This window comes from Chanodichthys erythropterus, chromosome 16, assembly GCF_024489055.1.
Source record: "Chanodichthys erythropterus isolate Z2021 chromosome 16, ASM2448905v1, whole genome shotgun sequence".
In the NCBI taxonomy this organism is placed as follows: domain Eukaryota; kingdom Metazoa; phylum Chordata; class Actinopteri; order Cypriniformes; family Xenocyprididae; genus Chanodichthys; species Chanodichthys erythropterus.
In genome coordinates, this window is record NC_090236.1 from 24,089,694 (window position 1) to 24,195,701 (window position 106,008).

General features: G+C 39.9%; 1 protein-coding gene across 1 annotated transcript; it reads right to left on the minus strand.

Annotated features, from left to right (window-relative positions):
* Window positions 1-32,099: 32,099 nt before the first annotated feature.
* Window positions 32,100-98,659, minus strand: LOC137003456 (netrin-G1). Its single transcript, XM_067363626.1, has 6 exons — window positions 98,387-98,659; window positions 68,516-69,159; window positions 55,878-56,050; window positions 41,495-41,521; window positions 41,164-41,208; window positions 32,100-32,350 (listed from the first exon to the last, which is right to left on the minus strand). Exons 1-6 carry the CDS (start codon window positions 98,657-98,659, stop codon window positions 32,100-32,102), a joined length of 1,413 nt encoding a protein of 470 aa, XP_067219727.1.
* Between the last annotated feature and the right edge of the window lie 7,349 nt (window positions 98,660-106,008).

Genomic DNA, 106,008 nt, shown 5'->3' on the forward strand with positions numbered 1-106,008 from the left:
GTTTTGTGGGGTCTGATAATATCAACATTTTTTAACAAAGATGGTTAAAAAAAAATCTAAATTATCTTCAAGTTGACAATCTAATGTAAGTTAACTCTCAATCCATAACTGAGAAATGACTAACTTTAGTTCCCTTTCGTGGGAACTATCGACGCTACGTCGGATGACGTGATGGGAACCCTCTGTATTTTGTGTTCGTGAAGCACCTCTGTATCCAACCAATGAAAAGACGTGACGTCAGCGGCGGGTGACGTCACGGATCAGGAAGCTATAAAGCACACCTGAACACAAAGCACGCCAGCTTCTGTTGTCTTCAGCAAGCGCTCTCTGTATCTCGTTTGTCTTATTTATTGTTTGTCTGTCTGATATATTCACACAGTGATCTCTTCGTCCGAGGACAAGAGTTTCAAAGCACAATAAAAAAAAAAAAAGACATATAAAGAGAAATATTATGGCGGAAAAGCAGCAGTTCAAAAAGTGTGTTCCTCCCTGCCCACGCTTCATTGTGGAAGGGGATACACACGACATGTGTGTAAAATGCCTGGGGGTTGAGCACGCACAGGCGGCTCTCGAGGGAGCCGTCTGTGTGCACTGTGAGCGGCTCACCCTCAGAGTGCTGCGATCGCGTCGAGCGCTCTTCGAGGAGGGCGCCGAGGCGAGTGTTCCCCGCGGGTCCGGTCCCGCTGCTGCCGAGGCTCAGCGTAGGCTGCACTCGTGGGGTTCACAGATGGATCTAGCGGAGGGGGAAGAGACGGGCCCTGCCTTATCGCTTCCCTTACCCGCTAGACCCAGTGTCTCTCCTTTGGTGGCGGAAGCACGCGTAGCGGTTTCTTCCCCCCGAAGAGAGGCACCGATGCTCAATATATCTTCCTCCGAGGAGGTTGATGTAGAGAGTGTCGATGATGTACCGCCAGCAACATTACCGGCTTATGAGGAGCTATTAGAGGTAGTGACCAGGGCTGTTGAAAAGTTGAATATAGAATGGCCTGTGGAGAAAGCCGAGTCCAGAGTAAAGAGTAAACTGGACGAACGCTTTCTTCCCCCTCGGTCACTGCCTCAGCGCCGGGGTCTCCCGTTCTTTCCCGACCTCCATGCCGAGGTGTCGAGGTCGTGGAAGAGACCCGTACAGTATCGGCTGTACAGCCCGCAGACATCGCTGTACAGCAATATTGTTGGCCTAAAAAATCATGGCTATGGGGCGATGCCTCGGGTAGAGGAGACGCTTGCGAGCCATCTCTCGCCCGAGACCGCGTCGTCCCTTAAGACTCCAGCGCTGCCCACCAAGCCTCTGAAAACTACATCCAGCTTGGTGGGTAAGGCTTACTCGGCAGCAGGTCAGGCGGCGGCATGCCTTCATACAATGTCTATCCTCCAGGCATATCAAGCCGACCTGCTGGGGGAAATTGATCAGAGCGGGGAAGCGTCCTTTGAGGCGATTCACGAATTGCGTAAAGCCACAGATTTAGCTCTCCGGGCCACCAAGGAGACGGCCAAATCCATCGGCCGTTCTATGGCAGCCCTGGTGGCCACGGAGAGGCACCTATGGTTGAATCTGTCTGATATCAAGGAACGTGATAAAAATACGCTCATGGACGTGCCGCTGTCTCCTGATGGCCTGTTCGGCGACGCAGTGTCAACAGTCGTCGACAGGTTTCAGGAGTCACGTAAACAAACGGCGGCGTTCTCTAAAGTCATTCCCCGCCGCGGTCATCCCCCCGAGGCTGCTGGGCGGGAGCAGCCTCGGCCGACAGCCAGCTCCTCAGCAACATCCGCGCACAGAGCGCAGCAAAAAGCCAGTGTCGCCTCCCGTACTCCCCCACGCAGTGCCTGGGGACCGGGACGGGCGGCACAGGCGAAGCCTTCCGGAGGTAGGGCGGATCTGAGAAGAAGAAGTCCTGACACTAGTGTCACAGGATTTCTTGAGGGTAGCCCCCTCCGGGAGGATTCGGATATCGGGTCCTCCTCGGTGCCCTCAGGGGACCGTTCTGCCAACCCTGCCACCAAGTGTGAGTCAGGGCGCAGCGGTCTCCACCGATCCTCCGAGGGGGGTCGGTCAGCACGTGATTCGCCTGTCTGCCGGTGCGCCGCGTCAGATGGACGAGCCAAGTGCTCAAAAAACACCAGAGACCAGTCTCGAGAGACTGGTTCCCTTAGTAGAATATTTGGAAGAGCTCCCGAATGTTTCGAAGTGGGTGCTGCTCATGATAGAACAGGGCTACAGAATTCAGTTCGGTTCACGACCGCCCAGGTTCAACGGGGTGCTTCCCACGGTGGTAACCCCAGAGCAGTCTCTGGTGATGGAGCAAGAAGTAACGACGCTTTTGCAAAAAGGGGCTATAGAAAGGGTTTCCCCTCCCAGCAAAATGTCGGGCTTTTACAGCCGCTACTTCATTGTTCCGAAGAAGGATGGAGGGTTGCGTCCGATCATAGATTTACGTGTGCTAAATCGATCCGTAAAGAAGCTGAAGTTCAAAATGCTTACACTCAGACAGATCATCCCTCAGATCAGGTCCGAGGACTGGTTTGTAGCGATAGATCTGAAAGATGCATACTTTCATGTATCCATCCATCCTTCACACAGGAAGTTCCTCAGGTTTGCTTTCGGGGGCGAAGCTTACCAATACAGGGTTCTTCCGTTCGGCCTATCCCTCTCACCCCGCACGTTCACGAAGTGCGTGGATGCAGCGCTGGCTCCGCTGAGACTCCAGGGCATCCGCGTGCTGAACTATATCGACGATTGGTTGATATTAGCTCAAACAGAACAATTGGCAGTTCAACATCGAGATGTTGTTCTGTCGCACATGAAGAGGCTTGGGCTGAGGCTCAACGCCAAAAAGAGTGTGTTGGTCCCGAGTCAGGTTGCAAACTACTTAGGTGTAATCTGGGATTCCACCACGATGCAGGCGCAGTTGTCCCCTGCTCGTGTGAATTCCATTCTCGAGGCCGTGAAAAGGGTGAAGTTAGGCCAGTCACTCACTGTAAAACAGTTTCAGAGACTGGTGGGTCTGATGGCAGCTGCGTCCAACGTTATTACTTTTGGCCTTCTGCACATGAGACCCCTACAGTGGTGGCTCAGGACCAAGGGGTTTTCCCCAAGGGGAAATCCTTTTCGCATGATCAAAGTCACGCGGCGATGCCTTCGTGCTCTGGTCATGTGGAAGAAGCCTTGGTTCCTAACCCAGGGACCCGTGCTGGGGACTTCTGGTCGTCGTGTAATGCTTACGACAGATGCTTCCTTCACGGGCTGGGGAGCGGTCATGAGTGGCCGCTCAGCTCAGGGTCTGTGGGAGGACCATCAGCGCTCCTGGCACATAAATCGGCTGGAGATGATGGCGGTGTTCCTTGCACTAAAACACTTCCTCCCCGACCTGAGAGACTGTCATGTGTTGGTCCGCACGGACAACACTACGGCGGTCTCGTATATCAACCATCAGGGGGGTTTGCGGTCTCGCCCATTATCAAAGTTGGCCAGCCGCATCCTCCTCTGGTCCCAGGGGAAGCTCCTCTCGCTGAGAGCAGCTTACATCCCCGGGCGGTTGAATGTGGGAGCGGACGCCCTGTCGAGGCAGGGCGCGAGACCGGGGGAATGGAAACTCCACACCGAGGTGGTGGAGTTGATATGGAAAACTTTCGGTCGAGCTCAAGTCGACCTCTTTGCCACAGAGGAGTCAGCTCAGTGCCCTCTGTGGTACTCACTTCAGCACCCAGCACCTCTAGGGCTGGATGCCATGCTACAGACGTGGCCAAGGCTACGTCTGTATGCATTCCCCCCAGTCTCAATGCTCCCGGGAGTTCTGGAAAAGGTTCGCCAGGAGAAGGTCGACCTAATATTGGTGGCCCCTTACTGGTTGACCAGAATATGGTTTTCAGACATAATGTCTCTACTGCACGGCTCTCCCTTGGAGCTTCCTCTCAGGCAGGATCTTCTGTCTCAAGTGGGCGGCACGATTTTCCATCCCCGCCCAGAAATGTGGAAACTGTGGGCCTGGCCCCTGAGGGGGCAAGGCTCATAGAAACTGGTCTCCCAACCGAGGTTGTGGAGACCATCCTTCATTCCAGAGCTCCCTCCACGAGGAAGTTGTACTTATACAAATGGAAAGTGTTCTCTCTGTGGTGTGAACAGCATAATTTGGACCCGGTCCATTCCTCAGTCTCAGACGTGCTTCGGTTCCTTCAGGAAAAGTTCTCGGAAGGTTTAACCCCTTCCACGCTGAAAGTATATGTGGCCGCTATTTCAGCTCATCATATCCCTGTAGGGGGCTCCTCGCTGGGTCGAGACCCCCTAGTAGTACGCTTCCTCCGTGGTGCACTCAGGTTGAGGCCTGTGGTGCGCACAAAGACCCCGACCTGGGACCTCACTATTGTGCTCCAAGGGCTGGCTGAGGCTCCCTTCGAGCCAATAGAAGAGGTGTCAGACAAGTTCCTGACACTCAAAACTATCTTTCTCTTGGCCGTCTCTTCTCTGGAGAGAATTGGTGATTTACAAGCGCTGTCAGTCGCTCCATCCTGTCTTGAGTTTGCGCCTGGTATGGTGAAAGCCTTTCTACATACCAGGCCGGGATATGTTCCAAAGGTTCTGACGAGGGTCCCAGGCCCCATTGTACTGGAGGCTTTCTGCCCGCCTCCTTTCACAAATGTGGATCAGGAAAGAAAGAATCTGCTTTGCCCTGTAAGAGCACTAGATGCGTATGTCCACAGAGCTGCCCTGTGGAGAAAAACAGAACAATTGTTTGTGTGTTATGGGTCCCCTAAGAAAGGGGGCCCAGCATCTAAACAGCGGATGAGCAAGTGGGTGGTCGAGGCCATCTCACTTGCATATGAGACGGTGGGGCGCCCCTGTCCTTTGATGGTGCGGGCTCACTCCACGAGAGGTATGGCCGCGTCCAGAGCTCTTCTGTCTGGTGTCTCTATGGATGACATTTGTGGTGCGGCTGGATGGTCATCCCAGCACACCTTCATCAGATTTTATAATCTTCATCTTAATATCACTCCGGGGGCCAGGGTGCTACGAGATAGCAGCCAGGCACTTGGAGAGACGGCGTAGTTGGGATTGCATTCCCATCACGTCATCCGACGTAGCGTCGATAGTTCCCACGAAAGGGAACGTCTCGGGTTACGAGTGTAACCCTTGTTCCCTGAGTAAGGGAACGAGACGCTACGTCACGTGGCCGTATCTCCCGCATACCTGGTGCGCTTGCTTCAGACAACCTACAGAAGCTGGCGTGCTTTGTGTTCAGGTGTGCTTTATAGCTTCCTGATCCGTGACGTCACCCGCCGCTGACGTCACGTCTTTTCATTGGTTGGATACAGAGGTGCTTCACGAACACAAAATACAGAGGGTTCCCATCACGTCATCCGACGTAGCGCCTCGTTCCCTTACTCAGGGAACAAGGGTTACACTCGTAACCCGAGACGCTCTTTATTTCTGTCCTTTTAGGAATTACAATAAACTTATCATTGTTTAAAAAAGTTATTATTGATGAAGTTTAAGTGGCAGAGCTTGAGCAAAGTACATTTTTGAAAGTATATGCCTATTCTTTTATTAAAATCTGTACTTTTTTATAGACTTTTTTTTTTTTTTTTAATTGCAAAAGGTAGTACAACATAACCAAGTAAAGCATGACATTTCTCCTAAATATATAAAAATGCTGTAACTGGGCTTTTATTTTCATGTCATATGTCCCCCCCCAACCCCCCTCAATATGTTTCCAAACAAACTGTTTGGGGGATATGTGAAATTATTTTACGTTCTTTTTCAGAATTTCAGTGTACTTGTCACAAATTCCCAGTAAAGCTCTTAAATCATCTTAGGACAGTAGGAGCTGAGTAGGAACCATAGTGGAGATTTAACCTGAGGCATGTTGAGAAAGAGCCATGAGGGCCGTGGTGCAGCGCAGCAGTGATTGATGGCCAGCCTTGTTTGCCAGAGGATGGAAGCAGGTCTATCTCTCTCCACTTCTGAAAGCTGTGAACTGACAGCAGGAGACTTCAGAGGAAAGGGAAGAGAGAGAGAGAGAGAGAGAGAGAGAGAGAGCATCCCTCAATCCTGACCTGAAAGTGTCACCTCTTGGTGTTGAATAAGAGACAGGAACGGGTGAAGAGTTATGTGTTATATGGGTGTGACTTACCTCACCACACTGTCTTTACCAATTCAGCAACTGTAGATAGGGAGAGTGGGAGGGAAACTCAATAAAGCCCTGCACTGTATGTCTGATAGGAAGGACTGAGATTGAGCGCCTCAGGACTTCATCAGCACTATCGAGTAATTAAACACTTGCAGATCAAAGCTGAAGGGAATAAACTCTGACTGGACCACAATGAATCCCCCCCGATCCAACCTTGGAGTGAGTTAGGACAGGTGTCCTCATGCACTCGCTGCCCCTTTGGGCTTTGCACTTGTAATACACCTGCCATATAAGCATAAACAGAATTTGCAATGCATTGCAAATCCATAGTGCAGTTGTATACACTCAAGTTTTTGCATTAACAGAACTCAGTACTTTCTGAGTACTAACATATTCAACTGTTGCTCCTCTGAAGTTGATTTCAGAAAAATGTATGTAGTTAATAGTTTCCGACTAGCCAAGTCCTGCCCAATAAAGACACACATTAATAAAAGGATACAAATTATTTCGTTAAAGGGATTTAATGATTTGTAGATTACATTTAATAGACTAAACTTTCATAAATTAATTTGTAAAAAGTGTCTTTAGTAATGTTTGGGCTTTGTTCATGTTGCATATACACCATTTTGACCACCACACATTGGTTTAATTGATTGGTTTAATTTCTCCCATCACTTCAGTATTTTGTCTACTTTTGCTCCATTAAATAAAAAAGTTCCTAAAAAAACCAAAGCAGAATCATTGTGTCTTTGAACAACAAACATACAGTGGCGTTGAATGAATCCTTTTTTTTTTTTTTTTTTTTACTATTCAGCTGTGAATGATTTAATGTTAACAATGTAACCTGCAGAAAGAGTCACTGAAAAATCCAGAATGTGCAAACACAGACAAGCGGAAGATAGGCTACAGGGAAAATTCCCAGTGGTGTGACCTAAATATCAGCCAATTATGTTTAAAGACAGGAAATGAAAGCTCTAGCGTAAGTTTTGCCAGGAAGACTCAATGTTACATCAGTAATTAGTTTAGAGCTAATCAATCATTATCTTGCACTTGGAGTATAAAAGATTGCTGACACATGTTTGAGTCCGCAGATGCTGACGCAAACCTTCACCTCCATCCTCCCCACCACCACCAGGATGGTCCCTGTCCATACCTCCCAAGGGGTCAGCTACGCCCCTGCCTTCATCTTCAGGCAGGAAATGCAGAGTCCGCAACCCTTTAGGATCTGAGCTATGGACGGGGCCTACGCCAAAGAACTTTCTTACAACATTTTGCTTGCTGATTGTTAATAAATATGGTTGTCACGTTATCTTACCTCCCCGAGTCTTTCTGGTAGAACTAACTGCAACGATCTGAAGAAGTATTTGCATTCATTGTCATAACTTTTGAAAAATACATACAAATAATTTTCACACAATAAATATTCATGTTTTGTTTTTCAGTCTTTATTATCATAGTTTTGAAGTTGTAATAATTCATTTTTATAAATAATTCATAGTTTCCTTAGGCAATGATAAAACAAAATCAATACATAAAATGCATTTGTAATGTAGCACAAACATGATGAAGGCATGATAAAGTTATTAAGACAAAGAAATCTATTCGTTTTAATAAAATAAGCCATACATTAATGAACAGTAAGCATTATTATTATCATTATTTAAAGCTGCAGTAAGTTTTGCCTCTTTGTCGCCATCTCTGTTTGAAACCTGCAATTGCAGTTGTTTGCGGAATTATCATCTTTATGTGCTTAGAGGCTCGGCATGAGCGCGGATGAATCTAATGTTTGATGTCAGTCACTGCACTATACTTCGGAATCACAGATTGTAGTCTTGAAGTATGACCAAAGTAAGAATTTTCACCCGAAAATGTCATCTGAACAAATAAGTAACATGTCTGCCACTTGTTCTTTCCAACTGAGGGAAAAAAAGCATTACAGTAAATCGTGCTGCCAGTGGTGATTAAATCGAATGTGGATCATGTCAAACCAAATTATTATTATTTTTATACTATGTTCTCAAATTGTTAGTCAACAACATCAGCATTGCGCAACTATGTGTATTTAGTGTGTGTAAGAGTTACCTGTAGATTACATTTTCTGTACAGTCTAATCTCTAATGTTAATTTGTCATACCATAGAATCCGCTATCAAAATGATAAGTTTAATTGCAGCTGCTGTGAGAAAAGGCTATAAATGATCCACTTCACATGCCATATAGCCTAGCTGGGACTCTTCTTTAAGTAAACAGACGTGACGTAATGACGCAAAGACAAAAGGCAACATGCTCGAATTTCCCGTTGAAACCCACCAGTACCACCCGAATTATAACACATTTTTAAAAAGCTTACCATTGTGAATCGGGCTAAGGTAAGGAGATAGTTTTGAACACTGGCTGGCTATGTACTTGCTCAAAAATTGATTTTGGATAATTTTTAAGTAAAAAAAGTTATGGACAGCAGCTTTATTTAAATAACTAAAATTTGTGAAATCATTTCAAGATTTTTTCCTATAATGTTTGCTGCGTACTGTCAATTCATCTCATCAGTTTATTAGGAAATGGTAAACACAAAACTTCAGTTCTTCCCAGGCATTCTTCTATTGCACACTGTTAGCAGAACTTGACAGGATGTCCCTCCATCAAGAAAGTGTCATTTCACGCCATCTGGTTTTATTGATTCTGTCTTCACACTCTTTTTTTACACCCTGATATTTCCTTCAAGCCTCTTCCTCACTCCAAACATAGCAAGTTAGACACACTTTAAGTGTTTAAGTTATTTGTATGTTTGCTTTTTCCATATGATTCAGCCCTTGTTGCACTTGCAGACAGGGTCCCTTATGCTCTGATACCACTACATGTTTTCAAAAGAGGATAAATGATTTCATTCCAGACACAGGGATCTGGGGCACAATATATTATTTATAGTCTCTGTTGGTGTGATACATAAATAATTTGTTCCAGAGGGCTAGTGGGGGTGGGATCGGGGGAGGCGATTTGCAATTTAAGTCCGGAGATGCTTCTTATGCCATTGAGCTACTATTTAAGATATAAACCAGTGGTATGATATGCCATGCTAGCATATCAGAGGGTGGTTGCACTGCACCGTCTAAAGAGATTCTGGGCTGGAGACACTAAATGAATCAGAATATTCCAAATGGATTTCATAAGCATGCAAGAATGTTTATGAATGGCTAAGCTGTTTAGCGGGCAATTAGTGATCTTGTAAAGTTGTTTTTTTTACAGCAGGTTTAAGGCTGCCACATGAAGTCTCTGAGCTGCCTCCAAGTTCTGTGTAATGACACAATGGCACATAAAAGCAGTAATAAAATATGCAACTCTGACCCACCTCGGCCCCCAGTATCAGGTTTCATTGTCATGACAGGGTAAATATTTAAATTAGTATCTTAAACTTATAATAAAATTATACTTTCATAAATGTCTTTCTATTTAAAGTGCCCCTATTATGCTCCTAATTTTGTTTTGGAGGTCTCCTACAATAGATTTACATGCATTAAAGGTCAAACAATGTTTACGTTTTCTCATAATATGCATTGCACATTACCTCATTTCTCAAAGAGTCGAAAAACTGTTTGTTTTGATTCAGTCTCTCAAAACCCTTCCTTACAGCCAGCCTATCATATTGTTCACAAGTTCAGTATGGAGTACAGCAAGGCTCAGTACTAGGACCATTGCTTTTCACCTTGTACAGGTTAACCATTAGAAACATGGCATTAGTTTTCACTGTTACACTGATGATACTCAGTTCTACCAGAAAGACTCGGGGAGGTAAGATAACATGACAACCATATGTATTAACAATCAGCAAGCAAAATGTTGTAAGAAAGTTCTTTAGCGTAGGCCCCGCCCGTAGCTCAGATCCTAAGGGGTTGCGGACTCTGCATTTCCTGCCTGAAGATGAAGGCAGGGGCATAGCCGACCCTCTGGGAGGTATGGACAGGGACCATCCTGGTGGTGGTGGGGAGGATGGAGGTGAAGGTTTGCGTCAGCAATCTTATATACTCCAAGTGCAAGATAATGATTGGTTAGCTCTTAACTAATTGGTGATGTAACATTGCTGAGTCTCTAGCCATTTTCAAAAGAATGCTAAAGACGTATCTTTTTCGTCAGCACTTGACCCAGTAGTAGTAGCACTTACCTTGACTAATATTCTTCTCCTATCTGTGTATTTATTTATTTAAAAAAAAAAAAAAAAAAAAATCGCTATGAGCACTTTACTGACATAACTGACTTCACTCAGCACTTACATACTGTTGTTCTCATGTTGATTTAATTGATTCTACTACTCTCATTTGTAAGTCGCTTTGGATAAAAGCGTCTGCTAAATGACTAAATGTAAATGTAAATGTAACATTGAGTCTTCCTGGCAGAACTTACGCTAGAGCTTTCATTTCTGTATTTCTTCGTGGCCTGATGAAATATACCAATTCATAAAACTAACAAAATGCATAGTTGATATATAATTTCTTACTATTAAATTCAGAAAGAAAAAAAAAAAAACTGGTTTTAATTATTGGACCAAAAACCTCTGCATGTAATAATCTAGAATACTCTCTAACACTTGATGGCTGCTCTGTCAAGTCTTCGTCGTCAGTTAAGAACCTGGGTCTGTTACTTGATAACAATCTTTCATTTGAAAGCCACATTTCTAGTATTTGTAAAACCGCATTTTTCTATCTAAAAAAAAATATATGTCTAAATGACCACATATGCTCTCAATGACAAATGCAGAAAAGTTAGTTCATGCGTTCATGACCTCAAGGCTAGATTATTGTAATGCTCTATTGGGTGGTTGCCCTGCACGCTTAATAAACAAACTCCAGTTGGTACAAAAAGAACCAGTATTACTACAGTATATTAGTCTGGTTCTGGCTCCTTATTTAACATAGCATCTACATTATTACATAGCTCTAAATGATTTATCACCTCTGTTCTTGAGCAAGCTCTTAACATATTATAGTCCTTCACATCTATTGCGGTCTCAAAATTCTGGTCAATTGATGAAATCTAGAATATCAAAATCAACTGCAGGCAGTAGTCTTCCTAGCCTTGTTCGGGAGGCAGACACACTTCGTCACTCTGTCAGTTTAAATTTAGATTAAAAACTTCTATTTAACCTATAGCATACACATAACATACTATCATATTTCTATAAATTTAAAATCCATTAAAGGATTGTTAGGCTGCATGAATTAACCGAAACTGGGATCACTTCCCATAATACCTGATGTACTTGTTACACCAAAAGAAGAATGGCATACACAAATATTAGTCTGTCTGTCTGTCTCATCCATATCCCAAGGTTACTGAAGTCAGCAGGATCTGGGCCGTATCTAGATCATATAGTGTACCTGCACCTAGACATGACCAGGGATGGGCAGTATTTATGATACATGTATTTCAAATACATATTTCAAATACAAAATAGTATTTTGTCATTTGTATTTGAGTGGGTTGATGATATAATAGCTTCATATTTTGTATCAAAATACTTTAGTGTTTTGTATTTTTAAAATACTGTTAAATACTTTGTAAGAAGTCTACATGATGACATCATAAAATTGCGGCCTCTGATTGGTGCTATGGTTTGCCCAGACTTGTTGTGATCAGAACAGAAAATTGATCCATATGGAAAAAGATGGTCAAGAAACATGCAGGCTGTCAGCTTTCCATCAATTTTTTGCATAAATTTAAATAAAACAGTTTATGTTAAATTTTTGTTTTCGTTTTGGGAGCCTAGGCTAAATAGTTTTCCAATTTACATAATGTTCTTGAAAACTATTATACCGAGCAGTAGCCCCTTATATTTATGATTAACATTCAAATGATTAATCAGTTAAAAACTAGTTACTATGAATACAGGTGCCATCAGTTGTCTTCTTATGAATGACTTGTTTGTCATAGAGTCAGTGTTGCTGATGCAAAGCAGGCCCTTCGTTACCAAACAGCAAGTAACTAAATTAGGATACAATTATAAGTCATTCGCAAACTGTTAAAAATTAAACTGTTGGTTACTTTAAAACTAACCTTCGTCTGGGAGATCACAGAGATATGTGAATATTTGATCTGTTAAAGCCACAATATGTAAACTTTCGCCGCTAGAGGTCGCTCATTCAAAACAATGGCGTAGCTTGATGACACCTTGATTTCACGGAATCATGGGAGGTGTTGTCTTCACGTCTACAGCCAGTGGAAAAGAATCGGGACGGGACTCAGAAATCATGTTCATGGATGAGATTATTAACGTTACTGTAGTATGAAGAAGAGCAGGACTGAGTGATGTGAGAGCATTAACGAGGCCGCTGGAGCGATTGCTAATAGAGGAGCGCAACACGTCTCGACAGCAACTGATCTTTTATTATGCCGCAGTCACCGCTTCTGAGGGTTACGCAGATATGATGCCATTGATAGGTGAGGCATGGATACGGTGTGATATTTTAATCTAAAAATCCTACATATCGTGCCTTTAACTGGTTGCATATGTCAGATTTATTGCATGACTCGGGCAGAGAAAAGCTGTTGCTATATTATTTACTTAATCAGCTGAGTCAGTGTAATGGTGAAGGGATTGATCAAATAGGCTAATTGATGGAAGGTTTGCAAAGAATTTTCATGCTCCCTTGTAAAAATATTTTTAGTATTTTTAAAATACAAAAATACAGTATTTTATTTTGATACAAGGTGTGGCTGCTGTATTTTGTAGGTTATTTTGATACACTTAAAATTAATGTATTTGGTATTTTATTTTAAAATACATTTTGATGTATTTTTGCCCAACCCTGACCACAACATAGCCTTAAATCTTAGCAGAGACTGTGTCAACTAGACAATCCTCTGTGAAGATCTTGTCGACACGACAGCTATTGGCACAGATCGTCAGCAAAGACAACGAGAACCAGACAAGTCCTTTGCACAGACCCTGATGGCCAACTTCAACTCCATACTGATGTGATGAATCCTATTTTCAAGCAGAAAGAACTCGATGAATTATTTCATTGATACCAATCCGCAATCTGATTTCTGACTTGTGATCATAATCACACAATGTTCATTTGTTGGCCAGATATATATACCTACCTTTTTTAATGCACAGTTCTCCTCTGGCCAACAAATGAACATTGTTTGATTATGATTCCAGGCTGCATCACAAGTCAGTATATATATATATATATATATATATATATATATATATATATATATATATATATATACTAACTTTAAAATCTTTACTAAAATATATTAGTATAGTGAGGTTGTCACAATGTAATTTGAACAGCCATTAGGTTTTCACCAAAATTGACACCATAAAACAATGATGACACAAAACACAAAACAAATCATGAAAGAGCAAAAATGATAATCTATAGATCTATATATAAAGATATAACACTTAATATACTTGTGCCCATCTGATATTTATGAAAAATACACTGTCCTGTGAACAATAAACTTAAAATCTACCTTCATTATAGACTAAAGATTTGAATTAGATTTTTGAAACCAAAAAGCACTGCTACAAGGAAAACACATTTGTGTAATTGGACTTTTGACTATTTAATCAAGCTACATTTTGCAAGAGACATTGCAACAACATCCCTGTTTCTCCTGCATATGCCTTTGCAGTAAGACAGCAGAACTTCAGTTGCACGATCAATCATTTTCACATTCATTTCAGGAGTGCTGAGGCTCATAACTCTGGTGTCTCTTGACAAATCAAAGTTTGATCTGGGCAGTGTGGCTTTCTGTGTGATTATACCCTCAAGTGTAAACATAACTATGAACAAAACGTGTTTATATTCAGTCTTCACAAAACACAAAAGTTCAATTAGAACATAATGCTTGTTTTCGTGACACTCACTTCTGAGTGCTTGTGTTAACTGCTGAATATTTGATGACTGAGTGACCTAAGCGCTCTGCATTATGCATTAATGATGCCGTGTCCATCAAACTCTCTTCGTGAGGCCCATTTGATGAATCATCGCTAAATACAATCCCAGATGTCTCCACTCACCACAACTATCCTTCTGAACCGGTGGCATCAGTCTCAGTATGTAATGAAACACACATTTTTATTTATTTATTTTTTTACCAATGTTCTCTCTCATTATACTTTCCACAGAAGCATCATGCCTGTTCAAATTCAGATTTTTGACTTTGTTTATGCTGATAAATAAGCAGAATGTACTGAACCCTACAATCTTCATTTCTATTCCTTTCTACGTCTCCATTCGCCTTCTCTTTATCTTTATTGTAATTTTGCAGCAACCGTGGCTCCATCATCATGCTACATATTGAGATAAAGGTTATATGCAAATGTACTCATTATATCTGATAAGGCGGATGTTGATGAAGAATGTAGTCTCGTCCTCATTTTAGGGCCAAAGCTTTCTGAATTCTTTCATCCTTTTGGTTTCTAACAATATGGTTATTTTAGTTCAGCGGCATTGTTATATGCAATAATGCTTTGCTGCAGTTGAAACTACATTACTTGTTCATTGTGTGCACTAACTAACAAGATCATTACATATAACCTTCCATCCTGGGTTGTTGCATAATGTCTGTGGTGTATGGACACATCACTTGCAGCTTCTGATGATTTTGCAGAAAACATGAATTAAAATCAATGAATTAATTTATGAATGAATTAATATTTTCCACATTTGATAAGATTAAAAATACAATGCCAAAAGCACAAAAAAAAAAAAAAAAATGTTTTAACCATCTAAACCGTGTTCCAACTGGTCTGTTGTGTACTAATCTAAATTGCTAATCAATCAGTAAAAAACTGATAAAGATGCTCTGAAGATGCAGTAACCAGGCATCACAGCTGTCAAAGGGAAACGTCTAACTGTGACGTGTCTGTCACTATTACAGTATGTAATATTGTTGCTGGTCTTTAGTAATATTTGCAAGTTTCACAGAAAAATAAGGAATTATGCTGATATTGTCTAAACCCCCACATTGCCTAAAGCAGGTTTTTGAGGGCACTATATATCTGTCTATTAATCTTGCCTTTTTTTTCTTAGCCCCACTGGAAAATTATGTGTTTTAAGCATAAATCCCCAATATTTTAGTAGTGAGATGTTCTTATTTAAAGGTGCCCAAGAATGTTTTTTCACAAGATGTAATATAGGTCTAAGGTGTCTCCTGAATGTGTCTGTGAAGTTTCAGCTCAAAATACCCCATAGATTTTTTTAATAATTTTTTTTTAACTGCCTATTTTGGGGCATCATTAACTATACACTGATTTTTTTCAGCGCGCCGCCCCTTTAATTCGTGTGCTCCCTGCCACACAAGCTCTCAACTATATTAAAGTGCATTTACAAAGTTCACACAGCTAATATAACCCTCAAATGGATCTTTACAAGATGTTCGTCATTCATGCTGTATGCATGCTTCGAATTATGTGAGTAAAGTATGTATTTTGATGTTTACATTTGATTCTCTATGAGTTTGAGGCTCTGTGGATAACGGCTAATGCTACACTGTTGGAGAGATTTATAAAGAATGAAGTTGTGTTTATGAATTATACAGACTGCAAGTGTTTAAAAATGAAAATAGCGACGGCTCTTGTCTCCGTGAATACAGTAAGAAACGATGATAACTTTAACCACATTTAACAGTACATTAGCAACATGCTAACGAAACATTTAGATTTACAATTTACAAATATCACTAAAAATATCATGCTATCATGGATGTCAGTTATTATTGCTCCATCTGCCATTTTTCGCTGTTGTTCTTGCTTGCTTACCTTGTCTGTGCACAGATCCAGACCTTAATTCTGCCTTTCCTTGTCTAATGCGTCGAACTAACATGGGCTGGCATATATGCAAATATTGGGGTCATACATATTAATGATCCCGACTGCGACTGTTACGTAACAGTCGGTGTTATGTTGAGATCCCCGTGTTTTCCAGAAGTCTTTTAAACAAATGAGATTTACATAAGAAAGAGAAAGCAATGGAGTTTGAAACTCAATGTATGTCATTTCCATGTACTGAACTCTTGTTATACACCTATGCCGAGGTCAATTCAAATTTTGATTCTAGGGCACCTTTAAAAAAAAAAAAAAAAAGAAGGAAAAAAAATATATCTTTTCTTTTGTTAAAACATGTCCACATCTGTCCACATCATGTCCACATCAATTTTGAACACTGTTGAAGATTTCTTTTATGCTCTCTGAGGCTGCATTTATTTGACCAAAAATACAGTAAAAACAGTTATATTGTGAAATAGTATTACAGTATTAAATAACCATTTTTCTATTTTAATATATTTTATAAGCTTAATTTCAGCATCTGTACTCCAGTCTTTAGTGTCACATGATCTTTCAGAGAAATTAATATGCTGATTTTGTGCTCAAGAATAAGAATTTCTAATTATTATCAATGTTAAAAAACAATTGTGCTGCTTAATGTCTATGTTTTTTTTTCCAATGCAGCACAAAATAAAAATTACTGATTAAGTTTTAATGGTGGAATGCCATTCCAGATCATTCAGATTCCAACTTTAACTCCTGGTTATAAACATTATTATCCCAATTCAGTATTTTAGGGATGAATGTATAGCATTCCTCTTACCCTTATCTGAACTTGTATACCCTTCACTTTAGCACTGAGGTGAGCCAGAGAAACACAGTAGCTGCCTTCACAACAACAGCTGCAATCTGATTACGTTTCCCTTATTACAGAAGAGAGGGTGCCAACAACTGAAATATACAGTGCAAGAGACATGAAAAAAGATCTCAGATGCTCACTAATGGCTTTGACCCTGGCTAGAGTGCTTATAAAACCCTAAAACTGTCTCCTAAATGGAAAATGTATAACGGTGTCACATCTCCCTTACCTCACATACAACTACAACATTTAGAGTTAATCCTTTTAGATTTATACTTTATTGATTTACCAGGATGGGAAGTAACCTGATTAAACAAAACCTGATCAGATTAAACTGAAACAGAAAAAAATTTGTGCATTGTTATGGCTGCTATTTAAAGAATCGCAACCACAATGTGGCCATTGTCTGAATCAATTTTTAGTAAGACAAGAAGTTATTGTTGCTCACCAGACATTGCCAATATACCCCATATATTTTTCTATATAGACCATTTATGTGACAGGTCACAAATGACTAAACTGTTGATTAATTGAGTTCCCTTTCGTGGGAACTATCGAAGCTACGTCAGTGACGTGATGGGAATCCTCTGCATTTTTGTGTTCATGAAGCACTATTGTATCCAACCAATGAGAGAACGTGACGTCAGAGGCGGGCGACGTCGCGGACCGGAACCTATAAAGCATGCCCAGAAACAAAGAACGCTAGCTTCTGTTGTCTTCAGTAAGCGCTATTTGTATCTTGTCTGTCTTATTTACTGTTGTCTGTCTACCATCTCGCCAGAAAGTGATCTCTTCGTCTGAGGACAAGAGTTTCTAACAAGTGAAATAAGACACATAAAAGACACATATATATATATATATAAATATATATATATATATATATATATATATATATATATAAGAAAATAACGGAGAAAAGCCAGTGTTTCACTAAGTGTGCACCTCCTTGCCCCCGATTCATCGTGGAGGGAGATACACACGAGATGTGTGTGAAATGCCTGGGAGTTGAGCACGCACAGGCAGCTCTTGAGGGGGCTGTTTGTGTGCACTGTGAGCAGCTCACTCTCAGGGCGCTGCGCTCACGCCGGGCGCTCTTTGAGGAGGGCGCCGCGGCGAGTGTTCCCCGCGGGTCTGGTCCCACTGCTGCCGAGGCACAGCGAAGGCTGCACTCGTGGGGTTCACAAATGGATCTAGCAGAGGGGGGAGAGACGTGCTTTGCCTTATCGCTTCCCTTACCTGCTAGATCTAGTGTCTCTCCTTTGGTGGTGGAAGCACACGCTGCGGTTTCTTCCCCGCAAAGGGAGGCACCGGCACTGAATATATCTTCCTCCGAGGAGGTTGATGTTGAAGGTGTCGAGGGTGGTGATGAGGGACCGTCATTCTCATCTCCAGCCCATGAGGAGCTTATGGAGGTAGTGACCCGGGCAGTAGAGAAACTAAATATAAGCTGGCCCGCGGAGGAAAGCGTTCCTAAGTTAAAAGCAAGTTGGATGAACGCTTCCTCCCAGCTAGGTCACTACCCCAGTGTCGGGGACTGCCGTTCTTTCCCGACCTCCACACCGAGGTGTCGAGGTCGTGGAATAGACCTGTGCAGTACCGTGTCTTCAGCCCACAGACATCAATGTACAGCAATATTACTGGGCTGAAGCAACACGGTTATGGGGCGATGCCTCGGGTTGAAGAGACGCTTGCGAGCTATCTCTCTTCCCTGAAATCCCCGACGTTGCCCACCAGACCTTTAAAGCAAACATCGAATCTGGTGGGCAAGGCTTATTCGGCAGCGGGTCAGGCTGCGGCATGTCTGCACACTATGTCAATACTGCAGGCATACCAAGCTGATCTGCTGGGGGAGATTGACGAAAGTGGGGAGGTAATCTTCGAAACCATTCAGGAGTTGAGGAAGGCCACAGATTTAGCTCTCCATGCCACCAAGGAGACGGCCAAGTCAGTAGGCCGCTCTATGGCAGCCCTGGTGGCCACGGAGAGACATCTGTGGCTCAACCTCGCTGATATTAAGGAGAAGAATAAACACATCCTTATGGATGCGCCGCTTTCCTCCGAGGGCCTGTTCGGCGACGCAGTTAATACTGTCATCGACAGGTTGGAGGAGGCGAAAAAGCAGAAAGCGGCGTTCCAGAGGTTCCTCCCCCGAAAATCTCATCCCCCTGAGGCTGCTGGGCGGGGGCAGCCTCAGCCGATAGCCGGCTCCTCGGGACACAGGTCCCAGCAAAAGGCTAGTGTGGCCGCCCGTGCTCCCCCGCGGAAAGCTTGGGGACCGGAGCGTGCTGCACAGCCAAAGCCTTCCGGGGGTAGGGCGGATCTGAGGACCGTCATTATTTCCCGGAAGGCTTCCCAAAAGAAATCCTGACGCTCATGGGCCAGGGTTTCTGAGGGCAGCCCCCTCCGAAGGGGTTCGACGATTAATTTCTATCGTTCCCCATCGGTGCCCTCAAGGGACTGTTCTGCCAACCCTGCCACCCAGTGTGCGACAGGGCGCAGCAGTCCCTGTCGATCCTCCGAGGAGGGTCGGCCAGCACGTGATTCGCTTATCTGCCGGTGCGCCGCGTCAGATAAACGAGCCAAGTGCTCAAAAAACACCAGAGACCAGTCTCGAGAGGCTGGTTCCCTTAGTAGAATTTTGGGGGGAATGGAAACTTCTTCTGAATATTTCGAAATGGGTGCTGCTCATGGTAGAACAGGGTTACAGAATTCAGTTCGGTTCTCGTCCGCCCAGGTTCAGTGGAGTGATTCACACAGTGGTAGCTCCAGAGCAGTCTCTGGTAATGGAACAAGAGGTTACGACGCTTTGCAAAAAGGGGCTATAGAACGGGTTCCCTCTCCCAGCAAAATGTCGGGCTTTTACAGCCGCTACTTCATTGTTCCAAAGAAGGATGGGGGGTGCGTCCGATCATAGATCTTCGTATACTAAATCGATCTGAAAAGAAGTTGAAGTTCAAGATGCTTACACTCAAACAGATTATTCCACAGATCAGATCCGAGGACTGGTTTGTGGCGATAGATCTGAAGGACGCATATTTTCACATTTCCATCCATCCTTCTCACAGGAAGTTCCTCAGGTTTGCTTTCGGGGGCGAAGCATACCGATACAAGGTTCTTCCCTTCGGCCTATCACTATCACCCCGCACGTTCACGAAGTGCGTGGATGCAGCCTTGGCTCCGCTGAGACTCCAGGGCATCCGCGTGCTGAACTATATCGACGATTGGTTGATTTTAGCTCAAACAGAACGTCTGGCAGCTCAACATCGAGATGTTGTGTTGTCGCACATGAAGAAGCTTGGGCTGAGGCTCAACGCCAAGAAAAGTGTGCTGGTTCCGAGTCAGATTGCCAACTATCTTGGGGTAATCTGGGATTCCATCACGATGCGGGCGCAATTGACTCCCGCTCGTGTGACTTCCATTCTCGGGGCCGTGAATGGGGTGAAGTTAGGCCGGTCACTCACTGTAAAACAGTTTCAGAGACTGTTGGGGCTGATGGCAGCTGCGTCCAACGTTGTTACTTTTGGCCTTCTGCACATGAGACCCTTAAAGTGGTGGCTCAGGACCAAGGGGTTTTCTCCGAGGGGAAATCCTTTTCGCATGATCAAAGTCACGCGGCGGTGCCTTCGTGCTCTGGTCATGTGGAAAAAGCCTTGGTTCCTGTCCCAGGGACCCGTGTTGGGAACTTCATGTCGTCGCGAAATGCTTACGACAGATGCGTCCCTCACGGGCTGGGGAGCGATCATGAGTGGTCGCTCAGCTCAAGGTCACTGGGAGGTACACCAGCTCTCCTTGCACATAAATCGGCTGGAGATGCTGGCAGTGTTTCAGGCTCTGAAGCACTTCCTCCTCGACCTGAGGGGCCACCATGTGTTGGTTCAGACAGACAACACTACGGTGGTCTCCTACATAAATCACCAAGGGGGACTGCGGTCTCGGCCACTATGCAAACTGGTCAGTCACATCCTCCTGTGGACCCAGGGGAAATTACTCTCGCTAAAGGTGGCGTATATTCCGGGGTATTTGAATATGGGGGCGGACGCTCTGTTGAGGCAGAGCGTGAGTCCGGGGGAATGGAAGCTTCACTCAGAGGTAGTGGAGCTCATATGGAAAACATTCGGTCGAGCGGAAGTCGATCTCTTTGCCACAGAGGAGTCAACTCAATGCCCTCTGTGGTACTCTCTGAGGCACCCAGCTCCTCTGGGGTTGGATGCCATGATACAGACATGGCCGAGGCGACGTCTGTATGCTTTTCCCCCAGTCTCTCTGCTCCCGAGAGATCTGGACAAAGTCCGTCAGGAAGGGGTAGACCTGATATTGGTGGCTCCTTTCTGGCAAACAAGAATATGGTTTGCGGACCTAGTATCACTTCTTCACGGCTCTCCTCTGGAGCTTCCAGTCAGACAGGATCTCCTGTCCCAAGCGGGCGGCATGATTTTACATCCCCGTCCAGAAATGTGGAAACTGTGGGCCTGGCCCCTGAGGGGGCAAGGCTCATAGAATCTGGTCTCCCAACCGAGGTTGTGGAGACCATCTTTCAGTCCAGAGCTCCATCTACAAGGAAGCTTTATATGTATAAGTGGAAGGTTTTCGCTACATGGTGTAGTCATCATAGGGTGGACCCGGTCCACTCATCTGTCAGCTATGTGCTTCAATTCCTCCAAGAAAAGCTTTCAGAAGGCTTAACTCACTCCACATTAAAAGTGTATGTGGCTGCTATTTCAGCCTATCATGTTCCTATGGGTGGTGTCTCGGTAGGTCGAGACCCCTTAGTTGTTCGCTTCCTTCGTGGCGCACTGAGGCTGAGGCCTGCAGTACGCCCAAAATCTCTGACCTGGGACTTAGCCATTGTGTTACAAGGGTTGGCTGAGGCGCCCTTTGAACCTTTGGAAGATGTGTCAGATAAAATGCTCACATTGAAGACTGTGTTTTTACTGGCCATCTCATCCTTGAAAAGGATAGGTGACCTTCAAGCTCTTTCGGTTTCACCATCATGTTTAGAGTTTGCACCAGGCATGGTTAAGGCCTTTCTACATACAAGGCCTGGTTACATTCCTAAGGTCCCCACTAGGGTTCCAGGTCCTATCGTTTTGGAGGCTTTTTATCCCCCTCCGTTCACTAATCCGGATCAGGAAAAACTTAATCTGCTGTGTCCTGTGAGGGCATTGGACGCTTATGTTCACAGAGCTGCCCTGTGGAGAAAATCAGACCAACTATTTGTATGTTATGGGTCCCCGAGTCGAGGGGGCCCAGCGTCTAAGCAGAGGATGAGTAAATGGGTGTTTGAGGCCATCTCATTGTCGTATAAAGCCCTGGGGCGTCCGTGCCCCTTGGATGTTAGGGCACACTCAACAAGAGGTATGGCTGCTTCAAGAGCTCACATGTCAGGAGTTTCCTTGGCGGATATTTGTGGCGCTGCTGGATGGTCATCCCAGCACACCTTCATCAGATTTTATAATCTTAATGTGAGTAGTACTCCGGGTGCTTTGGTGTTACAAGATAGCAGCCAGGCACTCGGAGGCACGGCGTAGTGGGGACAGCGTTCCCATCACGTCACTGACGTAGCGTCAATAGTTCCCACGAAAGGGAACGTCTTGGGTTACGAGTGTAACCCTTGTTCCCTGAGTAAGGGAACAAGACGCTACGTCACGTTGCCGTACCTCCAGCATGCCTGGAGCGCTTACTTCAGACATATCACAGAAGCTAGTGTTCTTTGTTTCTGGGCATGCTTTATAGGTTCCGGTCCGCGACGTCGCCCGCCTCTGACGTCACGTTCTCTCATTGGTTGGATACAATAGTGCTTCACGAACACAAAAATGCAGAGGATTCCCATCACGTCACTGACATAGCGTCTCGTTCCCTTACTCAGGGAACAAGGGTTACACTCGTAACCCAAGACGTTTTAAAGTGCCCCTGTTTTGCTATTTTAAAGGTTCTTCATTTTGTTTTGCAGGTCTCCTAGTTTTACATGCATCCAGTGTCAAAAAACACTTTCATTTTCTCAATGCACATCACCTTATTTCTCAAAGACTATGAAAACGGTTCATTCTAAGATCCAGTCTCTCTAAACCCCTCCTCACCACCAGCATACTCTGCTCTGATTGGTCAGACAGCCCAGTCTGTTGTGATTGGTCTACCGCTTACAGCATGTGTTGGAATCAAAACTATTACCATATCTGAATTTTAGCTCCCAAGGCTTCCTCAACGCTTCAGTGATATGAATGAACAGTAATGATGTTGTCATTTATTTCCATATCAATTCCTGTGAGTCCTCATCTGTTTGAAGTGCATGCAAATTGGATTCACAGCACTGAAAACGGCATCTTCTCAACATTTCGACAACACAAACCAAACTCTTTCAGCTACACCTACGGTGTTTGAGGGCAGGCCAAAGTAGATGTCGTTCGCAGGCAGCCAATGAAGACCATAGGCTAGCATTATGCAATGCCATCATGCATTTGTTACTTTGGTACATAGATATGTAACAGAAAGTGAGACTGGAATTACTGACTCATTTCAGGCAGTTCAGAATTAATTCCTTCTTTTAGGATACAGTAACATTATTGTCTTGCACTTTGATCTTTAAAACTTTACAGACCTTTTACCTTCACAAAGAGCTATATTACACACTGCATGAAAGGTAATATGCAAAAAAGCATAATAGGGGCACTTTAATTATGTATTGTATGATGCTGACTGTGGCAGAATCCAATAAATGCATTGACTATATATGTCCTACCCTTGAGTCATTGAAGAGAATTGAAAGGCACGACACACACTGGGCCAGACAACTGAAACGAAGCTCCCTGTGGTTAATATCCAGCATGGAGGCGTCCGTGTATTTGGTATGTCTTCTCATGTGTAGTCATGCTAGATTATAGCTCCCATTAAAACACTCAGTACTGATCTCTTCATAAACCAACACAATCTACCACTAATGTGCAGTCAGCATGATTCTTAATACATGTGAAGGTGGAAAAGAGGGGGTTCTGTTTAAAAAAAAAAAAATAGCAAGGATGTATAAAAAATTGATTCAGGTAACACTTATAATAAAGTTTCATTAGTTAACAAGAACTAATAATGAAATGTACTTCGACAGCATTTATTAATCTTTGTTAATGTTAATTTCAACATTTAGTAATACATACTTAAAATCAAAAGTTGTATTTGTTGACAGTAATGCACTGTGAAGTAACATGAACAAACAATGAACAGCCGTATTTTATTAACTAACGTTAACAAAGATTAATAAATACTGTAATGAATTTACTCCAACCAATACGCCCATATAGGTTGTTTTTCACTTCCCTGAAATACGACCCACAGGAGCGTTTACTAAAGTTACGTTACTATCGACAACAAGATACTTTCATTTTAATGCATTGTGACCATTTATCTGCGTCATGTTTTGGGTTTCGCGTAGCTCAATTGGTAGAGCATTGCAATATAAAACAATATGCAATCATGTGATCATGCAATTGTGGGTTCGACCCCAAGTGTATATGCACTGTAAATCACTAAGGGTAGGTTTAGAGTTGGGGTAGGTGTAGTCGTTAATAAAAAAATGGGTTGTGCTAAATGGAAATAGGACAAATGGTGGGTATGGGACTGTGTAAAAAGTCCACACATTGCAGTTAAATGAACACGCATTTTGATTGGTAACGATGGCCATACATCATTTCATGATGACAGACGAATCACGACAGTGTTGTTATTTTTAGGCCAGCTAGAGGGCGCATGACTTTAAAACATAAATATAGGTCATAAAAAGGTGCTTGAAAAAAACGACCTATAGAGTCATTTTTTGGAGGAGGACAATCTCATAGTTCATGTTAGTTAATACATTAACTAATGTTAACCAATAAATCTTATTGTAAAGTGTTACCGTAAAGTGCTGACATTTATACACCGTGTGCAGAAATATTAGGCAAGTTGATTTTCTGATCATATTTTTTTTTTTTCAAACACATTTTACCAACTCCAAACCACATCAATCTTAATAACTGCTATTAATTTTGTAAGTGATATATAATTATTCACGGAGGCTGGAAATGAAAAATGCCTTATATTCAGGTTTTCTTTTCAGAGGCAAAATGAGCCAAAAAACAGATTTAACTCAGACTGAAAAGTCAAAAATGATTAAATGCTCATGAGAAGGATGCCATACTAATGTAATACTAGAAATTGCAAAGTTAAGGCATGACCATTGGACGGCAAAACACTCATTGGGTCAGCAGGGTCAGACAAAAACAGGTGGAGAAGAAAAGACACGTTAACTGCTAAATAATTAAGAATTAAGGTGAAGAATTAAGTGTGAAACTATCAGGAACCCTTTAGCCTCCAGCACCACCATTCTCCAGAACTGCAACTGAACCTAAGTTTCTGAGATCCTGATGCCTTGCACTTCTGGAGACTCCAGGTAGGTTGAAGTTCTAGAGACTAAAGGGTTACTGATGGTTTAACACTTAATTCTTCACTTTAATTATTAATTATTTTGCAGGATTAGTTCACTTTCAAATGAAAATTACCACAAGCTTTACTCACCCTCAAGCCATCCTATGTGTATATGACTATTATTTCTGATGAACACAATCGGAGAAATATTATTAAATATCCTGACGCATCCGAGCTTTACAATGGCAATAAGTGTTACCAAACGAGTATGAGCTGAAGAAAGTGTCTCCATCCACATCCATCCATCATAAAAATATTTCACATGGCTCATGAGGGGTTAATGAAGGCCTTCTGAAGCAAAGTGATGCGTTAGTCCATATTTAACAAGTAATGAAGTAAAATATCTAGCTTCTGCCAGACTGCCTTTCATATTATACGTACGAAGAAAGTGTAAAACTCTTGCAGTTCAAAACGCTTACACTACGTCCTACACCTTCCCTATTCAACTTACGGAAAAAGTATAACTGACGCGACGCCGGTTTACACTTTTTTTCGTAACTTGAATACGGAAGGCGGTCTGGCAGAAGCTAGATATTTTACTTCATAACTTGTTAGATATATATATCTATTTTTTTTAAAAATTTTTTTTTTTTTTTTTTTTTTTTACACAAATGCATGGTTTCGCTTCAGAAGGCATTTATTATCCCCCTGGAGCCGTGTGGAGTATGTTTATGATGGATGGATGTGGATAATACACCACTATGTCCAACTGTGTTCAGCATTCACTTAGTGTGGTCTGATCGCGCTCTGACAGCGGCAGCAATGTCTAGCACTCATTGAAGTATATGCGCGAGACATCACTGCCATTGTCAGAGCGCGATCAGACATCACCAAGCGAATGCTGAATGCAGTTGGACATAGTGGTGTATTAGAGTTAAAAAATGATATAAATACTGTTCAGTTTCTCGCTCAAACCGCTTGTTTTGTGTCTTAGGACATCAATCTGTCGTCACGAGCCGCAAGGTTTAATTTGGATTTGTCTAAGCAAGTTTTATTTACTCTTTTAGTAGAAGTTCCCATTCACCCCTATTATTTGACTGACAGACGGCAGAAAAAAAGTCACCTACATCTTGGATGTGCTGGGGGTAAGCAGATAAACATCAAATTTTCATTTTTGGGTGAACTATCCCTTTAAGCTCGGATGCATGAGGATATTTAGTAATATTTCTCAGAATGTGTTGATCTGAAAGAAGAAAATCATATACACCTAGGATGGCTTGAGGGTGAATAAAGCTAATTTTCATTTGAAAGTGAACTAATCCTTTAACGTTTCTTTTCTTCTCCACCGATTTGCTGTCCAATGGTGATGTCATACCTTTGCAATTTCTAGTATTTCATTAGTATTGCATCCTTCTCATGAGCATTTAATAATTTTTTACTCTTCAGCCTCAGTTAAATCTGTTTTTTGGCTCATTTTGCCTCTGTAAAAAGAAAACCTGCCTAATAATTATGTACACCTGAATATAAGGCGTTTCTCATTCCCAGCCTTCATTTACAATTATATATCACTTTTAAATGATCAAATACAAAATTAATAATAGTTATTTAGATTGATGTGGTTTGGAATTGGTAAAATGTGCCTGGGAAAAAAAATAAGATCAGAAAATCATCTTGCCTAATAATACTGCACACGGTGTAATGTTACAAAAGATTTATTCATCAAAGAATTCTAAAAAGAAATCATCAGTTTCCACAAACAATATTATGGAACACAGCTGTTTTAACATTGATAATAATTCTAAAGGTTGGTGTCAGCACCAAATCGGTATATTAGAATGATTTCTGAAGGATCATGTGACATTGAAGACTGGAGTAATGATGCTGAAAATTCAGCTTTGCCATCACAGGAGTAAATTTAAATTGTTATTATTTTAATTTTATCGATATTTTACAATATTACTGTTTTTACTGTATTTTTTATCAAATAAATGCAGCCTTGGAGAGAATAGAGACAAAAACATTAAAAAATTACAGACTCCAAACTTTTGTAAAAGGCTTTTACTCATCTAAAGAGATACAGCACACAGTTGGGTCTATATTACATAATCATGATTTAGATATACCTGCTATATATTATAACTAATTTAAGGCATGTATATTTTAGGTATTAATTTCTGTATTTTTATAAACTGTAGATTACATTGAGTAATTACAACCCCACTGTATATGTCATAAGGGAAAAGAGTGAACTATAACTCTAATGTACTGTAAGCTAGTTTTTACTCCAAAAAGTGTAAATGAGCTGCTGCATTCACAAAGAGTCACACCTTGCTTTGAATAAGGCATTACAATTCTGTTCCTCAGAGATGGATGTGGCCATTACTCTCAGGAAAGCATCATTCTTGGTAAACAGGCCACATCCTGGAGGGAAAAAAAAGCATAATGTTTTATGACAGTGTTATGTTATCTACTCTGAGTCTCCTGTACTTTGAAAAACATTGTGCTTCAATAATCATCCATCAAATGCCCATGAGCTATGCACAAATTCTTGACACAATATAACCTTTAAAAGTTTAAAAATGGTCCAGAAAGTTGGAGGAGAACCAGGAAGGTAGGAAGGTTTTACAGCCTTGCTAAAATGTACCTCATGTTCTCTCTCATCTCAGGTGTGGGACATCTTGGCCTAGTAACATTGTCAGGGACAGTCTCAAGTGGGAAGCTTCTCATGCTGTTCTGCCGCTTTGAAAAATGGAACCTTGAGAAAGAGCCATTAGTTTTGTAAGCCATTGATAATGTCATAAAGACCATACTCAAAGAAATCTCACAGTCTCTGAGGTTTTTTGTGTAGTTTTGAAATAGCACTGTACAATTATTTGTCTGGAGTTTGTGTGTATATATATTCGAGCCGCTGTTGTTTCCAACAGGTGACAAATAATGGCCTCAGGATTTATTCACAGCTTGAGGGAATGTCAAAGAATTGTTTCCCCTTTTTAGTATGCAGAGCTTTCAAAATGCACAATCAGGGACGCATTGTGTAAAAATAGCTGCTAAAATGTATAACAATAGTCTCGGTAGAAAAGAAGCTGTTTTCTAAAGAGCATCCAGTTATTATTGTAAACTATATGAGGAATGAGAAACTGCATGGATCCTCATTGACCCCTGATGTCCATCAAAAATAGAGGTGGTAGTTTGCTGGAGGGAGTTTGCATTCAGTCTCATTAGAGACTCATTAGCATTCTGACTGCATTTGCATTCAAACCTAATGAGATGCAGTATAGCTTGTTTTTTGGGGGTTGCAATGTTTATACTCATTTATCTGGCCAATCTTAAATTTCCATCTTGGAAGTTCAAAGTGTTTCTAATTATTTGACCGCATCTATTAAGCTGAACGAAATGAGTCGAACAAAAATGGCCAACCTGGATCTAATCATCAATGGAATTTACAAAGGAGTAAATGGACATGGCAGTTATTTCTCAAAATAAAATGACATCTTCACTTATACTTGTCTTTTGGGAGAAAAGTTATTAAGATCAAGGGCGATTGAGGATTTGATTTGATTGAAATGAAGAGGCCTAATCTCACTAATGTAATCTATCCAGCCTCAGACCCGCTTTCACCGTGTGTCACAGACACAGAATGACTTCATTTCCATTTGAGTGCCCAGCGTGGACTTGAAAATGATTTCCGTATCACGACTGCGTGTTATTCCTCGCAGTGAGTGACATTCTCCAATCCATATTTCGTCAACACACCTCTCTTACTCATTCGTTTTGTGATTTACATTTGATTTCAGTCTCTGCTGGAAAACTTTTATTGCTGTGCCCTTAAATCAAGCCCTGTTACTACTATTTTTATGAATTGATTTCAGTTGAAATTTGAACTATGTCAGAAAATGTGCCTTGACAATAGAGTACCAGCTACTGAGTAAGTTCCATTTACATTTATGCATTTGGCAGAAGCTTTTATCCAAAGGCACTTACATTGCATTGCATTGAAAGTTAAGGTTTTACCAGTTTTTTTTTACCAGTTCATACAAACCCCTGAACTGTACTACAGTTTGAGCTACAGGAATGTTAACCAATAACCAGCAATTGATGGGTACATTAAACACGAGTGAGAGACAAAAAGTAAACATTTTAAAAAGCATTCAAGATAGTAGCTATATTTTGCACCTATATTTTGATCTCAAATACAATAAAAACCATAAAATTATGAAATTTAAAGGTGCCCTAGAATCAGAATTTGAATTTACCTCGGCATAGTTGAATAACAAGAGTTCAGTACATGGAAAAGACATACATTGAGTTTCAAACTCCATTGTTTCCTCCTTCTTATATAAATCTCATTTGTTTAAAAGACTTCCGGAAAACACTCGGATCTCAACATAACACTGACTGTTACGTAACAGTCAGGATCATTAATATGCATGACCCCAATATTTGCATAATGCCAGCCCATTCGACGCATTAGACAAGGAAAGGCAGTATTAACGTCTGGATCTGTGCACAGACAAGGTAAGCAAGCAAGAACAACAGCGAAAAATGGCAGATGGAGCAATAATAACTGACATGATCCATTATATCATGATATTTTTAGTGATATTTGTAAATTGTCTTTCTAAATGTTTCATTAGCATGTTGCTAATGTACTGTTAAATGTGGTTAAAGTTACCATCGTTTCTTACTGTATTCACGGAGACGAGAGTCGTTGCTATTTTCATTTTTAAACACGTGCAGTCTGTATAATTCATAAACACAACTTCATTCTTTATAAATCTCTCCAGCAGTGTAGAATTAGACGTTAGCCACAGAGCATAGCCTCAAACTCGCACAGAATCAAACGTTACCATCTAAATAAATACTTTACTCACATAATTCGAAGCATGCATGCAGCATGAATGACAAACATCTTGTAAAGATCCATTTGAGGGTTATATTAGCTGTGTGAACTTTGTTTATGCAATGTATAGTCGAGAGCTCGTGGGGCAGAGGGAACGCATCTCTTAAAGGGGCCGTGCTGAAAAAAATCAGTGCATAGTTAATGATGCCCCAAAATAGGCAGTTAAAAAAATTAATTTAAAAAAATCTATGGGGTATTTTGAGCTGAAACTTCACAGACACATTCAGGGGACACCTAGGACTTATATTACATCTTGTAAAAAAACAATCTAGGGCACCTTTAAAATTGCTGTGATTTAAAATAAGTTAAAAGTAATTTATTCTTGTGATGCAAAGCTGAATTTTCAGCATTATTATTTTAGTATCACATGATCCTTCACAAATCATTCTAATATGCTAATTTGCTGCTCAAGAAACATTTCTTCTTATTATTATTATTGAAAACAGTTGTGCTGCTTAATATTTCTGTGAAAACTGTAATGCATTTTTTCCAGGATACTGATGAATATAAAGTTCAGCATTTATTTGAAATAGAAACCTGTTGTAACAATATAAATGTTTTTACTGGGTTTGAGTGTCATTGATTGTCTTCTGTGCTGTTGGTGACTAACAACGAACTATTGTTTGTATTTACTCTTGTGTACTGTACGTTCATTTTTTGTGCTTCCTTGTCATTCGTTCATCATCTGTGTGAGTGGTTAGGATTGAAGGGTGAGTGTTGGAGGCGGAGCAATGAAGAGAGGGGTGGGTTTGTTTGGGTTGATTTCAAATATCAACAATGTCCAACAGCATTTTTGAAAATCTACTTACCCCACCTTTAAATTCTGATTTCAGAAAACTGACGAGGGAGAACAATGGGCTTACATATCTTTCATCCTTTTGTTGTGGTTGTGGTTGTAGTCCGAGTTCAAAATTTGCATATTTTGGCAGGTGAATGTTTCTACGGATTCAAGGATGTGTTTGTAACATTACACTTTTCTATTTGGAAGAGCGCTAACTGTTAAATTCCATATCTCTGCAATTTGTGGGATCTCTAAAGCAGTTGCGAGCTTTGAAAACACCTGAAAAGAAATCACCTGCTGCAACTTGAAGATTTTCTTTCACAAAATGGCCATAAACAGTCATTTTTCTTCTTTAATTCACAAACATAGTTGGTTTCAAGCAACAAAGGATTCCTCACCAAAGCCCTTTGGTGAAACCTCTCGTACAGTACGGTCGGTGAGAATGTAAACGCATGTTTTAAGCAAAACAGTTAGCAACTGAACAGGGATATGTAACTTCATCAGGGCAATAATAAAAAGACCCACCCAAATTTTACAGGTTGTCGCAGTGGTGCAAAAAGTCACATTGTTTGACACATTGGTCTTTCTTCTTGTTCTAATTCTCACTGTCATGAAAATACCCCAGTACAAAATTTCAACAGTTGTCTCTCACGTTACTGTATTGTATATTTGATCATTTCTGAAAAACTGAATCATTTCTTGTGTGACATACATCATGGGTCTTTTACATGACTTCACAGAGTTACAGGAAAAAGAGAGAGGGTCAGGAAAAGGTAAAGTGTGAGAAGTTTGACAACCAGTCGTGGTAGTGTGTGTGTAAATTTAGGTGGCTGTCTACAAGTTCATCTCGATTCATCTTCACATCAATGATTTGTCTCCAAACAAATTGTATTGCAGTGTTTCTGCGCTCTGAGGTTTGAAATGAAGTCTTAATCTGACGGATGGCTTCAGAGTAACATTGTATTGATTTGATTTCATCCTAACATTTTCAGCAAAGACAGTCATTAGTGTCAGCATTTCGTGTTTTTCTTGTTTTTGTTTCATTTTTATTTTTCGTTTTTTTTCTCTTGCAGTTTCTCTAGTTTTTTCAGTTTATCCATCATCTCTGGCAATCTTTAATTGACATGGTACTGAGTAGAAAACCTTGTGGTTTTGTTTTTTCTTCTGCATCAAGGGAGCATTTCTTTTTAGCCGTCGCGTGTCCTCTAACAGAAACTCAGGATTAGAGTCCCTGTTGAGAATGTCTTTGGGGCAAAAGCATTCCCCTCAGAGTGATGTAAGGCCCCGGGTGGCCAGCAGGGAGGGGATGAGAGATAGAAGAGCCAGCGGGAGAGTCTGGGCCATGGGCGGGGGGCGGAGGGCCGGCTGGCTGGATTGCGGCTCCTCGCAATAGTCACCCTGGCATTGGGCCTTCTCGCACAGTATGCCGCCAAAACCTGCCGGACACTGGCAGCGCTGATGGTGGTGACACACACCACCATTCTGACAGCGCAGGAGAACGTTGTTACACACTTGAGCTGTGGGGAGCATAGAAAAAGAGAGGTGAACACACATTGCTTTTCTCCCCCCACAAGGAAACACTTTCCAAGAAAAAAAGTGCATCTATCAAGATGATCATCAGGTTGCTGTGTGTGTGATTGTTTTTGATGGGCGCTGGCGAGAGGCTCAGCGGTGTATTTTAAGGACACCACGGGGGATGTTAGTCCCACTGTAATATTGCAGTAGTGATATGATTAATCATAGAGTGGTAGGTGAGATTTGGAGCAGGAAATATATCGTTGTGTGACACATTTTTCAGTGTGTGACCAAAATTGCAAACACCACAGCTGACTTTTGGCAAATCTCTGGCATTAAGCTACTGGTGAAAGTCCAAATGCTGCACTGCTGGTAACTTCAGTTGATTAGACCTTTTAACATACTGTACGAAGGTTGCAGCAAACACAATCAACACCTATTGTTTATGAACCGTTCAACAATGCTTTGATGCTTCTGTAATGGAATCCATAATTTAATTATTTTGAAAAAAATAAATAAACATACCATATATAAGATCTGAGGTTTTCCCCGCTCCAAAATTCAAGTTCAAATTTAAGACAAACAGGGAATTGGTGTGCACTGAAATATCACCATAATGCCAATCCAGCCCGAATTGCTCTAATCTCCCTTTCCTTGACCTGTAAACAATCTCTTTAGAGGAAAAAATATGATTGCTATTGCATTGTACTTGCTTCCATTATCAAGGAAAATATTTGCTTTGGGAGGGGAGACAGGACTATTTGCTCAGAAACTGAGTGTAATTACATGCTGTTTTCATTCAGATGGATTTCATCTAGGTCCTCTGAGAAGGCACAGCACAAAAAATAAAAAAATAAAAAATAAAATAAAAAAATCCTCATTTAAAGCAGCCCAAGCTTAGGTTAGCTGATTTACAATGGTTTCCCAGTCTGGCCAAGCTGGTGTTTAGCTGGTTTAGTTTTTTTGTTTTTAAATCTGACCCCTCTAAATCTAGTATGACCAACAAAGTAACTCTATACAAAAGCGTAACTCTCTGCTTAACTACCATAGGATGGTAAAATGCATTGTTAGAGAAATTAACAAGCTATTCATGACTGCTTGCCGCAATTGTAGTGACTTTGTCACAGATCTGTCATTCAATCCATGTTTGTTGTTGGCATGAAACAGAAGTAGCGATTTGTCTTTTCTTCCCTATTGTGACATATATCAGAGTAAAACGGCTTTTCAAATGAGAAAAAATGTAGGATGGGACTTGATTTTGTCCATCAGGAACTGATTGGATCATTGTGGTTTACAAAATTGCTGTGTTCTAATGTGAGTGACAGGTTGCTGAAAGGGAGGGACTTTTGTCTTTCCCTAACGCTAGTGAACACGTCATCAGAGAAGAGTAGAGATGTTGTTGATTAAAGATTACGAGGGCATATGAATTAAAAAAAATAGTGATATGCATAGATAAATCATTTATAATAAACACTGCAATATTCCATAAAAATATAGGGACTGTCTATTTTGATTTCATAGTCACTTTAGTGATGTTGTTAAGAAGGTGTTTAAGTAACTTCTGCTGTTTGATCGCTTCAAAATTGGAGTAATGTAAGATTGCTGCAAATAACGAACATGGCATCTGAATGCTCTTTTTTTTTCTCTGCTGTTTTTCGTTATTTTCTGATTGATTCAATCCTCTTAATTCTTATTTAAGTAACTTTGGGATTCTAGAGCACATTCACACATGTGTAAATCGCTACCCAGTCATATTGTGAGTACCATACCAATAACTGCTGAATTTAATGCGATTGCTGGATAAAGACTCTGGGGTTCATTCTTATTTATCTTAAAAGTTAGTAAAGACTGAGATAACCAGTGCCAGTGTGCCAGCCAATAGTCACTAATTTTTATATTTATTTTTTTATTATTTGTGCTGTGATACTGGGTTGTGATGTATTGCGTAGTGGTTGGTGATTGTGTGCACGAGTGTGAGTAGTAACTGGGTTGCTGGATTGCTTGTATTGGATTGGAGATACTGGCAGTTGTTTCTTATGTTTTTCCAGTACATTTTATTAAATTTCAATTTTATGAGAATAAAATCCTTGTAATTCAGTATACTTCTGGAGTGTCAATGTGGTGATTGTCCAGTCCCCTGTGGAAAAAAAAGTGATCATAATTGGGGTTAGATTGAGTCCTGGGTCTCAACAATAAATCCAGGTGGCGTAGTTGGCTACTTTTGATTATTGGCTTTATTGCCACCAAACTATAAATACCTTAGTTGCCCCTGTCACACATGCACAATGTGTATATATATATATATATATATATACACACACACACACACACGCACACAGGTCATGAGATGTAGTTAACCACACAATTTTGTGATGCTGTTTGTGAATGTTCGGAATAGTTGGTGATCAAATGATGCCTTTGGGAAACGTGCCAGAATATCAGCTTAGGCTAGTTTCATATGTTTTTGTCAGTAGAGAATGTATGAGAGGTTGTGCTATTTCTGCAATATTACTGACTTGACTGCACTGACACTATTGGATGAGAAGTGAACTGAGCTGGATGATGACATCACTGTTTTCTCCAGAGCTGCTTTGTAAATGAATTGAACTCATTCCATAACTGATGAACTTTACACAATACAATCCCAGTCGAATACACAGTTATCTGTATTGTATAAAGTGCTATAGAAATAAAGGTGTTTTGACTTAATCACAGCTAAAGGGAACTGCCTGACACAAGCGAGTACAATATGTGTACATGGCCATTAGGGCTGCACGATTAATCGCATGCTATTCTCACGCGCATTTCGTCAGTAAAGCCGGTTCCCTGATTACCGCTAAATCGCCATCACCTGCTTTCAAATGAAGCGGCATTTAATAGACAGAGCCGTAGATCACTGAAAAGCCACGCAATATCGCGTTCATATCGCAGATGAATCGCCTGCGATAATGAACGCGATATTGCGTGGCTTGTCTGTGAACTACGGCTCTGTCTATTAAAAGGCGCTCCGTTTAAAAGCAGGTGATGGCGATTTAGCGGTAATCAGGGAACCGGCTTTACTGACGAAATGCGCGTGAGAATAGCATGCGATTAATCGTGCAGCCCTAATGGCCATAAAAGGTTACTACACATAAAAAAATATTTGACACAAATCCAGTTTTTTCCAGTAGTTTAAAAGTAGAGGGTTTTTTGCACTATACTTGCAATTCTACTATTATACAAACAAACCGAAATACATCACATCAAAAGAGCCACTTTTAAGCATTTTAAGTGCTGAGGATGATTTTAACACTGAAATATCACTTTTTATATCATATCTCTCCACGAAAAGCCCATCTGGCATGGTTTAATGGGTGCTCAAAAAAGCTCAATGTCCATTTTGAGTGACAACTCTGAAAAGATTTTGCTGGGATTTAAACTTTAAATCTCCAGGCTTGAAGTTTACTTTGTTCACTATGTATGGGATTATCCAAATGCTGACAGGCCTCCAGAGGACCCTAGAAAGCTATTGTCTTTCCAGCAGCATCTGTACCCAAGATTAGTTTTGAGCACAGGGTGCAGTTCAAGTGTACCCAGAAGACAGACTTGCTGCTGCTGCTCCTTTGACTGCTTCTTTCTTCAAATATGTACACGTGCACTGAGGGAGCATTGAACACACCCGCTCACGTCTGTCCCAGTCTTCATCTTCATTGTGAAAGACGTGCAAGGTCATCCGTCACATAGAGAGTACAGTGGCTTGGATTGCATTTACACTTGTGTTGCGCTTTACCTTCTGACCTAAGAAAAAAAATGAGGTGTGAACCCTAGCCGAGGTCTGTCTCTCCCTGGGAGACATATGTGCTGTATCGCACCTTTGCAGAGTACAGTGAATTTTTAACACGCCAACAGAACAAAACAGGCAGCTCCCGACTTGAGCAATAGTGACGCACGCATACGACAGATCTATCCGTTCCCTGACAGGTCAGGGAAGAGGTTTCAGTATTCCTTATTGACATGAATAACCTTAAAGTGACGTACTGTGAATGAAACGAAGGATCTTCTTCAGTTTATTTTCTGCTTGCTCTTACTGTTTGTCTAAATTTGATCACTTGATATTTTATAATTAAATTCTCCAAATTCTCTTTCTTTTACCTTGGACTGTTTTGTACTTTTTTCTTTTTGGATATTGGATATTTGGATATTTAATTGTTCATGCTCATTTCTCTTATTTTTACATTTGGATTAACTAAAAGTTATATGACGACAAAAGTAAGGTTACACTTAAAAAATACTAATTATAATACTGTTAAATGTAAAAAGGAAATGTAAATTCACCCCTGTACAGTAGAGGGCGCAGCTCATACAAAACTTTCAGCTGTGCTGCTATTCTCTAGGAAGGAAGTTCAACACTCTTACTTCAGCAATAAAAACAAATTGAAACATAAATGTGATGTTTATCTAGTCAGTATACTTACTAAACTGGATCATTGAATGTCAGCAGCAAAGATATTAGTTAATAAATAATAAATTTATTTATTATTTATAATAATACATTTATAATAATAAATAATAAAATAAATTATTTAATAATAAATTCTTAATCTTTATTAATTACTTTGAGTAATATTCTTTTTTTCTAGTCACTAATTATGTAACTAAAGAGAAATGTCACTAACAGAATGAAAATATAAAATATTGTACCTGTTGCTTATCCTCTACACATGCTATTTTAAGTTCCAATTTAGTCAGTCAGGTTCGGGGTCTCGCCATGGGGTCTCACTGTCATGGGGTCTCGCCTGGGAGACCAGTCTCCTCCAAGTGGAAACAAAATGAGCCAATAAACATTTGCAGATTTGCATGCCGAGTCACACCTACCCGGACGTACGGGTATAAATAGGACCGAATTACTCACTTCATTCATAATTTGCTCATTCCATTCAGCTTTCAAGAGAAAGACTAAATTTCTAAAGAAAAGAAAAGAGCAGACATCAATTTTGATTGCTAATAAGAAGATCCTCTCTGAAAACAGCAATTTTAATTGTTATTGTTTACAGCTCATCAAGGGATCTCTTTGCCTGTGTGACGGCACATCCAACAGTGTTGCGCAATCCAGCTTGCTGTGCACGGAGAGAGTGCAGTGCTTCACCCTTCGGCGCTTTGGCGTTCAGAGCAGCTTCTCTTCACTTCTCCAGAGCAGCTTCTTCTTTAAGATGTCTTTCCACTCGTGTGTTTCTGGATGTAGTCATTTCCTGACTTCATCTGACGGCCATGATCCCTGTCTCACATGCCTGGACAGACAGCACGCTGAGCGCTCATGGATGGTACATGCTCTCACTGCGAGAGCATGTCCATGTTGCCATTGTGGTCACAGCTCTCCTTCTTCAATACGGAGGCACGAGTCCCCTCTGCTGATACACGCCCTCCGCCACTTCTCATAGTAGAGCCATGGATCTGGTTAGCACTTTGGGTGATCTGAGGGTTACAGTGGGAGCTTCTTTGTCGGGCCAACCCCCACAAGCCTTCCACTCCTCTAGCATACCACGTGCACGTTGAGTTGCCGAATGTTGGCATAGGTCCCTGACGTCAAGCACCTTGTGTCTCATTCGATGCTCCGAATGAAGATCATATGTCGATTGCTGCATCGGAGAGCAGGCTTTTGTCCTCTGGAGAGGATGAGGGGGCTAAGCTGCCCCCCTCCTGGGTATTTGCTCATGCTGAATCAGATTCAGAGTTGACGGCCAAGCTTTCCCGGGCCGCAGAAGGCATCAGGCTTGAGTGGAACCCTCCACCGTGTGTGTCCCGAGCACTCGTGGTTGAATGATTGGATCCTGGGTGCAGCGTGCAGTTCACAGCCATGTGTTGCTCCAGTGCCTTACTTCCAGGAGGTGCATGAGGAGGTTCAGAAATCATGGAAGGCAAATTTTACTGCCGAAGCCAATCCTTTGCCTCCTCCGCTTTAATTACCCTCGATGGTGGGGCCGCCAAGGTTTATGTGGACATTCCACAGGTGGAGAACTGATTTTAAACTAGGTCCTGGCTCTAAACTCAGCACTCAAACTGTCTTGGTGGAAAAGGGGTAAAGGAGCTGCACAAGGGTAGTTCTGAGCCGGGGTTGTTGCTGGAGCTGAGCACAGCGATTGACCTTGCCCTCTGGGCGATGAAAGTCACAGCGTGGGCCCTCAGCCAGACGTTGTCCACTCCGGTAGTCCAGGAATGCCATCTCTTGTTTTGGACCTGGCTGAGATGAAGGACACAAAGTTCGGTTTCTCAATGCCCCCATCTCCCAGGCAGGCCTCTTTGGTGATACTGTTGAGGACTTTGCCCAGCAGTTTTTGGCAGTCCAGAAGCAGACTGAGGCCATAAAACACATCCTGCCCTGGCATGACTCTGCCACCAAGCCGCCGTGGGCTAACCCCAGCCTGCTCATGGCCGAGAACACCCCCCTGCAGCTGCACTGACTCCAGGAAGACCGGAGGCATCCCATCTACCCAGAGCCTCCCGCAAGAAGGCAACACAGCCTGTCCAGACTGCTAAACCCTGGAAGCGTACATTGAAGCGAATGTGTGAATGTACCACTCCTTCCCCCAGAGGAGGGCCAGACCGGCTGTGTGAAGGACGTGATAGAGCCTGTCCCTCCAGCCGAAATGGAGTCAGGATTTTACAGTCCGTATTTCATTGTACCCAAGAAAGGCAGGGGGTTACGACCAGTCTTGGATCTGCTCACACTGAAACACATTCTCACATGCGTTCGCTTCCAGGAATGGCTTAAAGTGATCGACCTGAAGGATGCATAGTTTCATGTCTGCGTTTGCGTTTGAGGGTTGAGTATGTCCGTACAAGGTTCTTCCCATGTAGGCTGCCCTTACCCTGCTCAGGGAGGTGGGCATTTGCATCTTGAACTGTCTCGACACATTTCTCATTTTAGCCCAGTCTCTGTATCAGTTATGCTCAGGCACCTCAGCCATCTGGGGTTTTGGGTCAACTGGGAAAAAATCAAGCTCTCTCCCTTTTGTCAGTGTGGAGTTGGACTTGGTCAGTATGACAGCGTGTCTCACCAATGAGCGTACACAGTTGGTGCTGAACTGCCTGAATATGTTAGGCAGAAGATAGGGCTTTCACACCAGCTCACGTTCCCAGGAGAATTGAGACACCATCCTGAGGTGGTTCAACTGATCTGGAGTTGATTTGGAGATGCACAGATAGACCTGTTTGTCTCCCAGGAGTCCTCCAATTGCCTGTTGTTCTATTCCCTGACTGAGGGGACCCTCGACATGGATGCGCTGACACACAGGTGGCCCTGGGGTCTACGCAAGTATGCGTTTCTCCCAGTTAGCCTTCTCGCACAGACACTTTTCAAGGTCAGGGAGGACGAGGAGCAGGTCTTGTTAGTTGCGCCATACTGGCCCAACTGGACCTGCTTCCCAAAACCGAGGTGCGCTTATGCTTTGAAGTGGAGTCTGTTTGCTGTACCTGTGTCTTTCCCTGGGCAGTTCTGCTCTGCCTCGGTAGTAGCTCCTCCCTGGTTTGGTAGGACCTACCACAGAGATATTCCATATGTAGCTGCCCCTCGTGAGTCCATATGTGTAACCACTTCACGTTACCTCCCTTTTGGCAGGGTGTGGTCCTATGACCAGCTATGACCATCCCCAGAGTAAGTCCTGTCCCTTAACATCCCCTTTGGTATGGAGAACTACCCCTTTGTCTTACTTTGGACGCTGGGTAGGTTACGACATTGTGAGAGCAGTTGCCAAAAGGGCACGCCATAGCTTGTCAGCATATGCATCTGTTCAGTGGCTGTGGCGCTTTCCATAGGGACCCCATGACATCATTCCAATGTAACGTCTCTCTTCCCTCTTTCAGGCAACGGAGGGTTCATTAGTAACCTAGTCACTCCCATAAATCCTAAACTGTCTTATGTTCTAGTGATTTATTAACATTTACTACTCTTTAACTCATCAATAATTCTCAAATGTATCTCAGTGCCCAGTGCACAGGTCACTTTGACATTTTTTTCACCACTATTTTCTTTCCTGTGCATCTCCTACAATCTTTCTTATGGTTTGACTTATGGTTTCTCTGCTGTATTTATATGCTTGAGATTATCTCAAGTCTCTGAAATCAATGCCCTTGCAATAAACTTACCACCATCTCATATATTCCTCACTTCTTTTTCTCAGATACTTGAGAATAATTACATTGAAAGGTTATCACAAGACCCTGATATCCAGGAGGTCAACATTAAACAGTGCTGTCTGGTTACTAACAGAAGGTTTGGATCTAGAAGATTTGGGTGTAGCAACCTCTGTTTTGTTCTGCTTCTGGTACTGACAGAAAAGAGACCACTCTCTGTCACTCATAATCAGCAGGCTGCTGAAAATGAGAAGCCTTCAGTTTTTCAATCCTCTTTTTATAAACACTCCATGAAATCAAAGGAGTTGTGTGGCTTTTAGTTTATCCTTAAGCTTTGAGACGATCTAAATGTTAGTGACAAAATATATTTTAGCAGCATTTGACTAACATTAGCAACTATCAAATCATGATACATGGCCATGATTTTACTTTTTACTTTTTATTTTAAGTTTTCTGATTTATAAGCATCTCATTGTTATCAACAACCGAACAACAAACTAACCGCAAGCGATGAGTCACACAAAATTGTTTCATGGACTTGTCTGTTGAGATTTGAGGCTAGACTGAAATCGCAGAGGAGATCAAAAGTAGAAACAAAGGCATTTTGTTAGTATGAGGGTTAGGATACTCAAGCTGGACAAAAAAACAACAACAATAACAAAAAGACATTGATTACAGGCATTGATTTACAAACCAAAAGTCTTACCTTGATTTCGGTTTGCTGCTCCAAGTGAAGAAGCATTTGGCCGAACTTAATGAAATAAAAAAATAAGAATCCATTTATTTCTAATTTTAATTATTTAAAATTAGGCAGTATTATTTAATAATGTAGTGCTCACAATGGCTTCAGTCCAGTTCTGTCCATTTTATCAATTAGGACATTTTAATATTTTTCAAATCTGCATTTTCATATACTTCAAAATAATTATATTAATTTTAGTATAGTAGTTAGTAGTTTTAGTATATTTTCATTTACTTCAAATAAGTATATGAAATACAAATTATGTTCTTTACACCATTATGAATGAATAACTCACCAGAGGTGCCAATATTGTTTGGGATACCTGGGGGAAAAGAAAGAACTCAGGTTAGCATCACTTAAATTACATTTACAGAAGCTTTTTTACAGAGTTTAAGTGTCAGATAAATAAATGGAAAAACAAACAAAAAAACAAACAAATTAACAATCAAACCAGCTCATGATTCTGGACACTGTGATTGTAATGAGCAGTTCTTTGCTCCACAGCATCATCACTGGCAATGACAAAGCTGGGTCGAAAACTGTTGTTTGTTTCAAAAAGCACACTTGATTGGCATGCAGGGCTCAACAATAAGGATTTTTTTCTCTTGACCAGTTTGGCCTGTAGGTTGTTTACATTCACATGACATATGTTTATCATATGTTCTTTTTTATTATATATTTATGTTTATTTATTTATTATTATTATTAGTCAATATTTCAATTAGTTATTTTTGTAAATATATTTTTATACAATTGTTATTTTTTTTATAATGAATATTTGCAATAATAGCTGGAAATTGTACAGTAGTTATAAGTATGCAGGACTGAAACTCAAAGGCGGTAATAAATTGGAAAGTTATGGCTTACATGGCAAAACATTACACTTAGAATAATAGTAAAGTCATCACATTATGAAATAACACAAAGATAAGTATATGGGATTTATATGGTAGAAACATTCTTATATTTTAGCTTTAAGTTTTTAAAACAGTATTGAAGCAGTTCCCAGCTATGTTAGATATGTGTTGACTGCTTTTCCTTCACTATCTGCTCCAAAATATTTATTTAAAATAAATACAAATGTATGTACAAATTAGTTTATGCTATTTGTGTTTGTCTTTAAAACTATTCAGTCTATTAACTGGTGTTGTACATGCAGCCTGCCGGAATGTTTTATATTATTTATTATTCATTAATTAGTGGTGCTGTTAGTTAGCACACATTTTAATAATGGTTTGACTTTTCTATCCATTAGATTCTTTTTTATATTATTATTTTCATCCATCAACTATTATAAAAGGCCTGACATTTCAAACCGTTGCACCTACGTGCTGCTCTCCAGTAAGTCTATAGGACTCTGTTCAAAGAATAACAGCACTGAATATCTCAGCATGCTACGGCTGCAAAACCACAGACCACCAGTGTTTTCAGCACAAAGCTTGACTAGCAACAGTCACTTACAGCTATTTCATCACCACATTATGTTCACCCCTCAAAAGATTTTAGGCTCAGACGTGGTTGAATTCTTGCGTTCAGCTCTCACGACACATCATAGGCCTCATTACAGCGTTAGCGACTCAAGGCTAATTGGGAATTCTGCTCACCTGAGCTATGAATGACAAGTCTGGAAAACAGGAAAAAGTGGACAGCTGGTAGATGAGCTCAGTGTGCATTGATTAAACCAACGCACATCTTATTTATTACAAAAGTACCAAACACACATAATTCTTCGCTTCTCGAGCACCTGTTCTTCCCACATGGGACACAACAAGAGCACAGAATTGAAAATCCGCCTCTGCACGCAAAAGATCAAGATCTTAAGGTTCTGCCTGGTTAAGGCTGGCACACATGCATTAAGTATTTCAGGCATTTTTTTTTTTTTTGCTGTTTATATGGAGAATACTGCTGTATGCAATGCTAATGTAACATTTGTGCATAAAGGAATATAATAAATTCCACAAAATTATGTAGTACACAGAGCATAAATTCATGAGAAATCGTCTTCCATTTCATTTCATGAGCTGGAATTTCAAGTGAATTGGTCATGTTCCACAGGATGTTGAATTGAAATTTAAATTGGATTGACAGGAAGAGTAATTCACAGAACTGCAAATAAAGACATTTCTGCAGTCACACAACAGAACAACTGCATTAGATAAAAAGAACACAATGGGTACATTATCATTCTATTAATTTCTGTCATTGCTTGTGATGTGGCATTAACAACAACACAGAAACTTATAGAGACTGTCCACAGTCGGAGCTGGTTTGATTACATTTTTTCCTGCATATTTGCAGTTCAAAAGCTGGAAGATAAAAGTAAACTGGAAAATAGTATTAGGGCTCAAGTGAAGGAGTTTATTAACAGCAGTGGTACAAGACAGGTAAAAATGCAGGTGAGTATATGGTTAATAACACAGGCTGGATACAGGTTGACAACAGAAGAGTAACACAGGTAAGAATCTGGCAGACTGGATGCAGAACAGATGAACATCACAGACAAGTATATTGTAGACTGGAAATATTTAGGATAAAAACAGTTGAGTAATCACAGATTAGTAGCTCCTAACTTATCGATTTAGGAGAAACTCTTAAAAATAATGGGCGTGTCAGTCCTAATTTTAGGACTCTTAAATTTTTGCTCTAAGAGTATTTCACAAAGCATCTTAGTGCTAAAACTAGCTCCTAAATCTGTGAAACGTTAGTAGTCGTCAAGAGGACTCCTAAATCGCTAAGACCAAATCACAAACAATCCTAATGGCCGTTGCTGCCAATCCGCCTCAGCAATCCACCCAAAGACACTGAACACCATTGAGGCAATAGCGATAGAGCCTTGGGTAATGGACCTTTTCTTCGTAAATGCAATAAATATTTTGATTTATAGATTTGAATCTACAATAAAATAAATCTGCCAAAAATAAATCTTTAATAAACAAACAGATAATGTCCAATTACCTGTGGAAGTTGTTTTCACGAGTTCACACTCACAAATGATTGAATAGAGTAAAAAAATAATAATAATAATAATTATATATATATATATATATATATATATATATATATATATATATATATATATATATATATATATATATATATATATATATATATAAAATAACTGTATTTAGCGTACTTCCCATAGCGTACTGCCCTCCAAGCTTGGATTCTCTCCCGTATCCCCAGTCGAGAGTGAGGAACGGGGTACCCACTGTATATATATATATCTACAGTGGGTATATATATATATATATATATATATCTATATATATATATATATATATGTATATATATATATATATATATATATACCCACTGTATATATATATATATATATATACAGTGGGTACGGAAAGTATTCAGATCCCCTTAAATGTTTCACTCTTTGTTATATTGCAGCCATTTGCTAAAATCATTTAAGTTCATTTTTTTCCCCTCATTAATGTACACACAGCACCCCATATTGACAGAAAAACACAGAATTTTTGACATTTTTGCAGATTTATTAAAAAATAAAAACTGAAATATCACATGGTCCTAAGTATTCAGACCCTTTGCTGTGACACTCATTTATTTAACTCAGGTCAGGTGCTGTCCATTTCTTCTGATCATCCTTGAGATGGTTCTACACCTTCATTTGAGTCCAGCTGTGTTTGATCATACTGATTGGACTTGATTAGGAAAGCCACACACCTGTCTATATAAGACCTTACAACTCACAGTGCATGTCAGAGCAAATGAGAATCATGAGGTCAAAGGAACTGCCTGAAGAGCTCAGAGACAGAATTGTGGCAAGGCACAGATCTGGCCATTGTTACAAAAAAAAAAAAAAAAATCCTGCTGCACTTAAGGTTCCTAAGAGAACAGTGGCCTCCATAATCCTTAAATGGAAGACGTTTGGGACGACCAGAACCCTTCCTAGAGCTGGCCGTCTGGCCAAACTGAGCTATCGGGGGAGAAGAGCCTTGGTGAGAGAGGTAAAGAAGAACCCAAAGATCACTGTGGCTGAGCTCCAGAGATGCAGTCGGGAGATGGGAGAAAGTTGTAGAAAGTCAACCATCACTGCAGCCCTCCACCAGTCGGGGCTTTATGGCAGAGTGGCCCGACGGAAGCCTCTCCTCAGTGCAAGACATGTGTGACTTTCATGTGTCTTGCACTGAGGAGAGGCTTCCGTCGGGCCACTCTGCCATAAAGCCCCGACTGGTGATGGTTGACTTTCTACAACTTTCTCCCATCTCTCTCTGTTGACATCATCCATAGTAACAAGGTCAACCCCGCCCTTTCTCTTAGCTTAAAGGTGCCATAGAATGCTTTTTCACAAGATGTAATATAAGTCTAAGACAGGGATGGACAACTCCGGTCCTGGAGGGCCAGTGTCCAGCAGAGTTTAGCTCCAACCCTAATCAAACACACCTGAACCAGCTAATCAAGGTCTTTAGGATTAGTAGAAAGTTATAGGCAAGTGAGTTTTTATCAGGGATGGAGATAAACTCTGCAGGACACTGGCCCTCCAGGACCGTAGTTGTCCATCCCTGGTCTAAGGTATCCCTTTAATGTGTCTGTGAAGTTTCAGCTTAAAGTACCCCATAGATTTTTTTTATTAATTTTTTTTAACTGCCTATTTTGGGGCATAATTATAAATTTGACGATTTTAAATGCTCGTGCCCCCCGCCCACAAGCTCTATAATACATTGCATAAACAAAGTTCACACAGCTAATATAACCCTCAAAATGGATCTTTACAAAGTGTTCGTCATGCAGCATATCAGATCATGTAAGTATAGTATTTATTTGGATGTTTACATTTGATTCTGAATGAGTTTGATAGTGCTCCGTGGCTAACGGCTAATGCTACACTGTTGGAGAGATTTATGAAGAATGAAGATGTGTTTATGAATTATACAGACTGCAAGTGTTTAATAATGAAAATAACGACAGTCTTGTCTCCGTGAATACAGTAAGAAACGATGGTAACTTTAACCACATTTAACAGTACTTTAGCAACATGCTAATGAAACATTTAGAAAGACAATTTACAAATATCACTAAAATATCATGATATCATGGATCATGTCAGTTATTATTGCTCCATCTGCCATTTTTCGCTATTGTCCTTGCTGCTTACCTGCAGAATGTCTGATGACTCAGCTGTGCAGCTCCAGACGTTAATACTGGCTTGTCTAATGCCTTGAACATGGACTGGCATATGCAAAAGTTGGGGGCGTAGATATTAATGATCCCGATTGTTACGTAACAGTCGGTGTTATGTTGAGATTCGCCTGTTCTTCAGAGGTCTTTTGCAAAAATCACATTTGCATAAGAAGGAGGAAACAATGGTGTTTGAGACTCACTGTATGTCATTTCCAGAACTCTAATTATTTAACTATGCCAAGGTAAATTCAATTTTCAATTCTAGGGCACCTTTAAGACTTCTCTTTGGTCCGAGGAGGGAAATACCACAAATGGCCGACAGTGTGTTGGCTACCCAAGGTTCATCGAAGCATGAGGGCAACAAAGGCTATCCTGTCTTTTCTGAGCCAACAGAAGGTCTACTGTGGCACAAGTCACACAAAATTTTAATGATGGTTATGGGACGAATGTGTCACAACACACAATGCTGCTCCAGGGGCCTTGTAGAATCCATGCCTTGGTGGGTTGGCACTGTTTTGGCAGCATGTGGAGGACCAACAGCATATTAGGCAGGTGGTCATAATGTTTTTGTTCATCAGTGTATATTATTTAAAAAAAAAAAAAAAAAAAAAATTTAAAAATGCAATGAGAGTTTAAAATGCATTCTCAGTTCTCATATATGATGATAAGCAAATGACATTTTGATGGTGCTAAAAAATAGTCACACATTAGTTAACCCAAACCCAGTGTACCTCCAAAAATGTACCCTTCCAGCATTGTTTTATAGATCTCCTCTACTCTGTCTGGCAGTAGGATGCTGGTGTAAAGGCACAGCTGGACACTTTCTCTTTCATGCGAAATGTTCCTTCCTGACTCTCTAAGCCCATGCTACCAGACAAAGACATGGATTTCATTTTCTGCTGAATTATTAGATGCGTGGTCACATGGAGCTATATATCTATATAGGGTCCTGCCTACAATGAATCTTAACAGAGATAAATTGCCCTTGTGATTACAGCAGAAGACTTGATGACAGATGAAAGCCATTACAGCTTAATTAAATTCTGCACTTTTAGCAAATTTATCTTTATGCGAGAGCCATATGTTTCATAACCTCACATGTAATACAAGCTGCGTAGAAGAAGTGCCATGTCGCTGCGATCATTTGCAGGGAAGGGGGACGATGCAACAGTCGAAGCCTATTGATTTCACAAACCTGCAGGGGCAATAATGTTATTTTGATTTCATATGCAAGCCTGTTGCATTGTGGATTTCTTGCCAAAACAGGTGCTAATATTGCTTTTGATATAGGTGGTCCTTGGTTTCCTCTGTTGGGTACAGATGTGTCCTGGTATTGGGTTTTTAATAACTGGCTGTCAGTCTGAGCTTTGCCCCTGCATTATGAGGGCCTTTATAACAGGGGGAAAGGCTAGAACAATATTAAAGGCTTTCAAAAGCATGTATACTCATACACCACCACCTACACACACACACACACACACACACACACATACATACACAAAAGCACTTCAGGTGCACTGAATCTAATATTGCCATAAAAGATCATGCATGCATTGCTGCACAGTGTTGAGAATGCAAAGGAGAATATTCATAAACCGAAATGTCGCTGCTGCTTTCCACCTCGTGATGCAGCATACCATAAAATGTCCTTTGCTTGTGACTGCATAAGTATATAGCTTGTGCTTGATGGTAGTGACTTAGTTTTGAGTGGACCTGCACTGAGGGGGCCAGAGGGTTCTCCTCCCACCATCTGGACAGTGCTGAGTCTCTCGCTGTCCCTGAGCTACAGTTACTGACTTCATTAGATTTATTAGGGCAATGAGCCCCCTGCCTTGGGCCGAGAACTTGACAGATGTGCCACTACTCAATGCCAAGATGAAGCTAAAGAAGAGGATGACTTCTAGCTCTCAATGTTGGGAAAAGCACCAAAAAGTCCATAACATAAAATTAAAGTTTATACCAGAAGCTTTTTGTCTAAGGAGGCAAGGGAAGCAGTGTCTCCTCCAGAAAATTGATGTATATATATATTTATATATTCCGGAAAAGTTGGGACGTTTTTTAAATTTAAATAAAGTGAAAACTAAAAGACTTTCAAAGCACATTAGCCATTTTTTATTCACAAAAGAACATAGATAACATAACAAATGTTTAAAATGAGAAATTTTACAATTTTATGCACAAAATGAGCTCATTTCAAATCTGATGCCTGCGACAGGTCTCAAAATAGTTGGGACGGGGGCATGTTTACCATGGTGTAGCATCTCATTTTCTTTTCAAAACAGTTTGAAGATGTCTGGGCATCAAGGTTATGAGTTTCTGGAGTTTTGGTGTTGAAATTTGGTCCCATTCTTGCCTGATATACAGTAGGTTTCCAGGTGCTGAAGAGTTTGTGGTCATCTTTGATGTATTTTTCTCTATAGGTGAAAGAGCTGGACTGCAGGCAGGCCAATTCAGCACCCGGACTCTTCTACAAGGAAGCCGTGCTGTTGTAATAGCTGCAGTATGTGGTTTTGCATTGTCCTGCTGAAATACAGAAGGCCTTCCCTGAAATTGACGTCGTCTGGAGGGGAGCATATGTTGCTCTAAAACCTTTATATACCTTTCAGCATTCATAGTGCCTTCCAAAACATGCAAGCTGCCCATACTGTATGCACTTATGCACCCCCATACTATCAGAGATGCTGGCTTTTGAACTGAACGCTGATAACTGGAAGGTTTCCCTTCTCTTTAGCCCAGAGGACACGGCGCCCATGATTTCCAACAAGAATGTCAAATTTGGACTTGTCTGACCATAGAACACTTTTCCACTTTGAAACAGTCCATTTTAATTGAGACTTGGCCCACAGGACACGACAGCACTTCTGGACCATGTTCAAATATGGCTTCCTTTTTGCATGATGGAGCTTTAGTTGGCATCTGCAGATGGCACGGCAGATTGTGTTTACCTACAGTGGTTTCTGGAAGTATTTCTGGGCCCATTTAGTAATGTCAATGACACAATCATGCTGATGAGTTATGCAGTGTCGTCTGAGAGCCCGAAGACCAGATTTGCAAAGCCTTTGTAATTTGACGTTGAGGAACATTGTTTTTAAAGTATTCCACAATCTTTTTACACATTCTTTCACGGATTGCCCATCTTTACTTCTGAGAGACTCTTCCACTCTAAGACATCACTTTTATTGTTAATCATATTATAGACCTGATATCAATTAACTTAATTAATTGCTAGATGTTCTCCCAGCTGAATCTTTTCAAAATTTCTTGATTTTTCAGCCATTTGTTGCCCCCGTGCCAACTTTTTTTACAGACCTGTAGCAGGCATCAAATTTGAAATGGGCTCATTTAGTGGATAAAAGTGTAAAATTTCTCAGTTTAAACATTTATGTTATCTATGTGCTATTGTGAATAAAATATTGGCTCATGTGATTTGAAGGTCTTTTAGTTCCCTTTCGTGGGAACTATCGACGCTACGTCGAATGACGTGATGGGAACCCTCTGTATTTTGTGTTCGTGAAGCACCTCTGTATCCAACCAATGAGAAAGACGTGACGTCAGAGGCGGGTGACGTCACGGATCAGGAAGCTATAAAGCATACCCAGAACAAAGCACGCTAGCTTCTGTTGTCTTCAGCAAGCGCTATCTGTATCTGTCTGTCTTATTTATTGTTGTATTGTCTATCATACACACTGTGGTCTCTTTGTTCGAGGACAAGAGTTCCCAAGCACAAATAAGACACATATATATATATATAAGAATGGCGGAAAAGCAGCAGTTTAGGAAGTGTGCTCCTCCTTGCCCGCGTTTCATTGTGGAAGGAGACACACACGACATGTGCGTTAAATGCCTGGGGGTTGAGCATGCACAGGCGGCTCTCGAGGGAGCTGTCTGTGTACACTGCGAACGGCTCACCCTCAGAGTGCTGCGATCGCGCCGGGCGCTCTTTGAAGAGGGCGCTGGGGCGAGTGTTCCTCGCGGGTCTGGTCCCGCTGCTGCTGAGGCACAGCGAAGGCTGCACTCGTGGGGTTCACAGATGGATCTAGCAGAGGGGGAAGAGACGGGCGCTGCCCTATCGCTTTCCTTACCTGCTAGACCCAGTGTCTCTCCTTTTGTGGCGGAAGCACGCGTAGCGGTTTCTTCCCCCCGAAGGGAGACACCGATGCTCAACGTATCTTCCTCCGAGGAGGTTGATGTGGAGAGCGTCGATGAGGAACCGCCAGCCTCATCCCCTGCATATGAGGAGCTTTTGGAGGTGGTGACCAGGGCAGTAGAAAAATTAAATATTGACTGGCCCGCGGAGAGACCTGAAAGTAAACCAAAAAGCAAGTTAGACGAAAGGTTTCTCCCCGCACGGTCACTACCCCAGCGTCGGGGTCTGCCGTTTTTTCCTGACCTCCACACCTAGGTGTCGAGGTCGTGGAAGAGACCGGTTCAGTATCGGCTATACAGTCCACAGACATCTTTGTATAGTAATATTGTTGGCCTAAAACATCATGGCTATGGGGCGATGCCTCGGATCGAAGAGACGCTCGCGAGCCACCTCTCGCCTGAGTCGGCATCGTCCCTTAAGACCCCGACGTTGCCCACCAAGCCTCTAAAGACAACTTCCAGCTTGGTGGGCAAGGCTTATTCGGCAGCAGGTCAGGCGGCTGCATGCCTTCATACGATGTCAATCTTACAGGCATATCAAGCCGATCTGCTGGGGGAAATTGATGAGAGTGGGGAGGCGTCCTTTGAGGCAATTCATGAGCTAAGAAAAGCAACAGATCTAGCTCTCCGGGCCACCAAGGAGACGGCCAAGTCCATCGGCCGCTCTATGGCAGCCTTGGTGGCCACGGAGAGGCACCTTTGGCTCAATCTCTCTGATATCAAAGAAAGAGATAAAAACACGCTCATGGACGCACCGCTGTCTCCTGCTGGCCTGTTCGGCAACGCGATGTCAACCGTCGTCGACAGGTTTCAGGAGACACGGAAACAAACAGCGGCTTTCTCAAAAATTATTCCCCGCCGCTCTCATCCCCCCGAGGCTGCTGAGCGGGAGCAGCCTCGGCCGACAGCCAGCTCCTCAGCGCACAGGGCGCAACAGAAGGCCAGTGTCGCCAATTTGGTTCTCGACCACCCAAGTTCAAAGGGGTGCTTCCCACAGTGGTAACCCCAGAGCAGTCTCTGGTGATGGAACAGGAGGTTACGACGCTTTTGCAAAAAGGGGCTATAGAAAGGGTTTCCCCTCCCAGCAAAATGTCGGGCTTTTACAGCCGCTACTTCATTGTTCCGAAGAAGGATGGAGGGTTGCGTCCGATCATAGATTTACGTGTGCTGAATCGATCCGTAAAAAAGCTGAAGTTCAAAATGCTTACACTCAGACAGATCATCCCTCAGATCAGGTCCGAGGACTGGTTTGTAGCGATAGATCTGAAAGACGCATACTTCCATGTATCCATCCATCCTTCTCACAGGAAGTTCCTCAGGTTTGCTTTCGGGGGCGAAGCTTACCAATACAGGGTTCTTCCCTTCGGCCTATCCCTCTCACCCCGCACGTTCACAAAGTGCGTGGATGCAGCACTGGCTCCGCTGAGACTCCAGGGCATCCGCGTACTGAACTATATCGACGATTGGTTGATACTAGCTCAAACAGAACAATTAGCAGTTCAACATCGAGATGTTGTCCTGTCACACATGAAAAGGCTTGGGTTGAGGCTCAACGCCAAGAAGAGTGTGCTGGTCCCGAGTCAGGTTGCAAACTATCTAGGAGTAATCTGGGATTCCACCACGATGCAGGCGCAGTTGTCCCCTGCTCGTGTGAGTTCCATTCTCGGGGCTGTGAATGGGGTGAAATTAGGCCAGTCACTCACTGTAAAACAGTTTCAGAGACTGTTGGGTCTGATGGCAGCCGCGTCCAACGTTATTACTTTTGGCCTCCTGCACATGAGACCCTTACAGTGGTGGCTCAGGACCAAGGGGTTTTCTCCGAGGGGAAATCCTTTTCGCATGATCAAAGTCACGCGTCGATGCCTTCGTGCTCTGGTCATGTGGAAAAAGCCTTGGTTCCTATCTCAGGGACCCGTGCTGGGGACTTCTGGTCGTCGTGTAATGCTTACGACAGATGCTTCCCTCACGGGCTGGGGGGCGATCATGAGTGGTCACTCGGCTCAGGGTCTCTGGGAGGACCATCAACGCTCCTGGCACATAAATCGGCTGGAGATGATGGCGGTGTTTCTCGCATTGAAACACTTCCTCCCAGACCCGAGAGATCACCATGTGTTGGTCCGCACGGACAACACTGCGGTGGTCTCGTACATCAACCATCAGGGGGGTTTGCGGTCTCGCCTGTTATCAAGGTTGGCCAGTCGCATCCTCCTCTGGTCCCAGGGAAAGCTCCTCTCGCTGAGAGCAGCTTACATCCCCGGGCGGTTGAATGTAGGAGCGGACGCCCTGTCGAGGCAGGGCGCGAGACCGGGGAATGGAAACTCCACACCGAGGTGGTGGAGTTGATATGGAAAACTTTCGGTCGAGCTCAAGTCGATCTATTTGCCACAGAGGAATCAGCTCAGTGCCCTCTGTGGTATTCCCTACAGCACCCAGCACCTCTAGGGCTGGACGCTATGCTACAGACATGGCCGAGGCTGCGTCTGTATGCATTTCCCCCAGTCTCACTGCTCCCGGGGGTTCTGGAGAAGGTCCGCCAGGAAAGGGTCGACCTAATATTGGTGGCCCCTTACTGGCCGACCAGTATATGGTTTTCAGACATAATGTCACTACTAAGCGGCTCTCCCCTAGAGCTTCCTCTCAGACAGGACCTCCTGTCTCAAGCGGGCAGTACGATTCTCCATCCCCGTCCGGAAATGTGGAAACTGTGCGCCTGGCCTCTGAGGGGGCAAGGCTCATAGAATCTGGTCTCCCAACCGAGGTTGTGGAGACCATACTTCACTCCAGAGCTCCCTCCACGAGGAAGTTGTATTCATATAAATGGAAATTGTTCGCTACATGGTGCGAACAACGTAATTTGGACCCTGTCCAGTCTCCTATCAGCTATGTGCTACAGTTCCTTCAAGAAAAGTTTTCAGAAAGCTTAACCCCTTCAACACTGAAGGTTTATATTGCAGCCATTTCGGCTTATCATAATCCTGTAGGGGGTTCTTCGGTGGGCCGAGACCCCCTAGTTATACGCTTCCTCCGTGGCGCACTCAGGTTGAGACCTGTGGTGCGCACAAAAACCCCGACCTGGGATCTGACTATTGTGCTTCAAGGGTTAGCCGAGGCTCCCTTTGAGCCAATAGAAGAAGTGTCAGATAAATTCCTGACATTAAAAACCATCTTCCTACTGGCCGTTTCTTCACTAAAAAGGATTGGCGATCTACAAGCGCTGTCAGTCGCTCCATCATGTCTAGAATTTGCACCGGGCATGGTTAAGGCCTTTCTACACACTAAACCAGGCTATGTTCCCAAGGTGCCATCGAGAGTCCCAGGTCCCATCACACTTGAGGCATTCTGCCCGCCTCCATTCACAAATCCAGATCAGGAAAAGAAAAATCTGCTTTGCCCTGTGAGGGCACTGGATGCTTACGTCCACAGAGCTGCCCTGTGGAGAAAAACAGATCAGTTGTTTGTGTGTTATGGGTCCCCTAAGAAAGGGGGCCCAGCATCCAAGCAGAGGATGAGTAAGTGGGTGGTTGAGGCCATCTCACTGGCGTATGAAACAGTGGGACTCCCATGTCCCTTAGTCGTGCGTGCTCATTCCACGAGAGGTATGGCGGCATCTAAAGCTCTCTTGTCCGGAGTCTCTCTGGACGACATATGTGGTGCGGCTGGATGGTCATCCCAGCACACCTTCATTAGATTTTATAATCTCAACCTAAATGTTACTCCGGGTGCCAGAGTTCTACAAGACAACAGCCAGGCATTCGGAGATACGGCGTAGTTGGGATAGCGTTCCCATCACGTCATTCGACGTAGCGTCGATAGTTCCCACGAAAGGGAACGTCTCGGGTTACGAGTGTAACCCCTGTTCCCTGAGTAAGGGAACGAGACGCTACGTCACGTTGCCGTACCTCCTACATACCTGGAGCGCTTGCTTCAGACATATTACAGAAGCTAGCGTGCTTTGTTCTGGGTATGCTTTATAGCTTCCTGATCCGTGACGTCACCCGCCTCTGACGTCACGTCTTTCTCATTGGTTGGATACAGAGGTGCTTCACGAACACAAAATACAGAGGGTTCCCATCACGTCATTCGACGTAGCGTCTCGTTCCCTTACTCAGGGAACAGGGGTTACACTCGTAACCCGAGACGTTTTCATTTTATCCAAATTTAAAAAACGTACTAACTTTTCCGGAATTCGGGTTGTATATTATATTATATTATATTATATTATATTATATTATATTATATTATATTATATTATATTATATTATATTATATTATATTATATTATATTATATTATATTATATTATATTATACAGCAACACCAATGTGTAATGGTCTCGGTCTGTTTCGTTTTCATACTGTTCCCTGTGCTGTTTTTCCTGAGTTCTGTTTGCTAGTCAGTTTCTATGGTTTCTAACTGGACTACATCAAATTCTCCAAAGCTGTTTGCCAAGCTTTCGTTTAAATTTCATATTTGAAATCACCAATGAAATCTGACAAAAACTGTCATTTTGTTTCTAAATGCTCAAATCATGACAAAAAACTGTATTCAAGCTCTAAAACTGTATTCAAAATTTCAGGCTGGATAAAGCTAATGAGCATGCACAGTCCTAAATGCACATCTTTTGTGTCTCATTTCAGAGGCGCGTCTGACTGTTTCTACAGGAACCGGAGCTTCTAACGGCCGCTGGAGTGACACGATGACTTTACCAATTGGCTCTTATTTTTGAAGGCGGGACTTAGTCCACCATATTGCACGTTGCACTTTATCCCAATTCTTCAAGCATCCCTCCTCCTCTGTTTCTCTTATTCTCCCTCTTTGCAGTACTGTTATAACTCGGAGCTCCAGCTGAGTTTTACCATTAACCATATGTGAATATAAGGTAAAAATATTTAAAATTATTATATTATCATTTCAGGCAGGGTTAATATCTTTAACTAAAACTAAAACTATGTATGTGTATATATATATATATATATATATATATATATATATATATATATATATATATATATATATATATATATATATATATATATATATATATATATATAAATAAACATTTTCATTACTTGAAAAAAATTGTATTCAAATAAAATAAAATATTAAAAAAGTACACTTATCTTGTTTCAGCTTGCAACTTTTCTCATTTTCTTTTAGTTTAATTTGAAGTATTAAAACAAATAAAACACTGATTTAAAAAGCCCACCATATGCTTCTGGTTTATACATGTGCTGCCTACAGGCTTATTGTTGGTCTTTTTTTGTTGTTGTTCTGAAAGTAAAATGTCATTTGGAACAGGACTGAAAAGGTCACGTTTCAGTGCTTGATGGAGCACTATGCTTTCCCATGAGTCATGTCGAGAGGGAGATGGCAGGATGTACTCACAGATATTGGCAGTACCCTTGGGGATGGGCAGGTAGGAGCCCATGCTCCAGGCTCGGCCCTGGTAGTGTCTCTTGCAGCGTGCACAATCCGGCCCCGTGGTGTTGTGTTCGCACTCGCACCCCAGCTTCCCTTTGTCAAAAACACAGCTGTTGGCATGGAGATTGCACTTGCACCTAGCAGGACGGAGAACAAAACATCATAACAAACAGGAAATGTCAGCCCAAGCTACCGTTTCTATGTTGGTGGCACAAACAAAGAACCAGGCGCAACGTTTGACGTCTTATATGAATCGTAATATTAATTTTTTTGTGATGCGTTCGGAGCCTCTTTGTGGCATATCCATTACAAACTCCAACCTTTAACGTAGGCTTCCCATGATGCTGCGGAAGAGAGCTTCATTATGCCATTAAAAACAGAGCTCATTTGACTGTGCCCCTGTGGAGATACTGAATAGAAGCGTGGGTCACATCTGTGACACAAAAGCAGAATGAAAGCCTCTCAGTGGTTGGGCTTTAACATTGAAAGAAGGGAAAGAATAAAAGAAGTGGAAAGTCTATCGACACTAACAGCACCTCTTCAAAGTTCCTCTGATGTCTGCTGGGAAAGAGATTTTGACAAAGAGTGACTGTTGTTTTAGAGTGTTTAGAGAGCATTAAATGTAAGAGGAAATCACGCTTTCTAAAGGGTGGAGTTTATGTCAAAACAACTATGCCTTCCATGAATTTTATTTTATATAAGACGCATATGAGTAGTTATTCATCTAAATTCCCAGTAAAATAAAGAGCTTTAGAGACACTGCGGCGATTGCGGATGATTATCTTAGCTGCCACTTGAGATGAGTGGTCTCACTTTCCATATCTACTCTAAATATAATTTGCAGTCATTGATTTTGCCAGGAGACAAAAGGTTACAACCGTGTTGTGTACTTCTGACCTCCGCCTCCCTGTGTGATGGGCAGCGGTTAATGAGATCATTGAGCATTCAGGATATGCTACACCTCTCTGGAGGGTTTGTGTTCGGTATGATATCAAGGCAGTATTTGTTTTTCTGCAGTGCGTTCAAGGGAGGACTTTTGCTCTTTGGAGAACCGCAGCGGTGAGGATATGTGGCTACCTCCTGCTGTGAACTCGAGACAGACGTGTTACAGAAATACATCCATTCCAATTGACTTTCTACTTTTTGTGACATTGCACATTAATGATTAATAACTGCGGGAAAACAACAGAAAATACTCTAATTTCAGCTTTCATTGGGGTCTATTAATGTCAAATGGAGCTACAGTAAATGCTTTCATCTGCATTGCCTTTGACGACCCGTTCAGTGTTGTTCATTTAGATTTATTTATTTATTTTTTTAAATAAGTCATTCAGTATTATCATGCAGTGAACTTCTGTGTATGTTTTGGCATTGATATGAATAGGCTACTTTCCAATTTTGCCATTACGGGAGTGCACATATTCATCGGCTCTCTGGAGTATCATAAAAGGTAGTCAATTAAATCTCTTCCATATCTCTAATCTGTAGATGTATCTAGCTGCCCTTCATCTAGAATAGATAGTAAAATTCCCTAAAGTGGTGTGCTTTGAGATCTGACCCTCGGGTTAATTAAAAACCAGCCGAAACTGGATCATCAAACTGATGTCACGAAGTTCAGTGTATCTGTGGCGCAGCGGCGAGGGACGTGATGCTTTTGCCGTTGGCATTGTCATATTGAAATTGGAGGGACCGTTGAATATCATTCCGCGGGTGCCGCTGGGAGAATGCCTGGCACGGCAACCGTTTGTGCTGGCAGAAAGATGAAAATCCATTTAATAATTCTTTATTGGCCTTTTTTCTCCTTGCTCTCCCACAGTGGGCTTTGGCCATTATCTAAGAGTGGCACCACTCAGTGACTCATTTAACTCCACTCTCCTCCCTCCTGTTATGAATCCAGGATCTAAGTGTTTTGCCTTGCACACTTACTCTCTAAAGATATGGCTCAGGGCGTTATGCTGAGCGGCATTGTCTATGAGGTGTAGTTCATAACTCATATTCATGAATTTTTGCCACAAAGGGACTTCTTTTCACTTTTTGAATGAATATGAGAAATGGTTTTGAATAAAAATAATTTACCCTTCTTTTTTAACATTTTAACAGAAGACGTGCGTTGCTTACATTATGAAATCGTATGATGCAATGTTGTCTAAACGTTAGTTCTCACCCAAAGGCGTCTATACTCCCATGCCCTATTACTATGAAACATAGCAACATCTGAAATATATAGTCTGTCTTCAGAGGAAGTAGAAAGCAGACTTTCATGTCAGTTCCTCTTTCTATGTTTCATCCTGACCTTGGTTTCTCCTGGAATGTGTTTTCCTTTGACAGCCTCTCCCATTTTCCATTTTCTGTTTGAGTTCCCTATACCTCAATGCACAGTATTTAAGACACACACACACTACTAAAATACATCCTTTTTAATGCAATTGCAGTTTTTTGCGTGGTCCCAAGTAGGATGTAATGTGGGAACTTGGTTATCTCTGCTGTCTTTATGCCAATAGATCTGTTGTTAGCATTTTGTGTGTGTGTGTGTGTTTCTTTTTTTTCTTTTTTTTTTATTATACTCCATATCTTGTATACAGAATAATTCCAGAGTGGGAGAGCAAATAACAGCTATTGTGTGACAATTTCTTCATTATTGTTATTGTACTTGAATACCATACGTTTATTGCTGAAAAAATACATATTATCTTGTAGTGTTATTACATAATGGCCTCTGCAAATGAGACTAAATAACAGTTATTTTCAAGCTGAAGTGCATTACAGCCTCATCTCCGTCCTGCTGTTTACTATCAATTGTAAGCCTTATTTTGTATTGTTTGCAAATGCCTAAGGCTATGAAGGCTGTAATGTGAAGTCTTATCAAGCAAAGCTAATTGTTAAAAGATGAGATCATATTATCAAGTTGCAAGTTGAAGGTGTACTCTGATATTTATTCAAATGTTTTGCCCAAAGAAATACATACACAGCTAACAATAATATGTTCTAAGAATGTTTTGCTAATGTTTATATTAATATAAACACTTTTAATTGATTTGTTTTAAATATTTCACATGTATTCGGAATTTAAGGATTACCCACTTTAACGAAAATTTGTCATGTCATTTAAATGTGTATTTTTTAAGTATACCAGCATAACTTAAATATTTATCTTAGAATAATTTTGAGCATGTTCAGTAAGTAAACTTTACCAGTGTCTGTTAAAATCATAGTTTTACTCATGCTGTTTGACCCCTGGAAACTTTCTTCACCTTCTGGCCTTGAGGATTAGAAGAGTCTTAGATGTCTTTGTAGTGAGAAGCAGACTTAGACTCCAAATGTAAACTCTAGTGGAGGCACAGAGACATCTGACAGCCATCTCATCAAAAAGGAAGGCGAGAGAACCCCGTACCTGTCCGTCTTTCTGAACTTCACTGATGTAGCTGAAGGTTCGCTCACTTTTGTATGTCAACCAGCCTTAGTTACTGGAGAACCTGTCCGGCTCTCGACATGTGCCCTAACAGCTTTTGTTGAGCGACAACCAGTATTGAGTGAAGTAAACAGGAGAAGTGGAAAAGGAACACATTTAAAAGTGTGAATCTCGTCAACAAAATTGCTGAAGAAAATGTTGTTTTTCTTTACAAATTATTTTTTTTTATCGATGATAATAAAGACAAAAAATATGCATAATACGGAGCCCCTAAGGGGACACAATGCTAAAAACGTTTGCGTTCCCCAGACAAACTTTATTCTGTTATTCTGTTCTCATCTAAGCTTACGATACACCTACATTATACATCCTACATCATACATCCGTCGGGTCAGAAGTCACCCTTCCACCGGAACTCGACTCTTTCGTGAATGCGCGTATGGCTGTTGCCAATAGCCAGTGATTATAGTTGAAATAAATATGGATAGTGTGCTTTGCTTCAGAAGGTATATATTAACCCACTGGATTACTTTTATGATGGACGAATGTGCTTTTTTGAGCTTCAAAAACACTATTCAATGCCATTACAAACCTGGGAAGAGCCAGGATATTATTTAATATAACTCTGATTGTGTTCGGCTGAAAGAAGTCATATACACTTACATTTTTGGGTGAACTATTCCTTTAAGTCAGAGTAAAACCGATAATGAAATGTGTAAAATGTGTAAAAAATAACACCGTAAATGACTATTTTCATTTATGACTGTTTATGAGGCTAGTGTATGAGGATCGGCTAACTATGTCTAACTGTCACCCACCATATAATAGCAGGTCCAGTGAAATACTTCAAGCCTAGCCTATGTTATTTCTTTATTCAGTTTTACATGATACTACAGCAAATGTGCAAGTATCACAATTGCATTTTGACATGCCCAGTGCCTCGGGTGTACCGAAACTTCAATAATGATCCTAAAAGTCATAGCTACATTATTCACCATTGTGATGCAGTTGAAATGAGGATTCCTATTAGGACTGACTGACTCTGTGCGGTGACCAATTTCTTCACTCGTCTGGGTGGAATGTAATACATCTCAGGCAAATTGTTTGTGTCTCACCTCAAAATGTAGTCGACCCTGGAGGGGCTCTCCAGATTTCAGGGGAAATATTAGGAATTCATCACAGCATAATTCGCCTACTCCGATTATTCCACTGCAACCAAATCCGATTTGAATTTGTGGCACTCTGGTTGGCATTGCTGGGAGCTACGCCTGCAATTTGTTTCAACGACAGGCCCTATTATGGAGCATTTACTCTGATCTGCATGAATATTATGCTAATAAGGGACTCTGTCCCATCATTGCTTTGATCAAACACAACCTCTCCCTCATCTTCAAAGCTGCTTGGATAAACAGTGAAGTGGGGACACAGCATATGTGGAAGTATGTGATAAAGTGCTGTGATTATTGATAAATATAGTGATGGAACGGTTTCTGGAAAATGGGGAATTAAATGGTGTGTAAACATAATTGAAAAGACTCACAGTATTACTGTGTTTTTCAATCTAATTTGATCAGCATATGTGTTTGTATTTAAATTCACGTAAGTTCTGTTGTAAGAAAAATTCTCATAATGTTGATTCCGAAGCAGCTGGGATAAATGAATAATGTAATGTTATTTTGGAGAGTGCAAAATGTGTTGATATTCAGGTTTACTGCAGTGCCACAGGGGAGAGTTTATGTTGATGTTTTTTTTTTCCCAGTTGCTCATTTATTATTGATGACTGCAGCAAAGCTTCTCATTAGGCATTATTAAATATCTTAGATGTGAATCAAAAATGATTGGCAGGAAACATGGTCAGTTGTGACAAACATTTGTACTCAAAAGCTCAGCCTATGACTTTCAAATCATGCCTCATGTGAATGTGGCAATTTGCAGTTTAAAAAACTGAATTGCCATTCATTTATGCTTCTGAAGAGTTCACAAGGGCATGTCATCATCGACTGATGCCTTCAGAATAAAATATTACACTCAATAAAAGAAATAATTCAATGTTTTTTAATTAAATAGTTGTTAAATTGTTGACAGTTCATGAACTGTTTTTTTTTCTGCTGTGGTTGTGCATTAGTATAAGTTCAGAGAAAATAATTCACAAGAAAAATAAAATTGAAAAATGAGGATAACAGAAGTGTTGAGCTAGAAAGATCTTTGTGCAAGATGCTGTAAGTTGGCACTCGTTGACGTGTGAAGCATTTATTTTAGCATTACAACGCGAGCGTCTGCTGGGACTAAAACAGCCAAAGTGATGCAGCTTTTTCATGGATTTTTTTCTTTGGAGCATTTCATCTGAATAATCTTTCCTCAGATCATACATATTTAAATTGAGCTGAAAAATTGCAATGGCCTAAAAATATATTTTATTGAATATGAGATAATCTTAAAAGTGGAGCACTATGTAAAAGGGATCTCGAATGCTGTTTTTAGATCATGAGTCCTTGTATGACCTGTTTTTGTTTTGCTGTTAAAAATCTTCAGAATAGCAGTCAATAAATGTGTAGTTCACCTAAAGATGAAAGTCGTCATTATTCTGAAGAATGTGCTGGTTGCTCTTTTCTATGCAGTTACAATAAAGGAGAAAGTGGCTTTCAATCTTCAAAACGGATGCAAAAGGATAAATAATAATAAAATAAGTGGTTCATACAGCTGTGCTTAAAAGTTTACATACCCCTTGCAGAATCTGTAAAAATGTTAATATACTTTAACAACATAAGAAGGAACATGAAAATTGCATTTGGTGAAAAATTTTCATTTAGTACTGCCCTCCAAAAGCTTCAGAAGATACTTTCATGTTTCCCAGAAGACAAAAAGAAGTAAAATTTACCCTCATCCAATTTAAAATGTTTACACCCTCTGGCTCTTACTGCATCATGTTTCTTTCTTGAGCATCAGTGAATGTTTTCAGCTTTTGTAATAGTTGTCCATGAGTCTCCCAATCATACTCAGTGTGAAAATCATACACTGCTAGAAAAGGTTCGAATATGCAAAAGATGCTGGAAAACCAAATAATGTGCAGGATTTTGAGGATTTTCCACATTAAAGGATTAGTTCACCCAAAAATGAATTTGCTATGGTATTCCGCCATACAATATAGTTATCCATTTTACACACTTAGAAAAGCGCAACGTTTTGTTTTGTGTCACCGTCCTAGGTCGAGTTACACTACTCGAGTAACTGTATTTAAATAGGGAAAACGTGGAGGTGTTTGGTAGCTTCTCTGCTTGGCCCCTATTGAATGAACTGGGCTAAGCTAAGTGCTAACAAAGTTTCGCCGCTAGACAGAGCGATTTAGTGCACGCACTGACACGAGAGAGGTATGTATCAACTCGTCTTAGTTAAGGGAATAACATAGTTTAATATGAAAAAACAGTGGAGTATCCCTTTAAACTGTGTTCCGAAGATGAACGGAGGTCTTACGGGTTTGGAACGACATGAGGGTGAGTCATTAATGACATCATTTTCATTTTTGAGTGAACAAACCCTTTAACTGTTCAGGACAAACGAGGGATTTATGAACAACTATCATAAAACATAAAAATACTCAATGATGTTATGACTGATGTAAACTTCTGAACAGGGTCATTCTTAGAAATTCAGCTTTTTTTTAATGTCTTGTTTACTATATGTAAACATCTGTTATGTGTTATCTAATTCAAAACAGTACTAAACAAAATAAATAACATGTAATTTTTATGATCCGCCTTATTTTTTCACAATACACATCATTTCAAAGCAGCTTTTCAGAAAATTGTGATGTTGATCTTTATGTCTTATAGCTGGCATTTAGCAGATTAGAGGTAGGTGATGATATTGTTTACATTTTGTATACTGAGTATACTGATTATATGCAGATACAGTTGGACGTATTTATATATTCAAGAGCTGGGCAATACATTTTGCAATGATATAAACAATCAAGCAGTTAAGATTCGCAGTATAGAATCATATGACTCCAGAAGACTTGGAATATAGCACACAAGTTGTTTGAACTACATTTATGCTGCTTTTGCATCCTTTTAGAAGACTGAAAACCCCTCATTCATTTCATAAACTGAAGAAAGTAAGCTTTTTCCTGGGGGAACTATCACTGTAATAAATAATGTGATTATGATTATATTTAATTAATGTGTCCATGTACATTTATGTTTTGAAGGAAAAACTGGAGAACCAGATGAGTTCAAAATCTTATGCAAACATGCTTTTCTTGTGTTTTCAGGTTTTAATGGGCTTATTTTTCATTCTCAGGGTCTCGTTTAGATTAACACACTCAATCTTAGTTTTAAAAATGTTTGAAGGACATGACTGCAGTTTAATTCATTTCTATCATTAGAATGTAAATGAAAAACAGCTAATTAATTTACAGCATAACATTACTATGGAGCTGCAGATCCTGTTTGTTCATGAATCATATTTCCGTCCTATACCTCTCTCTTCTGAATGCTAGAGGGACTTCTGAGGCATTGCTTCAAAACTACTAACCCCTTCCAAGTGAATAACTACACAACCCTGGTCAAAAAACTACTCTGTAATATTCTGCTCTGTGTCAGAAATTTTTGGGATTAAATTGAATTGAAAACCCACAGGCAGGAGAAGATATTGGATGTATCTGTATTCACCTCTGATTTGCCTCAGGAACTAATAAATGGCAAAATATGGTGACTCCAAAGAAGCAGAAGCCTCAGATTGAACACTTATTTAATCATAAACAAAGATTGTTTGCTGAAACATATATCACTTTTCCTTTCTTACCACTACCTAAAGAAGTTATTTTGCTTTACGTGAAAGAATCATTTTCGAAATAAGGCAAAAGGGATAACACTTTACCATAAGTTTTCATTTGTTAACATTAGTTAATGCATTAGCTAACATTAACTAACAATGAGCAATATCATTCTTACAGCATTTATTAACCTAATATTAGTTAATAAAAATGTTCATGTTCACACTAGTTCACAGTGCATTAACTACAGATACAACTTCTCTTAAAAATGTATTAGTAAATGTTTAGATTAAAGGTGCCCTAGAACCTTTTTAAAAAAAGATGTAATATAAGTCTAATGTGTCCCCTGAATGTGTCTGTAAAGTTTCAGCTCAAAATACCCCATAGATTTTTTTATTATTAATTTTTTAACTGCCTTCAGGGCTACTGGCCCTTTAATTCTCGTGCTCCACGTCCACGGAGCTCGCGCTTGCCTTGAACAGTGCATAAACAAAGTTTACACAGCTAATATAACCCTCAAATGGATCTTTACAAAGTGTTCGTCATGCATGCGGCATGCATACATCAGATCATGTGAGTATTGTATACTGTTATATTGTTTACATTTGATTCTTAATGAATTTGAGGCTGTGCTCCGTGGCTAATGGCTAATGCTACTCTGTTGGAGAGATTTATAAAGAATGAAGTTGTGTTTATGCATTATACAGACTGCAAGTGTTTAAAAATGAAAATAGCGACAGCTCTTGTCTCCATGAATACAGTAAGAAACAATGGTAACTTTAACCACATTTAACAGTACATTAGCAACAAATGCTAACAAAACATTTAGAAAGACAATTCACAAATATCACTAAAAATGCATATGCAAATATTGGGGGTGTACACCCCGACGTAACAGTCGGTGTTATGTTGAGATTCGACTATTCTTCGGAGGTCTTTTAAACAAATGAGATTTATATAAGAAGGAGGAAACAATGGAGTTTGAGACTCACTGTATGTCATTTCCATGTACTGAACTCTTGTTATTCACCTATGCCGAGGTAAATTCAATTTTTCATTCAAGGGCACCTTTAACATAAATTAATAAATGATTTTAAAGTACTCAAGTGAACAAAATATATAACACTGGCCTAGTTGTTCTTTGGATATTTTTCTGCAAAATTATTACATATTGCACCTTTAACTAATGTAGTTAACTAATGTTAAATAATGAAATCTTATTATAAAGTGTTACCCAAATGACTTACTCCTTGCATTATTAAAAGACAAGATCAAAAAATTGTACTTTTTTTTATCACAGAATCAGTTTGTCAGTAAAATTTTAATTGATGCATTACATTTATGGTCTTATTGAGTGAAAACAGAAAGCAGTATTTTTGAAGTATGATGACTCAATTGTAGCTTAATGAACCCAAGACTTTTTGTAAGGATAATTTGGAATAGACTGTAAGACATATAGTTCATAAGGAGACTATAGGTGGAGATCCTTCCCAGCATCAAGCACCGCACCCTCCATACCTCCCTCTTCTCACAGACTCTCAACACATCAAAGCCAAACATCAGCAGCCCTACATGCCTTCATTAAGACAAAGAGCAGCCACTTATCTCCTATTTTCTTTATTTTAAGTTTCAAAAGTCAATGCAAGAGGTGCTGACAAACTCATCTTATATCTACGTTTTTTTTTTACACAAATATTTTTAAGTTGACAATCAATCTGAACCCCCTTTAAAAAAATAAAAATAAATAAATTCTGGTGTGCAGAATTCTGTCATTGAAAAAAATAAATTTTGTTAATGGATTTGGACATACATATTTGGAATGATACGATGGTGAATAAATGGTAACAGAATATTCATGTTTGGGTGAAACATATAATCTAGAATTCCATAATAGGTTATAGGATGGATGGATGGATTTATATATATATATATATATATATATATATATATATATATATATATATATATATATATATATATATATATATATATATATATATATATATATATTAACATTGTATTGTTTACATTACAGTGAAGCTGTCTGCATTAGGTAAAACAATTTACCAAATGTCAAACATTTTATTGTTTTGTTAATTTATACCTCAGTGATGGACCATGTGCATGATTTCCCAAGTCTAACTTAAGATTTGTCGGCTCATTCAACTCAATAAGCAGACAATTCCTGACACAAGAGGAGTATTGTCTTCTATGGCGTGCATGTATATGACTTTCTTTGAACTATAAAATGAGTTTGAAATATTATGCAGTGGGTCTTCAAATGAAAATGTTTCAGTCTAGTGTTGTCCAAACTCTAAAGGTCTGCTTTATGAAGGATCAAAAACCATGCGCCACCATCTACATAAAATATCCTCAGTAATCATTACAGATGCAAAGTCATATTAATGTCGCCCAACAGGCACACTTGCATGGTGATGTGTCCCCAGTGGTTATTATTTAATCAGCAGTAAATGGTCTTAATTAGTAGATTAGTCTCTTTCCAATTAGCTCACTCTATAATTGCCCTAATCTACCACTGCAGTCCTTTGAATCCTAATTTAGAGCTGTGAATTTAGATTCACAAGGGACCTATCAAATGCGTCATTATGAACCAAGTTATTCTCACATAAACCAACTGCTTATGAGCCATTCCGGCCCAATTTGGAGAGCAGCTGCTGTGTTTTTGTTTCTATTGTGCCGTCATTTGACTTGTGAAGACATTATGAAGTCAAGCTACACTTTTTGCTTTTTTATGCAAGCTGAATAAGTCCTTTGAGGTCCATTTTATTCTTTATTGCCCATTGCGATGTCCCTCATCCAGCTTGACTTCTAATTTTAGACTAGAATGAGAGTGGTCACTCATTATGCTTATTCTGTCATTTGACACAATGTGGAGCCCTGCAAAAGAGCCATGGCTACATGCATAAAACCTGGCATAAATTCATCCTGAAAGTGTGCTTACAAAGATTCATAAAACCAAGGTTTTTTTGCATTGTCATTATGTAGTTCATTTCTTGGCCACTGGAGGCAACAAATCATGTTTGCATGTAGGAATTATGTAAATGATTTTCCACTGTTTGTCTTTATTGTGTTTCTTTTTTGTGTTGAGTTTCCGCATTTGCGTCTTTATTCTGCAAATGAGTTTACGCTGTAGTTTATGCAACCCATGCTCAATGGAAAAACGTTGAAATGTCCTGTGATTAGTGCTAAAAGCACTTTCACTTTTATCTGAAATAGATGAATGGCAACATTTTATTATGTTGAGTGCTATACATATTGTGGCAATTTGGAAAGGAAATATCCGTTGAATGAAATGGCTCTAAAAGGTTATTGCTCTATCATGTACACTCCAACACTAAACCCAACCCTAAACCTAGAACTGTTAATAAAAGCAAACATGAGATAAAAGCACATTTTAGCTTGCTTCTATAAGTCTTTGAGCTTTTTTATCATGATTAATGTTTCACTGGAGTCGTACCCGAGTGCTCTGCATCACAAGTACAGGTATCAGGTGAGCTACCGAACAAGTTTACTACATTAGAAAAGTCATATATAGCTGGAGCTGGTAATGTGATTCAAATATCAAAATGTATTTGTTTATGAATCATGCACCATGTAAAAGTGTTTTAAGGTCATTACATAGTATTGTGCATGCTGTGCAAAAAAAAAAAAAAAGAGTCTTTATTAATTCATAATCTGTCCCTGTAATCATAATTTGTGTTAAAAATAATAAAACTTGTGTTATATTCCACTAGTGTTTGGAACTTAGCAAAAATGTTTTTTGGGTTTTGCAAAAAGAGACATTTTTCCAATGAGCCTAGATTGAGTTTGTCTTCTTACCAAATAAAAAAATAGTTCACCTCAATCATGCATAAAAGTTTTAAATGCAAATTTTATTTGCATTTTATTTATATACTGATGTTTCCATGTAGTATTTTTGGTATCACTTTATATTAAGTGGCATTAACTACTATGTACTTACATTTAAATTAATGATTTGATACAATGCACTTATTGTGTACATAAATGTTTTTACATTGTACTTATATTTGAAAAACACCTGCATGTAATTACATCTGTAATTCATTTCTGTAATTACATTTATAATTACACTGTTGACCCATCCCTTACACCTAACCCCTACGCTTAAACCTGCCCATACCACCAAAGCTTTCGCTAACCTTACCCGTATCCCAATTCAATAGCAGAAAAAGTGCAATTCAATATGAACCCAATAAGTACATTGTACTTATTTTTTGATGTAAGTACACAGTAGTTAAGGCCACTTAATATAAACTGGGACCGTATTTTTTATTAATAATTAATCTCTTTTATTATTAAGATTTTTAGTTTTAAGAAACCCAATGATAGGCATGTTCTGTTAAATTAAGATTCAGCCTCAAAGAAGCATTAACTTACCTGCCCTGCACTTTGATGTCCGAGATGGCGTAGAAGTATCTAGAGAGGTTGTTCTCATCCACCATTGTGGCTCCGGTGGCAGGCCGTAGAAGTCTGATGCGAAGGTCAGTGAGGGTGAAGAAATCCCTTAGGTTCTTGGTGGTGTCCAGCTGCCCATACAGAGAAGCCATGTTGTGCAGTCTCGGGCCAGCAAGAAGGGCGAAGCGGTCTTTGATCTCAAAGCGTACAGTTTTGTCGTACTTCCACACATAGCCCGTTGAATAGACCTCAGTGCAGATGATTTCTAGCATACTGCTTTGGGTCAGCTGATGTACTGCTTTTGGCTCCATAGTAAAGGCATCCAAACAGTCAGCCGCATAAAACTGATACGGCTGCCACGTACGACCGTAATCCAGTGACTTCTCCAAGACTAATTGCTCAGGTCGGCCTGACTCGAAGGTAAGGACAATGTCATCTGTGAGTTCTATTGTTTTGTTCCAGGACAGTGTGATGTTGACCTGAAGGGGCTTCGGATATTTCTTCCAGGAGGTCGACTGCCAGAATGTAGTGGGATTTCGTCCTTCAGAGTCAAACATGAGCTCGGGCGGGTGGGCCAGCTCCTCGGTTTCAGCGTCGCATTCGTTATTACACATATATGGGTTTTCCTGAAACACACAGACCGGATTTGTTAATTATGCAGTATGCTAATAACAGGTTTCCAGGTAGACACTGGCACGCATTTGAGGTGAACAGAGGGAACCACTGAGATGTTTGATTCTCCACATGAATCATGGTGTTAATGAACATATTATTTGGTGAAAACACTTCAGTCTCCATTAATGCAATAAGTTGGATGTTTTCCTGAGGTGACTGCTGAGTATGCTGCTCACAATGGCCATCGCGTGCATTCAGAGTGGTGTGTCTCACGAGAGCCGCTCAACGGTTACCCGCTCGCTCGCTACCACCCAAATTGCTAATGTAATTGATATTCTTGCTTGTTGGCCAGTTGGAATGGGAGTGGAATTCCGATGAGTGAAGTTGAAGGTACACACAGAGCTCCATGCATTTTTCATGTGCCTGTGTCTGCCCTGCACCGCTGAGCCGCTCTGTTTCAGATCAACTTTTTCATTAACATTCAGCACACCTCTGAGCCATAGCACAAATGACAATCAGCCATGAACTTTGAGGAGACGGCCATTAATTTCCGTCTTGTATACATGTTTGATCGGCTGCAATTGTCATAAATCTTGTTTTGTTTCAGGCACAAACAGCGGCAGAATGCAATTACAAAAGATGCATAACATCTAAAGGCTCTTGGGACAAAATATTCAGCTTTGTTTGTGGAATAATTTTATCCCCATCACTGCTGTCAGTGGAAGAACTGACAGATTGTGATGCTTCCTCACATCAAATTAATTATCTACTCTGTGTTGTTGGATCAAAATGTGTTTCCCTTGTTTGTTTTGTCCAGGAATGTTCACAAGGAGATTGGATCTTAGATGCTGTGCCGAGCAAAGACTGTTTCACTTGGGCACAAGTATTTAGTGAGACAGAAGGATCACATCTACTTTCAACAAAAAATGCATTTACTGGTATTTATGTCATTCCAAACCCATATACTGGTTTCCATGAAACACAAAAATATACATTTCTGAAGAATCCTTATACAATTCTTGTCATACAAGGAAAGACTGTAGCAACCAGGGGCTTTCAAGCTACAAAAATGACATTAAAAGCACAATAACAGTAGTTTATACAATGTACGTGTCATATTCCTCTTACTTCTAGTATAAATGTTCACCATTGTGAATTGATTTTTAAATTTTGATTCCAGAAATGGAAATGTGGTAGCAAACAGGATGCAGAATTGCAATTTAAAGCAGCCTGCTATGCTGCTTGATGTTGCAAACTGGTATTCGTTATCATATTAGTTCAATTTATTATTGTAATCATAAACAAACTGGTTTTACTGTTTACTGCACTTTGATATTCTTCTAGTTATTTACCTTTAACAAAAAACGAATTGGAAGTCTCACACATTCACACAAAATACCTAACTTTCAAGTTGAAAAATAAGGTGGACAGAAATGTATATGTTGTTTTTATATCATTCTTTATATTAAAAGTGCAGTGTGTAAATTTCAGTGGCATCTAGCGGTGAGGTTGCAAACTGCAACCAACGGCGCTCACTCCTACCTTTCGAAACACATAGAGAAGCTGTGGTGTCCGTCTGGCTGACAGAAGACAAAGATGTTGTCGTCTGAGACAGCAGAGAGTAGCCAGTCAAGCAATGAGGCTTCTTCTTACTTCTAACAAAGAACAGTCTCTGCTTTTAATAAACCAGACGACTACTACTACTTCCTCTTTGTGTGTATTCAACATAGTGACGATGCAAGCTGCCTCTAAAAACATGAACGATTTAGAAGTAGAACAACATACTGTAGTGACGAAACGCAGTTTGTCCATTTAAGGCTAGAAACATGCTGGCTACTTATCGTGTAAGGGGACCGACATAGACAGAAACGTAGACAGAAATGGCTCATTTTAAGTTAATAAAAACATAACGGTTCATTATGTAAGGTCTGTATATACCACTGAAAATATAGTTATGTATATTATATTGCATTTCTGTCAATAGATCCTCCTAAATTTTACACATTGCACCTTTAATTAAAACACTTAATTTCCCAGAATGCCATTACCGGTTAAATTTCTCTAAATTGTTATTCAGTAAATTTTATTTTTTAATCCAATTAAATTTTAAATGAACTTCCAGTGGGGTGTGGTCAATTCAGTTCAAATAACATGTGAAATCTAAAGGGAGTCAGTTCTTAAATTCAGAATGTTACACAACCATGGGCCAGATTTACTAACAGCTTAAACCAGTGCAAACCCTCTTTTGGCATAAAAAAACAAAAAAAAACAAAACAAACAAAAAAAAAAAAACTACAGTCAGGATTTACTAAAGACTCACAGTGAAGAAATAGCGTGGACAGAGTTATTTTTGTGGCTGACCTTATTGTATATGCATTTGTAGGAGTTTCCCTTTCAGATGCAAAATTTATGGGAGGAGAGTATTTAAATAAATCATGAAGGTGATTTACTATTAAGGTTTAAAGGTGCTCTAGAATTAAAAATTATCTTGGCATAGTTAAATAACAAGAGTTCAGTACATGGAAATGACATACAGTGAGTCTCAAACTCCATTGTTTCCTCCTTCTTATATAAATCTCATTTGTTTAAAAGACCTCAGATAAACAGGCGAATCTCAACATAACACTGACTGTTACGCAACAGTAACTGTACGCCCCCAATATTTGCATATGCCAGTCCATGTTCAAGCATTAGACAAGGGCAGGACGTCTGGATGTGCACGGCTGAATCATCAGACTAGGTAAGCAAGTAAGGACAACAGCGAAAAATGGCAGATGGAGCAATAATAACTGACATGATCCATGATATCATGATATTTTTAGTGATATTTGTAAAGTGTCTTTCTAAATGTTTCGTTAGCATGTTGCTAATGTACTGTTAAATGTGGTTAAAGTTACCATTGTTTCTTACTGTATTCACAGAGACAAGACTGTCATTATTTTCATTTTTAAACACTTGCAGTCTGTATAATTCATAAACAACTTCATTCTTTATAAATCTCTCCAACAGTGTATAATGTTAGCTTTAGCCACGGAGCACTATCAAACTCATTCAGAATCAAATGTAAACATCCAAATAAATACCATACTTACGCGATTAGACAAGCTGCATGACGAACACTTTGTAAAGATCCATTTCGAGGGTTATATTAGCTGCGTGAACTTTGTTTATGCTGTTAAAGGCGAGTGCGAGCTCCGTGGGCGGGGAGCGTGAGCATTTAAAGGGGCCGCAGCCTAAATCGGCTCATATTTAATGATGCCCCAAAATAGGCAGTTAAAATAATTAATAAAAAAAAAATCTATGGGGTATTTTGAGCTGAAACTTTACAGACACATTCAGGGGACACCTTAGACTTATATTACATCTTTTAAAAAGACGTTCTACGGCACCTTTAAGATAATCAATTTACTGGTATTTGCGCCATTTAACGGCATATGCTTAAACCAGATGCTAATTTGCGCTACTCTTGGTAGATTGTGCTGGTCATAATGGAAATGATTTCTTTAATTTGCTCGTCGTCAGTAGATCCTGCACAGAACTTTCCACTCCCATTGGCGCTTTTATGGAATTGCACTCTCACGCTAATTTGCCCTGTTTAGTAAATCCTAGCCCCATGTCTTCTATATGAGGAACAAGATGTAAATTGTCATTAACTTATATTTAATTTTTATCTTCAAGAAGATTATAGCACACAAGCCCTATACTTTTTCTTTCTTTCTTTCTTTCTTTCTTTCTTTCTTTCTTTCTTTCTTTCTTTCTTTCTTTCTTTCTTTCTTTCTTTCTTTCTTTCTTTCTTGTAGCTCAGCCGTTCTTGGCTGCTGAAAACAGTCATTTGGCAAGAGCAATGTAATGATTCTTCAAAAACATCTATTTTGTGTCCCACAGAAAATACATATGGTTTAAGAACAACATAAGAGAGATGAGGGTCATTTTTAGCTCAAATCTTCTTTTAAGTCTTCAGGTTACTGAATCACTGGGTTTAGCGAGATTTACCACCTGCGCACATATACTATCATTGATTTCTTCCTCCAGCACATTACACACTTACATACCCTGATATAAATAATTCCGAGTGGCTTAATGTGACAAAGAAGGCCAGACCTTCCACTGGATTCTCCTGCAGTGGCTCCCTGACCAAAAGCTGCTGCCTTATTTCAATCAATACGTGCTCTCCTCTTAACACTTGAGGATAGAGTGACCAGTGTTGAAGGTGGCCACTGAAAAATCAATGTAGATTATATCCTATTCCATGTATGGTCTCGCTTAGAGGAGGAAAGACTGGAGGTGCTCATTAGAATAGCTGACATCTCCATCAGCAGCACTGGACCACAGCAGTAATTTCCAAAGCTGCTCTCTATTAATCCCTGTTGATTAGAGTACCGCCATAGAAGTGTGCATCACAGACACTTCAACATAAAGGTCACGTTAGACCAGCCGCTAATGAGGTCCTGCCTCATAAAGCCAAAGGGGCAATCCAATATTGTGTCTCGGATAGCGGTCCAATGGTTTGAACTAGGGATGTTAGGGCATTCATCATACGATCATGTGTTAATTGAGAATTTGTGAGCTCCAATGAAAGCATTCAATGTTATTACCCCAGCTGACCCAAAGCAGAAAAACAGGTTGTACATTTCAAACCTAAAATGAATTATGGTACAGAAATGGAAGCTATATATATATTTATATAATACAATAATTTGACCACGGACACAAGCCTTCAATTAAGTATATGAATTATTGTACTAATGAGTTTTTATTGATTTTTGTAACTCTGGTAATAAGCCAATTCTTGTATGGCTAGAAAAAAAAACAAAAAAACAAAAACAATAGCAGATGTGATAGACATGAGGATTGTCAGACTGACGGGCCAAGCCCTGTTGATGCAATGCAGGACAGAGTATGTTGATGAGGAACATAAATTCATTGCCCAATGACAGCAGGGCTTGATGAATAGGTCCAAGCTGCCCCACAAATCAGCTGATGTAACAAATGTTTGAAAAATCGGACCCCAGATCACAGACTGAAGCCTCTGAATTCTCCATTCCATCTATGGACAGAATCACCACCTGCGACCAGGTTTTTAAAGAACAACTTGTTTCCTGTGTTAAAATGCACTGAAAACCATGTATGCAAAATCAATGTTTCATGGTTTAGACTCTGATCAAGGGAATGCCTGAGGAAGTCTGGCTTCAGTGTCATGTCTGATTAATCATCTTTATTAAGCTGTCTTTTCTTCTGCCTAGACAAAGACAGAATATGCTCCTCATGGAATTTATGAAGGAAGAGTGTCAATATTTCACTTACAAGTCAGTTTCTTTTAACATGTAAATCTTTGGCATGTATAGATATAATGCATCAAAATGATTTGATATTGTGGTTATGAGTTAAGAAGATCTCTAATACCCAGAGAAAGTTAATCTTAATAGCAGGTGCTCGGCTACAGTGTTGTTAAATAAAACTATTTATAATGGCTATAAATATTAGATTTAAAGCTTAAACAAAATGAAAATCAGAAATGTTGCCTTGTCAACTAACTGAAATAAAAATAAATTGTGGCTTAATAGAAATATTAAAAGTAGTTATACTACACATATATTTTGGTCACAAAAAATTAGTTTATTCAGAATAATTTAATAATAAAGTACCTCTTTTATGCTTTTTTTTGAATATTACCTTTCATGCAGTTTTTAATATAGCTGTTTATGAATGTAAAAGGTCTGCAAAGTTTTAAAGATCAAAGTGCAGTTATTGTCTCCTAAAATTCTGAACTGCAGAAACGAATCGTCAGCAATTCCAGTCTTACTGTCACATGCCTATACGTAACAATGTAACAAATTTGAATAATGCCAGCCTATGTTCTCTATTGGCCTATGGTTTTCATTAATGTCTACTTTGACCTGCCCTCAAACACTGTAGTTTTAGCTGAGGCCTGGAAGAGTTTAGTTTGTCTTGTCAAATGTCAAAAAGATGCTGTTTTCAGTGCTATGAATCCCCTTTTTGCATGCAATTTAAAAGTATGAGGACGCTCGTATTGATACGGAAAAATGACGCCATTATTCGTATAATTGTGTATCAAGTGCTGAGGAAGCCTCCAGAGCTGAAATTCAGATAAAAAAGGTTCCAAAAAGGGTTCAAATAACAAAAAGTATTTATTCTACAAAACAAACCAAGGTAATCCACAGAAGAAAGGCAACGTCACAGCATGTAGACACGATAAAACAAACAATACCGGACAATAAACTGAAAACAAAGAGGAGATTATACAGCCCGATCTCATGGCAATATTTATTTTACGAGGTGGCTCATTAATATGAATTTGTACGAGTGAGGTATTTCACAAGTTTTTTTGCTAAATGGTACGTATTTTACGAGTAGCCAAATTCGCCCCTAAACCTACCCGTCACTGGGGTTTAAACAAATCATATGAATTTGTACGAGTTATGTCGTATGAATTTGTATGAATTAGCCACCTCGTAAAATTGGTCGTGAGATAGCATTGGATTATGTATACAAAGATAACAAGCTCAAGTGCGATCAGATTTGCTGAGGGAATGAGTGTCCATAAAATGGATCAAAGGGACACAGGAAAAAGGTAACTGAAGAAAAACATACTAATAGTCCATGAAAATTAAACTAAACACAAACAGAACGTGACAATATGGTAATGGACGTTTCGTTTCTGACACGCACTGTAAGCAGTAGACCAATCACAACAGAATGGGCCATCTGACCATTCAGAGCAGAGTAGTCTTGTAGAAAGGAATAGAATAGAGACTGAATCTTGGTTTTCAGACTCTTGGAGAAATTAGATGATGTGCATTGTATATTATGAGAAAATCAAATTGTGTTATGACCCTGGATGTATGTAATCCTTCTGTAGGAGACCTCCAAAAAAATTAGGAACCTTTAAAATAGCATAATATAGGGGCAGTCAATGGGGAAAGGTTTTAAAACCAGATGGTGAACTTCTGGTTTCTACCAGCAGGAGGTAATGGCTTCATGCTAACCAGCCAAACCTTGACCCTTTTGTTATGACCCCACTCAAACTGCTTCTCCAGGTCACCCCACTCTCTGACAGCAATGATTTCTGCTTTATCTGCTCTCTAGAAAGGACCTTTCCCACTGCACTATGAGAAGGATTCAATTACAACAAGGGTCTTCACAAGCAACTATATGAGATTGAGTCCCCAATCTCTCCCAGAGGAACAAAATTGCTATGGCTTATATTGATGAAGGGTTATGGGTTAGCCCAGAATCACAAGGATACATCACATCCTGCCTTACACAGACCTAAAGCAAGGTTTTGATGGCCGAAACTAATGCAGACTCTGTCAAGGTATGGCAATCTTAGCTATGTCTATGGTGATGTTGAGCCATGCTGGCTGGAGGGGCCTGATAATGGAGAGGGCTGAGAGGAGGGACAGTGAGAGATTGTAGGTGCTGGCGATTTGACAGAAACTCAATAGCACTTTAATGGTCCATAGTCATTGAGGTGCTTTACTGCAGTGCAGGACTTACCCCACTGACCATGGGAGAAATGAAGCAAAGCGGTGGCGAACTCTGAAGCCAGCGAGACCTGCACACGCTGCAGAATAAGATCTGTGGCGTAGGCCTGACAGATTGCCAATAGGATATGTGAAAATCACTTCATTGGCCGTAAAATGAAAACATTATGATAAGATCCTGGGCCAAGTAAATCCCCACAGGATCTCGGGGTGTTAAATATCTGTGGCATTAGGTCACAGGAAATACAGATCTGATTAGGTGCAGGAAAAAAAAAAAAAAGATGGATTTGAACAGTTGTGCTGCTATTAAATACTATACTGTTCAAAAGTTTGGTTCACCAAAGAATCCTTAAAAAAAAAAAAAAAAAAAAAATATATTACAACCATTAAAAAAACTATTAAGTGAAACTATTGATGATAATAATAAAAAAAATGTTTCTTGCGCACCAAATCAGCATATTCAAATGATATCTGAAGGATCGTGTGACACTGAAGACTGGAGTAATAATGCTGAAAATTCAGCTTTGCCATCACAAGAATAAATAACATTTTAAAAACCAAGAAGAAGAAAAAGAAAAACATTTTAAATATGAATAATGCAAAATCCAACACATATCACGCATACCTAATTTCTGGTTGGTAATATTCTATTATTAATGTATAGGTTCTATTTCTGCAGTGCTGTGCAATGTAGCCCCGCCCACACCAAAATCTCATCCTCATGTATATTAATCATCTAGCATCCACGAGGAGAGACTGATTTTGGAAGTTATCAGAAACATCTGATATTACAATCCAAGCAATCCAAGGCCATAACATTAGGTTGGTATGTGTTTAATGCTGTGCAGAGTGTTTCAAATTTGACAGACACTGAACTCTTCTGATTGGCTGTGATTTCTGATTTTGTTTGTGTTGTGTTGCAGAGCATTTTCTTTAGTGTGGGCTGATAAATTGCTTGTCTCGTCTGGTTAGGACACCGTGTTGTTTTAATGATTTGACAGGAGTGGTGGAAGCAGTGGTTGCATCTTAGCAGAAGTGTACACATTGTTGTCTTTCCTCCATGCCATGCGGTGTGACCTTTAGTATAAAGACTTTGAGAAAGCAGGGACTCTGAAAACAGCAGAAGGATCCTGAGCTTTGAAGTGAACTAAAAATCAAGTGCAACATGTTGTTAAGCTTCAGACTAATTGGGATTCACAGAGCATACAGAGACCAGGAGAACTTTACATTAATTAACAACTGGCCTCATTATCTATCCCATGGGGCTTCGTCCGGCTGGGGTAAACTTATCACCACTTCATTATCCAGAGGGGGTGGAAGAGGCCGGATGCACCAAGCTGTCAGAATTCAATCAACAGTTTTTTCCCACCACTTCAATATACTAGTCGTCTGTCTCTCATGTTTAACAGTACATGGAGTTGGGTTGAGATGACTTGTTTCCTGATGTGACTAATTTTTCTCCTTCTTTATTGTAAATTTATGCATTTGGTACTTTTTTCAAAGCTAATTACACTGCATTCAAGGTACACATTTTATCATTACATGCTTTCCCTGAAGTACTAAATCAATCTTCATGAACGGATTAAATAATGCTTGTCTGTGTCAGTCAAGAACCGTTTTGCATTAAAGGTGCCCTCGAATTAAAAATTGAATTTATCTTGGCATAGTTAAATAACAAGAGTTCAGTACATGGAAATGACATACAGTGAGTCTCAAACTCCATTGTTTCCTCCTTCTTATATAAATCTCATTTGTTTAAAAGACCTCCGAAGATCAGGCGAATCTCAACATAACACAGACGGTTACGTAACAGTCGGGGTGTACGCCCCCAAAATTTGCATATGCCAGCCCATGTTCCCAACATTATGAAAGGCATTAGACAAGAGCAGGCAGTATCAACTTCTGGATCTGTGCACAGCCGAATCATCAGACTAGGTAAGCAAGCAAGTACAATAGCGAAAAATGGCAGATGGAGCGATAATAACTGACATGATCCATGATAACATGATATTTTTAGTGATATTTGTAAATTGTCTTTCTAAATGTTTCGTTAGCATGTTGCTAATGTACTGTTAAATGTGGTTAAAGTTACCATCGTTTCTTACTGTATTCACGGAGACAAGAGAGCCGTCACTATTTTAATTTTTAAACACTTGCAGTCTGTATAATTCATAAACACAACTTCATTCTTTATAAATCTCTCCAACAGTGTAGCATTAGCCGTTAGCCACGGAGCATAGCCTCAAATTCATTCAGAATCAAATGTAAACAATATAACAGTACACAATACTCACATGATCCGACGCATACATGCCGAACACTTTGTAAAGATCCATTTGAGGGTTATATTAGCTGTGTAAACTTTGTTTATGCACTGTTTAAGGCAAGCGCGAGCTCCGTGGGTGGAGAGCACGAGAATTAAAGGAGCAGCAGCATAAATCGGCTCATATTTAATGATGCCCCAGAATAGGCAGTTAAAATTTTTTATTAAAAAATATCTATGGGATATTTTGAGCTGAAACTTCACAGACACATTCAGGAGACACCTTAGACTTATATTACATCTTGTAAAGAAATGTTCGATGGCACCTTTAACTCATTTTAGTCAAATTGAACAAGCAGCACAAATCTTTTTTTTTTCAGTATAAATGTGTTTTTTTATTTTTTATTTATTAATTGTTTGAAGGCAAGTTGTTGATTTACATTTAAATACAGATAAATATTATGTACACATACTGTTTCTTAGTTATACCCTATAATTAAATAGTTTTTATCAGCTCATTTATAATATGTAAAGTGAGGCACGCCTAAAGTAAGCAAATCCAGCCACATGCAAATATTCATTTTAGCTAAATTCACAAATGCAAGCCTAGAAAGCTCATTTTGTGAACACTTACAACCAAATTTGTTTATGACATGACCAATAAGGTGTAATTAATTAAATTCATTTTTTTTTTTTAAGTGTACAGAGGAAAATAATAATAAAATATTTATTCTAATGAGTGAATAACTTCACATACATAGGACTCCTTGTAGTTGAACAAACTCAGGGTTATGGGATTAGTTTTGAGTTGACAAAACCAAACCAATACAATCAGACTGTTGGTACCATGGTGCTGATCATTAACTTTATCTGGCTTTGATCCTGAGATAATGGAGCATATAAACATGAAAGTGTAACCTCAGTAGGGAACAGCCAATCACATGCCTTGAAACAAAGAGAAACTGCAATTCACTTCTCACGAGAGTCACCGTGATTCAATTGTCTCTTCTTTAAGAGATTATAAAAGATTGAAAAATATGAAGTATAAATAGCAAGAAAACATCTGGCTATATCAGTGCAAGTGAAAGTTGTGAAATTAGTTTATATAGTTAATAATATATACAGTTATACAGAGTCTTGCATGTAAGCCGTCATGTAGTCAATTTTAAAGCTTTATCTATCAATTCCAGTCTTATATTATATATTATGAAAATAGTCATGCTTAGGTAAATCATAATTATAACTAAAAGATCAAATTATGAGATACTAATTGATACTAATACTTTTTCTGTCAAAAATGACTTTTTATTTCATAATTATGACCTTGTATCTCCCAATTTTAACATTTTGTTCTAGTTATTATTTACCAGAGTGTTTTTTCAGAATAAGCTTCCTCGGACTTAGAATTGTGAAAAATGCAAGTAATTGATGGATATTATGCCTCATCAGCGCTGTCATGAATCTATTCTCCTGGTGAATACATAAGGTGTCCTTGAGGTTCATGTGTGGCACATGGCAGGACTGCCACGACGCCAGTAACCTCTGGGCCCGTCATCTCAATTGTTCACCCATACCACTAGATAGCTGTTATGTTTGCACTCCTTGAACTTTCACATCCGCCCTCCCTGACACTTTGCTCCCCCTTCGCCTCTTTGTTATTTTATTGTATAACATTAATGCGGCTCCAAATCATATCAGCTCTATCGCCTCTTTGTTGCTTGGCGCGATATAGAGGTAGTTTCTGTTAAACAAGTGACCCTCACTAATAATTTAAATATGTCACACTTATGAAGAGAATTATACAAAAGACTCTGATTAACCATCTGACTATTCATGTATTCTTGATTGCCACTTTAATGCAGGGTTAGTCATAGAAATTTTATAGCATGATTAATGAGCTGTTACTCAAATCAACTCAGTTCTAGTGGAGAAACTGAAGATGGGTTTAAGCAGTGTGACTCATTCTGATTAATATTATGTCACACCACACTGATGTTGAAGATCCCATCAGATCCTCTTCCCATAATCTTTTTGACTCAAGGTTTGGCTGGCTAGCATGCCCTGTCAGCCTCGGTCAGCCCTGCTGGTGTAGATTCTGTAACCATCTGCTTCTTTTTAGCATCTTTCTCTATTCACGGTTGGCCATTTAAAATTAACTGTTTATTCTAGCTTTTTTTTTGGCAAGAAACATCCATCCATTTTCCAAACTGCTTGTCCTATATAGGATCGAGGGTGCAAGAAACATATATACTATTTATAGTACTGTGTTTTTTCCAAAGTGTGGAGCCTGCTCCCTAAATTTTTGTGGTTTATGTTTCTTTGTGGTCTGAATGTCCTTAATGAGCGATTGCACTGTACTGTACACTGATTACATTAAGAATGATAAAATTTTGCTGCTCATTGTATATGTGTCAGAAAGTAAAGTGAAATAATGCTACTCTTGAAAATGAGTGGGGTTGTAGGTTACTGGAGGGATTCCACCGATTTATTTTCCATCTTCTTGATGTGCTATCAACCAATCATCATTGTCATGATGGCATTTTAGTTTCCCATTAGTTTCCCCAGCTAAAAACAATGTACTCCGAGAACGTTTTGCTTAACGCTATTTCTGAAAACACTATTTCTGAATGTTCAGAATGAATTGTAACATTTTTGTGCTCAAATTTTGAGAACATTATTAAAGACTAGATAACTTTGAACAAACATTCTTTATGCTAGAAGAATGTTTCAGAACTTTGAACCTTGCCAGAACATCAGCCAAAGTTCTGAGAATGTTCCCTGTTAGCTTGGGCCAAAATGATTATGACTAGAGTGCATTAATGATTAGAGTCGCATGACATTGAAAGCTCTTGGTCCCTTGAGTAAAGACGCCACATTTCCACTCGTGTACTTCTTGAGGGTCCTGTGTCAGCCGAACAACTGCCATTAACATGAATGGGAATGTTAATAATAGCTTTCTCCAGGTATTAAAGACCAGATCTCTCCCAGTTTATTTTTCCAAGAAGCTCTCCATATATGCAAGTCTGCCTAATTATTAACCTTTAAAAGTGCAAATCTTTCATATTAACAGCCTGTTTTACACACTGCATGTGTAGTGTTTTCACAAGGCTACAGCAGGTGAAGATACTAATAGAATTAGGGGAGAATCCTTTTTTAGCTCTCAATTAATACTACAAATTGCAAAGCTGTCACCACATTATATTAATGCACAAAAAAATATTCAGTTATTTTGAACCTAATGTTTAAGTACGACATCTGTGGTATGCTGTCAAATTTGACAGTGATAATTTCAACACTTCCCTCAGTTTTAAGGAACTGCATTTACAGTATACAAGGTTGCCAATAACCTAAAAACAAAATCCTTTAAAATTTGTAACTGTAAGTGCATTATGGTGATTCAACCACCTATCCATCAAAATGCCCTCTCATAAGTCTCCCATCAGTGTTGCTATTTTTATCCAAAACTAATACTAGGCCTAATAAAAAAGTGTTTTGTTAATTGAAATAAATCTGAAATAAAATAACATATTAATAAATATTAACATATTAATTAAAAGTATAAAAATGTAAAAAAAAAATAAGTTAAGGTAAAATTACTAAACTGAAATAAAAATTAATTAAAGTTAAATATAAATATTTTTTTAAAAATAATAAAAATGACAAAAGCACATAACACAATTAACCAAATTAAACCAAAATTAAAATCAAAGCTTAAAATGTAAAAATAAAGCTTATTCAAAATACTGCTAAAAACTATAATGGTGTTATTTTAGTACAGTTTATACACTGTCTCCAATCTCATTTTATCAGTTAGTGCTTAAAATTCTGACCATCCAAATATTGTTGTCTTGTGTTATATTGATTGAAGGAGAGACCACGGCTATAGGGGGAAGTTAAAAAATAACACAAATCCAGTCACACAAATGTGTGTTTTATGCAGCAGTAGTTTTGTGGAGTTTTCCGAAGGTTCCAAAACAAAATCACCTGGCAACCATAAAATCCATCCTTAAAATCCCTGGTAATACCACCAAATTTGGCACAAACCAAGTCAAAACCCATATCTAAATTGATTTAGATCAATTAAATTCCACAATTGTTTGATTAACATTAATGAAACAGACAGCATATATTAAGACCTACTATATCACACGGATCTAATATAATGTTAGATCAGATGTTTTTCACCAACAGTTAATGACATTTCATTGGTTCAGACTCATGCCATAGAAATTCACTATGAATATTTACAAAGTTGGAATGCTGTGCTTTACAATGATACCAAACTTGTGCTGAAGGGACTCTCAGAAAACATACAAATAAAGATACTTGTAGATGTTTAATTGCTTTTTGGAGCATTGGGTTTGCTAAATGAAGGCTTAATGAATTTTTTTTTGTGAAAACCGCAATTTCGACCAAAATTTACATTTTTCACTTGTTTTGCCTGTAGCGCAAAATTACACATTAACATTTTGCCAGCATGGGTCATATATAGTGTTTGGATCAACTCAATAAATCCATTTGGCATACATTCAGGCAACAGCCAAATTAAAGTAGATTTTAAGTTGTCATGAATGTATTAAAAGTGGCCAGACTCCTTTCACTGCCAAAACTTTGCAGGGCATCGACCACTCAGACAGGTAGCTAGATCTTCCTCTGGCCCAACAACACCTCAGGCTGACAAGTCCACACAGAATAGTTGAAGAATGACACTTGTACTTTTGACAAAGAAAAATCTCAAGCCATTAAAGCAACTGTTGTCCCCACATGCCACATGAAGTGCATCAGTGTTTATGACTATGGAATTTTGGTATAAAGTATATTACTTTATGAAGTATATTATTTTATGAAGTAATGTACCTCTCCAGAAACTGTCAAAACAAAAATGCCTTTCTGTTGCTTTAGTGCTTTTGTGTTTCTCTGAGTGAACAGGCTTTCAGCATCTGTGACCCCTGTGATCCTGAACAAGCCTTCAGTCCAGCACTCGCTCTCTTCGGATGCAGGTCTGACACATGCTCATGAGGCTCTGCCTCAAAGACTGCCAAGCCGCTCAGATCAGAAGGAGGATGGGAAATTCATAGTGCCAGCCAGCAGGCCAGACTCTGAAAGGAATCCCTTGCCGTCTGGAGCACGTTGCTGGCAGACAGTTTGCGCTGGAATGCCAAAAGCCCTTAGTTTCATTAATTTATTTGCTGGATCTTGGCTTCAGCTTAGTTTTTTGGGGAAATTAGATTGCTAAGGCAAGTTGATTCTTGGTAATTTATGTTAGGTTAGGTTGGTATTCCTTCAGCAAGAATGCAATGTGTAGCGTACGGTGGAATAAAATGTGACGAGTAAATAAATTTGGGAAATCTTCATAGATATCTCTACCCACATTAACAGCCATAGTCTATGCAATAACATGCATATCAATTCTTGACATATATATGTCTAATACACAGATACTTTAGTTTTTAGACATCTTGGAGCCTTAAGCCCCGTTCTCATCGAGGACGATAACTATCATGATAAAGATATAATTCTAAAAGTCATTCTAAATATAGGCTAAAAGAATAGCAGAGTCCACACCACAAATATAACAATAATACCACACAACCATTCCTTTACTAATCTCAGCCTCAGACGTTATGCCTACGGACCATTAGCTGAACGTCTGATGCATAAGGCACTCAAAATGGGAAGAACTTCGGGAGTTTCGAAGTCGTCATCTGATTGGTTACATTCTACAGGATTTCCAGGAGAGGTGTGTGTCGTATTCTTTAACAGTCCACCTGGAAACAAAACCGTTGTGATGCCAAACCCCCTCATGGAAAAGGAAGCCATTGTGTTTACAACTGGGGAAATGAGAATTTATCGCTGGATTTTCAATAGTATCTGAAGTTCACGGCACAGACTAATGCAGCATTGTTGCAGTAAATTTGCACAATAATAATTAATAAAAATGAATAAATTATTGGTTGCATGCCAGTCTGTTACTGGAACACAAACAATACATTTTCAAACCCCTAAACATGATGCTGAACAAAACGAACTGTGCTTTGTTGCTTTACATGTCAGTGTTTGGCCAATGAAAGCTGCTATGGAGCCCAGACCTTCTGCTATCAGTCTGAAGGTCTGGCTACACAAGACTATTCCTTTATAGCCTTTCGTCACTCTCAGCAAACATATAACATTCTCCAAAGACACGCTCTCACCAGATTTCTCTGATAAATTTGTGCATATGCATGGTTAGTGAAATGAAAATTTTCTGTGATGGGTAGGGTTAAGGGATAGAATATACAGTTTGTACAGTATAAAAATCATTATGTCTATGGAAAAAAACATAAGGGCTTTCACATCAAATAATTCTAGAAACTCAGTTATAATAACTAGCCACTAGTATAGTTCCCTGAGAACTAATTTCTCCCCTGGGCCATGTTTTTGGTTGCATTCACACCGGCAGTAGGAACTCTGAAGTGGCTGACAGCAGCATGTTTAAGCACTGCATTTACAAATGCTAAAAAACGGTGGATAGAGGATACCGTGGTCGGAGCTGCATTTGTTGTGTGTTGCGGGTTTTGTGATAACAGAGATGGAATGTAAATGCATAATTTACATGACTGAAAGAGCAAAAAGCGGGGCTAAAAGACAAAATCTCCTACAAGTTAGTATTACATATCATCAAGGCAGCGAAAAGAAAGCAACCCTGCAGACAACAGGTAAATGCTGTTATTACTGTTTTACATGTTCTTGATGTTTACATGGCTTTTTAAAAATGCCGGGTGCTGGTGTTTGACATGCGTTTGACCAATCAACGTACATTTACGTCACTGATAGATCCTATAGTGCTAGTTTAGACCTTACTCTGAAGTAGGAGCTAATTTAGTTCCCCCAAAAGGAGTTCCTAGAACTAAAATCGTTACTAGTTCCTGCGGTACGAACACGGTAAAATCCGGGTACTTCAGCCAAATAGTTCTAGGAACTAAGAAAAGGTTCCTCCAGTGTGAATGCCCCTATGGAGACCAAACGTGTGTTTGTGTGTTTAGACATGGGTAGCTTTTTCTGTGTGCAAGCTCTTTCACTACTCTTGACATCCACAATGGAATTGCTGTTCCTGGAAACTGTCAGTTTTGTTTATACATCCCTGCATTATTTATCTCTTTATCTTTGCACCTTCATTGAGAAATTAAATGTCTGAATGCTTCAAAGTCATATGTCCCTGCACAATGGCATTTATCCCAAATACAGGCTGAGAAAAAAAAAAAACCATATGGCCTTGTCAGGGCTTGTCATAATGTCATTGTCCGTAGAGTGTTTTGAACTAAATCCAGTGACTGACAATTGAACTAGCAAACAAGAGGCTCTATAAATAGCTCTGTTTATCATTCCTAAACAAAGACAGTTCTTCCATAAAGCCTGTCAATATTCAGATGATCTCAGAGCAGTGCTAAGCTGCACAGTCATCCTCATTTTCTAGCGTAAGCCGCTTGAGGACCACATTGTAATCTGGCACCTCTGTTCATATCATGCGTTCTGCAAGAGCAGGTCAGAGTTCAGAAGAATTATAGTAATCTAGTGACTCAGAGTGCTGCTGCCAATGTGCTCTACAATGCTCATCAGTTCTTTTGCTTCGAGCTGAAGGAGTCTTACTTTGTGGTCTTGACCAATCTCTCTCTCTCTCCATCCATCCATCCATCCATCCATCCATCCATCCATCCATCCATCCATCCATCCATCCATCCATCCATCCATCCAACCAACCAACCAACCTGAAGAAAAAACTGCTAGAAGTTAACCTATGACTACACAAGCGTATTGATTGCCTTAAAGCTAACACACACTGAAAGTCTAATTTTGTTTTTATGTGGTCTTTAAGTAATGTGTCCAGTGGCATGTGTCTAAATGTGACATTCAGCATCCAAATTTTAAACATCCATTTTAAATAGAACGAGCTATTAGAATTTGATGAAAGGGCAATTAAGTTTATTTATAATGCAAAGTCTTTCCTTTGAGATTTTTCAGCTTTCCTTGACAAGATTTAATATTCGCTAGACTTCAGAAGTACCAGTGTCTCTTGGGTGTTTTGCTTGTCCCACTTTAGTAGTCATAATTGATCTTTAAAATCTTCCAAGAACATCCTTGTACTCATGGCCCCTCCTCAAAACAATTAGAATAGATGTAGAGTAATTGAACATTTTGTTTTAATTAACAAGATTAATGTGTTATGCTAAACCTGGTTTATTAATAGCGAGAGCTAGCTTTGTGGACAAAATTATGTTGTGAAGCCTAAATATCAAATTACAGTGCCTAACAGGTCTTTCCATATGCCTGTTTGCATTGTACAGTGAATGGACAAAGGGAGAGAATGTTGCATTGCTTTGTGTTTTATTCTGTGTTTTTGTTGATGTTGCAAACAAGCTGAAGATGTAAGGTTAGAGAGAACTAGAGGAGAAAAGACTCATCTACATGTTTTTGGACACACTCCCTTGTTGCTGCAGCTAAAAATAATATCAGGGTTAACTCCCTGCTGCAAAAAAGCTGTCCCATACACTCCATCTTCTGCTATGTGTGTGTGTGCAGCCTAGACTCCCACCTCTGTGTAGGTGATAAATGAATGAAAGCGGTGATAGATCATAAAACACAACAGATTCATTGCTATTGTGGAACCACAGGTCATGTTGTCCTCATGCTCAGGCTTCATATAGAGTGAGGTAATATTTAGGGAGCACAAATTATAACAATGACTGTTTGTATTCTCTTTGTAATAATATTGTCCAATGTCACATTACTAAAGTCACTATGACCAGCAGCATCATGGCCATTGAAACTGAGGGAACATGTCGTCTCAGATTTGAAACCAAGAGAAATTTAATGCAGCTTCTAAAAATCTAATCAATTAATGGCAGAAATTATGCATTCACATACACTGCCCGGCCAAAAAAAATGTTTGGCAACAGTTCTTCTAAACCTAATTCAAGGAGTGTGTACCTTTTTATTTCTTAAACAACTATGTAGGAAGACACATCATAGCCATATTCCAGGATGACAATGTCAAGATTCATCAGGCTTGAATGGAAATAAATGTTGTGATGTTATTTCCATCAAGAGGTGCATCAATTTTTGGTCAAGATCTTGTATTGACAATGCAAGAGTCGAGCACTCTGTAAAGTCTACTCTATAGCATATCCCAAAGACTTTCAATGTGATAAGGTCTGGACTCAGAGGTGACAATTCATGTTTTTATTTATTTATTTACCGTATAAAATAAATAAATAAAAATGTAATAATAAAAACCAATAATGATAAAGTTTGTAATATTTATTAAAGAAATATTTTAATATTGTAAAAATGCTACAGTAAAAACCTGTTAATTATAAGTTACCTTACCATAAACAGTTAAACATGTTTATTCTTTATGGTAAGGTAAATGATTTTTACAGTAAATCTCTTGTATATTTTATTATATAAATTATAATTGACATAAATATTTTATATAATATTAATATAAAGACTAGAGATGACTGAAGCAGTCCAAGGTTTTAACGTACTTATTTTCCATGCAGTATACTGATTATGCAAATGTAATACAGTATGTAATGACCATGAGACTTAGCTTCCCTTCTCTTTATTAGAGATGATATTACTGATCCACACAGGAATATAACTGCCGGCTAGGTTCATGAAATGCCTTTTGTGTTTTTAGCTTAGATTATTTTAAACAATCCCTCTCCCCAGGAACATGTTTAAAGTCTTGCACCGCAAGCTACTTAAAATTCCTGTCATGAATCTACCTGTGGGCAGACTTTTCTGAAATCTTAGACATCTTCAGGAAAACAGCAACTTCAATAAGATAAGTTTGAATCAGATTTCCCCACAGACATACTTAATATTCGAGAAACAGTAAATTATCTGGGGTATTTTAAATACACACTGTTGTTCACTTATAGACAGAAGATTCTTTTGGTGGATAATTTTAAGGATATTAACTTTTCTCATAACAATGCTTATGTATCATTATACAAATGCTTAATGGAGATTTTTATCTGTATTTAAACAGTGAGTGTCTATTTACACCAAGTGGAAATAGCCGCCTTGTTGGCAGAGGCTATGTACACTAACTCCATCCACAAATGTCTAGTTGAGCCAGACAAAATTACATAAGAAACCCATCTGATAACAGAGTAAAGCAGGTGGTATTAGCTTTTAATGCAAACGACCTGGGTTTGATTCCGCCTCTTTCCGATCTAATTCTTCTCCCTTATTGCGTCTCAGCTCAGAGAGGTATGTATTTGAAATAAAAAATAAGAAAATATTCGAAAAGTGGCAATAAAGTGCCTAATGGGTATTTGGGAATAAATTGTTTTATTGGTTAGGGTTAGGGGTAAGTGTAAGGGTGTAGACTATGTAGTCTCAGCCTCAGACGTCACGCCTACGGACCGTTGGCTGAACGTCTGATGCATATGGCACACTTATCTGGAAACACTTCAGGATTTTCAAAGTCATCATCTGGTTGGTTGAATTCTACAGAATGTCCAGGAGATGTGTGTGTTGCGTTCTTTAATGGTCCACCTGGAAACAAATGCCATGACTCCAAGCACCCTCATGGAAGAAGAATGCCATCATGTATACAACTGTGACAATGAGCACTTACTAGGATTAACTAAATGCTGGATTTTCAAAAGTATGTGAATTTCGCGGCTCCATTGTTGCAGTAAACTTGTACAGCATTCTGGAATGAATAATTTGTTAGATGGCGCGAAACAAAAACGTACTGTGATTGGTTGCGTGACATTTTAGTCAAAGGTCCTCTTGGGCAGGCCTTGACTAATGAAAGCTGCAATAGAGGTCAGACCTTCTGTCGTCAATTGAAGGTCTGTCTTCTTTTTTTTATTTTTTTTTTTTATTATTTTCCTATTGAAAATAATTTGCATAAATATTAATTAGTACCATGGAATTCTCTCAAAATACTAAATAAAAAACTAAAAATATTATTGAACAAAAATATAGTACATTAATTTTAAAAAAAGTTACATTTCAGGTGTTTGGTCACTTTTGACCGCAAACAACACAAGTTAAATAAATAGCATCTATCGCTATTTGCACCCATATTTAAAGGTGCAGTCAGTCATAAAAGTACCATTCATTTCTTGGTTTGAAAACATTTTACATTTAATGTACATTTGAATGTTTGTGTGTGTTTACTTCATTGAATTTACAGTGGGTACGGAAAGTATTCAGACCCCCTTAAATTTTAACGGTGGTGGACAACCATTTTTAGGTCTCTCCAGAGATGCTCAATTGGGTTTAAGTCAGGGCTCTGGCTGGGCCATTCAAGAACAGTCACGAAGTTGTTGTGAAGCCACTCCTTCGTTATTTTAGCTGTGTGCTTAGGGTCATGTTGGAAGGTAAACCTTTGGCCCTGTCTGAGGTCCTGAGCACTATGGAGAAGGTTTTCGTCCAGGATATCCCTGTACTTGGCCGCATTCATCTTTCCCTCGATTGCAACCAGTCGTCCTGTCCCTGCAGCTGAAAAACACCCCCACAGCATGATGCTGCCACCACCTTGCTTCACTGTTGAGACTGTATTGGACAGGTGATGAGCAGTGCCTTTTTTTCTCCACACATACCGCTTAGAATTAAGGCCAAAAAGTCAGACCAGAGAATCTTATTTCTCACCATCTTGGAGTCCTTCAGGTGTTTTTTAACTCCATGCGGGCTTTCATGTGTCTTGCACTGAGGAGAGGCTTCCGTCGGGCCACTCTGCCATAAAGCCCCGACTGGTGGAGGGCTGCAGTGATGGTTGACTTTCTACAACTTTCTCCCATCTCCCGACTGCATCTCTGGAGCTCAGCCACAGTGATCTTTGGGTTCTTCTTTACCTTTCCCACCAAGGCTCTTCTCCCCCGATAGCTCAGTTTGGCCGGACGGCCATTTATAGGAAGGGTTCTGGTCATCCCAAACGTCTTCCATTTAAGGATTATGGAGGCCACTATGGAACCTTAGGAACCTTAAGTGCAGCAGAATTTTTTTGTAACCTTGGCCAGATCTGTGCCTTGCCACAATTCTGTCTCTGAGCTCTTCAGGCAGTTCCTTTGACCTCATGATTCTCATTTGCTCTGACATGCACTGTGAGCTGTAAGGTCTTATATAGACAGGTGTGTGGCTTTCCTAATCAAGTCCAGTCGGTATAATCAAACACAGCTGGACTCAAATGAAGGTGTAGAACCATCTCAAGGATGATCAGAAGAAATGGACATCACCTGAGTTAAATATATGAGTGTCACAGCAAAGGGTCTTAATACTTAGGACCATGTGATATTTCAGTTTTGTCAACAATTCAACAATTCTGTGTTTTTCTGTCAATATGGGGTGCTGTGTGTACATTAATGAGGAAAGAAATGAACTTAAATGATTTTAGCAAATGGCTGCAATATAACAAAGAGTGAAACATTTATGGGGGTCTGAATACTTTCCGTACCCACTGTATGTTCCACACAAGGTGAACTGTTGAGCATGTTGGGATGGGGCCCACAGCAGTGCTTTATTTCCTTGTTTACTTTACACCAGTCATCTGTGTTCTTCCATCTCACATTAGGGGGGTTACTCATAAAAATTTGATAGCATCTTAAATTAACCATCTGCTGTTCCTTTTCCCTTTATCATATTTGATCATGCCAGGAAGTTTAAGCTTCTTAGCAAACACAACTGATTGAATCTTTTAATGGATTGAAGCCATGGTGTGGAGTTAGTAAATTAGTTTAACTGTGTAATTATATCAGAAATATTGCACTCGCCTCCCACTATAAAAAGCCTAATGAGGCATCAAGAGAAAATATTGCTGAGTAACAAGATACTCTGTGTTCTGTACCACCAACCACTGAGCATTGCTATTGTGCCCTTGAGCACTGCACTTAACACATAACTCCTCATTGCTGTTACATGACACCTCTGTTTCCCCAACCTCACTTCCCCCAAGGCACAATGGAGTAGAAAAAATCAGCTCTCATTGTTTTATCAGCTAAGACGAGATCAACATAGACCTCCATGACTGTCTTGTTACCTCAAATGAGGCTGACCTTATATGGGTTAGAATGACCTAAAGCTTGGCACCACTGTAATGCTGATGTTCATTAGACTAACTGTCAGTTTGTTGTCAGATTACTGTCATGAAAATAAAAACATTTATAAGGCTATAACTGGTTGTAATATGCCCAATGTGAAGATGCACAAGGCGGGCAGATATACAGATATATTAGATGAACAGAAATTGATATGTGATTGGGTATAAATCATGTGAAAAATTACAGAAATAAAATGACAGATTATTCATAGTTTTCACCAACAATCTAGTAGAGGAAACTCGTTCTCTAGTAAAGTGACAACTAGTCTATTTTAATCCGGTTATTATTTCTCAGGGATGGTTTATTTTTGAAAGAAAGTTGCTGTAAGGTAGGGTTGTTATGGAATGGGAAGAGGGGTGTTGCCACAATATATGGGATACGTTGTCACAGGGAGAACCTGCCTGTTACAGGCTTTTTGGCAAAAATTAAATGGTGAAGCAATTATGTAGAGAAGCTTTTTCCACCACAGAATAATTTTGCAATTGCGTAAAGAAAAAGAAAGAAAGAAAGAAAGAAAGAAAGAAAGAAAGAAAGAAAGAAAGAAAGAAAGAAAGAAAGAAAGAAAGAAAGAAAGAAAGAAAATTCAGAATTGTGATTTAAAAAGTCACAATTACCTTTTTTTGTGTTTTATTCTGTGGTGTAAACAAACTTCCATAATTATGAAACATGAAACAAAACAAATAATTGTTTTGGCCAACATGTGATTTTATTACATTTATAAATAATATATAATTTATAAATCATGCAATTACATTAAATTACTTTCCCAATCTGACATTTATGAAAAATACCCTTGTTAAAAAATTATATCTTTGCTTAAGGTCAGCATTAAAAATATGACGATGTCGGAGTTCATAAAAATATTCTAAATTATAATGTGCTTTAAACCAACATACAAAACACCTGCTAGAGAAGTTTCTGATATTCAGCCCATGTGACAACTAGCCCCTGTCTCTCCTGTACAAAACTACCAAAGGTCCATTTACTGCATCCCACTTTCTGACAGTTTATCACTGCTTGACACTATTTCTTGGATGTGCTTCTGAATCAAGCCCATCATGAATAAAATGCATTACCTTCAAACATGTTAAATAATTGATGTTTCACTTATATCAGGTTATCTGTCACTCTACATGCCAAGAGTTTCTTGCACTTTCTCTAGGTTGATTTGCTGATCCATATTTTAATGTAAACGTATATCTCAAAAAAAAAGAAAAAAAAAGAAAAAAAAGAATGGATTATAAGATTTTTGTATGAATATTTTATTAGCATACTTTTATTAGTATGCTGCTATATGTGTCGATGAATCAGCCTTCTGATGTTAACTGTTCTCAACATGCTCGCATATGAGCACCTTGCTGCAGTTCTGCTGACCATCTGTGAGATTTTCACAGAATATGTTGTGAATTCAGTGAACATGAAATAGATTAATATTTAAGGAACATTTTGTGACCTTGTCTTCTTTCAGTATACACCTCCTAAGCTGTACACGTTTACAAAAAACAAAACAAAAACACAGACAAAAAAACTGTCTAGTCTTTTAACATGCTGCATAAAGTTCCCTTTCAAAGAAACTCACGTCGAAACGCTGTGGGAACTCCTCTGCATGATTGTGTCATGAAGCACCTATGGAATCAGTCCAATGGCGTGACCAATGTCATAGGCGGGTGACGTCAGGGCCGGCTCTAGCCCTTTGGTTGCCCTAGGTGAGATTGAACCCCAAATCCCCCCCCCCCAAAAAAAACAAAAACAAAACACAAATGCTACAAAGAATGTTCGAGTATATTTACCAAAATAAGTAATAATAAACTTAAGGAAGGAGGAAGATATACTATAGACCAGCATATAGAGTATAATAGACCAGTAGTGTTTGAGATTAATTAATGAGTCTGAAACAAATTACCTGCAAAATCAGCTATAAGTATTCCGTATCATAGCAACAAAGCGTCTCAACAGAAAAAAACGCTGCGCAGCTGAATCGCTCTCAAGCGCTCACAGACGGGCGTTTTAAGCAGAGCGCCTAGCGTTTTCAGCTGGCTAAAAACGCTTTGGTGAACACACGGCCTAATGGCTGAGATGAGAACATTTACCTCTATACTGGGTTTTCCTTTTATCTTCTTGCTTTCTCCGTTTTCGTCCCTGTGCACCGGAGGGTTTATTAGACCTCTTCATTTTCTTCATCAACTGCGCACTTGCCTAACGTAACGTAACGGCGACCCTAGAGGGCGCCCGCGCCCGCGCCCCCAACATATTTGTTGCCCTAGGCAACCGCCTAGTTCGCCTATAGCATAATTTAATCTTCTACATAGCCTAATCAGCGCTTAATATATATAATGGCGAGTGAACAACAGTTCAGAAAGTGTGTTCATCCCTGCCCACGCTACATCGTGGGTGGGAATACATATTTTTTGTTTGTTTGGGAGCGCAGCATGCCCAGTCAGCCCTTGAGGGGGCTGATTGTGAGCACTATGAGCGGCTACCGTTGAGAACGCTCCGCTCCCGCTGGGTGCTCTTTGAGGACGGTGGCTTGGCTCGCGTTCCTCGCGACTTCACCAGTCAGGTCCAGTGCCTCATCTCAGGGTTTGGAAGCACGCTGTGCGGTTACTTCCTCCCTGAGTGAGACACTGATACTGCACATATCCAGTTCTGAGGAATTGGATATTGTGAGTATCGAGGCAGGAGAAAGTGAAGACTTGTCACTTCATTTTCCTATGTTTGAGGAGCTTGTGGAGGTGATCATTCGTGTGGTCACTAAATTAAAAATCGAGTGGCCAGGCAATAAACAAGAGACTAGCAAGTTAGATGAATGCTTTCTGCCTTCACATGCTCAACCTGCATGCGGAGCTAAATGTTCTTTCCTGACCTCCACACCGAGGTGTCGAGGTCATGGAAAAGACCTGTTTCATATCAAGTATTTAGCCCTCAATCATCTACTTACTCTAACATCCAAGGGCTTAAACATCATGGTTATGGGGAGATGCCCAAGACTGAAAAGATGCTTGTGAGACATCTCTCACCTAAGTCAGCATCGTCCCTTAAAGCACTGGCATTACCCACCAAGCCTCTCAGAGCTACATCATCCTTGGTGGGTAAAGTGAATTTGGCGGCAGGTGAGGCCGCGGTGTGTCTGCACAATATGTCAATCCTTAGCCAGACCTGCTAAAAGACATGAGTGAGAGCGAGGAGATCAGCACTGACGTGGTTCGAGAACTGTGTCAGGCTGAAGATTTATCTCCAAGGGCCACCAAAGAGATGGCCAAGTCAGTGGGCCATTCTATGGCAGCACTGGTTGGCCATGGAGAGGCATCTTTGTCTGAACGTCATAGGAATGAAAGAGAAGGAAAAGAGCTTTCTCCTGGATGCCCGCTTTCTCCTGCCGGCCTCTTTGGTGACGCAGTAAATTCTGTCACAGAGAGGTTTCAGGAATCTAAAAAGCAGGCGGTGGCATTCCAGAAATTCCTGCCTCACCAAACTCATGTCTCTAGGGCTGCTGGGCGGGAGCAGCCCCAGCCGTCTACCAGCTCCTCACACAGGGCACAACAGAAGCAGAGAATTGTGTCTGGTGCTCCCCCACAGAAAGACTGAGAGGCAACACGTTGGCAGCATGGGGGGGTTGGGGTGGTTGGGGGGGCCTGGATCCCACCTCATTATACAGCCCTGCCTTTTTGCCGCAGAGGTTCCCAGCGAGTTCTTACCTGAGGGTTACTCACTGCTACCTACGAGGAGGGCTTTAGAACAGTCAAGCCAGTTATTCCCTACCGGTGCGCCACTTCAGAGTGCTGTGCTTGCTGTTCAAAATACACCAGAGGCCAGTCTCGAGAGACTGGTACCCTTAGTAGATTTTCCGGCAGGGTGGAAATGTCTACCAAATGTATTGCGCTGGGTCCTGCAGACAATCAAAAAAGGCTATACCATTCAGTTCAGATCTTGCACACCCTGATTCAGTAGGGTCGTGCCCACAGTGGTGGGCCCTGAGCAGGCTCTGGTCATGAAACAAGAAGTAAAGCCTCTTAGCAAATGAAGGCTATAGAACGGGTTCCTCCTCCCAACAGGGAGTCTGGATTTTACAGCTGGTACTTCATTGTCCCATAGAAGGATGGGGGGTTACGTCCGATTTTAGATCTGCGCCTATTGAATCACCCTGTTGGGAAGCTCAAATTCAAAATGCTTACTCTCAAGCAAATCACACCCTTATACAAACTGGCTCACCAGATCCTCTTGTGGGTCCAAGGGAAGCTGCTCTCTCTGAGGGCAGTTTACATCCCAGTGTATTTAAATCAAGGAGTAGACATCCTGTTAAGACAGGGGCAGAGGCCTGGGGAATGGAGACTTCACCCTGAGGTGGTGGAGCTCCTGTGGGAGAATTTTGGTTGAGAGAAAGTAGATTTGTTCGTATCTCTAGAAACAACACTCCACTGTGTCCACTGTGGTTCTCCCTTACTCATCCAGCTCCTCTTGGGCTGGACGCCATTGTACAGACAGACCGGGAGTTCTGGAGAGAATTCGCCATGATGGGGTCAGTCTTCTGCAAAAAGACCCGTACTGGCTGGCCCGAGTATGGTTCTTGGACCTTGTGTCTCTCCTTGACAGCTCTCCTCTGGAGATTCCAATCAGGAGGGAACTTCTCTCTCAGGGGAAGGGGGTCAATACTTCACCCCCATCCAGAGTTGTGGACACTGTGGGCTTGGCCTCTGAGGGGACCCAGCTCATAAGTTCAGGTCTTTCAACCAAGGATGTTGAGACCATCCTCCACTCCCGAGCTCCATCCATGAGGAAACTCTATGCCTTGAAGTGGAGTTTATTTACTTACTGGTGTAGAAATCAATCTTGTACAACTGTCTGAACAAATGTTAATTTGTTTTGGTTTACCCAGGAAGGGGTTCCCCGCATCTAAGCAGAGAATGAACAAGTGGATGGTCGAGGCCAACTCTCTTGCTTATGAGTCGACTGGTTAGCTTTCACCGTTGGCTGTACGGGCCCACTCTACCAGGAGTATGGCTGTTTCTAAAACATTACTGTCGAGTAACTATTGAGTTTCTCTCCAGGATGTTTCTGGAGAGAATCTCACATTCGTGAGGTTTTATGACCTTGACCTCGGCTCCACTCCAGGGGCATGGGTGCTCTCATCTCAGTGTGCGTATACGACATCACACGGACAGGCACTTGCTCATATGGTGGCGTGGGTATAGCGTTATCACATCGTTTTGATGCAGTGCGAGTTCCCTTGAAAGGAACGTCACTCTGCCATACTTCCGGCAAGCCTGTGATCGACTTGCTTCAGCCTATCTGGGTATGCTTTATAGTTTCCTGGTCGATGACGTCACCCACTTATGATATTCCGCGATTGGACTGATTCCATATGCGCTTCAAGACACAATCACGCAGAGGCATTCCCACAGCATTTCATTCCCTCTTCAGGGAACCAAAATTACACAAAATTGTACACTTCTCTTCAAAGGTTTGGGGTCAATAAGAATTTTTTAAAATGTTTTTGAAATGATTCTCTTCTCACCAAGGCTACTAAAATTGTGAATTTTTACGAAAATTTAAAGTAACTTTTATAAAATAACTGCCAAACAAATTGTAATAACACCACCTAAGCTGTACACGTTTACAAAAAAACAAAAACAAAACAAAAATACTGTCTAGTCTTTTAACATGCTGCATAAATGAAAGTTTATATGCATCACCTATTTTGCCCTAAAATCTAATTTAATTTAATTCACACTTCCATTCAAAAGTTTTTTAAAATAATTTTTAAAAATGTTTTTGAAATGAATCTCTTCTCACCAAGGCTGCTAAAATTGTGAATTACTATTACAATTTAAAATAACTTGTAAAATAACTTTTGATTTTAATTGATTTATTGCTGTGATGGCAAAGCTGAATTTTCCACATCATTACTCCAGTCTTCAGTGTCACATGATCGTTCAGATATCATTTTAATATGCTGATTTGCTGCTCAGAAAAATTTCTCATCTCAGGATTCTTTGATGAAACAACATTTATTTAAAAATCTTTTTTAACATTATAAATGTCTTTACTGTCACTTTTGATCAAATTTTAGTCCTTTCTGAATAAAAGAATTGACTTATTTAAAAAAAAAAAAAAAACTTACCAACCCCAAACTTTCGAAAGGTAGTGTGCATTCTACCACTCATTATGTGGCTACTTATCAAATAAATAAAAGGGCATGCAACTGAGTTCACTGTACAAAAACTTTAATTGCTGAATGACAACCAATCAGAATCAAGTATTCCAGTCGTGTAATAATATAGGCAATGTAGAGTGTTTTGCCTAATGTTATTGTATACCAGTTACATGGTTCTGTTTGACGCTCATCAAGAAGTTCATAAAACTGTTTCAAACTCACCAGGGCACAGTACATCTCAGGTGGGTCTCCACAGGTAATGTTGGGGGGGTCGAGAGACACTCTCAGGTATTTGGTCATATCAGTAGCTTCAGGCTGGCAGGCCATGTAATGCCAGGCCAGGCGGTCCTCCGCGTATACCTGGGACTTACAAACATCATAGTGCCCCCATGAGGCTGGGTAATGCTGCGTGGCATGACACCAACTCACCCACAGGGCCTGTAGTACAAACACTAGCAGCAAGTACATGGTTGTGCCTTTCTTCTGATGCCTCATTAAATGGAGTCTGATAGATAATAAGCAGGCAGAGGGTGATGAGGCAGACTGCCTCTGTGGTAACACTGAACTTTAAAGGGGAAAAGAGGCCAGCATCAGTGCCAGGTTTTACTCAGCTTCCGTACACCTCTCTAATTTCATTTATTTGTTTCTTTTTGTCCGATTGTGTAGCAGGGGCTCTTGAATGTGTTTTGACAAAGTTGCGGTAAGTGCGGGTCACCAGTGAGAAAGAATGATATTAATTCCTTCTTGAAGCCATTAGTGGAGGCCATTTCAGATCATCCGCCTGTCCATCTCCCTTTCCAGTGTGCTCTCTGCAGTCTGTGGGGGATAAGAACAAAAGAAGAGGAAAACAAGAGTGTGTCAGTGGAGGAGATTTCAGGATTGGTGTTGTGTGAATAACGAGGAGCCCAGTGGAAAAGGTGAGGTGGTGCAGGTCAAGTGTTTTCTATTGTTGAGACGGACTTCATAGAGAGATATCCTAAAAATACCTGCTTATTACGGAAGACAAATAGCCAAACATCCCTGCAGGCACAAATATACCATCTAAGTCTGCACATCTCTCCACAGTGCATCTCTCAATAGTCTCTCAGCAATTTGAGATTTTAAAAATTCTGTTCTAGTGTGAGGCGAGCAGTGGCAGAAAGAGGTCATTATTTTTTCTAGATATAGAAATGGTATGCATACTTCATATTTCATAGACCTTAATGCATTTCATAGACCTTTTAATGTCAGAGACAGAGGCCCTTGTTACTACTGCTACTTTGCAAAAAATATTTTGTCGGGTGGCCTAAAATGTGCTTCATGTGATAACATAAAAGTAACTGGTTTTATATAAGTAAGAAATATTTAATTAGATTTATTTAATATGACTGAATCAACCAGGCCACAGTAGGTTACAGCAAATGAAAGTCATTTTTAAGGGTCAAGTCAGGATGAAATAGCTGTTGGGCTAGTTCACCCAAAAATGAAATTTCTGTCATCATTTACTCACCCTCATGACCAGGGGCTGTCGAGCTCAAAATATGGCAAAAAAACATCATAAAAGTTTCATCAAAGTTGTCTGTATGATTCAAGCACTGCATTTAAGTCTTCTAAAGTCATTCAATAACTTTGTGTGATGAACAGACGGACATTTAAGTTGGTGTTCATACAATCTCCCATCTGTCATAGCTCTTAATTTTCATTTGTGAGATATTTGTTTTAAAAATGCACATATTCAAATTTGGTACATTGAGATCAGTTACAAGACATAAGAAACAATGACCTTTGGCATCACTAACATCAAACCTGATGTGACACACATTTTAATGCACTATACTTGAATATACATGAACATTAATGCGATTTTAATGGTGCACCAGAGCAACAGATTATCAATTAATAATGGGTTTTAATACATTTCTGACTTTTCCTCATGCAAAGCTATCATATGTTTTTAGAAGTCTTGGAATATAGCATGTAAGTAAAGACATGTTCACACCAGGGACAATCACTATAACTTTAAAGTTGGGAGTAGCAAAGTCCACAACATGTCCATAATGAGAAGTTCTTTATCTGTCAGTCAATTCAGCTTCAACACTAGGGGTCACACTTGGAAGCACCAAACACCTCTGATACTTAGAGAAAAGGCCAATGAGAATTGACGAGTGGAATTTGCATGCCACTCCCCCGGACATATGGGTAATAAAAGGGAGACGGCGTGCATCATTTATCCAGATTTGTTCTTTGTAGCCGAGTCACTTGTACATGAGTTAGATCCATTCATCCTCTGTAAAGAAAGCAAATTGTTGGGGTGATGGCCCATTGCAGTGGTCTTTCTTGTCAAGAGGGCGTGGATAAGTGCAGAGGAAGTTCCCCTTGGGTGCTTCAGCAAACCTGAAAGAGCAGTTTCCTATAAAACACACTGAGATATATTTCGTGGATGGCTTATGTCCTCATTGTGAGAACATGACCAAGGCAACACTGTGATAGCGACTCTCTTTTCTGGTAAGTTTGTTTATCATCATTGTGTGATGCACAAGGCCCCAGTGACTAGTGCTGAGGGTGATGCGAGGGCAATGGGAGCATTTCCTCCAAGTCAGTCCAAGCTCCTGGATGACTTTGACGGTGTGTCACATGAGACACCTGATTTTTCATTGGGGGCTCTGGATGAAGGCAAACTATCGATAGCAGCATCGGAGAATGTGCTTATGACACTCAGCTGGACTTCCACCATCGGGTGCGATGCAGAGGGTGATGCTCAGTCTGCGAGCATCGGGCTGGAGTGTAATCCTACACCCAGTCTCGAGCGCTTGCGACTGGATGATTGGTTTCTGGGTTTGAAGTGCAAAATACAGCCGAACGGACCATGGTGGTCCAGGAGTGCCATCTCTGGTTCAACCTTGCTGAGATGAGAGTGGCTGACAAAGACCGCTTTCTAGATGCCCCCATCTCGCAAAACCGACGGAGGTGATTAAACATATCCTCCCTCGCCGTGACTCCACTGCCACCAACAGGCCGCCGAGGTAATCATCTGCTCGTTGCTGAGGACATCCGCCTGAGTTTGCCACATCAGCTCCACTGAAGCTCGAGCCCACAGCCCGCTCGTCAGGTGAGTGCTATAAACCAGTGGAGGGCCGGGTGGAGAATTTTTTGTTTCTTTTTTTTGTTTTGTTTTGTTCTGCCACTCTCTCAAGTGGCAGTGGTGCCCAAATTTTCAAAGAAAGAGAAACTTCCTCATTCTCTGGGTCACATAGTTCGCAGCCAGGACATGATGGACTTACGCATTCTCATTTGCATTCTCAACTATCTCAATGACTGGCTGATCCTAGCTCACTCCGGGACCTAGTGCTCAGACACCTCAGCCGTTTGGGGCTTCAGGTAATCAGGAAAAGGAGCAAGCTCTTCCCAGTTCAGAGCATCTCTTTTCTCAGGATGGAGTTGGACTCAGTCACTATGACAGTATGTCTCACATATGAGCTCGCTCAGTTGATGCTGAACTTCCTGAAGATGTTCAGGGGAAAAACAACACTGAAACTATTTCAGAAGCTCCTGGGGCATATGCAGACACGTTGACTATTTTAAAGATGTCTTTAGTACCTTTTTGGATCTTGAAAGTGGTGGTTAAATTGAGTCAGATACCTCTTGGATTTTATCAAAAATTTCTTAATTTGTGTTCCGAAGGTGAACAAGGGTCTTACGGGTGTGGAACTACATGAGGGTGAGTAATTAATGACAGATTTTTTATTTTTGGGTGAACTAACCCTTTAAGGCTGGATGTAGTCTCCATTGTGTTCTTTCTCCTATCTGTTGTGGCATTTTCCCTGGGACTCCCCTACTGTCAGTCACTGAAACCATGTCGGAGTGACTGACAGATAGGGAATGTCTTGGTTACTGTTGTAACCTCCATTCCCCAATGGATGGAACGAGATGTTGTGTCCCTCCTGCCACAATGCTGAACTGCCTGCTGAAATAGTTGGGACACTGTCTTGGCTCCTCAGCACAAACCTGAATGAGTGAAGCATGCTGACTCCCTTTTATACCCGTATGTCCAGGGGAGTGGCATGCAAATTCGACTCGCCAATTCTCAATGGCCTTTCCTCGAGGTATCAGAGGTGTTTGGGGCTCCCAAGTGTGACCCCTAATGTCAGTTACTGACACCACATCTCGTTCCCTCCATTAGGGAAAGCAGGTTACAACAGTAACTGAGATGATAACGACACAGAGGAACATTAACGTTGGAATCACTTTCAGAGCAATTTTTTCTAGCTGATGAACAATAAAAAATCCCTGATTACCTTTCATTTTCATTATATGGGAAAGAGAAGTGTGAACATGCTGCTAAATTTCTAATTTTGTATTCCACATAAGAAAGTCAGTTATACAGGTTTGGAGTAATATGAGAGTGAGTACATTAGGGTGAACAAGTCATTCAGGGTAACATTTTTACTTTTTACAGTGCATATGTAACTATCAATCATTTAAAATCAATGATGCACTCATTGGCCATACAGTATAAAAAAACAGGTCTCAGATTGCACTCCATCATATCCATCAAAACAAGCAATCCTTGATGGTGGGATATGATTTGTTGACTTGATTAGGTCCGTGCCCCCTCAAATTGGGGGACGAGCCATGATAGATGAGACAGAGCAGCCTCTAAATGTGCTTTGTCAATCATGCTGACGTCTAACAAGGAGCCAATTATCACGTTCAGCCCCCGGCACGGGGCAGGATGTGATTAATAAGACATTACTGTATAGCCGTCAGCATCATGAGTTTCATAAAAAATGTCAGTAATAGGACTGAAATAGTGGCTGCTCTAAAGTGCAAGAACAGACGATAAGTTAAAGGCGGCAGTCATGGATAGAAGGATAGATAAGGTGCGGTCCGATATCACACAAGTGTTTTATCACACTCCTAATCCAGATAAAGCTTCAAACTCCCAGTCCTGTGATTGGGTTACAGTAGAGATGGGAGAGACTTTTTTCCATGCACTTAACACTAGGAATTTGAGAAGTGTGAGCTTATCGGGCTTGCATTAGAGAGGAAAGTAATACATCGGAGGATGATAAGAGAGGAACGAGAGCTTCCTGGAATTTTCTAGAGATGAATGGAGACTGTGGAAGCGCCACCTCATCATTAACCCTCTGGAGTCTGAGGCTGATTTGGGGCCTGGGGAAGTTTTGACATGCCCTGACATTTGTGCTTTTTTCAGTTGTTCATAAACATATAAATGACAAAAGTGTCATTACACTGTATTCAGCACAAACTAGGCTACAATAATATGTAAGGAACATGTATGTACATGTTTGTGTTTTTGAAGGAATAACATTTATGCGTGGTTATTGAAAAAACAAAAAACTTAAGTCACTGAAATAAGGCCAAAAAAAGTATAGTAAATCTGTGTTCATAAGACTTTAGAGTATTGGAGGTTGTAGACTAGAGTTTTTGCTTCAAAATTATGTAAAAATTATGCTGCTTACTCCTTCATATAAAACAATAGAGAGATTTAGTTTTTGTAAGACACTTTTTGCCAAGAAATACAGTATGCGAGGAGGCGTGAATCACCACTGAAAATGGGCCATTCTCACCTGAGAAGACAAAAGAATTGGATAGTAATGAGCTGAAATGACTTGCATATTAATGAGGCATTTCAGTCAGGTAGGCTGTGAAAAAAACCTTCTGTGATGTCTCAAGCTCATTATGATATATGAAACATACAGAAAAATATTATTACAATATAAAGTAATGATTTTATATTATACTTCAAAATATAATGTATTTCTGTGATGCAAAGAGTCTGAATATAGACTTTTAGTTTAAAAACATGCACATTTGGAGAAATATTGGATTCTCATATGCTTATGTCAATTTTCTATACAGAGGAGTTATTTTTATTTAATATTCATTGGCATTACTATGAACGCTGGTGTTTTCAATTCATCCTTGAAGTTGGAGGGCGCCCTGTGCATTTTAGTCCACAAATTCATCTAAAAGAAGAAGAGGCTATTCCATGAATGGAGTTTCCAATTCATACTGCAGCCGGAGGGCGCTAAAGAAACAAAAACTCATCTAAAATTCGTCTGTAGAAGACAAGTAAACAGGAAGTAACTGCATGTCTTCTAGAGATCGCTAACCATGACTTTTACATCCAGATAAACACTTTTCAAGACAATAAATACACGATTGAGATGATGAATGCATGTATTGACTGAATTTGCGTCTGAATAGCGCTGGCTCCGTGGGCGTGGCCGCATTAGCAGATAATGAGCTGAATCACAGATTTCTGACATGGCTCTCTTTTCATACAGATTACATAAACACAGAAGGTTTGTTTTCGATTTGACTTACATGATTTAAAACCTGACATCTTAACGTTTTTTTAGACATAAGTGTAATTTTTTTGTCATTAGTATTCACTAAGTTACAGTTCATTTTCTGAGAACTATCAGATTGGAGTTCGTTCAGAGGGAGATGAGAGATCACGCATCATGTTAGTTTTCTTTATTTTACAAAAAGCACAACATTCTGTTTTTACTCTGAGTGTATACAAATGAAAGAAGATATTCCACAGATTAAAATGGTGTATAACTCTTAATTGTATGTGCAACAGTGACGGAGTATTTTGAGTCTCTTTCACACTGATAAGAAAAAAACCACGGTGGTATCGCCGGCGATACCGTCAGACCTCAGAGTGTTAATAGACGGAGGGTTTTTCCAAAATCAGTCAGAGATGGCTTCCTCACAAACTATGTATTGAGATATATATTCATAAAAAACATCCTATCTCTCTGCCTTTATATCATCATAAATAGGGATGTGACATATATCAGTACCATATTGACCGATTTAATTTTATGTCAGCAGTATTCAGCAGTGAATATCAGTCTTTCCTAATTTTAGTTATATTGTTGTGAAGACTAAATTCACTTCTAGGCATCAGCATTTAAGACTATTATACTAATTTATTATTAACAAAATAGTGTAGAACTGGCTATTTGTCAGTTATTGGCTATAACCTCAATAACCTCAAGTTCCAAAGTTTCAAACTTATTCTTCCATGAAACACAAAAGGAGAAATTAGAAGCTCCCTTGACGAAAATATTATCACTGAATAACTACTGGAAACTACTGAACTACTATGGACCACTTTTATGATCCTTTTATGGTTGTTTTGTCACTTTTTTGTAAATTATGAAATTCTTCTTCAGTCTTCATTCAGTAGTCATTGTAATTTAATGGAAAACAGTGACAACTATTCTTCAGAACTTCTCTCTTTGTGTTTCACAGAAGAAATAATGAGTGTTTGGAATGACATAAGTGTGGACAAATGATATAATGGCATATTATATTATATTGTCAATTTAATTGTATTATATTGTATAATATTTTCATATTGATTATATATTTTGGGTGAAATGTTCCTTTAAGAGGGGCAAATACCATTTGAAAGATTCCGTATTTCTCTGCTGCAGAGAGCAAAATATTATTATTACTATTATTATTTTATTTTATTATTATTTTTTACATCTGGATTCCAACAGTAGGAAAATAAGAGATGCTGCTATAAAAAAAACAAAAAACAAAAAAACATGAATGTTTTACAAGTGTCCCATATGTTTAGGGGAAAAAATGTTGTGGTGGCTTGGGTATTTTTACATCCCTACTTTTTTTTTTTCTCAGAACCTCTGAAAACACCCCCCTGTGTCCACTTGTATTTTACTCCCCAGGCAACTGAAGCATACCAAAGTGTTTTTAAGTCAGTCGACACTCATAGCACATGGCTCGCGTTGGTTACAGACTCTCAGGTACCATGTAAAACCACTGTGGATACTTCTATTTATTCAGTGGTCTTTCCACTATTC

Excerpts from the sequence above, each read along its gene's own strand:
- LOC137003456 (XM_067363626.1), bottom strand. The coding sequence starts at position 98,659 with ATGAGGCATCAGAAGAAAGGCACAACCATGTACTTGCTGCTAGTGTTT. Across the intron at positions 41,209-41,494 it reads AAACAATATTGGCACCTCTG|TTCGGCCAAATGCTTCTTCA; the intron begins GTGAGTTATTCA and ends TATTTCATTAAG. Across the intron at positions 32,351-41,163 it reads AGCAGCAAACCGAAATCAAG|CTCAAGTGTGTAACAACGTT; the intron begins GTAAGACTTTTG and ends TGCTCCCCACAG.